Below are 144,179 nucleotides of genomic sequence, written 5' to 3'. Positions count from 1 at the left end.
ATCTAGGACAACCACCGAGGCGTTATACATCTCATTATTGTTAGAGAGCATACAACTCACTGATTTGTACATCTAGGACAACCACCGAGGCGTTATACATCTCATTATTGTTAGAGAGCATACAACTCACATACGAGCTCACTCATGATTTGTACATCTAGGACAACCACCGAGGCGTTATACATCTCATTATTGTTAGAGAGCATACAACTCACTGATTTGTACATCTAGGACAACCACCGAGGCGTTATACATCTCATTATTGTTAGAGAGCATACACTCACTGATTTGTACATCTAGGACAACCACCGAGGCGTTATACATCTCATTATTGTTAGAGAGCATACAACTCACTGATTTGTACATCTAGGACAACCACCGAGGCGTTATACATCTCATTATTGTTAGAGAGCATACAACTCACTGATTTGTACATCTAGGACAACCACCGAGGCGTTATACATCTCATTATTGTTAGAGAGCATACAACTCACTGATTTGTACATCTAGGACAACCACCGAGGCGTTATACATCTCATTATTGTTAGAGAGCATACAACTCACTGATTTGTACATCTAGGACAACCACCGAGGCGTTATACATCTCATTATTGTTAGAGAGCATACACTCACTGATTTGTACATCTAGGACAACCACCGAGGCGTTATACATCTCATTATTGTTAGAGAGCATACGACTCACTGATTTCTACATCTAGGACAACCACCGAGGCGTTATACATCTCATTATTGTTAGAGAGCATACGGCTCACTGATTTCTACATCTAGGACAACCACCGAGGCGTTATACATCTCATTATTGTTAGAGAGCATACGACTCACTGATTTGTACATCTAGGACAACCACCGAGGCGTTATACATCTCATTATTGTTAGAGAGCATACGACTCACTGATTTGTACATCTAGGACAACCACCGAGGCGTTATACATCTCATTATTGTTAGAGAGCATACAACTCACTGATTTGTACATCTAGGACAACCACCGAGGCGTTATACATCTCATTATTGTTAGAGAGCATACAACTCACTGATTTGTACATCTAGGACAACCACCGAGGCGTTATACATCTCATTATTGTTAGAGAGCATACAACTCACTGATTTGTACATCTAGGACAACCACCGAGGCGTTATACATCTCATTATTGTTAGAGAGCATACAACTCACTGATTTGTACATCTAGGACAACCACCGAGGCGTTATACAACTCACTGATTTGTACATCTAGGACAACCACCGAGGCGTTATACATCTCATTATTGTTAGAGAGCATACGACTCACTGATTTCTACATCTAGGACAACCACCGAGGCGTTATACATCTCATTATTGTTAGAGAGCATACGGCTCACTGATTTCTACATCTAGGACAACCACCGAGGCGTTATACTTATCTAATTTATGTAGAAATAAATTTTCCCACAGAACAATCCGCCATGTTGGTTTCAGCAGTGCAGAAGTTTCCGTTTCCGAAATACACGTCACCAAAAGCGGGGTCATGAATATTCAGAAGGGGACCAGACAACTCGGACCCATGGACAACTCGGCCCAGACAACTCGGCCCCGAGTTATTGATACGGGTTCATTGATACTTGCGAAAAGCGGCTATATGTCGAAATCAGATTTTCAAGTAGTAGAATTGAACAGTTTATCCCGGAATCAGAACGAAAAAGTACATTTTCTCTTTTATTTTTAATTCGGCCACCTACATATATTTTATAATACAGAATCAGCAAAAGAACATAGAAAGTTGTGATAAAAGTCAGTGGGCAACAGGGGCGTAGAGTTTCCCACAGGCTGATAAAAACCTAGACGTCGACACGTCACCAGCTGTGTACCGTCCCCACAGTTGAAAGATTTTGCCCTGTACATCTACAAAGGCCTTCCTCTGTCGCCGTCGCATCTTCCTCTCCGACACGAACCGGCATATCAGCGGAATCAGCCTGGCCTCGTTGTGCAGCATTGGGATCAGCTTGTGAAAGGGAGGGTCTGTTCCGAGGGCACGATGGTTCAGTCTGTGATGCCAGCCCTCCACATCGTTGTTCGTCCTCACACTCTGGTTAAAAACTGACCAGGCGAAGATCTTCTTTATGAATTTGCACGTGCCGTCGTCATTTAGGTATTGTTGTGCAAGTCCGAGCTCCTGCACCTTCCTCCAGACAGCCTGGTTCCAATGGAGGCAGCACCCCTTGATTGGCAAGCCAGGATATACTTCCCGGATCCCCTTCCACATCCCTGTCAAACACAAATATAATAATAAGTTTAAAGATCCACATATTCGCATAGTCACGTGTCTATAGCTATAGGATACTTTAATATTGGTCAACACGTACTGCTTGTTAAACCCATGGATGTGCGCGTGTCGCCGACTAACACTAATGGATTAATCACGTGCGACATATTGTCCGTCTCTCTGTTTCTCTCTCTCTCTCTCTCTCTCTCTCTCTCTCTCTCTCTCTCTCTCTCTCTCTCTCTCTCTCTCAACCATTGCGGTTTTTGTTTTGTTTACTCTATAACTAGATTTGTGATTTAATATTTCTGCCGCTACTTTATAGTAGCAAAAGTTGTGTGTACATGACAGCACATACCACGACCTTTGATATACCAGACATAATACACTGGTTGTTTATAAAGGCTTGTAATCTAGGGAAATACTCGTGTTTAAAATGCAGTTAAAAGAGCATAGGTTAGGTTGGAGCGTTCTTTCTTCATAGCAATGGGCTGGGAGTGTTTTACACACACACACACACACACACACACACACACACGTTTGTATATAATTATAAAATACTGGCCCCATAAGATTGTATGAGATTGTATATATAAAAGATCCCTTGCTACTTATGGAAAAAAATGTAGCGGGTTTCCTCTCTAAAACTGTCAAAATTATGTTTTTCATCCAGTAACCGATGATTCATAAATCAATGTCCTCTAGTGATGTCGCTAAACACAAACAAACTTTGACGGTCCGTGTGTATACCATAACAAATTTATTCTGCTACTTAAGACGGGCACGCGTCGGTATGTCTTTTGCAGTTCACCTGGTTTCATAAACACTCGGAGAGGCGTAATAAAATGCCTTTGTATGAGGGCCGATGAAGAGGTCTGATAAAGTACTCCTCTATTATAAAGCGAATGAATGAATGGCTGAATGACGACAACAAAGAAAACGTCGACAATGTGCTAAAGAAATACAAATGAATGAAAATCATCACACACGCACTTTGTCTAGCGACATGAAAGCCTCACTTTAGACCAAACAGTCAGCAAACAGCTACAGTCCTTCCCCATGAGACATATTTTAACGGCTATTATTGTGGGTGTCTAGAATAAAACACTGTGAAAAAACATTCACGTCTATGTCCACTGTGAATACAAAAATACAACAACACAATAGACGTTATACAATGAAGCCAAAACCAACGTCAGACTTACACTTGGCCTATACATATTGTTATTATTAATTGTTGTTGTTTCTTTGCTTTTATTTGTTTGCCGACAACAGTTTGTTTGGTAATATGCAATACATTGAATTGAATACACCATGATCGCACACCTGCACCAAGGTCATTGTCTCCTACACAAAGGCCATTGTTTCCTACCGAGGCCATACACCTGCACCTCCCTATACAAAGGCCATTGTTTCCTATACAAAAGCCATTGTGTCATTGTTTCCTACACAAAGACCATTGTGTCATTGTTTCCTACACAAAAGCCATTGTTTTCCTACCCAGGCCATACACCTGCACCCCACCTCTACAAAGGCCATTGTTTCCCACACAAAAGACCATTGTGTCATTGTTTCCCACACAAAAGACCATTGTGTCATTGTTTCCTTGACCATTGTTTCCCACCGAGGTCACACACCTGCACCCACCTATACAAAGGCCATTGTTTCCTACACAAAGCCCATTGTCTCCTACCAAGGTCACGTGATCACGGGAAAGTAGGTCATGACCCCATACAGGCCTGGACTCTACTCACAGGTCCAATCAATTTCTGTGTCATCCCTTACCACCAGCCGGTAATCCTCTTGAGTGATTCCTGCATTATTAAAATTATTATTACCATTTTTATTTTTCTTAAACATAAAATAACTCACTTTTAAATTTTACGGTAATAACTTAACCCAACTACTCAAATATTGTACTACAAATATCACATATCGCAAGCAATATAAAACAAATAAACAGAAAAAAAGTGGATAAAGACAGCTCACTGTAATTGTTATAAAGTTACTGTCTGTAAATCAATATTCAAGGGGATTAGGCCCTACCCACCTCACCTGTATTAGAATCACAACTCACAGCTTCATGTGTTAACTGTTAACACCCTTTGGTAGATGAAAGAATAAACGATTAGTCGCCATCGATTGAAGTTACACAGGGCCGTACCCTCCGGGGGGGGGGGGGGGGGGGGGGCAGCTGCCCCCCCTGAGAATCTTGTCCTTTTTTTTTTTTTTTTTATATATATCTCCAGTAATAGCATAGAAATGTTTAATCTTTATAGTGTGTTAAAAATTATTTATAAAATTTAGTGCCCCCCCCCCCCCCCTGGATTTTGGTCAGGGTACGGCCCTGTTACATAAAATAATTAACGATTAGTCGCCATCAAGGACAGCTGGTATATATGTTTATCGTTTCGCACTTAGGGTTCAATATAAAAAATATACAAATGACAATATGATTTATTTTTTTCAGCACTATTCGGCAAATATCACCATTTAAATGATTTTCTTATTTTTATTTGTATTCCTTTCTCCAGTTGCGGTCCACATAGTCTATAGTGGTGTTACCTTTTAAAACATTATAATACAACTTTCAATAAATTGAATTATGACTGTATTTTGTTTGTGTTTTCCATTATGGTTTACTAGAAAATCTAGACATTACTTTAAGCAAAGTGGAAAATAGTGCGTGCGTATTAATTTCGCGACATAATATATATCCAATGACTGTATTTTGTTTGTGTTTTCCTTTATGGTTTACTAGAAAATCTAGACATTACTTTAAACAAAGTGGAAAATAGTGCGTGCGTATTAATTTCGCGACATAATATATACTCCAATGTTTAGGTCACTGATTGTAGAACAAAAACAAATTATTCGAACAGCGGAAACTATCTTCAAAGATAAATGGATCAGCAATTTATCAATCCGACATGACACTTCGTTTCGGGACGTTTATGTTAAGGTGAGACTAATTCAAAACTAAAAAAAAAAACACTCTTTTATTTCTGTGAGAATACTTTCATTTAAAAAACAACACTTGTTCAACAATATTTTTCAACAATAGACAATATTGTGCATGTGCCGAGTCGTCTCTGGACTCCGGGCCGAGTTGTCTTGCGGTGGGCCGAGTTGTCTCAGAACTCTGGGCCGAGCTGTCTCGACGTGGGCCGAGTTGTCTGGGCCGAGTTGTCCACGGGTCCGAGTTGTCTGGCATTGTCTGGCATTCATTCAGTAGGCCTCGGTGGTTGGCCTCTATGGTCTACCAACTGTTGTTCGCTATCGCTACCGTGTTTCAACATGGTTGTAGCACGTCGTAGTGTATACCGTGATCGTTTTCGCCGCCCCATTAGAAGAGCACGTATATTATAGTGATGGATCAATTTTAACAGGAATATTGCATACGTTTGCTCATTAAAATAACAACTTTTAAATAATTGTTTCTAATTTTTTAGGAATTTATCGATGTATAAAAGTCACTACATTTGTGACTTTTATACATCGATAAATTCCAAAAAAATGAGAAACAATTCTTATAATTACAAACAGTACAAGAAGTGTACCTTAAAACACTCAAAAATAATTTCTTTCGTTCTTACCGTCAGCCATGTTCTGTAAATAAGCGTAGGAATACATGTATACATACTATTGGATGTTTTGGGGTTTTTTTTTAACAGAATAAAAAAAAAAAAATATATATATATTGTATTTTTTATTTATTTATAACATGAATATCTCATCCAGTTTCCCTTATTTTTTTAATCGAGAAAACAGGTCACTTCCTTGTTCTATTTTTAAAACGATCACCGAACTGGGTCATTGGGCTTCTCGCCCATCCAGCTAAAAATAGTTCCAATCGATCTTGGTCTTCCGTGATGACATATTTTTATGAGGTTTATGGAAGGATAACGCTTGGTTTTTTAGTGACGTCAGCCAATCAGAATACAGTAAATCGTATAAATTCGGAAAGTTTGTAATTATATAAAATTAAATCTCCACCCAGCCCTTACCATGACCCCCTTATTTCGACTGTAAGCTTAGCACAGATTATTTTCAACAAATTTCCTCTTAAGTATTACCATATAGTTTTACTACTAATGAATAATCGCTTTTGTTGGTCATGCTCTGATTGCATAATTAAAATAGTCTGTTTCAGTGATTTAATCTTTGAAGTGAACAGTGATGTGCAATGTTGCCCATTTTACCCAAGAAGTGTGTAATCATTGATAGTTTTCAACAGAAGTGAATATATATATTTATTACCCCAGCGGTCACTCATAACAGGGAAAATATTTTCTATATTTTCTCAGTGAGAAATATTCTGCATTGGTCTAACGAAAAATACTATTGGACAATTTGACGCTTACAAACCAATGACTTTGTCGGTACTAAATATGACGTCATCACGATTTGACAAACACAAAATGACGTCATGTAGTTTAAAGAGTTTGCCTTTACGGGTCTCAGTTTTTGGTGTTAAATTAATAACAAAATGTCATTTTAATGCAATTCATTATAGATTTGGAAGCAGAATAAAGAGAACTTGTGTTTTTTAAAATTATCTATGATACGTGATTACATTACAACGTTATAGTAATTCTCAGAACAGTGCGTAAAGTGGTTTTCATCATTCCTATATAGGTTGGCCTTCGTGAAATAATTTTCATTTGTTACTCGCTAAAGCTCGTGACAACTGAAAATTATTTCACTCGGGACATAAATTTGATAATAACTGGTAACTCGTTTATTATCCTCTCTCTCTCTCTCTCTCTCTCTCTCTCTCTCTCTCTCTCTCTCTCTCTCTCTCTCTCTCTCTCTCTCTCTCTCTCTCTATATATATATATATATATATATATTAACCCAAAATAAAATATGATGTGCTATCTCTCAACAATAGTGTGTACCCCCTCCCCCCCCCCCCCCCCCACACATAATTCACATATCGTTACTACATGCCTGAGTAAAGTAATATTTTCAGCAAATATACAAACTGTTGTGCATTAGGCCTATAAAAAAAGACAGTGTTTTTTACCTAGAAAAATGAGCCGATTCTAAAACATAAAGCCCAACTGACGTTCATTAAAGTTACAAGTAGGCCTATAGCCTGTCTTTTTTTTATTCAATAAACTGTATTTGTGTTTTGTTTTTCGTTTGTTCGCTGGTTGGTGCTTGTTTTGGTAAGGGTTTTTTTTTTTTTGGGGGGGGGGGGGGGGGGGGGGGGGGGGGGTTTGGGTTTTTTTGGGGGGGTTTGTGAGGTTTTTTTGTGTGTTTTTGTTGTTGTTGTTGTTGTTGTTTGTTTTGTTTGTTTGTTTGTTGTTTTGGGGTTTTTTTTTTTTTTTTTGGGGGGGGGGGGGGGGGTAACACCACCACTAGGGCTTATTGGTTAATTAAAGGAACTGTGCTGAGTTTGCAATCATTGCAAGATATTTCCGACTAACAGTCATTTTGGCGACTAAAATACATTTTCTTGTTTAGAAAATACCAGAGTAATATCACAGTAATCGGCTGCAAGCACACAGGCTTTCAAGTGTCCCTATTTTCCCCTACTTTTTCATTTGGCTCCTACTTTTCCCTACTTCTTTATCAAACTGCCCTACTATCCCTACTGTTTTTTAAATTTGAGTCATGCAAACATTTTTTTTTTTTTTTTTTAGATAAATAGATAATTATTGAAAATTGTTCACGTATATTGTGATTTTGTGAAATTATGATGGATCTAGGCTGGATTGCTCTTGAAATGTCTTTGTGTTGTCTGTTTGCTTTGCTGCCTGCTGCTATCATTTTAGGTGGATGGCACCAGGGTGTGCACTTGGCATCAGGATTTGCAGTGTAATTACACATTTTATAACCCTACCCCTATTTCCTCAACAGTTACATTTTTATAGAATTGCTAAAGGGTGACCATATTAAAAACATTGTAAAATATTTCTCAGGGCATTTAGGAAAAAAAAACTTGGGAGATAATGGATTGGAGAATTCAGATATATTACCAATGTTGAAATCCTTTGAGGATTAGGGTCTCATATAACACTTTTTCTGTAACGTTACAAAATACAACAATTCACAGTTTTATTTTTCAGTAAATATTTAACATAAATGTTAGTCTCAGCACCTCAAATATTCTCTTTAAATGTTCTAATTACAATAGCAGCTCATTTGGACATCCAGTTATTATTTGCACCCTATAAATAAAGTTTTGTTGCAGGATTTGCTGTGTAATTACACATTTTATAGTCCTACCCCTATTTCCCCAACAGCAATATTTTAATGGAATTGTTAACAGTGACTAAATAAAACACATTATAAAATATTTATTAGGATGGGCAAGGCAAAATAAGAGAAAAGCACGTTAGTGGAATATGAATTTTAGAAATAAAAGCAATCGTGTCATTCCTAGAGAGTTAGGGTCTCAAGTAACACTTTTATTTTTACATTACGTAGATTAAAAGTCTACGTTATTGATTGAAACCCCTTTTTTTTCTTTTTTTCCCCCCATTAATATTAACATGATATCCACATACATGTACATAATAAGAGAGACATAAGTATAATACATAGTTACATGAAGATTTAATATATCAATTTGTTTTCTTCTCTCCACAGAGACAAAACACAACAACACCAACCCAGCAAGAGAGGCCAATTATGTACTCAATATTCGGGTTAAAAAAAAAAAAAAAACCCAAAAAACAACCAAACTGAAACCTTCATTTTAAATAAGTTGTGGCAATCTGACCAGAATTTGGTGAATCTATCAGAATTACAGGAACAAAAAGCAATAGTCTTTGTTATATAATAGTAATCGGTCAACTCTTTCTGAATCCAGTTCAAATTGGGTACATATGCATTGTAATGACTTTTGAATAATAAGTGTTTAGTAACTAAAACAACTGCATTAATTGGATCATTATTTCTAGTTAAAAAACCAAGATTAACATTTTGTTTATTAAATTTAATATTACTACCAGTTTTTATATAAATCCCGTTTTGAATATCAGTCCAGATAGAGTTGACCAATGTACATTCCCGAAACAAATGAGTCATTATACCAAGTTCTAAATTACAAAAACTACACATTGGAGAAGAAATATAACCAATTTTGTATAGATATGTATTTACTGGAAGTATATTATGGATTATTTTAAACTGAAACCAACGTAACACACTGCTTTCCGCGCATCGTAATGGAATTTTATTTATCATTTCCCATTCAGCATCAGAAAAAATACTGAAACCCCATATTGATCATGTATTTATTGTTATCATTTTAATATAACCCTGACTACAAAAGTATTATTGTTTAAAATTGTATCTTTGTATAGAGTCCATGGAAGATACTAACATATCATAACATGGCCACACACACATAGGACTACTGTTGAACCCACAACTTAAAAGATCAAAACAACACATTTGTATTATATTCAAGTTTACCTATTTATTAATTGCATTAATACACTGGTAAGTGATTCAGTTGTACACGTTTTCTAAAATTTAATTGAATAAAAATGCATTACTACCTTCATAATTGTGTTTAACTAATCCAGACATTGAAAATAACATGACAGGGTGTGTAATACTCCTTGCTGAAGACAAATGATACATCTTTATGTCTCCTGAAACTACAATCTGATTAAAATTAGCTCTACTGGATCTACCCTGGTAGATCTAACAGCATTGCGTCGACTGCCATGTCCAGGTGACATTTCATCTATAAATAACAATTCAAATATCGACCAATTACACTTCGCCGTTTACAGCGTTATTCGGAGCATACAAATTATAAAAATATCGGGCGTGACTATTTATGTAATAGGCGAACTTGTTGGTCTATTTCAACATTAAAAAAACAGGGGGAAAGTGCAGTAATAAACTCTGGATTGTATACCAGTATAAACAGATCTTATGGCTATACCATCACGGGTTTTGTTTCGTTTTGAAACGAATTTTATATAAAGTTTTATATTGAAATTAGTTTCCGGTATACTTCGTAATTCACCCGAATCATTTCGTATACCCTCGGCATAATCCCGAATGTTTTCAAATTCTTTTCAAATCACTGGCATGATTTTGCAAGTAAGATTTGATTGGTCGAATAAAAGGTCAACTGGACATGGGCTCCAACGGGCTGCTGTTAGATCGACATGTAATAGTGGAGCTAATTTTAATTAGATTGCTGAAACTAGAGACTACCACGAGTTAGCACTTCAATATTGTTCAACCACCATTTAGCCTAATACAGACGAATCTATCTTGGGACAACATTGATAGACTAGAGGTGGCTCTGACTGGTGGAACAAATGTTTGAAATTTTATGTTTCTAGTGCATGTGTTGGACCAGTCACATATAATGGATCGTACCAATGATAAAACAAAACCCCAAACATTTAGCTCAAGTTGCTTGAAAACAAATATCCTCATTTGGAGGCTAGCAAGGCAGACAAACACAGAAAAATGGAAAATCCAAAGTTGGACCGAATTCGGAATGAGTACCAGATTTCAATATGAACCATCTCAAAGATATAATACATTTTGTTCCGAGCCGACGATTGTATTTCAAATTGTGAACCAGAACCAGAGTATTTCAGAATAAAACTACCTTTACAAACAATTGCTGTACTGATGAATCAAACAGTTTGCAAAGACATAACGATGGCTATGTCATTATTATCTTAAGAATGGAATCATTCTTAATGCTATAGGCATCATATGATGGTGATTTCAAGGCTTGTACATAGGTATAGGGGTATATGATTGCTGTAGACGTAGTTAGTTGAGTCCTTGAAGTAAAGATGTACAACCATGTACAAGTACACCATGAAGCTCTAAAAGTATTATGAGACTAGCTTGGTCAGTTTACTATTTGGGCAAAACGCCAACCAAAGAAAAAACCCCAGCATGGTTAAAGACTTGTAGAAAATAAAATTTGACAGCCAAGCAGTTTGCCAAGTTTTAGCAAAGTTAAACAATCTCTAGAAATATTTATTCAAATGTCTGTCCCACAGAAATGAAGAGTTTTCGGCATTTTTGATGCCTCACAGTTGTATAGATGCATTGCTTAGCCTTCTACGAGCATCGCATGTGGGAATTGCACTATAGGGCTATTAAGTTAGTGATTCCATAGTGCTCTGCTTTGACAAGCTGTATTATGGCACATACACACCGACTTATTAATCACAAAACCTATCTTCCACTTGAGCACCCTGATATGTTTGAAGCCTTTCAGATTGGCAGCATTTTTTATCAGATGTATGACAACAATATTTGTGGTTAAGGCTAAATTCTGCTGCTAAAAAGATACAGCAGAACATCAGTGTGTTATCATAAAGTGTTTCCAAAGCCAAACGTTTAAAGGGATTATGACTATATTCCATAGCACTGGTAGTAAGCCTCATTCAATGTTGATTAAATGCATTTGCTGAGAACATATGTACTGCACAGGCAGTTTCAGTGAATACTGCCTTTGACGCGATGAAGAACAATGTTATGTAGCCTTCAAGGGTGAGCGATATATATTACAATAAATCGCATGACAAAATCAGAACACGAAAAGCTGAAACATTAGCCATTTGTGACAAAAAATGAATTGAAGACCAATCACTGTTTGCGTGCATCACTGAGCTGGCACAAGGCATAATTTCCAGATATCCTTTAACTTTCATAATGGGCCTCGTTGCAGATGAATTTGACATGAGCAGATAGTCTAACAGAAATTGTTTAACTATTGTTGATGGGATTGACTTGGTTCAGGAAGTAAACAGTGAATATGTTAAGTTTTTAGAGGTGGTAATTCGATGTTGCATAAAGCATTATGAGGTGAAAGCCACTCAAAACATGTTAATATTGTGGTTGGTATATATCATGGGACTTTTACTAAGAGCAACATATTTAGTAAAAGAAGTGAGAACCTTTCGGAATCAGGTTACCAATATCACCAATTTAAATACTTTCTTAATCAAAGAACGAAGGAAGGCAGTATACACAAATACACTCCAAGGGAAAGTGTTTTGATAACAAATATTAAAACAATATCCAAAGTTGTATGTTTTCAAATTGACTGATGCTTGCTATTGCATGCAGCTCATGCTGTAATTGAGGGATACAAGTAAGTTGTCTTTAGCTCAGAAGAGAGAAACTGTATTTTGTGCTTGGAATTCCAAGAGATCCCTGGAGTTCCATTGCTCTCACAGATGTGGTCCTGAAACCGGTGCAAGTATCGTTGAATCTGTATTGGCTATCAAAATGTTTGTAGAGTTGTATACACTGTCGGTGTACCTAGGAATCAGAACTGTGTGTCTAATTTGAAGCCTTTCCTAAACATTACAAAATGTACCAATAAATGTTGACTTCGCCTATTTGTATCACACTTCTTGAAAGGGAGAAATTCACTTCTCCTACTTTTCTAATTCTAGATTAGAGCCTGCCAGGATATGTTTCTGTTTTGTGCAAAGAAGGGCAGAATCGAAAATGTAACTATGCAGGGATTGTTTGATAAAACATACACAACATGCAATCAACCTCGAAATACACCAAGCGTAACTATGTATGTTTGATAAAACATAGTATTTAAACAACATTCAATCAACCAGATTGTAATGTAGAGTATGACCCAGTGACACCAAGTGACGTTGACACAGGCTGGCAGCTAGGAACAGAAGAAGACTACTATAGTATACAGCATCTATATAGACTGGTATAAATGTTCATAATTGAAGATTTTGACAACCAGGTTGAAGACAGTGATGGAAATGTAGCACATAAATTTGATACTAGTATCTGCAAAATATGCATCTATCTTTATCATGGTAGTTTTAATCTATCAAGGCAATGTATGCATTTCCAACTGATTTATTGTTTCGACTTAGTCTTGTACAGCAATATGATTTTAAACAATAATATTTATTATCAACTGCATGTAACAATAAATATGTGATCAAAGTACATTTTAATTTGACAGGAACCTTTAATGGGTTTATATTAGAAAATAATAAAATTTGTATTAACAATTTAAAAAAATAATAATTTAAAAGCCATGTTCATGTTAATAACTTTATCAGCAAATAGCTTAACAAATGTTTTATATATGGAATATCTAAATAATTCGTGGGAGTCCAACAAACATTCAGGTATCTTAAAGTCCTAAAAAAAAAGTGTAAACCTAAACTTCAACTGGAATTACAGTTGTAAAATGACGAAAATTGCATTACCTAATAATCAAACAAAAAGTGTTATGTGAGGCCCTAACCTTTAAGTGATGTAACTATTGCTTCTATTTCTCAGATTTATATCCCATCAACTTTGTCTACATTTAGGTTTGTCATGTATATCTTAATAAATATTGTATGATGTTTTTATTTAGTTATCTCGTTAGCAATTCCTTTGAAATATTGTTTTTGAGGAAAGGGTTATCAAAAGGGTTGTTGCAAAACACTTTATATATAGGATGTAAATATTAACTAGATGTCAAAACAAGCTTCTGCTGCAATAAGATCCTCCAAAAACAATATATGAGGTGCTGAGCCTAAACTTTATGTTAAATTTCTACTGAACAATAAAACTGTGAATTATATTTTGTAACGTTACAGAAAGTGTTATATGAGACCCTAATCCTCAAAGGATTTCAATATTGGTAACATATCTGAATTCACCAATCCATTACCTCCCAATCCTTCCAGTTTTGCATTACTAAATGCTAGTCACCTTTAAGCAATTCTATAAAAATATAACTGTCGTTGAAATGGGGGTAGGTCACAAAACGGGTGGATACACACAGAAAGCTGTGATTCCTCCAATGCTATAATACATTTTCCATTCCTAGGGATGTAGTCCTTGACAAAAATCACTATGAGCATTCGTCCCCCCAAATTTTAGGTCCTGGCTTATGGACTAAACTGTACGTACTGTTGCGCAGTGAAACAGGCTCCCCAATAACACTGCAAACTGCATTATATAAAAAATAAAACCTGTGTTATAATTTTTTCACAATTTTATTTTATTTTTAAATGAGATTATTGTCATTTAAATAATTACAACACCGTGTTAAAACGACGTAAACATCTGGACACAATGGGTATGCTACTTGGGCAATTCTAAAAATCAGAATAGGTTTAATCGAAATGCCAAAAGAGCAGTTACTACGGGACTGGGTGAAAGCAAACCGTTATTTGCATGGGAGTTAATGGGAGGAATATCGTTAATTACGGGACTTCTGTCCGCGCAAATCGAAAATGCCGAAGACCTGAGCAGCCTTTGACAGTACAAATAATATTATAATGATAGCCTTCGATTCTTTATCTTGGTCCTTTATATATAAAGTGTTAAATATATTTAATTTCAAATCATCTATTAAAAACTGGATAAAAACGTTTTACAATAACTCCCTCTCTAGTGTCATACAAAGTGGATTTTTATCTAAATTTTTTAAATTAGAAAGAGGTTGTAGACAAGGTGATCCTTTATCACCTTATATATTTATCTTATGTGCTGAAATACTTGCAATTATAATAAGAAACTCGAGTAATATCAATGGTATCAGTATAGATGGTGAACAATATTTAATTTCACAATATGCAGATGATACAAGTTCCATTATTGACGGTTCTCCCGAGTCCCTGTACAATACACTTTCGGTTTTACACTACTATGCATATATATCAGGCCTAAAAATAAACTTTTCCAAATCTAAAGCTATTTGGATAGGAACGAAAAAGTTTTCTAAGGATGTATTCCATCATACGAGATGGAAGTTAGAATGGGGTCAAACTCATTTTAACCTGCTTGGTATCAACTTTTCAGTGAACATGGAACATATAATCGAACTGAATTATGATTAAAACATATCAGAAGTACAAAAATTGATGAGAGTATGGTCTTGCAGAAGATTGACGGGTTTAGGAAGAATAACAGTATCGAAAACGTTAATAATGCCAAAGTCAACTCACCTATTAATAGCTTTACCGAATCCAAATGAAAATCTGATAAAACATATAAATACATTATTTTTAAAATTTATCTGGCAGAGTAAAACTGAAAAATTGAAACGAAATTTAATAACGCAGGATTATGAAAGGGGTGGTATTAAAATGATAAACACAAATAACATGGATTCGAAGAATGTTTTTAAATAACTCAAAGTGGATCACTTTGTTTAAGTCAGTTACAAACATATTGTTAACAGACATGATTAAACAAGGTGATTATTTCCTAACGCGCAAAATAGAACATATTCGCAATAGGTTTTGGAGAGAAACACTGTCCAGCTGGATAGATATACAATAAGTTCAAAACCCGCAAAGTGTGGATGATATATTAAGTATTAATATCTGGAATAACAGCAAAATATGTATAGGTAACAAACCATTTATATACAAACATTATATCAATAATGGTATTACATTTATTAATGATTTAATAAACGAACAAGGTGATGTTTTAACATACGAACAGTTTATAACAAAATATATAAATACAAATTTCTTGGAATATGCGTCAATAACAAATGCTGTTAAATCATTTATAAACAAATTAGAAAACATAAACGATGACACTTTCACAAATCTTAAAAATCCTGTTTTCCCGTTTAAAATAAAACATTTATTAAAAGACAAAAGCGGTTGTAAACATATGTATGATATGTTAAATTCACAAACTGTCATTCCAAAAGCACAATTGAAATATGCAAATGAAGGATACATGTATGATACAAAGAAATGGAAAAAGTATTATGTTATTCCTTTTCGATGTGTAAAAGACACAACATTATCATGGTTTCAGTATAGCATAGTACACAGAATCTTAACTACTAATACATGTTTGTATATGATACATTACGTGGATTCTAATGCTTGCGACTTCTGCAAAGCTTCATGTGAAACGTTACAACATCTTTTCTTTGACTGTAACAAGGTTAACCACATTTGGGAATCAATACAAGAATGGATATTGACTGAAACAGGAATTGACATTATTTTTAGTCAAAATATTGTTATGTTTGGTATGATCAACAACGAAAATAGTAACTTTGTAAATTGGTTGATTATCAACATTAAATATTATATCTACTGTATGAAAGTACAGAAAAAAATATTAAATATCAATGGAGTTAAAAACATTTTGCGAAACAAGTTTGAAATAGAAAGATTTATTTTATATAAGAATTGCAATTACGAAATTGTTAATCAACAATGGACACCATGGCTTAATCTCTTTGACTGAAACGTATTTCCTAACAATAGCTTGTTTCGAATTCCAGGTCTTTTTCGTTTCGCGCTAGTATAGATTTAGCACACACACACACACACACACCCCACCCCCATGTATTTATTTATTTAATTTGTTTATTTATTTATTTGTTTTGTTTTGTTTTGTTTTGTTTGTTTGTTGGCTTATTTATTTATTTATTTATTTATCAATTTATTATGTGTTTTAACCATTTATATCTTCTTTCTTCTTCTCCTATATTTCCCAGTCCTTTCCATTATATACGTCATAGTAATTTTTTTTTTTTTTTTTACCAATCTTTAATTTATACAGAAACATTACAAATGCATTTATGTATCAAATTGTTATATATGACTATATAATATTATTATACAACAAATTAGATATATGTACTTGTATATAAATTATATTACTTTGATGTAAGGCCATGAATTCAAGGCTCCCCAACCTTGACATAGTCAGAATGGACTGGGGAAAATAAATATTTAAAAATATATATATACTAAAAAAAAAAAAAAATAATAAAAAAATAATGATAAGACAGAAGTTAAAAGTTTTCATATTTCCCGTAGACAAGGTTAAAACGCGTCTGTGGGCAAATCTCTACAACATTGTAAAATATAAAAACAGGTTTTGGCTGTTACAAAATGCAAGGTTAGGCACTGACATTAAAATACATAACTTTTTTTAAATTAGGTAACAACATACATTTTTTTTACAACATAACTGAGCATTTTGGAACAAACTAAAACGAAGATCCTCATAAAAACGGACAGTTTATAAAAACATGAATTTTGCTCCTCAACAAAATCGTGGATCCGCCGACAGATTCTCATGGGCCGGTCTCTAACCGAATAGGAGCAAGACCACATCGAAATTTTGCAAAGGTAATACTATATCTATTTTCTTGTTCACTGTAACCTAGAGACGATGTGGGGCATCCTTTAACTTCTGTAATGGCATTACTTCAGCTATGAAGATGATAATGTTGGAGTGTGTCTGTGTAGGGAGAGAGGGTGAAGGTGCAACAGTTATATTTTTACATTTTTATATACATTACCCCCCCCCCCCCCCCCCCCCCCCCACCTTTCCTTCCCCTTTAAAGCTCTGGTAACCATATTATAACATCACGTACAAATATGAAATACAAGCTCAAATGCACTTTTTAAAAATTCATGTGTCTTCGCTATGTACGGATTGATTGATTAAAGGGTTAACGTGTGTATATACCACGAAGGTTTCACACACGCCTGTCATGGGCTTAATCTCTGACATTCGCCAGTGACTAAGTCTAGGACAAGAGGAGGGGGGGGGGGATGAGTTTGAAGTGGACGGAATTTGGAATACAAGTATTTAGTAAGGTCCAGCGACTGCGCGGACCGACTAGAAAGCACTAAGTAGACACCGAGTATGGGCCATGCTCTGATTGGCTGAATTTTGATTCCTTCGGTTCTACCTGTAAAAAACTAAGTTTACGGAGAATAACTGCACCTAAAATCATGTCCGGACTAAGAATTTAAACCCAAAAATAAGTTTGACTGCTCGGTCGAAACGGTTTTAAGGTGATTTGAGCAATTGAACGGGCGCCAAAGTAAAATGCGTTGGACTATTTATAAAAAAAATAAACATAAGAATTTTGAAGCTCGGCCAAAAAGTTTTAAAGTCCAGCTAAGCCCCAAAAGGAGGTTACCTGTCCTAGTTAAGGTTGGCGCAGCAGGACTCATGGCGAGTTGATGGACTGTTCAGGCTTGAAGTTGGGGAGTCCTTCAGTCAAGGCCTGGATGTTGCGGCCTATGGCTCCTGGGTAGATGTCTCGTAGTACCATCTTTAAGATGCGGTGAATGGTCCCGTTTGACATCGTTGGCATCAGGAGCCCCTGCCTGTACAATCCGTCCTGCTGGGCTGTCACGTAAAGTTTGTCCGAGTTTGGGGCACCTTGCAGCTGGTACTTCCCTTGTCCGGTTGGAAGTTGGCACCAGTGGTTGTCCATCCAAGGTCCCTTGAGGTGTTTGTTATCGGTGAAGTCACCGATAACCGCCCCTGTATATTTCGCCGGGAGTCTGTCACAGACGAGAATCCAGTCGGGTTCGTCGGACGTCTTCGGTACAGTGGTCGATGACATCTTCCTCCTCTTGGATTATCGCTGGACTGCCGCCGTGTCTACAACAACTGCCGGAGGTGGTGGTGGGCTCGCCGGTGGGTCATGAATGACCACGTGGCCCGTGGCCATATTCGTAGGTTCCTCAACAGGAGGGGCCGCCACTGTCAGTGTAGCTGACAGCTTTGGTCCCCCCTGGGTGGTTCCTGGCGAGTGCTTCGGCCGAATTGGTGATTTAGGCTGCGCAGACTGAACCGCCCCCGATGGTTTAGCCACCGAGTTTGGATCACCCTGCGCCACTCCTAATCCCGTCCTCCTCTTCGGAACAGGTGGGACCGCCCCTGGCGGTTGAGCCGCCAAGTTAGGTCCCCCCTGTGAAGTCTTGGGTCGCTTCCTCCGTCTTCTGCTGGGTGCGCGGGTCTTCCTGTCACTACCGTAAATAAGCGTGACGGTCGCCGAGTCGCCATTGTGCTCGATCCGGTACTTGGACAATGGCCCAAGCGATCGCAGCACAGCCCCTAGGGTGGGGGGGGGGGGGGGGGGGGGGTGGGGGGGGGAGATATCTCCACGTTCTCCAAACACAACTTCATCGTACAAGAGTCAGTGCAGAAGTCCCTATGAACGGAGATCGTCAAAAGTATACGCTCGATTCGTCGCCTGTGCCGCCATTGCTCAGCAAAGGACAAAGCCTGTTGTCAGTTTCAGTTAACAAGTGCGTTTGCCGATTTCAAATTTTTTAAATAAAATATACTAAAGTAGACAATGAACGTTTTCACTTCTTAATTTTATCTGTGTTAAAATCGACAAATTCAAATAAATATTCCTTTTTTAACGACATCAATTGGATGTCAAACATTTTGTAATTTTGACATATAATCTTTGAGAGGAATCGGGTGCATGTGCAGGGGGAGGGTATTGGAGGTCGAAACCCTTACCTGCCCAAGTTTAAAAAAAAATTGAAATATATTTTCTGGTGGAGAATGGCCCCATATATACTTCGCTCAACACAGTCTATAACCCCAAACCCCCTGAAATCCCCGCACACGCGCCTTGGAAACCCGCTACATTTTGTTTTAGCAAGGAATCGTTTATATGTACCATCCCACTGACAGGATATCACATACCATGACCTTTTATATACCCGCCGATGGGGATCGATCCTAGACGGACCGCGCTTTTCCAAAAAACACCTTGTTACGTGTAAGTAATGAATAAAAATAACATATAGTCTTGAAAAATGTTACGTAAATCGAACACAACACCCTTTTCCTCTACCCCTAGAGCGTTACGTAATTATTAACACCCCCTTACATGTAACGCGTATGCTAACCGCTGGCCACTGTCAATATTTCTAGGCAAATCCCCCACCGACCCCTGGAAAGGTATTGTACCATACCTCTATTGATATAAATATGTTTTGGAGATATGAGACAACCCCTCGATCAAGACAGTTAAATTTGTTCAAAATCAAGCGAGAAGCTCAGCGCCTGCGCAAATCACGTAAAGTCCCAGTTCTACTGGCGTTCCGCTAAATGAAGAAAAACAAAGCTGGCCAATGCGTTTGTAGTTGACCTAGATAATGTAGATAAGCGAGCATTGCCAAACTATAGAGATGTGGCGGACCTTTAATGTACAAAACAGAACTGAATCATCTATTCTATATGCTTAAATAATAACAATATTCCAGGGACTGCAGTTTTAACTGGTTGTACGCTTCGAGTGAGTTGCGATTTGTCATGATTTCCCTACTATAGGTACTCCTCAGGAGTTTTTGTAAGACATGCATATATCACACTTAGGACTAGGTCACGAGGAATTGTCATTAATCTATGAATACTTGGGTACTTTATAATAGACATTCATGCAAAGCACATGCCGACAGCACAACAGGAGGAACCAAAGCAGATGAAAAAAAAAAGAAGTGTATACCCACCGTTTCTGTCCAATCTATGCTTTCAAAAAAAACACCCCAAAAACAAAAAAACACACAAAAAACAAACAACAAACAAACAAACAAACCAAACAAACCAAACTGCGTCGCTGCATCAATTTTGCAACTTCGGTTTGACCAGTATTTAGGGATTTATCCATGTCTGATGGGATTCAGAAAATTAGCGCTAGTAAATCATACTTGGGATTTTTTATTTATTTATTTAATTTTTTGTCAAGCCACTGAATAATGCAGTACACAACTGTTAAATTGCTTTATTGGAACAGACATAATTAAATAAATATATATATTGGGAATCATTTTACATAAAAATTGGGAATTTTCAGTGCCATTTTCTTTAGAGAAGGGGCCTATGTTCGGTCCCACAGAACACCTGGATAAATACCACTGGGGTAGGAAACCGGGAGTGGGGGAGGGGGGGGGGGGGAGGCATGTTCTCCCATTTTGCATGTATGTATGTGTGCGTTTGTGTGTGTGTGTGTGTGTGTGTGTGTGAGAGAGAGAGAGAGAGAGAGAGAGAGAGAGAGAGAGAGAGAGAGAGAGAGAGAGAGAGAGAGAGAGAGAGAGAGAGAGAGTGTGTGAGTGTGTGTGTGTGTGTGTGTGTTCCTCCCCATACATTTTGGCACCTCCCAACGCCCGTCAATAGGGGCCTACCTGTTATTATTTCATTATCTTTTTTCTTTCTTTCTTTCTTTTTTTTTCATTTTTCATTTTCTTCTTTTTCTTTTTCTGTGGGGAGGGTCTTATAGAAACGCTTTCGATGTTTTAATTGGCAGCAGATAGACACTTGGGACTATCGACTCTCCAACAAAACATCGGAAGTATACAATAACATGCATATATAATGCAATATGTGTATGTTTATATGGCAACTTTAAGTAAAATTAACAATAAATTATTTTTATTTCACAAGATATCATGTTCAGATGTAGTTAGAATATACCGAGAGTACAAACAGAATCGAAAATAGAAGTGCTGTGCTTCTCAGTGGACAAAAATGGCTAATACTGATATGCGATTCAGTGTAAATAAGGCTCTTTTTTTCACCCAGTTCACTGGTTGCTAGGCATGCTAGGGTGAAGGTCAGCGGATGTGAAATTTGAAGCACACGTTTAATAGCATGGGTAATGATGTAATTTTGGGATTCCTAATATATATATTTATTTAATTATGTCTGTTCCAATAAAGCAATTTAACAGTTGTGTACTGCATTATTCAGTGGCTTGACAAAAAATTAAATAAATAAATAAAAAATCCCAAGTATGATTTACTAGCGCTAATTTTCTGAATCCCATCAGACATGGGACACTCCTGATGAGTACCTATAGTAGGGAAATCATGACAAATCGCAACTCACTCGAAGCGTACCAGTTAAAACTGCAGTCCCTGGAATATTGTTATTATTTAAGCATATAGAATAGATGATTCAGTTCTGTTTGTACATAAAAGGTCCGCCACATCTCTGTAGTTTGGCAATGCTCGCTTATCTACATTATCTAGGTCAACTACAAACGCATTGGCCAGCTTTGTTTTTCTTCATTTAGCGGAACGCCAGTAGAACTGGGACTTTACGTGATTTGCGCAGGCGCTGAGCTTCTCACGTGATTTTGAACAAATTTAACTGTCTTGATCGAGGGGTCGTCTCATATCTCCAAAACATATTTATATCAATAGAGGTATGGTACAATACCTTTCCAGGGGTCGGTGGAGGATTTGCCTTGAAATTTTGACAGTGGCCAGCGGTTAGCATACGCGTTACATGTAAGGGGGTGTGAATAATTACGTAACGCTCTAGGAGTAGAAGAAGAGAGTGTTGTGTTCGATTTACGTAACATTTTTCAAGACTATATGTTATTTTTATTCATTACTTACACGTAAAAAGGTGTTTTTTGGAAATGCGCGGTCAGTCTAGGATCGATCCCCATCGACGGGTATATAAAAGGCCATGGTATGTGATATCCTGTCTGTGGGATGGTACATATAAACGATCCCTTGCTAAAAAAAATGTAGCGGGTTTCCAAGGCGCGTGTGTAGGGATTTCAGCGAGGTTGGGGTTATAGACTGTGTTGAGCGAAGTTTATATGGGGCCATGCTCCACCAGAAAATATATTTCAATTTTTTAAAGCTTAGGCAGGTAAGGGTTTCGACCTCCAATACCCTCCCCCTGCACATAGGCGACGAATCTAGCATATGCTTTTGACGATCTCCGTTCATAGCGAACACACACGAGTTTTCTAAAAGTGCATTTGAACTTGTATTTCATATCTGTACATGATGTTATAATATGGTAACCAGAGACTGTAACTTTAAAAGGGAGGGAAGGGGGGGGGGGGGGGGGGATGTATATAAAAATGTAAAAATAAACTTTTGCACCTTCATCCTCTCCCCCCGACACACACTCACTAGAGGAAGGAAACCCCAAAAAGAGATTATGCCCCCTACACAGACACACTCCGGATATCGTTCCCACTGGCATGCACTGCTACATTACGAAACCCACAATTCCGACATTATCATCTTCACAGCTGAAGTAATGCCATTACAAAAGTTAAGGGATGCCCCACATCGTAACTAGGTTACAGTGGACAAGAAAATAGATATAGTATTACCTTTGCAAAATTTCGATGTGGTGTTGCTCCTAGAGACCGGCCCATGGATATGAGAATCTGTTGGCGGATCCACGATTCTGTTGAGGAGCACAATTCATGTTTTTATAAACTGTCCGTTTTTATGATGATCTTCGTTTTAATTTGTTCCAAAATGCTCAGTTATGTTGTGAATTTTTTTTATATTGTTACCTAATTTAAAAATGTTATGTATTTTAATGTCAGTGCCTAACCTTACATTTTGTAACAGCCAATGTTGTAGAGATCTGCCGACAGACGTTTTTTAACCTCGTCTACGGGAAATATGAAAACTTTTAACTTGCTGTCTATGATCATAATATTATGTACTGTCAAAGGCTGCTCAGGTTTTCAGCATTTTCGATTTGCGCGGACAGAAGTCCCGTAATTAACGATATTCCTCCCATTAACTCCCATGCAAATAACGGTTTGCTTTCACCCAGTCCCGTAATAACTACGGCCTGCCACCAATCGGTTTGTCGGGATGCGCGCGCAACCCGAATCGGAGAATGATTATTATTAACTCGGTTATGTTGAACTATATGGATAATAAAGTAATATCAGCCATCTTTGATTCTGCCGCCTCCAGTGTTGGAATCCAGTCCGAGCTGAATGAGTCGCTCTTTTGGCATTTCGATTAAACCTATTCTGATTTGCCCAAGTAGCATACCCATTGTGTCCAGATGTTTACGTCGTTTGAACACGGTGTTGTAATAATTATGTGTATGACAATAATCTCATTTAAAAATAAAATAAAATTGTAAAAACGTGATAACACAGGTTTTAATATTTTTTATCATGCAGTTTGCAATGTTATTGGGGAGCCTGTTTCACTGCGCAACAGTACATACATTTCAGTCCATAAGCCAGGACCCAAAATATGGGGGGACGAATACTCATAATGATTTTTTTGCTTGGACTACATCCCTAGGAATGAAAAATGTATGATTGCATTTCCCGTCTTCCATTTCCATGTCCATCCCCAAATTTGACATATATGTTGTCAATAAGAAAGTCCAGCATATCGCATGTCTGTCTCTGTATATTTTAGTCTTCATTTACTATTGGTCTTTACGAATTGTCCAGATCCGTGGAAGATCGTTATGTATTTAAATATTCGTTCACCATTCTTTGTAAGAAATGCCTGATTGATTAAGGAATGGAGTTTTCCTTTAAGTTTATGTATAATGCTGAAAAACCAAATGTTTTAATATTAGTGAACTTGGTCTGGATTGTGAGTGAATTATTTCAAGTACATCTTTGGAATTGTTGAGAATCCACATGTGATCAAAACCACTTGTGTGGAAGACATTTTGGCAATACCTAGAAAGGCCATCCTTGATAGTGTTCAGAATAATAGTCAGTCTAGGAGACAAGGATCTGGTGGTGCCTTTGCTGGACCCTGCGATGTATCTCTCTTTGTATATATTCTTAAGAAGTTTTGGAATTCAATACAGAAGAGAAATTGAGATGTCTTCAGATTTTAAGTTCAAGCAAAATGTGCGAAGGACAGATTCATGATTTTTGTTTATTTTTTCTTAAGATAACAGTGGCTTTATATGTAGCACTACTCGAATAATAACCATCCCACCCACCCTAAAAAAAAACCCCAAAATAACAAACAACAAACCCCCCCCCCCACCACCCCACCCCCCACCCCAACTATTTAAACAAATAAAGCATAGTCAAGTCACAAAACGTTTTTTAAAGTCAAAAATAAAAGCAAGAAGCAAAAATAAAACAAACAAAAGAGTCATAACTTGAATATAGAGTTTTAAACATAGAGTTTTTCTGCCACCTAGATACTGCTTTGTTCCGTTACAATGCAGGGAGGAATGTTAGAAGCACGAGGGTGCGCCTCACCCCATTACACCCCCTACGTCAACATGACGAGTCCATTTTTGTCGACAACACGTTTCGAAATTAACTTGGAAATAGTGTGTTCATAATAATATTTTGTCGGTCACTGTACGAACAGGAAAGGTGGTCATATATTTTTGTTTAGAAATGGAGCATTGCACAAAGAATGGCTATATACTTCATAACGAGCAATTCTGTGACAACAAAAACAACAAAAATAAACCGAGAATCGCTGGAGAACAGACGTTTGGAAAGCATTGTCAAACAAACGCCTAGCCTCTTTCGGTGTGCATAGGCGTACGGGCTCCCGTTTTTGTAGGGTGGGATGGGGGGGGGGGGGGGGGGGGCAGACTGGCTTTTGCCGAATTTAACGACAACCCCTGAATCTAGATAACAACATTTATTCGTATTAGCAATCCTACCATACAGCTATATAGGGTTGCAAATGAATTATTACGCATTTGTACATGGATTACAACTAATTTTGAGAGTAGAATGATGGAAATACATGGTGAAATGGTCTCAGCACTATTTGCCCAACTATCTGTATAATGTTTGTCCGAATTTGAGGTTTTGCTCCAGCACTAGGGGGAGGGGGACAGTTGCCCCACCCCTACCCCCACCCCCAATCTCGTACGCTTATGTCGGTGTATGCAAGTTTATTTATTTTTTTATTTTTTACTAAATTTTATTTGAAATATTATTTTCTTCTTTTTGTGAACGTTATGTGGACATTTGTTTATATGTTTTGTTCACCGTCTATTTGTCTTTTGTTCGAGTGTCCTCTAGTCCTCTCCTGTTTATATGTTGTCAATCGATCGGTGCAAAAGTAGTAGGAGATTATTTTAATACTTTTTCGCGCCATTTCCATTGGGGAAAATGAAGTACTATAGTCCTGTTCAGTTGTTTAGACCCTAAGGTTTTTGCAAATGTTACGTTTAATTCCGATTCAATCCTTGTTTTCTTTACATCTGCATGAAAGCAAACCCAAACTCCGACAGGTTTTATATACAATTCATCATCTAAAATGCACGAAGTTGACTTATTTCAATTTTAACAAAATCTCTGTATGTTTTGAATGCAGATTCTTTCTCCTACAAATAACTAATGCTATTTGCATAACAAAAGATTAGGATACGAAACTACGTGAAGGCCATTTTAGCTTGTTTCATTGAATCAAGGTTATGTATGTTTTGGAATCTAAAATGTATACCAGCTTTGTCTAACCTTTTCTTTAAACATATACGTAAAAATACATGTAACCATTCCATGTGCATGCAGTATATTGAATCAATTTTGCCAATACATTATTTATTTTATTTTTATTTTATAAATTATATGTTTACATACCGTATCTAACCTAACACAACTGGGGTGTAGTAACAAATAAAAATCAGCTTACACAAGGTCGGGGTCCACAGTGTTTGGTCTGGTAGGTCCTCCCCTTTCCACAATATTTTTCTTTTAATTGGGATCCCTTATGGTCAAATCTATAGTATTTATGGTGGTGCTTAGGGGACGGGGGGGGGGGGGGGGGGGGGGGGTAGTTTTGTGATGCGCAAAGCAATTTTGTAAACCAAAAAGCTATTGTTCAGACTTTTTCGGGGGTTCCACCACTTGCCCATCTCCTAGACACGGCCCTGGATGTCCAAAATACGATAACATTGCTTGTACATATCAATCAAGTCGATGGTCAATAACATATTATTTTCAAAGAATAATCTTTCATTGCACATGCTCTTGTAGCATTGTGTAAACCACGTGAAATAATACATTATTGTTATTTGAGTAAGACCTAGATATGCCGCCTATCGAATTGTCGAACGAGTTGCCTCTGCACTTAAAGTTTCGGTTTCAACAGTGCAAAGAAGTATAAACAAATCTAAACGCTACTAATCCAAGCACAGAATGCATTGTTAAAGAAGCTGACAAAAAACTCATCGATTTGCTTGATAAAGATGTCATTAAACGACGAGTAAACCGAGAGGGCGAATTACCTATATTATATAAGTTTTGCGGAATCAACATATCGATATCAACATTATGTAGAACACTTCACAACCTCGATTTTAAATATCAACATATTTCTACAACTGGAACTATTTTTACATGCCCCTATCCCACTAAGGTTTCAGGCATTTATAACTGGGAAAGTGATTTTTGAGGACGCCAGTATATCAGATAGGAGACTCTCCTATCTCCATGAAGTATCCAGTTTACGAGAACAGGGGTGTTTAATAGTATGTCAAGATGAGACGTGGGCGAATGTTAACCATACAACATCCCAGCACTGGACAGATATCCATCCGGGCACAAGCACCGCCAATCACCTGCCTAAAGTTGACGCTACTCATTGAGTTCCTAATCTCTGTTGATGACTGGGAAGGGAAAACGACTTATTATCTGTCATGCTGGCTGTGATAAATATGGACTGATAGATGGTTAAGATTTGGTATCTGAAGCTAAAAACAAAACAGACGGAGACTACCATGGTGAGATGAATCATAAAAATTGTATTAAATAGCTTGAAGAACAACTTGTGCCTTCTTTACTAGAGCCTTCTGCCATCATCATGGATAATGCTAGCTACCACAACACAATAACTGAGATAACACGATGTCTTACACTTAACGCCAAGACGGACGACATACAGTCGTGGCTACGAACCAAGATAATACCTTTTGAGAATAACATGACAAAAACAATTCTTTATGATCTTGTGAAAACTAACAAAGGTGCACCGCAGTTTGTTACTGATGATAATGCCGAACGCCATGAACACTTATGCCTAAGACTGCCGCCAAGACATTCGGAACTGAATCCAATAGAACTGATCTGGAGTCAAGTAAAAGGGCACATAACTCGTCATGATGGTAAAATGTCCATGGTAAGCAAAGAAGTAGCACTTGGTTTGTACTTTGTTACACCTACAAACTTCTCTGACGCCGTTAAACATGTAACAAAGATCGAAGAAGATTTCAGAAAGCAAAATAGTTTTATAAGAAATAAAATACCACTTGTGATAGTCTCCCTTAAGGAAGACCGTGAAGAAGAAATGAGTTCGTTGAGTGAGTTGTTTCTCCCTACCCATCAAGTATATGACGTTCAATGCATTTATTAACTCTTTAACACTGAAAACAATTTATTCCCATGACATTCATTATCAGTCACTATCAAACAACCTATCAATTGAACAAATATAAACGTGTATTACAAAACACGGACAATCAATACAAAACCGTATAAAATACACCTACATACGAAGCCAAAGGTGGGTGTGGGGTTGGTAAGAGGGCCACGCCTCCACCAATCGCGGGTATACAATATTCTGGCCACGTGTGTTTGCAATATGTCACACTGAACATCACGAGATTAAGACCTCACCCTAACCCCCCTCACTAAAAGGGAACGTGGCCTTCAGATGAACACTTGCCCGTGCATTAGGACATAATAAATATTATATATTATTCATGGACATATAACCTGACAGTCATAATGTATCAATTTACAGTGTTTTATCCCCAATAGCAGCCAAACTTATTTATTTTTTGTATCAGTACATTACATTAATGACAGTAGCAGGCGCGGATCCAGAAGTTTTTTTTTTTTAAATAACAGGTGGACGGGATAAAAAAAAAAAAAAAAAAAAAAAAAAAATTGTGTACTTTGTAATATATATTGTTTGACAAAAATAAAGGCGGGCGTGTCACCTGGACTCCTCGCCTGGATCGGTGCCTGAATTCTTTATTGACTTATGTTTTCAAATCGTTTCTTAAATGTAGGCCGTACTGTAGTATATTCCGCTAGGAAGGTGGAAAAGAACATTAGAGTGATGCTTTTGTTATGCAAATATCCTTAGTTATTTGTAGGAGAAATAACCTGCATTCAGAAATATACAGAGATTTTTGCAAAATGGAAATAATGTGGTGTGAAAATACTCGTTTGAATATTTCTGATCATGTGAAAGTGTTCCAAAATTTGATAACGACTCATATACACCAAAGCATAAATTAATCACAATTTAAATAGACATGTAGTTTTAGAATATTACAAACTGCTGTGAGATAGATAGAAACATGCCGAGGAAAGGTACTTGAAACTGGATGGTACTAAGAATAGAGGGCATATTCATAATATTTGTGAACATATTATATAAACCCCATATACTGAACCATTCTTCAATTACGCTGCGTCCATATGTAAAAAAACAACAAAACCAGGCAGTTGTTTTTATAATAAAAGGTTCAGGCAGTCCTAAGTGTGTGTACATAAAAGTTAATGTATTTCTGGCATTGCTGAACTTATGCTCAGAAGAATAATAGTATTCATACACATATTACATTGTTTTGTAGTTGTTATTAATATCCAGTTTTAGGATGAAAAGAATGAGAATATATATTTGAGTCAGGTAATAATTAAGATTTTCCTAGTATTAGAATTACCATATGCTTGACATCCAATAGCTGAAGATGAATAAATCAATGTGCTCTAATTGTTTGGTTAACTTCCCCATAGTACATACGTTTAATCTGACAAAAAAGACACAAACAACACAAAAAACAAAAAAACAATGAAAACACTTTCTTTCTCTCGGTTATTTACGACTAACATATATTTCGAACGTATGTGACCTTTATGATATTTGTTTTAGTGAGGTTGTCCGCAATGTCAGAGCACAGCCTAACCACAAAGAAAGCCATATCACGTCAAGATTTCTTCAGTCCAAACACTCGGTCCAAAAATGTTCTCGACCTCCTCTTAAATTCTATTATTTCTTTACACAAAATGTGAAACGCTTCAGTAACTTTGAGGACATCTTCTGATGCAGACACTTCAAGGAAAGGGCAACAGAAGGATGTGGCTAGTTTTATACCTGGAAAAATAATGAATGAATGCATGTTAAACAACACCCCAGCCGGAAAAATACATTGGCTATTGTGTATCAAATTAAGGTAAATGCGTAAATGAAGTGTGATAATTGAAAAAGAAGACGTTATAGACATCAACTTAACGGTATTAAAATTTAAATAAAAAGCGAAAAATTAAAGGTATCATATTTATACTAATAATACAGAAGCATATTCCAAGAAAACGTAGGCATGAAGTCAATCAATACAATACTACATATGTAAAATTCTTCTTTCACGTAGCCCAAAATGGTTTTGCTTATGTTTTTCTTGGCTTTTCTTGACCGCTTCTGAAATTATTCAATTATGGAATTGTTAGGATGCCCATAAAACACCTTCCCTACTACCAGTATTTTTCGCAGCAGAGTATGAGAAAACTATTCTTAAAGAGGAAGATGATGGTGGCATACTCATAAGAAAAATATCAGAGGTAGCTGACAAAGCATGGCTAACCAGATCGTAAGATGTTAAGATAATGATAATGAAAAGGAGTTCTGAGAAAGATGAATAGAAGAGTGCGACAACATCGACGAGATTTGAATCACTGTCTTCAAATCGATAATCCAGTGGTTGATTCAACGGAGTACGAAGGTAAATCAGTTTCAGTTAATAAGAAATACCTTCATCCTGTGTGATTTGTCTGACATGAGTTAAATCACATTTATTTCCTACAACGATCAGTGGTGCATGACCAGCCTTTTTTGCCTCTTCGATTTTCTTATAGATGTCTTGTAGTATATCGAAGCTTTTCCGGCTAGTTACCGAATAGACCAACATGAATCCATCCGCCCATCGAAGTACATCCTCCCTTGCACCTAGGTCGTAATTCTGAAATAAACGTGTATGTATATTAATATTAATTTTACATGTACTATTTCGTGTGAACACATATATTTTATTATTCTTATGAAACTACTGTTGGGATACTAATTATTAATGTATAATGTCACGGGGATCCTATAATACCCGTAACTGAATAAAACACGATTATCCAAATATCTCTTCTAACTGTATATCTATTAGATCTCTCTGTATCGGGCAGTCTAATACCCGAGTGGCTCGGCTCTAGGTATAGCAGAGATATGATCTTATATATATATATATATATATATATATATATATATATATATATATATATATATCACGTTTAGTTCACTAGAAAACACAACAAAACACAATACACTTTGGAATCTGTATTAACACTACGCTGACAAATGTAGTTGCCGCAGTAGTTAATTAACAACAACAAATAATAACAACCCAGAACTAATCACTTAATTAGTTAATCACTAGGTGTCTAGTTTACACAATATACTAATCACTTCACCGTGATACAACACCCACACGTGTGATAATTGAGAAACGCTGCCAGGGGAACTTAATTAATAAGGGAATTACAACTCTATTCCTAACTGGTTAATTTTTAATTAACCCTTAACTACTCATTCAATAACCTTGTAATACAGAATTAATACTGGTACCTATCACAATAAAGACAATAACCTACAGTTTACCTAGGTCCTCTAGGATGACCGGCTAAGCTTTATATTACCAAATACTCGTATAAAAATATTAGAACAGTGAAGCCTACAATTTACTTCGTCAGATTACCGGAGACTCTGTCTAAAGAATATTGGTATAATACAGTATTAAAATATTTAAAGTCACATCAATCACATCAAGGTTATACAACAGAGCAGAAAAATATATTTACCACGTCCGAACTGAACTTATATAGATCGTTCAGTGGACGACGTCCGTTCCCCTGTTTGTTTGTTTTTGTTTTGTTTTTTTGGGGGAAACCATTATCTGAGAATTCAAGAAATGCATGATAGCAGAGTGAATATTACAGATCTTTCTATGAACAATATCATTTTCTACTACTACTGTACTGGTTGTAAATGTAATGGTTTCAAAATGTTATTATTATAGTAAGTATTTTTAAATGCTATAATCAATAATTTATCATATATTATGTCACTATTTATTGTTTAAGATGCTGGATTTTTTTCCCCATTGTGTCCATTGATGAAGTAAAGTTTCCTTTAAAAATTTAAATAACTGACCCTTTTGCATGAAATGTATTGGATTTCTCAAATGGTATGGCTTCTCCATTGTCTATTGTGTAATTTTTATACTCCCGTCTAAGATGGGTCGTATTATGGTATGGCTTTGTCCATTTGTCCGTCTGTCCGTCCGTTCGTCTGTTAACCTTCTTTTTTTTTTTTTGTCCGGACCATATCTTGCAAACAGAACCATCAAACAACACATGTAGAAACAACTTGGGATGGCGGTGTGTCGCGTACTATTACTAAATTACTGTGACCTACACTTCATGCACATAACAGTAAATTCTTGTCCGGATCATATCTTGCATACAGATGCATACAGGACCATCGAATCTCACATGTAGGAACAATTTGGGATGGCGGTGTGTCGCGTACTATTACTAAATTACTGTGACCTACACTTCATGCACATAACAGTAAATTCTTGTCCGGATCATATCTTGCATACAGATGCATACAGGACAATCGAATCTCACATGTAGGAACAATTTGGGATGGTGGTGTGTCGCGTACTATTACTAAATTACTGTGACCTACACTTCATGCACATAACAGTAAATTCTTGTCCGGATCATATCTTGCATACAGATGCATACAGGACAATCGAATCTCACATGTAGGAACAATTTGGGATGGTGGTGTGTCGCGTACTATTACTAAATTACTGTGACCTACACTTCATGCACATAACAGTAAATTCTTGTCCGGATCATATCTTGCATACAGATGCATACAGGACCATCGCATCTCACATGTAGGAACAATTTGGGATGGTGGTGTGTCACCTAAAATTACTAGGTCTCTGTGATACAAATAAATCAAATAACGTCATAGGAAAATCTTGTTTAGTCTTTGAAGAAAATGCTAAACAAAAGTTCCCTTTCTAATAAAGAACAATAACTTCATTAACCAGACAGCACCTTCTCCAATGGATATAATATCATCAGTAGTCGGTCCAAACTAAACTGGTCATCCATCCCATTGCAAAACTTTCACATAATTAGAATTGAATGGTTTTCAATCAAACTCCTGACAGGCATATCATGTACTCCACTGGTACTCTTGTTAAACACCTACAGATGCTATCTTCCACCAAGACTTATACTCTGCCAGGGTCAATCAGAACTTTTTTCAACACAATAACATTATCATCAATTAAACAATAACATTATCTTCAATTAAACGGCCTGACAAAGGGGAAGTAGAAGTTGATTAGACATTCAACCTTCAATATTGAATATTACTCTGACACAACAACATTCAACATTCAGTATTGAATATTTTTGCAGTTAACACTCTTTTAAAATTTACAGTTCAAATACTGAAAGGTTTTGGTAATGTGTGATATTACCAGTTGTGTATTTTATAAATACTATTTATATTAATGTTGACGTACGTATTTGAAGATGATGCACATTTAATAGAATCCAAGAACGTTGTTTACATTCTCGTTTGCTTTTATTTTAATGGTAATTTACATTGCTCACAATTCATGTGACATATCATTAGATTTATTTAATATTAATGATTAATGGAGATATTTATTACCGTATGAAAGATGTTATACAGGATGCTATTTTTAGTTGGTTAAGTATTTGTGTATTTTTAATACGAGAAATATCTGATAATAGTTATATAAATATATAGAATTAAGTACAGTTAACAAAAATAATATATTTATTATTTTAAATAGTTAATTTTAGCGTTATTGGAAATTTATCCAGTAAAGAGAAGAATAATTCTGTTGTTCCAACAAATGACGCTATCGGCGGAATTGTGCACAGTAAATTCCGCAAGCGGCTGGAAATTCAGCAATAGCAGAATTATGCCAAATCGCAGAACTTAGCTGGAGTATAAATAACAATGCAGCCAATGTATGTCAGTCTGATTGTAGTCTAGTCAGTTTTATTATTGTCAGTATTTTGTCCCATTAGGAGGTGTGTGTGTGTGTGTGTGTGTGTGTGTGTGTGTGTGTGTGTGTGTGTGTGTGTGTGTGTGTGTGTGTGTGTGTGTGTGTGTGTTTGTATTTAATAATAAAGATTTAGCTGAGGTTTTAGAATAATAAATAAGGACTAAACTAATTTTTAGGTCATAAAACAAAACTTACTAAGAAATAGAAATAGGTTTTGACTATAGATGCATTAATTAAATTAGAGAATAGGGAAATTAATATCCATCGCTAATGGGAATATTTTCCGGAATTTTTTGGTATTTTCATTTTTAAGTGCGCGAAACAATAGCTTAAAGCACGCGAAAACGCCATTTAAAAAAATAAAAATAAATAATAATAATAATTTAAACAGCGCCATATTTGACATAATTAAAAAAATAACAACAACCAAAGAGATATATAACAAAAATAAAAACAATAATAAAAGTATAAATCAATCCACAAAAGTGGCAGAATTTTTCTACTTCTTTTTTAGGCATATGCCTACTTTATGGCTTAAATTTGTCTTGTAAAACATGCTAAATATATTCATCAGTGTAAATAAAATACATAGTACAGCAATTAACAGCATTATCACACACACACACACACACACACACACACACACACACACACACACACACACACCACACCACCACCACCACCACCATCATCATCAACAAAAAACCCTAAAAGCCCTACTTTATTAGGAAATAGTGTTTCATTCCCACCTACAGTTTAGTAATAAAGTGACAAACAAACTTGGAACCAATGTTATTTTTTATGTAGGTACATTGCCACATTTGCACTATTTCATCAGTGGGGTCGAACTAATTTGTGGTTAGCTCAATCGGGGACGAAATGTCTGGTACCCACATTAAGACCGGCTATCGTTCTGCATTATGCTTACATTACTATTAGAAAGAAAGAAAGAAATGTTTTATTTAACGACGCACTCAACACATTGTGTTTACGGTTATATGGCGTCAGACATATGGTTAAGGACCACACAGATTTTGAGAGGAAACCCGCTGTCGCCACTTCATGGTCTACTCTTTTCCGATTAACAGCAAGGGATCTTTTATTTGCGCTTCCCACAGGCAGGATAGGACAAACCATGGCCTTTGTTGAACCAGTTATGATATGCCATATATGGACATCGTAGCGACATCAATTTATTACTCTCTGGTTTGACTGAGGCAGCCTGCATTGGTGGAGCGGTACACTTAATTGAACCTTTTTATCACGTTAATTAACGTTTGCAGATAACAGGTTGGGGCTGACTGAATCCAGTAGTTCAGACACCGACCTCAGTGGCGCAGTGGTTAAGCAATCTGACTACAGCTGGTAGGTACAAGTTTCGCAGACCGGTACCGGCTCCAACCCAGAGCGAGTTCTCAAGGGCTCAATGGGTAAGTGTAAGGCCACTACACTTTCTTCTCTCTCACTAATCACTAACCAACTAACAACTAACCCACTGTCCTGAACAGACAACCCAGACAGGTTCAGCGTGCTTGAACCTTAATTGGATATAAGCACGAAAATAAGTTGAAATAAATAAGTAGTTCAGACGATTTTGGAATCACGGTGAGCTTATGGATTTGTGGTATATGTGTTTATTCTTTCCCTACACTGCCGACTCTTTGTAGTTTTTGCAATACATGTATTTTGAATGTAATCAGATTGTGTTATATTATACTAAGAATGTATGATTCATGAACTATGGTTGGCTACCAGTGTGGTGTCGTGTTGTCAGATTATACAACATGAGTGGGTAGTACTTGGATGTATGTATCTGCAACGTGTGTATGAAGGAACTAGTATATTTTGGCATTACATAATTGCAGGTTGTACTACCAATACTGTCTCAAACATTCGCATTAACATGCTTGCTGGTTTGATTGTATCTACTACCAGAGGCATATTTTGGGTGGGGCAGCTGCTCCCTCTTATTTCACAAGTTGTTGCATCTTTGTGGATTTTTTTAGTTCTCACCTTCGCTCTTTTTAATTTCATAACAGTGTATTACCATATTTTATTTCTAATTATATTATCAGTACTTGAGTTGTTTCTAGCCATATGTGTTTGATTTTAACGTTATCATATTTATTATGTATGGTATTCTTTTCATGATGTATGGCATTTATCAAATGCTCAGTCTGAGGCTACATTTATAAACTTGTGGAATTTAATAAATTGCTCAAATCACTGTTTCGTTTTTCTTTTGATTTTAAGGATTGGGAGTGAACATAGCAAAAGTATGTCTCTGGTTAATTTGTACCTTAATTTCATTTAAGAGATCATAAAGATATACAATGTTAGATCTATTAATAATCTTGTTTTTATAGTAACTTAACAAAATTGCTGAGAAATGCATTCAGGCCTATGCACTATTATTATTATCTTTTTATACTTGAAAATTGACTTTGTACTTTACACCCCTGCGCGTGCTGTAACCTCACCGTGGTGCAGGGGTGTAACATTCTCTTTGAGAATGGCCAATACAACACAAATCCCCTTGTTTTCTTCGGGATACAATTAAAATTTTGAATAAAAGTCAGTATCTATTTGTGATATTTGTATTTTTGCGCGGTTCTTTACACTGTGTTTTTGTTTAAATCTTGAATCTTTATATTGATGTTGATCATCGCTTTATTTGTTTTCATCACCGTGGTTTGACACCCAATAGCCGATGTATTTTTCGTGCTGGGGTGTCGTTAAACATTGACTGATTGATTGATTCATTCATTCACTGTACTTTACAATTTCAACATGTTCAGTTAGTGGTCTAATGTCTGTTCTGACAGCAATTTTTCTACGCATTAACCTGCCAATTTTAGACTACTGTTGCATCTACTACAGATCCTGAACATAATGATAAAATGATATTGTGTTGATTTATCATCGGTTGTGTACGAAACGTTATAGGCGCTTCTCAAGCAAATGTTTTAAATATATATTTCCACCCGAGGGGATTCGATTCTTCGATCCAAGTGTTCTACCGATTGAGCTACATGCCGCCTCCTCTTTAACAGATGATTTTCTATTTATAGATCTTCAAAGCCTTCATGAACATTATTATTTTGTAAAGTAAAAGTGTTTTGGAAATAACAAAAAAGCACATTTTTTGTGTGCAATTTAGAAAACAATCGGTTTGATCGTTAGAGGGGTCGGATCACTACAACAGACAATTAAAAACGAATTAGAAATTCAAAGGTATTCTGCTTAAAAACTGTAAATACGAATATTTTGAAACATATTGGAAGAAATGGTATAATTTATTTATTGACAATTTTACATGAACTTTTTCAACTGTAGTTTAACATATTGGCTTAGAGTCAAACATTAAAGAGAAAATTTGCTGCATCGTTATTCTGTTCTGTCTCTTCTGGTATTTCCTTTTTCCTCTTTCTTTTTTCTCTTCTTTCTTGCTCCCAGAAATAATTAAAACTAATTACCGACATGTATGAAAACTGATGTACATGAATTTAAAAAAAAAAAAAAAAAAAACATTTATTTTTTTTTTTTTTTTTTTTTGGGGTGGGGGAGTAGATGAGTGGCTGAGAGAGTTTTTTTAATGCAGTATATGTTTTAAACATGAACATTGTGTACATGTATACTAAAAGGCAAAAGTTATTGTGACACACAAAAGATAAAGATAATTGATGATACGTTTTACTGCCGTGTATGAAACGTTATAATATGGAAAGAGAAATGTCCGAAGGTATGGAAATGAGCAATAGTCCATGAAAAGGGCGCACATGTCATATACAAATGAGCCACGTGGGACGTCACGCTGCGAGGTCCCAGATTCAAACATCCCTATGACTCGCCATCTGTCATTTTCACTGAGGCATGACATGAAGAAATGTCATCAAACAGTTCACTAATAGTGTTTTTCTGACTTCTAGACTTCTGAAGGCTGCACAGAGTGGCAATGATTACGACTGAATGTCTAGCCTTTTATGTGAACACTGGACAAGATTTCTTCCGAATATTCCATGTTTCTTTCACAAAGCATGCAATCGCTGCAACAACTGCTTGGTTGCATTCTTCGAGCTGTTTCATGCACATTTTCTCTGGTTTACATCCATAAATCCATTCACAAATGTATTACTCCAAACAATCCATGTCACAATAACTTTTGTCTTTTATTAAGTACTCTGTATATATATATATATATATGAAATATAGTTAAAATATACAAGGCAGTGAGCTCAGGGCTCCTCAACCCTGACACTGCCAAATATTTCTGTGTACAATAAACAAAATTAAAAAAAGAAAAAGAAAAAAGGTCTCCATCACGAGAATCATCAACATCTGACGATTCGTCGACAAGCTGTTGAATGCAGATGCTAGATGTATCCCACACCTTCACAACCGCAGTTACTGACATTTTGAAGCAGATGGAGCTGTTCGCTAATGTAGTGTCAGATCCAACAACAAACTGAAATCCTGAAGGCTGACTTAGAAGTGAGAAGAGAACAGAAGCGTAGAGATAAAGCAGCTGTAGAAAGATGATGCAGAGTAGAAAAAAAGTAGTAGAGAAGGTCGGAAGGAAGAGATCGCGTTGATGGAGAGTGACAACAGAAGGGCCTGGAAGAACGAACGACGAAGGAGGTGAAGAAGATGAAAACTGTGATAATTAGTGGTCTATTTCACCATAGCATTTAAAAATGATACTGTACATGCTTTATTTCAACATGGTCTGTTTCCATTGTTTTCAAATTGTTACTCGTCTGTAATGTAAAAAGAGATAGTATATAATATACAATATATAGATATACACAAATATCCACGATTACAGACTTTGAATTTTGTTGCACAATTAGTTTATATAATTGAGTGTAAATGCCAAATTGTTGATTTATTTCAAATAACGAGCGTTTGCGAGGTTGCTAAATGCTTAAGCAGACACTTCTGGAACTAAACATAGAACGTTTATGAAATTCTACAGGTCCATCCTCTAATACATTTTCTATGGAAACGTGAAGAACCTAGGGTGGTTCAAGACTATCTTAACGTGACGCCCCGGTAAACGTCGAAATTCGGAAATGAGTTCGATATTCAGATTAGACACTAATCTGAAACTAAACATAGAATGATTTTGATATGATAAAGAAGTGATCAGCAGTGGACATCCCACCGATACATAACAAACAAAAAAACACACCAAAACCACCCCCCAGGGTGGCTCAGGGAAAACGTCCTACATAATGCCCAATCTTTACATATGTTTGTTATATATGGGTTAGATGTGCACTAGTAAACATCTCTTTTTCATATGATAATCATATGTGTGCGTCAGTTGATTCGTTTGCAATATAATTACTGTCTTTATTAGTTTTATGCGAGGGATATCTCTGCGTTTTATTTCAGAGCCACCCCATACTATCTTATATTCCTATACCATAGCATCATATTACCATAGGATATACACTTAAATTTGAATTGTAGATTTTAAAAAATGTTACATACTTCAGGAAAATATTCCATACTGAATGTTGACCAGTAACTGATACCAAATTATTGGATCAGGATGTGTTCACCATATTCAATCGTAGTTTGATGAGTTATGTATTACAGTTGGTTTTGTTTCCAAATTTGTCAATTCTTTTTTCAAAATATATTTCAAATTATTAAAAATATGTTTTTACAAACTATCTTCACCAGTAATCTTTTACAAAAATGTAACAAATTAATTATTATTATTTATTATCATTTTGTATATAATTAAAGTACAACTTATAATTATTATTTTTAAAACCCCCAAAAACCTAATAGAAAACAAGAACTGTGCTTTTTTATCGTCTTTTTTTACTAATCGTTTAAAAGTTATTTTCGGTATAAAACTGTCAACTCCTACTGCTATCATACACATCTGAACTCCACAGACATGTAGGCCTACTTTCCAAAGAAACAACACTACCCCCAACCCACCCACACAAAAAAAAAGAAAGAAAGAAAGATTAAAAAACTTTTTTAAAAACCCGAAATAAACAACATTCTAATTCACTCTGCATTTCACGCAAACTTTTATTGGCTAATGAAATCCATTTTCGGCGGTGAAACGAGCAGAAACCTGTTTAATATTTTGGGATTCCCCAAAAGCCTATTTACATATTCATATGCTACTTTTCGCTGTTTAGTTGGACGTACTTACTTTTAAAATACCAACTTTGAATCTTGTTTCTTTAAAAAACAAAAAACAAAATGCGTCCTCCACTAAATTTTATGACGTAAATGCTGTTTAAGAATTGACCGCAATTATTTTTTAGTTCATGCAAGTATGAACCGAAAAAACGATGTGCACACTGTATCACGCCGCGTAGATGGTCATACAAAAGTGTGCACATCGTTTTTTCGGTTCATACTTGCATGAACCAAAAAATAATTGCGGTCAAATCTTATAATTAAATTTATATGCATACTTTAATAATACATAACTGAATTTATTTTGTTTAGCTTTAAATACGCCTGTAATATTGTTTGTGTAAACTTCATTGATACTTATCATTCACTATTATTTGAATCAGGTGATTTTTTTTGGAAATGACGTCATTTGGTAAAAGACGTAATTGTGATAAGCGACGCCATTTCCTCTAGCTGCTGTGTATTTTTACAGATCATTTAGTTATATTGGAAGGAATTGTCCTATTCGTGTTTAGTTTATATTTTATGAAAATGAATGAAGGGAACGTGTCTAACATTTACCGTGGTGCAGTGGTGTAACATTCTCTTTGAAGATGGCCAATACAGCACAAAATTGAAGTTTTGAGTAAAAGTCAGTATCTATCTGTGATATTTGTGTTTTTGCACAGTTCTTTACGCTGTGTTTTTGTTTAAATCTTCAATTTTTATATTGATGTTGATCATCACTTTATTTGTTTGCATTACCATAATCTGACATCCAATAGCCGATGTATTTTTCGTGCTGGGGTGTCGTTAAACATTTATTCATTTATTCATTTATGCTGTCGGTGGAACCTTTGAATTTTAGCCAACAGCTGTAGAACATCGTTAACGTGTAAGTTACAGGTGTGAAGTTTCCTACTAGATTTCATGATTAGCGAGTGTTTTTTTTGTTTTGTTTTAAATCAATGCATATAGATCTACATGTCTACTCTGCTATAGTATAAATTTTCTATTAATTTATTGTATACATTTTTTAAAACTGCTTTTGTAGCTTTCACGTGTGTCTTCTTCAAAATATCTAAATATGGTTGCCTGAATAATCCGGCTTGTTGCACAAACGTTGTGCGTGTCTTGTGCGTGGCTTAAATCTGTTCAGTGCATCGAGATATGAAGAAAAAAAAAGTAAGCACCTCTGGACCAATCAGATTGCCGTAAAGTGTATAGACGCAAAGAAAATTTAATTATAAACGTTTGTATGACGTCGTGTGTGTGATGCTGACAGCAATACCGAGAAACAGTTGTGATGAGTAATCGAAATAAGTGAAATCGGTAATAGTGGTTGGTATAGTTCTAAAAAACAATAAAATACAAAACGATATTAGGAGCAGCAGTTGTATTATATGTAAAAGGTTTTGGCTTTTTTAATCTGCTTGCGCTATAATTAATTTATACGGCGGATGACTTGAAACACAATAGTAGTGATTTTTGTTAACGCTGCCTTCATTTGGAATTTTTTTTTATTTAAACAATTAAAAACAAATTCTTATAGTTATGCTAGTTTTAAGCTAGTGGCATGCGTTAAATGGATCCATCAAACCATGACACATAAAGGCTACAAAATCATGTCTGTCAAACCGGGATTACGGACACCTCACACAACTTAACACAAAAAGTGGTGAAAACTGATTTTATTTTGCTACAGAAATAGGCTACATGAAATATGTAAGTAGGCCCTATGCAACGTAATCTGGTTTTGTAAGATGTAATGCTCGATCTCAGGTCAGAGAACATCACTAGATACTAATGTGAGTCTTCACAGTTAAGGGGCGTTCTCATTATGCGATTTGTAGCACCGACTTGTCACATGCGATTTGTCGTAGTGACTCGAATCGTGTGTGGGAAGACGTCACGTCATAAGATTTTATGAGGTCAAACAAAGCTCGTCAGTTTAAGAATATTTTGCATTCAAATTTCCAGTGAATTAAAGAAAACATGAATGTAGACAATTTACTGATGGCATTGTGTAACAAAACAATTATTGACCACATCTGGACAATAATAGGATTTATTGACCCATGAAATCCGGACTTTTTCTCATGTTTAAGTGACAAAACTAAACGGTTGTTCTTTTAATGTGATTTGATTGGCTGAGACTTTATGATTTGTCGTGAGAAATAGAACATGTTCTAATCGGTACCATTCCGAGACGACTTGTCATATAGGACCGGCCTCGATGGTGTCATGGTTAATCCATCGGACTACAGGCTGGTAGGTACATGGTTCGCAGCCCGATACCGGCTCCCACCCAGAGTGAGTTCTTAAGGGCTCAATGGGTAGGTGTAAAGCCTCTACACCCTCTTTTCTCTCACAAACCAGTAACCAACTAAAAACTAACCCACTGTCCTGGCCAGACAGCACAGATAGCTGAGGTGTGTGCCCAGGACAGCTTGCTTGAACCTAAATTGGATATAAGCACGAAAATAATTTGAAATGAAATGTTGTATAAGACTAATGTCATTCCGATTTAGGTCTTCTCACGGTACGATTCGATCGCATGTGACTAATCACGTAATGAGAATGTCCCTTTAAATAACAATTACCCAGCCATTGTTAAATCCCAGAACCGAGACTAGAAAAGTACAATTTCCTAATATAGGGTATTTTCCAATATGATGTCATAATATGGAAATCCTTGCTCTTAACAGTGTGTAAACAGAACATTTTCGAGCATTTTCTGAAACGTGCGACAATCTCATCTGACAAATAAACGTTACGAGCAAATTTGTCAGTCATCATTAAAAAACATTGGCGGACGTTCCCAAGTTTGAGACAGAACAACATTTCCATCAACGTGTTTAAGTATGAAAAGGGAAATGTATTCCCCATTCATGTGTCTAAACACCCTTTTGATCAATGCGTGAACGCTAATGATTTCTGATCGTAAAAAAATCACATTATTGTTGGATCAAGGATTTGAATCGACTACTAAAACAATTAGACATTACTACTGTCCTTATTGCCTCCATGGATTCACGAAAGAGCGTCAGCCTTATGGCCATCAAAAAGTGGCTCTATCACAAAGATACCAAGAAACAACTCAAAGCCCCACATATTATATATGCCTACTTAGAGTGTTTACATGTTCCTATTTGGAGAACCCCAAATTCTTCCTTTACTGAGAAAACTACCTGTGGATTTGCTTATAAAAGACCCACAAGGCCCTGCATGGAATGCATGGTCCAGGAGCAGTGGGATAGAGCATCAATTTAAACAGTGTGAGCCAATGTATATAACAGGAAGGGATTGGCAAATCTGCAAAAAAAGCAACTCATTGGCACATCTTTAAAAAGGAGTTGGGAAAGAATCGAGTGAAGGATCATTGTCACGTGACCAGAACCTTTCGATGAGTAGCTCATAGTGGGTGCAATATAAACTGCAAGTTCATTGGGTGCATCCCTGTCATTTTCCATAACTTGAGAGGCTATGACAGTCACATCATTATGCAGGCCATAGGAAAAATACAGAACAAACCCTTGAACTGTATACCAAATAACATGGAAAGGTATATCTCCTTTTCCCTTGGCTGCATGGACTTCACCGAACATATCTTTGGAGAAACTAACAAACAATCTTGCACAAGGAGGGAATTTAAAAATTCAATCACATTAGTCAAGTTTTAGCCAAGAAAAACTTTGCTTCTTCAGAAACAAATCTATCCACATGACTATTTGGATTCAGAAGAAAACTTCACAGAGACGCAGCTTTCCCCCAAAGGAAGCTTTCTGCAGTTCACTGACTGGTGAGAATAGCACAGATGCGGATTATGAACATGCTCCGAGCGTATGCAAGGACTTCAACATTAAACATCTTGGAGAATACCATGATTTGTATGCCATCACAATTGTCCTGACATTAGCTGATGTGTGTAATTAAAAGGGAATAAAGGACCTATTCTTAGGTTTTATTCAACTCAAAACTCGCCATAGTATCGACTAACTACAAGTCATATAATACCGTTTAAGCGTAACAGTTGCGAAACACAGTTAGGTCTCACACCATGGAATTAATCGAAATGATATAAGTTTACATCTGAACGAACATGCACCAAAAGTTAATGTAAACTGTTAAATATACACTTAATTGACTGATAGGATTAGGTTTGATGAGCATTTGTTCCACGTTTTTTAGTTTACTTAATAAGAAATGAAATTTCAGTGTCGCATGATGTCGGCAATGAAAGTATCAAATGATCTTTAGATTATATGTTAAAATTACTAAATGTTTGACATCCAATTGCTCATCAATAATAAATCAATGTGATATAGTGGTTTCGTTAAACAAAACAAACTTTGTTTTACTCATTTGTAGTAAAGTCCGTTCTGTTTTTTAATAAAAGTAGCAGCCCCATATGAACCGGACGGATGGGTGAGAAGTGTGTGGGGGGGGGGGGGGGGGGGGGGGGGGGGGGGGTCCAAAACTTTCACTTTTCTGTGCCATACCAAATGCATAGCCTACATACGCACATACTTCTCATATTGTTGTTTTTGTTTGTTTTGGGGTTTTTAACTGAGTAACAAACGGATGAAACAGTTGGAGGTCGTTTTGTTTTTTCTTGCGTTTTGTTCGTTTAACGACACCACTAGAGCATATCAATTAATTAATTGATATTGAAATTGTTTTCAAAGAAAACCTGCTATATTTTTCCAGTAGCAGCAAAGAATATATTATACATTGTATGTACCTTCCCAGGTATAGAACAGCATATACCACGGTATTTCATATACCAGTCGTAGAGCACAGGTTGTGGCGGGGAAAACACTCCAGGCACATTGGTGTAACCAGGTGAGGGGGACATTGTTTCTCGATCAGATCTTTTTTCTTTCCACTTATAATTATATATACTGACCTGTCTTACAATCGTAACAGAATTTACTAGGGTAGGTTTTGTTTGAGTGACTGCCGCCACCACTAGCACTAGCCAGGATTTTGAAATGGGGGAGGGGAACTCAAATTGTGGAGGAGCCAATCACACTTTCTATGAGTTGTGTTATGGAGCGACAGAAATTATAAAAGGTGGATGAGGTGGGGGCAAATGTGAGGGACAGGCCATGGCTACACTAGTGGCCACCAAACCAATAAAAACAAATTCTAGCTACGCCAGTGCTTAGGAGATGGCGGAAACAAAGCAGAAGTTTGCATCGGATGTACAGGGAAATCCCAGGATTACCTGTCGCAGCTAAATATAGTCTGGCTTGCGCTTTCCCTGTTAAGGCATTGAGCTATTTGGGTATCGTGGCCTCAAAACTGCGAAGTTGTCATAACTTTGTTATGTGTGCACGGCTGTAACCACGCAGTAGATAGTACAGCTGTTTACTGTCACAGTTTATAACCATGCTAATTAAACCGGATCCTGGTCTATCTACGTTGGGTTCACCATTCTCCATTGCAATATATTGTGATCCACTCACGATGAACATGGGGTAATAAATGATGAAAATGTATTTGTCTTATGTTGTCTGTTAACAACTTCAATTACCAAACGCGTTGTTGGGTATGGAGTCAACAGCAATCTTCTATGTCTAGCCACTGATAAGCCAATGAAAATCCATCTGTGTCACCATTGATAAGCCAGTTAAACATCATCTGGGCTGTAACGTCAACATCCCCACCTGGGGGGTTAACGCTGAGGGGTTGACACCTCGCCCATGCTAATCCAATGGGAGAAAGTGCACCAGAACTCCCTTCCTCCCATTTTACCACTACTGACAATAGTAACAGAAACAGTGGGAATAGGGAATAGCTTTAATGATGAAACATTTTTAAAAAATGAAGAGAAAGAGAATAAAGAAAGAAAGAAGTGTTTTATTTAACGACGCACTCAACACATTTTATTTACGGTTATATGGCGTCAGACATATGGTTAAGGACCACACAGATGTGTTTAGAGGAAACCCGCTGTCGCCACATAGGCTACTCTTTTACGACAGGCACAAGGGATCTTTTATTTGCGCTTCCCACAGGCAGGATAGCACAAACCATGGCCTTTGTTGAACCAGTTATGGATCACTGGTCGGTGCAAGTGGTTTACACCTACCCATTGAGCCTTGCGGAGCACTCACTCAGGGTTTGGAGTTGGTATCTGGATTAAAAATTCCATGCCTCGACTGGGATCCGAACCCAGTACCTACCAGCCTGTAGACCGATGGCATGCCACGACGCCACCGAGGCCGGTAGAAAGAGAATAAAAATAATAAACAAACGCTACACTGAAGAAAACAAAGACAAAAGCGCAAATAAAGTCCGTTTTTATCAAATATAAAAAGGCATGTAACTATAATGAATAAGCAAAAATTCATTAAAAAAAATCCAACTTGCATAATATATTTTAAAATATCAATGGAAATAAAACAGGTTTCTTTTTTAACACAATTTAATTACCATCAAATTGCATAGGTTGAATGTTTTTTTTTTTTTAAACTGAATTAAAATATTACGTAACGCTATTTTTGTCTAAATTAGACACACTCCTTTCCCCATGTAACGCTTCGTAACGACCATACACCCTCAAACTATTACATAACGTTTGGACACGCCTCCCCCATTGACAAACAAGTGATGGGTGTAATGCAATTTTAACTACTCTATAGCAATTTGGGAATGCGCAGATATGATTTTAACTTGATTTATAAGCCTTATTCTGTGTATATACGTCTAGCTATAACTACCGAGACCTACGCTAAAATATGTCGTCGTGACAGAGCGTTTATGTTTTGTTTGGGTTTTTTAAAATTAGTAATAAGAAAAAAGTGCGTTATGTAATGCTGTTAAATATACCCATCCCCTGTAACGCCACATAACGTTTGGACCTATACCCACCCACCCCTCGAGCGTTACGTAATATTTGAATGGCCTCTTAAAATGTTTTATGAGTTTTAGCTGTATTAATAATAGAATTACATGCCGGTTAAAATAAATATAGTTGAACGTCAATAATACAAGAGTTACCGACTTACGCAAGACCTAGTATCGAGGAGTTCGAAAGCTATGAATTCTCCATCAATACTTGTTGTGCACTTGTATTTGGCTTCTGTAAAAATAAAAACAAAGAAGAAGGAAATGTTTTATTTAACGACGCACTCAACACATTTTATTTACGGTTATATGGCGTCAGACATATAGTTAAGGCCCACACAGATATTGAGAGAGGAAACCCGCTGTCGCCACTTCACGGGCTACTCTTTTCGATTAGCAGCAAGGGATCTTTTATATGCACCATCCCACAGACAGGGTAATACATACCACGGCCTTTGATGTGCCAGTCGTGGTGCACTGGCTGGAACGAGAAATAGCCCAATGGGCCCCACCGACGAGGATCGATCCCAGACCGACCGTGTATCCAGCAGATGCTTTACCACTGGGATATGTCCCGCCACTAAAACAAATAATACACACACACACACACACACACACACAGAGATATATATATATATATATATATATATATATATATATATATATATATATATATATATATCGTTCAAAGAGGCATTCAATAAATTCAACAGCGATGGATGCTGCATAACTTAACAATGGCTATGGGCTGAGTGGTCTTTCTTTGTGGTCGTGGGTGGGTGGGAATTTAGAACCATGGCAAGTCCTTGTACCATAGAGAATCGGTTGAAATTCATGAGCAGTATCTTGGTATTATTTTTAAATACTATTGTCAGTTTGTACCTGCTATAAAATGCATATAACAAGAAATAAAGGTTCCTACAAAACAAAATACAAATGCTTTTGAATTATATTACTTCATTCTCGCTCTTTATTATGTATCTAGTCTGTGTAATGAGATATAGGGCTTGCAAAAAGTGGATTGGGTTTTTGGGGAAGCTATTTTAAATGTTAGAGTCAACTACAAATATGATTATTTTGTACATTTCCTTTGGAATACGAGTATACTTATATTTCACCTTGGTTCATTAAAGCCCGAGATAATACGAAGCAGGTGAAAATCAGACAAAACAAACTTATTCTGGGTGGTGAGGTGTATGTGTATTTCAGGGACATTTGAAACATTTGAAAACTTCGATCTCATAGCGGAAGGAGTAACAAGGTGACATGTGATAGAGAGTTCAGATGTAGGTCAAGGATACTGTCGTGGATCACAGGACTACATACATAGAGCGCCCATGATGAAACTTAAAGGAATAGTAAACTCAAACATGAGTCTTATGTGTTGAAAAGATGTATACCCGGACCACGAACACATACTGATACTTTAAGAAATGAAAAACACGTAATTTTAGAGTTAAAAAAAAACGTGATTATTTCTGCTAACTGGGGGCAGCCATTTTCTTTTGTTTTCGGTGCGTCCAGAATTCTAGCTTGAGGCGAAGTGACGTCAGTTCCGACCAACTCAGTCATACGCAGTCATTTATGACAAGGCGCTTTGCTTTCATCAACATGACTTGTAAAACAACATAAATGACTTGACAATATTATAAACTATTTAACTGAATATATTTCAATTTGCATTAATATAACGAAATGGGGTTATAGCATTTTTCTCTCTTAAAAAAACAACAAAGAAAAAATGCATATTATTAGGCCTATTGGTAGGATACGTTGGAGCAAAAACGACCACCCAAGTGATAAGTTTATTTTCTTTGGGACTACGTAATTGGTCAGTTTTGTGAATTTTAGATGGGAAAGTCTACTTAATCAAGGGTTTAACAGAATTAGTTTCAATAATAAAGAAGGACAGCTGATAATGTCAATTGCCATTTTAAGGGTGATCAGTTATCCCACAATACCCTATGGTCTTAATGAAACAGGCACGTATTTTGTTTTGTGTCTAGACACCTTGAATGGTGACCGTCCAAATATACACCTGCCAATCAAGAACCACAGATATGAACATGTTTATTCCATAAAGTATTACATAACACTTATAGCAAACATACCATGAAAAATACAACTTAAATGTAGAGTCAGTGACTCAGTAAGTAAGAAGGCTAGTTGAAGAAAATACATGAAAGTATAAAGCTGTGAGGAACAGATAAGAAACCAATTATATCAATAACTGGCGTCTCTGCATAGCAAGATGTACATATTTTGCTAAATTAATAACCTATTTAATAGGGGTATCACAAGACATTAGACTATAAAACTTTTAGATATTTGGCCATCTATTGTAAATCTTATTTAAATACTGTTGACTTAAATCCCTATACATTGGGCAAACTGACACAAAGTGATATTCATCTTCTATAACTTTCATATTACATAATGTACAAAATCTCTGATCATAAAGTATATTAAGATATCGACCCGTTTCACATAATAGACTATGAGAGGATAATCGTAATCTGGTTAGTGAGCGTTTTAAGTGTGGTGATGAAATATAAGATAAATATGTTTCACACTCAAAACTTTCTTCAAACTTATTATAATGATTTAATTTAGAAATAAAATGACGTTGATCGTTCCATTCTTGTAAGTATTAATCCATTATCCGTTGTTTAATATAAGGTAAGTAAGGCAACACTTGATCTGGACTCCACCAGACATCTGACAGACCAAGACTATCCAACAGATATTTAATACCATACGCCCAGTTCAATCCGTTATATGAAATATTATTATTTGCGTCTACTCTTAAAATATTGTAAACCTCATATAAAATGGAGTTTCTATTCGAAACTATCTTTAAGCAATATTTAATAATTCTTTCATATCTGCTAATAAACATTGGCATACGGCCCAGCTCACTATATACAGAGATATTGGGTGTTGTCTTTTTAACTGATAAGACATATTTACAATATTTCAGATGCACACGCTCTATATCAGGGGCTTTGTGGAATCCCCACACTTCAGAGCTATATGAAAGTAATGAACCGACATAACAATCAAATAAAACATTCTTCTGAACAATATTAACGTTAATGTTTTCAAAATGTTAAACAGCTTAAACATAGATCGTAAACCACGTTCAGATATTTTCTTTTGCATTAGATTACATCTGCCATTAGAATGAAAATCAACATCAAGGTAGCAGAATGAATTAACAATGTCGACTTTTGCACCATTATACAAAAAGTTAGGCAACTGTTTTGGATGTCGACCGTTACTGAATACTATTATTTTAGTTTTGTTGGTGTTAACACTAAGGTGCCACGTGTTACAATAGTTATTCAAGCTATTAAGTAAATTTTGTAGGCCTTTGGCCGATTTCGACATAAGAATAGTATCATCAGCATACAACAAGGTAAAAAGTGTCAAATATCTAAACTGTACAGGATCAGCTTCACTGATATCCATAGAACTGACAAAATCATTAATAAACAGTAAAAATAAAAGTGGCGACAGTGGTTCTCCCTGTTTTACACCGACAAATGACTGAATTGCTGGTGACAGTGTTTTATTATATTTAACGAACAGTTGTACGTTGTCATACATTGCTTTAATGGATCTGACAATCTTGTAACTGGCACCATATTGAAGTTTCAACCACAAATAATTTCTGTTGATACGATCAAAAGCCTTAGTATAATCGATAAAAGCACAATACAGTTTGTCCTTGTCATTAAGACATTTGCTAATAATAGAATATAAAATAAAAATACAATCTGTCGTTGATTTACCTACTCAGCGCAGAATGCGGTTGTGTTTATCAAACGTCGAGGTTTCTCCCCCACCCTTGGGGCTGTGCTGCACGAGCTTGGCCGTTTGGCCAAGTATCATGTTGAACACAATGGGAGCACAGCTATTGTCACCTTGCATTATGGTGACAATAAACAGAAGAGATCGGGAAGTAGCAGGAGACGTCGTCCCACGGCAGCTCAGGGGGGGGGGGACAAAACGGGCGGCTCAACCGCCAGGGGCGTTCCTCCTACTTCACAGAAGAAGACGAGACCGGCAGGGGCGGTTCAGGGGGAGCCAAAACCGGCAGCTCAACTGCCGGCGGCGGCCCCTTCTGCGTCACCGCCCCCCCCCCCCCCCCCTACTCGGAAGCAGCAGACGCCAGAAGCGGCAAAGGGGGAGCCAAAACTGTCGGCTAAACCGGCCCCTCCCCCTGCAGCACCAACGCCGATGGAAACAGGAAAAGTGTCGTCCGCACCAAATAATCCACCGGCGTCTCCATGAGTTGTTACGACAGCGGTTGCAGAGCGTGAAGCCAAGAAGAGGAAGGTGTCGGTCCAGGACTTGTCTGACACACAGCCCACGACTTGGCAGATCGCACACAACAAGCTTCCTGGACGGTACCGCGACTGTGTGAAGGGGGAGTTCACTGCGACCTCTCAGCTGCCAGGCCCCTTCGTCACTAAGAACTGGAGACCAACACCAACTGGTCAAGGGCGGTACCAGTTCTAGTACGTCGAGGGAAGTCGCACCTATTACCTGACGTCGGAGCGGAACGGGATGTACCGGCAAGACTTGCTGAAATCAGATATGGATAATCCAATCGTCCATCGGATTATCAAGCTGATACTTCCGGAAGACTACTCAGCAATACTTCGGGAAGATTGCTACATCGATCTGCCTCACTTCTTTCCGAAGTTCCGAGCCGATCATCCCATCAACTCGCCATGAGTTCCGCTGCGCACCCTCTCCTAGGACATGCGCTTTCTTTTTAGGGCTTAGTTGGACTTTAAAAACATTTTTAGACCTTCGTTCAAAATTTTATGTCGAAATTACTTCTTTTAAAAAAAAATATACTACTCAAAAGAATTTAAGGGTCAAAAATTTATAACCAAATAAGTTTCAGAGTGTATTAGATTGATGATGTAAACTACACCAAAAATTTAATTTATTGTTCCATATTTACAAAAAACCACAAATAAACGTCACTGTATACAAGAAAGTCACATGACATGCTGTCAAAGTTGAAGGTTGTCAAACATGGATTTTACACATTAGAACATTCGTTTAATAGTGTGTGAATCCACCCCTGGCGCGAATACACTCGACACATCGTTGCCTCATGCTGTTGATCAGACGTCTGAAGAACTCTTGGGGAATGGCCTGCCACTCTGCCATAAGAAGTTGACCCAGATCATGAAGGTTGGCCGGAGGGGCATGGTTATCCCGAACTCTCCTACCTAATTCGTCCCAGGCGTCCTCTATTGGGGCCAAGTCAGGCGAATATGCTGGCCAATCCATCCTGGCGATACCTTGTTGTCTGAGAAAGTCCGTTACCACCCTGGCGCGGTGGGGTCTGGCATTGTCATCCTGCAGAACTGCCCCGCCGCCAATCTGCTGAAGGCCTGGGAGAACCAACGGCCGGATAATCTCATTCAGATAGCGGATTCCATTCAGATTGCCATCCACCACATAGAGGGGGGTCCTGTGGTGGATAGAGATGCCGCCCCACACCATGACGCTGCCACCACCGAACCGGTGACGTTGTCTAACGTTAACGTCAGCGAAGCGCTCCCCAGGACGTCTGTAGACACGAACCCGACCGTCGTTGAACTGGAGACTAAACCTGGACTCATCAGTGAACATCACTCGACCCCACTGAACACGTTGCCACCGCAGGTGAAGTGTGCACCAGTGACGTCTGGCCGTTCTGTGACGTGGTAGGAGTGGTGGTCGAACAGCCTGGCGACGGCATCGTAGATTATTGGCTCTCAGACGATTGCGTATGGTTTGATCAGACACTCGAGTTCCAGTCGCAGTCCGCAGATTGTCACGTAATCGGCGTGCAGTGGTTGTGCGTTGACGTAGAGCCATATTGGTGATGTAGCGGTCCTCTCTATTTGTAGTGGTCGGGGTCTTCGCGAACGTGGACGATTTCGAACAGAATTCGTTGCTTGGTACCGTTGCCACAGTCGGCCAACGACACTCTGACTGACACCAAGTCTCAGAGCAACATTTCTTTGCGTATTGCCATCCTGAAGCCAAGCAATAGCCCTTCCTCGATCTTCGATAGTCAGTTGACGTCGTACCATTGTCGAATTTGGAGTGTGCACCGTACACGAACGCAAGCTCCAATTATACGGAAATTCAGCATTGGGAACATGGAATACACATGCAAAGCGTGCAAATGAAGCACTTTGTGAAAAAAGCAAGTTATGGGCACTTAGCGGACCTTTCGCTTTCGCCCTAATTTACGTGCAAATGTAAGCATGTTTTCGCCATTAGAACTAGTCGACAGTGTCAATGACAGTGGATTTTAATTCATTTATGGGTTGCTTAGACCCACTTTCGTCAAAATGGAACAATACCATGCGTGACATTATGGTCTAGCTAATATAATTGACATTCAGAAAATAATGTCGAAAATATCGTCTGACCCTTAAATTCTTTTGAGTAGTACCTCTCTTCTTTTTCTTATTTATTTTTGGACTGTCCTTCTAAAATGCTCCAAATTATATAAATATTCGGCCAAGCAGTCAATTTTTGGCTTGTAACTTTTTTCTTTCTAATTTTAATCCTACTAATTTCTTTTACTAATTGCTATTTTCAAAATTCTGTCCATTTTAAACCCCCCCCCCCCCCCCCCCGCCCATCCCAAATTAGGCGTGTTATCTATCCATCTATCTAATTTCTTTTTGACCACCCGATCTAATCTAGCGATCAAATTTAATACGTAGAATTTTCTTTATTAATTATATTAATTAGAGATGCGCATCAAAATTTTAAAGGCCCACTATTTAATTTTTGGATGTAAATTTCAAAATTATCCCCTTAATTTTGTTCTATACCCGGAGCAAGTCACTGGCTATCTAGAGACAGGCCCCGGGACGGACATGCTCGAAACTCTAGTGGTATATGTGCATGTTAAAATTATTCGCACTCGCACTCGCTGATTTACCAGGTTGAAATCAAAATTGTGCGTTATGAAGTAAGTTCGTTTTGACAGACCATAATTCCAGATACAGGCCACGGAAAAATACCAATTAACTAAGAAAACAGTTCTTCCCTTCTAAGACTAATTCCTGACGTGACACGTTAAGCATTAAGTAACCACCGACTCGCCAGAGGGCGTATTCACTGGGATGGTACAAAATGGTTGCGCCCATTATATATAATAGCCGTCACATTTAACCGTTTTATTAATTAACTATAAGATTATACTTGTTGGTATTAAGCAACAAATATGCATATGCGTATTTTTTTTTATTTTTTTTTTTAAACAACAACAAAGTTTTTTTTATTAGGAAACATTTCTTAGACTCTGGACTTGATCATTTTTAAAAAAAAAGTGTAATTTTATTGCTCAAAATATCCATTATGTGGGGGAAAGATACTATTTGTATGTTTTTATACATTTCTCCAGAAATTTCTGTATTTCAACAGTGCATGTGATGGAATTGATGATCTTGAATATTACTTAATGCCTACAGTAAATGAATATAGTGATAAACATTTATTTTTGCAAGGGGTTTCAATACACGAATGAACTATATGTTTACTACATTCCAGATGATAATCTAGATTTTCTATTTGATGATAATATTACGGAACCCCAGAGATGACAGTCGTGAAATTATTATTATTACGTTCCCACACAATAATATGATGTTACCTTAAAATAAATATGATGTTACCTTAAAATAAATATTATGTTCCCTGACAATATTATTAAGTTCAAAATAATAGTGTACTTCGAAACAATGAATGTGCGAAAACGTTAACCCTCCCAAGGTTTGGGAAACTCTGTTCTCCTTCACCACCTTCGTACATAAAACCACAACGACAGTTAATTGGCATATTGTGTGGTGCAACAATCCAACGCCACAGTTTATTACAAAAACAAGTCATATACTGAACATTAATAATTTGAAATGTCCAAAAACGCCTTATACTTCAAGCCCGATACACATAATAATGGGCTGTCACCCCCACGTACTCTCACGGGTTACACAAAACCCTGTATATAATAGCATTCGTCGAAACAGTATCATCACTGTCCATCTAATGCGTACACTCACGGGTTACACAAAACCATGTATATAGCATTCGTCCAAACAGTATCATCGCTGCCCATCTCATGCGTACACTCACGGGTTACACAAAACCATGTATATAATAGCATTCGTCGAAACAGTATCATCACTTCCCATCTCATGCGTACACTCACGGGTTACACAAAACCATGTATATAGCATTCGTCCAAACAGTATCATCGCTGCCCATCTCATGCGTACACTCACGGGTTACACAAAACCATGTATATAATAGCATTCGTCGACACAGTATCATCACTTCCCATCTCATGCGTACACTCACGGGTTACACAAAACCATGTATATAGCATTCGTCCAAACAGTATCATCGCTGCCCATCTCATGCGTACACTCACGGGTTACACAAAACCATGTATATAATAGCATTCGTCGAAACAGTATCATCACTTCCCATCTCATGCGTACACTCACGGGTTACACAAAACCATGTATATAGCATTCTTCCAAACAGTATCATCACTTCCCATCTCATGCGTACATTCACGGGTTACACAAAACCATGTATATAGCATTCGTCCAAACAGTATCACCACTGCCCATCTCAGGTGTACTCTCACGGGTTACACAAAACCATGTATATAGCATTCGTCCAAACAGTATTATCACTGCCCATCTCATGTGTACACTAAGGGGTTACAAAAAACCATGTATATAGCATTCGTCCAAACAGTATCATCACTGCCCATCTCAGGTGTACACTCACGGGTTACACAAAACCATGTATATAGCATTCGTCCAAACAGTATCATCACTGCCCATCTCAGGTGTACTCTCACGGGTTACACAAAACCATGTATATAGCATTCTTCCAAACAGTATCATCACTGCCCATCTCAGGTGTACTCTCACGGGTTACACAAAACCATGTATATAATAGCATTCGTCCAAACAGTATCATCACTGCCCATCTCATGCGTACACTCACGGGTTACACCATCACCGCCTATCTCATGCGTACACTCACGGCTCGCCAGCAGCATCAAAATCTATAAATACAAAAATATAATCTTTAATATTGAATATAAACTTTAAAAAGTGAAAAACGTGTGCACCGCAAACCAAGATGGTATAAATGCATTTGACTTTTCCTTATATAGTACACATAAAGCACCCTCTACTGGCCCTATGTCAAATTACCATTCTTTGTTGTACTTCAACAAAGGAGAAAATAGTTACTTTTAAATTCGTTCCTTACACGAAAACAACAACAATATTTCTCCTTCAACACCTTCGTACATAAAAACAACAACAGTTAACTGACATACTATGCAGTATAACAACCCGATATTCAGAGAAAGGGGATGCAAAATTAAAGCCCCAGCGAAAGTGACATTTCCAGTGACAATACTATTTTTAACATAGCATCACTGGCCGTTCTCACTCTTCCAACGCCCATAACGTTAAAACAATCTATCAGAAATGCTGTTATTAGCGGATGCAGTAGCTCCCCTCTCCCCCCCCCCCCCCCCCCCCCCCCGAATCTAAGACTGTGTAAAATATATTTAGTTATATCATTCACAAAAGGCTTCAAAACTTCTAAGAACAATTCTCTCGTTCGTGTATATGTAATCGGCATACTTTTATCTCTTAAAACATACCGTTCTTTACTTTTACAAAGATTTCGAAACATAAAAACACTAGAACACTCTTAGTCTCCTGAAAATATTTTCGCAACCATGTAACTGGACCAGTTCTACCAATAACCAACCATGCTCCATCACAATATATATACATGTCTATATAGATATATATATATATATATATCAGTTTTGGATTTTTCTATAAAACTGTCATATCACTGCACCTGATGTTAATGACTTCTGCTAATCACATAAACCAGCGAATGCTACTAAACACAAACATACTGTTTTCAAATCGTACAAATTAGGATTAGGTAATTTGGATTCAACCAAATGTTTTAATATGTCCAACGGTACAGGTCCTTTCTTAGATATAGGTCTAGATAACTTTCTCTTGGCCGCTTCTTGTAAATTAATAATTAGAGTATTATTGGTAGAGGATGGCAACCCCACCAACACATGTCAATGTCTCACATTGTAAAACACAGTTTGTTTTACAAAATAAATGACCCACTACTTTGATAACAAATACAATGCACAATTTAATGGTGATATAGGTAACTCTGGGCAAATATTATTAACGATTGCACATTTGTCCATGCACTAAATCCTCTCTCGAATAATTCAACAACTCTGTTCAGCCTGATCCCTCAGATGCACAGGAAAAATATTTAACTCATCATGAAAAACATGATTAAATACACTGTAAAACATGACAAATTCATCAAACAACAGCTATCATGTGAAAATGTAAATCAGATACACCAAATATTCCTCCTTTAAGACTGCTGGTGTATAAGTTTTTTTTATACATAGATGTAATGTTCTGGTTCAACAAACTCTTGTCAAAAATGATAGTGGTTTAACTAGGTTAACGTGCTTATATACCACTTCCTCACCAATCGAGGTGCCATTTGAGTAGATGTACAAATGTAATAAGACCAAAATGTCCAAACTAGCGTCCGTTAAGAATCAGCTGTTTTTCGAAAAATCATTCTCTGCTGTCAGCATGTTGACCTACTAACAGAACGCCTGATGCTACGTCACAGGTCTGACGCGGGTCAAATCGACTGAGCAGTGGGTTTTTCCCCAAGTGTTTTACAAAAAGTCACTTTATTAATAACTGGGATGGTATTTTTTTTTTTTTTTTTTAATACTGTAATGTTTATGTATTTGTTGTATATACTGTGTATTAATAATGTGCCATAAGCGTGGACCTTTAATGCTATAAACATTAGAGTCCTTTCCCTCTAGGTTTAAAACATAATTCCTTGCAGATTTACTGAATTAATGTTACTGAATACTAACATCGTTAATTTAATCCCGCATTAAAGTTCACTTTCTTTTGTGATGCAAATAAACTAAAATTTATATTTATCTGGAATAGTACATAGTATCTTAACACACTTTGTAATTCATCTCGAACAGTTTTTAACTTGTTTATCTAACAACTGACAGTCTTTGGAACGGCCTGCTGCACAGGGTTGAACACAATGAGTTGACTGCGCTGCACAGGCTTGAGCAAAATGGGTTGACTGCGCTGCACAGGTTGAGCACAATGGATTGACTGTTTACTGGTGTGGTATGTTGTGTGGCATTCATGGAATCCAGAATAACACTAGAATACACAGTATCATTTATTTAACACTGTTTCAAATGGTCATGGTGTCTACGAATAATCTGACCTTCAAGTGTTTTTATGACGGATACCGAACTGGTTTGAATGGTGCCTGGAATCCAACGAGAACCTCTACCAAAATTTGTTGCAAATACCTTGTCACCAACAGAAAGAGTTTTGTTTTTGCAGTGTTTATCATGGTGAACTTTTTGTTTTGCTAGAACCTTTTCAATTTTTGCAGTCTTATCAGGGTGAAGGAGGTCAAGATGAGTTCTCAACTTCCTCCCCATTAAAAGCTTCGAAGGCGACTTGCCAGTCGTCGAGTGTGGCATAACTTGGTATCTGAACAGAAAGCAAGATACTTTTCATTCTACAGATCACCCTTCGATTTTTTTTCCATTGCATCTTTGAACGTTTACCGGCCTCGGTGGCGTCGTGGTTAGGCCATCGGTCAACAGGCTGGTAGGTACTGGGTTCGGATCCCAGTCGAGGCATGGGATTTTTAATCCAGATACTGACTCCAAACCCTGAGTGAGTGCTCCGCAAGGCTCAGTGGGTAGGTGTAAACCACTTGCACCGACCAGTGATCCATAACTGGTTCAACAAAGGCCATGGTTTGTGCTATCCTGCCTGTGGGAAGCGCAAATAAAAGATTTCTTACTGCTAATCGGAAAGAGTAGCCCATGACGTGGCGACAGCGGGTTTCCTCTCAAAATCTGTGTGGTCCTTAACCATATCTCTGACGCCATATAACCGTAAAATATAAATGTGTTGAGTGCGTCCTTAAATAAAACATTTCTTTCTTTCTTTCTCTGAACGTTTGGACAAAACGTTCTGCTAGTCCGTTGGATCCGTGGTGGTAGGGAGCAGTCTTCATGTGTTCGATATTGTTTCTAGGCATCAATGCTTCAAATTTGCTGCTTGTGAAAGACGTTCCATTATCGAATACAATGGTGGTAGGCAAGCCATGCGCGGCAAATGTCATTTCGAGTTTCTCGATTGTAGCTTGCGAAGTTGCCATTATCATTACATGTACATCCATCCATTTTGAGAAAGCATCAACTATAATAAGAAACATTTTGTTCATGAAATGACCAGCATAGTCAATGTGGATGTGTTTCCACGGACCTTGTGGATACTCCCAGGAGTGAATTCGAGAGGTGGATGTCCCCCCTTTTATGAAAAAAAATCACAAGTGACCTGAGATGCATGACCTGAGATTCTGACAGCATCTAGAGTCAACATTTCAAGGTTTGCCCTGAAGAAATCTGTCCACAATCTATAAGAGTTTAACAAGATATTGAAGCTGTTTTATTTTAATGAAAACCCAATGCTCTGTGTGACGTCTTAGGCCCCCGTCGATGCTCTGATCCCATTGGATACTGGCTCTCTACCTGTAACAATCCTGCACAAGGCTAAAGATATAGCTGGCATGGGCAAGGATTCTAATCTTGAAGGCTGTCATCATGATTCAGAAATGCCTACCCTTTAGTTAAAACCTAAGGACTGGTGGAGACCTATCTTGTTACACCATAGATGGAGAGCTATACACTTATAATATAGACATGAATGGGAAAATAGACAATACACCATTATAAGCCAGTGTTTTATTACAGAAGGAACTCAATTTGAAAGTCTAAAAGTCACTTGAATACAATTACACACTCAATTGTGAGGAAATAAGCCAATAAAAATGCAGACAATCTCCTTTTTTCCAAAAAAGGAGATTTGTCAAAAAAAGGAGGGAATAAAGGAGATCTAGCAGAATCATGAAATAAAGGAGATTCTTTGAAATAAAGGAGACGTGGACACACTGGAGTTGAACGTTTTAACTCCAAAAACTACAGAGAGTGCTTCTTTTTCAATTTGTGAATATTTTTTCTCGGCAGAGTTCAGGGTTCTAGAGGCAAAAGCTGCAGGTTTCTCTGTTCCATCAGGCATTTTGTGTGAAGTACAGCTCCAATACCATAGTGTGAAGCGTCACAAGCCAAAATTAATTATTTGTTAGCATCATAATGCACCAACACTTTGGAACACTGAAGCAGTTTTTTCGACTCGGAAAATGCTTTTTCTTGGTCACTTGTCCATCGCTATTTTACATCTTTTCTCAGCAAGAGAAGTAAGGGAACCGAAGGGTGGAACGGTTAGGAAGGAATATTCCGTAATAATTCAGAAGACTAAGGTTTGACTTGAGTTCAGTGACATTGGTAGGTGAACGGGCTTTTGTGATAGCTTTGACTTTGTTCTGAACCGGATGCAGTCCTTCTGTGTCAAGTTTGTGCCCCAGGTACGCTACCTCTTTGGCTTGAAAATTACACTTATGCTGCCTAACACGACTACATGCATCACAAAGTCTCTTGAGAACAGTGTCAACATTTCGAACATGATGAGCATCATCTTCACCAGAGATCAGAATGTCATCCTGATATCCACATGTCATTGGAATCATTCGAAGGAGATTATCCATACATCTTTGAAAGATTGCTGGAGATGATGAAATTCCAAACGAAAGTCTGTTGTAGCAAAATAGACCACGTGAGTATTGATGGTTGTTAACTGCTTTGACTTTTTATCAAGAGGAAGTTAACGATACGCACTTTTGAGTTCAATTTTTTTGAAAATTTTACCTCAAGATAATGTGGCATAGAGATCTTCAATCTTCGGAATTGGAAAATAGTCTAGTTTGGAAACTTGATTTATGGTGACTTTGGAATCACCACAGACCCTAACTGTTCCGTCTTCTTTCAAAACAGGTACAATTGGAGATGCCCAGTCACTATATGTAACTGTTTCAATGAATCCTTCTTTCGTGGTTTGAAGAATTTGGGTTGCGCATTTGGATCAACATAAATTTTTCCAACTACCCGATTGATTTCGTTCCAATTCAAACAAATACTTTTAAGCAGGTCTTTTCCAAGTAGATTTGCTTCTTGACCTTTGACAATCATAATATATAGATGCATCGACCTTTTGTCCTTGATATTCTACGCAAATGTCTATGACACCGGATACCTTAATTTGTTCACCTGTGTATGTATGAAGTACGGCTTTCGATTTCCTCAATGGAGGAGCTTCATGTTCAGACCACGTTTTCTTATAGCACGACTCACTCATTAGATATACACTAACGCCTGTGTCAACATGCAGTGTAACTGGTTTACCATTCATACAGACATCCACAGTGATCGGTAGACGATGATCTTTCACATCCATTTACATGATACAGTGAGTCTTTTTACTCATCAGGATTAACATGGAATAAACCATCATTGTCACTATCTGAGTAATCATTTTGCTTAACCATATTGGCTGTGTGAGTGGTTTGTCTAGCTTTACGACGACAAGCTTTAACAGTGTGCCCTTTTTATGACAATAGTTGCAAATAGTATCTTTGGAAGGACACTTATCAGAAGAATGTGATCCATCATATCAGTAATGCTTCACGTTCGGATTTATAAAGTTTTTAGCTCGGCGACTAACAAATTCTTTGGATCTGTTGTGATTGTTTTCATTATGTCCTAGATTGTTTTGTTTGTTTTTGTGAACCACTTTATTTACCTTTTCCTCCTGTCAAGAAGAAACATGGCCATGCATACCATTTTGAATGCATGTCACATTGTGAGCAGCCATTTCCATACTCCGCTGAACTGAAATTTAGGTTTGCTTTGTACAGTAAATGTTTTTGGACATCTTCATCAGAAACCTCACATACAATACGATCACGCAACATGTCATCTAACATTGCACCATATTCACAATGTTCCGCGAGACTTCTCAATTCAGCAATAACTAAGAAATTCCAAGACTTCTGTCTTGGAAACGTGTTAAACTTAAATCGCTGAACGATAACTGAGGGTTTTGGGTGGTAGTTATCTTGGATAACCTGTATTAATTCCTCAAACGTTTTGTCAGTAGGACGGTCAGGAGATACCATATTTCGCATTAATGCAAACGTATTTGGTCCTACAACACTCAACAGAATAGCTCGTTGTTTAGACGCGTCCGTAACTTCATTATCTTCGAAGTAGGTGTACGCATTCCTAGATTCAACATCCTGGCTAAACGGATCGACTCTACTGTAAACTGCCATAATAACCAAGTTCCAGATTTACCTCGTCGCCAATTCTGTAATGTTCTGGTTTAACAAACTCATTTTATTTACTTTTATTGGCTTTTATTGACTGAGGACATATACTTGTCGTCTGCTTGGCTATGACGTAACCCTAGGATACACATCCAGTAATTGTTATATTAACACTTGCGGCAATAGTAACTAAACAATAATAGTTTTATATCATTATTGGTATTAATGCTATAAACATTACAATAGGTAAATACATCCGACCCTTCACATACAATACAAAACTACCACCTGGGCATAGCAGAGGCAAAAAACTAGCTGAATACCACATATGAACAACCAAAGTACCCCTAGCACCACATGATTTCATATGTCTAAGTACAAGTCAAACTAAAAAGACATGAGGCACAATCCAGTTATTACATGTACCCCACTTCCTGGATTCCAAACCTAGAATTTATTGTTATAGTTATATGCAAACCTGTCAACCCCATACAGGCCCCACGTGCTATTTAAATGCGTAAACGCGAAAGGAGCAATTTCCCAATCATCCCGCCCGGAGTTGTCAGAAACCAAACCCGGGGTAGGCGTGCCTGAACCCCCGTGGATATGAGCACATAAATAGAGTTCCCGTTCCCATTCCCCAATCATCAGTCAACTATCCTACACAAATAATCAGCTCGCTCGTTATCAGATATTGGAATGAATGAATGAATGTTTAACGACACCCCAGCACGAAAAATATATCGGCTATTGGGTGTCAGATATTGGAATCCATTGCATTTCTAACTGTATTTGATTATGAAGACATACACTATATATTTTTATTGCAATACGTACGTTGCCGTTTACATTTCATACTTCCTTTAGTAACAATTGCCTCCACATTTTGGTTATCAGTAAACCATTTAACTGTTATCTTTAAGTACAGAATATACACTTTTCAATGCCAAATTGACAGCTTCCATCTCTCTCCAGGTAGAACGTTTTTCTACTTTCTTCTAACGTCCACATTCCATTAGCATGTACATACATTATTCAACACTATACCCACCAAACCCAGTACTGATTGCATCACACTACACAACTTTGTTAACAACCGAATTTGTTAATATTATCCTGTTAGAATGGTTCTGAATCTCGTCTTTTCAAAATACAAGTTGTTCGAAATTTAATGCAGAAAGTTTTATATAATCTTTCGAAGTACTGATACACGCTATCTTTATAGACAGGAATGAATGTTTAACGTCACCTCAGCACAAAAATACACATCGGCTATAGGCTGTATGGACAGAGACCTAGTAAGTTGAGCAACCGACCCGTCACAGTATTCAATCCAAATGACAAAACCAAGGAATTTATAATATATTTTAGATTAATTTTCTCCCCCACGCAAAGCCTACAAATTGTATATGACATTCATAAATAAGTTCAAAATAAAACAAATTTAATTCACTTCCTTGTTTTATTTATAATTAACACCAATTTATACTGGTTCCTGCTGTTGTTCAAAATATTGATTTATTCTGCCTCCTTTTGTTCAAAGTAAAACTTCACTAACATGATATCTCAGTTTTAATGTACCAAACAGGTTAATTTCCCTTCTGTTCTACCAACAAGGCAATGTTTCAGTTCTGATCCAATAAATGTCAAAACATGTATTTCAAAACTCGAAATGTTAACATTATATATTATTTAAAATTTTAACTAATAAAAAAACCTTAACGAGATTCGGGAATACTACCCAATATATCTCTGGTGAGACAGGGATTATTCTGCCCTTAACACGTCTCCCAGTTATTAAGTTAACTTGTATTCTTCCAAGTATTTTGGTAGCTGCTTTTCTCGTTGGGGTCTAGGCGATTTCACGGTAACCTGGTTTTCCTGAATTACATCCAGTTCAGTAACCATTCTCAACATAATGCGAACATGTGAAGTATTGCGTTTGTACTGTACTCCTTCTGGTGGCTTTACCGTTATTTGACTGCCACATCTATCAATTACCTTGTACGGAATTTTCGCAAGCTGCGTGGAAAGTTTGTTGTCACATTTCTGTTTAAGCAAAACAGTATCACCTGGAGAAATGTCTATGTTTAAAGCACCTCTCCTTGCATTCACATAATCTTTGTTGATCTGTTTGGTTTTACAAACGCGATCTTGTATATCAATATTGGAACAATTCTGCTTCAGTTAAGGTAATTTCATACGTATCGTTCTTCCGTACATTAATTCTGACAGACTAATTTCTGTTGTACAGTGTGGAGTTGATCTGTACGCTAGTAAGAACTGATGAAGTTCTTTTCTCAACTCCTTTTTTCTACTTGTGCAATCTGCAAAACTTTCAATCAAGTTCGATTTTGTCTACGAAGTTAACGGTCTGCTCATGTCAACACAAAATAATTGTTAAACGAGCGAGTGAAAAGGGGAGTATGCTGACTAGAATATTGGTACTAAATGTCAGCAAATGATCAATGCCCTATCCTGGGTGATACTGTGTGGTAGGTGATACTGGCATGGTTTGATCTTATTCTGTTGGATAAATACTTTAATATTTATGTATGATTATGATTTCTATATTTTCTATCTGTTTTTATGTTAAAACCATAATGAATTATTTTCAAAAACATGCGATATGACCAAGTAAATAAAAGGCAAAACTTGTATATAGAATCATTCCTTAGAATAAACAGATGTGCCCTTTGTGGTAAAATTACCATCTCTATTACTTAGCTGAATAATTAAATTAAAGTTTTTGTATTAATGATTTAATTATTAATAATGTTGTGATGGAAACAATTAAATAATTAGCATTAAATGGAAGGTGTCAAAGAGTCAAACATAGATCTTACCCATAGACTGATCATATTCACCAATGAACCGTTTTGTTAGAAACCTCACAGACAAAGCTGAAATGAAACAATGAATGAATGAATGAATGAATTGTTAACAACACCCCGACACAAAAATACATTGGTTATTGGGTGGCAAACTAGCGTAAATGCAAATATAATAATTCAAGAGTTAAATTAAAACACAATGTAAAGAACTGTGTAAAACAAATACAAATATGAACAATAAAATTAAAATTTATAACAAAATTCAGTATCACGAAATGGCAACAAAAGTTCAGGATGGAATCGAAATGATTCAATTCCATGAAAAGGTCAACCTCCTACTTAATTTATGAATATTGGTTTAAAATTCAATAATTGGTACCGTTTAAAAGCTATAACATTGAGGTTTAATAATCTACAAAGCTTTTTAAAAATATATATTTCATTGTTAATTTTTCGAATGGAAACACTGGGTACCCAGAAGAATGATGAAAGTCACAAAACATGGACCAAACATTCAAATTTCATTTTTTTTAAGTAAAAGCAATATTATTATTGTTATGTTTAAAAAAAACATTGAATTAAGCAGGTATGCATGAAATATTATAAATAACATTTCTCGCACTTTTGGGAGGTGTACAGGCTTTCCTTACATGACCTCATTAGGACTGTACATCCGTCATAAAATTTTATAAAACGTTTATTTTTAAGAACAAAGGAGAAACCACAACTGTTCATAGTTTTATATTATAAATAAACACTCATATAAAACCAATATGCATATATACTTTTTGAAGTAATCATACACAGATGTTCACAAAGTGTGTGACAGAAAAAAAAAAAAAAAAAGGTTTTATTTAACGACGCACCCAACACATTTTATTTACGGTTATATGGCGTCAGACATATGGGTAAGGACCACACAGATCTTGAGAGGAAACCCTCTGTCGCCACTACATGGGCTACTCTTTCCGATTAGCAGCAAGGGATCTTTTATTTGCGCTTCCCACAGGCAGGATAGCACAAACCATGACCTTTGTTGAACCAGTTATGGATCACTGGTCGCTGCAAGTGGTTTACACCTAACTATTGAGTCTTGCGGAGCACTCACTCAGGGTTTGGAGTCGGTATCTGGATTAAAAATCCCATGCCTCGACTGGGATCCGAAACCCAGTACCTACCAGCCTGTAGACCGATGGCCTAACCACTACGCCACCAAGGCCGGTTGTGTGACAGACGTCATCATTTTTGTACGTACGTCCGTCACTCGTCGTGAATATGTCCAAAAAAAATTCAGTAAACATGTTTAAATGCACTAAAAGGACATTTACCTATACCTATCCCAGCATTGAACAATTTAGTTAGAGTTAAAGGTTGTTTTGTTTAACGACACCAATAGAGCACATTGATTAATTAATCATCGGCCATTGGATGTCAAACATTTGGCAATTCTAACACGTAGTCATCAGAGGAAACCCACTACATTTTTTCTAATGCAGCAAGGGATCTTTTATATGCACTTTACCATAGACATGAAAGCACATATCATGGCTTTTGATCGGTTGTGAGGCACTGAGTGGGACGAGAAAAAAATCCAATCATTGAGGTGCTTCATCCTGCAATGCAAGCACCTCAAGCGAACACTCAACCGACGGAGCTAAATCCCACCCAAATTTAATTTATAGCTTTATTGTGTTGATGGGGACATAATATATGCGTACATGCTCTGTAATAAAGTTATGACCTTTACTATAAGACTATAATAATATGATAACTCTAGCCTACTAAATAAAATCTTGAAGTGGTCCTGGGGAGCAGGGAATTATAATGTGATATGTAATTTCTGTTAATATACATTATACAGTTAAAAACATTCTAAACAATCCCAATGAAAGAATTCGTAATAAACATTGAGACGGTATTGTCTCATCCAAACATTCGTAAGATACATCGGATGACAATGTCAAGACCATAAAAAGTTATTTTCATATGTCACACAGTCCCCAAAATAGTCTACAATATATTAAACTGAGGGTGGGGGTGAGGATGTTAGAAATATAGCTGATGATTACTAGTGATAAAGGCAGGCCGTTAAATACTTAGGGTACCATGTGCATATTCCCGTTAGGTTTTCCAATCAAACACTCACTCTGGTCCCACCCTGGTCCCACTCAGACTCTAGGCCTCTAGTACTGGCAGATCTTATAGCCATAAAAGGCCTGTTTTTCTTAAATGCAAAATTTTTAAGCATTGTAAATGTGTGTAGTTACATGCAAGTAAGACAAAAGCTGGTTTTGCAAATTTGGCCCAAGATTGTTGTTGTTTTTAAAGAAAAGAGGATTAAAGAAAACATAGACTACAAATATAAAAAATGAACAGGTGTGCAAATAATAGCATGAAAACAGAGATCTAGTTGAGCACTCGGCTGATGTTCTGAAGAAACACCCCCATGGATCCTTATGTTTCCCATTCCAACCAATCCTTCACGATCAGATGTATCTCAAAGGTCATGGTATATGCTGTCATTATTGTGGGAAGTGCATGTAGTCTAGTGGGATTTCTGAAAAATTTGAATGTTAGGATCATTTTTGGGTAAAAGTTGAGAACCAGACTTTTTAGAACAATTTAGATATGCTGAATCCGATAAACCTGGTTCCCAAGTGAAATTTTGAGTTTTTGCCCGTCTAATTTGCATAAACAAAATGGCTGCCAAATTGCCAATTTTGGACACTTCTTGAACAATTTTCTGCAATAACTCTGTAACCTGGCAAGCAAAAATAACAAATAAAGTGTCTATACCTATGTTTTAAGGGTCAGAAAATGTGATTAAGGCATCTTTAAAGTAATCAGTGGTAAGCCTACTCTTAAATATGAAAATTAGCAGCCGCCATTACAGAAAAAAAAATTGCCAATATCTCTGTAACTAGACAAGCAAACATGACAAATGAAGTATCTTGACCTATCTTTTGAGGGTCAGAGAGTGGGTGAGGTCACACCTTGAGTTAGGCAGGATTGAGTTATGGTTGAGTTAACTCGTAGTTAACCTGCTCTTAATCCAACTAGAACACAAAGTTAAAATTAACTCGGGGTTAACCCTTGGGTAATCCTAGAGTTAGCTCTGAGTAATCCAAGGGTTTGAGAAAGGGGATTCCCTAAATGTATTTTCCCCTGGGGATTCACTGAATCAAGTTTCCTATCTGATGCACTGTAATCAACAAAGCCCCAAAAGTCTATAGTTATCTTTATGTTGAATAACAACATGGAAACCGTACTTTGCTTTACTCATTGATTTTCGATTCGACCATAACACTGGTTACCCATTGGTATTTGCTTGACTTGAATTAGCCAGGTTACTCAAGTTGAGTAATTAGGCTACTCACAGAGCTATCCCCCAGATGAGTCAAGTCCTGAGTCACATGAAATACCCATTTTGAGTAAAATAAAATACTCATTACTCATTATTATGTTACTCAAAGTGATTACGGTGCTACGCATAATATAGTACATTGTAATTCCTGGTTGCTCAAAATGAGTAGGTTTTGACTCATCTGGAGGATAACACTATGGGTATCCTAAAATACATATTTTGAGCTAAAACGCATGCAATGCATGGCAGTACACGTGTTGAGAATGAAGCTACCAAAGCACGTCAAAAGTGGGACAACGACGACAAGATGACATTGCTCTCGACCTTCCAGGGATTCAAGGTATTTGCATTAGTTTCACCAAGGTCATTACAAAATCTCGCCACAAAAGACCTACCAACAGAGGCAATCCAAAACTTGTTACTTTGTGTCAAAGAACTCGGACAAGAAGAAGTGAATACATTCGTTGAGGAGAGGATGATTGTACCTGAGCAAGGTGACAAGCCAGATGTCCTAATTCATGTGTCCCTACACAGGAGTAATGCCAAAACATTTCCATCTCTGTATGAAGTGGTCAAAGACACTAAAGACAAAGACAAGAAAACTATCCTGAAGGCAGACAGAAATGTCCTCCAACGGCGTGTTAGTGCCTATGAGGCTGGTCGTCCAGTTGGCTTGCTAGCTGTTCTAAAGCATGAGCTTCTGCCAGTTCCTGTATCACTTGCCGAAATGCATGGTACACTCCGCATTGGAAACAAGTCCGTACTGGCAGATAAGTTAACTGAAAACATAGTGTGTCCTGAAGTTATTGAACTTCACGACTCATTGTCTTGGCTCATCATTCACGGACAAGCACTGGTGGTTGCTCTGGGAAAGCCTGACAATGCAGTGACCTGTGGGGATTTGGACGATACAGTACTGAAGGCAGGTTCTAACTATCAACGGGTAGACGTTGTGTTCGACAGATATAGAGACGAGACAATCAAGGATGTTACCAGGACACGATGCACGAAAGCAGCTCGGCCAATAAGACGACTTGTTGAGGGTCGCGATGTGCCTCTTCTAAAAAACTGGACAAACTTTCTGTCGCTCCCTGATAATCAAGTTGATCTTGCACGTTTCCTGTCTGAGGAACTGTGTTCTTAGACACCTGATGATAATGAGATTGTAGTTTCCGGGGGATTCAGAGAGAAACTTGAGGTTAGGTCATCAAAGACAACCACTGATTTGACTCAACTGAGAACCACACATGAAGAAGCTGACAGTAGGTTGGTATTACATGCTGTGCTCAGCCAGTTCAAAACAGTTGTTGTGATTTTGGTTTCCCACGTCCCACGTGTACAATGTGAACACCTCTGGATGATGTCTGGTACCTACTGATATGGGTTTCAACAACCTACCAAGAGATTCAGCAACAACTCTGTTACCATTTCAAGCATTAACCGGGTGCGACACCACGTCCTACGTTGCATATCACACCAAAAGGTCATCATGGAAAGTCTTCAGAGAGCACCATCAATTGCTCATAAACTTGGGAATCGGTGAACTCACAGAGGAGACCATTCGATCTTCAGAAATGTTTGTCTGCAGAATATATTATGTGCACAAAACAGACTCTGTTGATGCAGACAGGCATATACTGTTCTCCAAGACGGGTAAACCAGAAGCAATGTCACCGACAAGTGGTGCTCTCCACTTCCATTTGATGCGAGTACACTATCAAGCAATGGTTTGGAGAAATGCCCACCGTGCCGTACCTGAGCTTCCTGCACCGGCGGACATAGGATGGAAACATGGTGATTCAGGGCTACAGCCCATTCTGATGTCATTGAGTCCGATCCCAGAAAGTTGCCTGGAAATGGTTTCGTGTGCATGCCAGAAGCAATGCAGGATGCGTCGTTGCAAATGCCGCAAATCCGGGTTACATTGTACAGCAATGTGTACATATCAGCAACAGAGTGATGACCAAACTCGTTGTAGGAATATGGTCTAGTCCAACAAACAGTTTATTCTACCACACTTCAGGATGAGGCATTTGTGAGTGAGACCTACTGCCCCGGCATGCCTGCATAAGCATCAAGGAGTATTTTGGGGGTAAATTTGGAAACATTAGCATTGAGTATTGATACATGGATTGTTATGTAATTTATTGGTAGCTAATTTACATAATTAAGCATTTCGCTTATCACTGATCAGAGTTATTGCAGAAAATAGTTCAACAAGTGTCCAAAATTGGCAATTTGGTGGCCATTTTATTTATGCAAATTAGACGGTCAAAAACTAAAATTTATCGGATTCAGCATACCTGAATTACGCTAAAAAGTCTGGTTCCCAACTTTTACCCCAAAATGCTCCTTTATTCTTATATAGGGCCTTTTTCAGAAATCCCACTAGACTAATGGTGAAATATAATAAATATCCTCTGAAGATTGTGTTAGAATTATCAAATGTTTGCCAATAATTAATTATTAATCAATGTGCTAAAGGTGTTTTTCGAAAGAAAAAAAACCCTTATCTTCCTTATTTTTTATCTCTCTCAATTATTATTCTATTTCACCATTAAAGTCTAATTATGGGGTTTTGGGTAGACCAGTATTGATCTTATGTTAAAATTCAAACATTCAAATCGGACATGTACGTCCGTCACACATTTTATGTACGTCCGTCACACTATTTACCATGTATTAGTTAGGTACAGTTACTTTATTAAATTTTGAATATGTAGTGATAATGTTCCCGGGTGTCCTAACTGTATGTAGAAATAGGAATTACTTATGTGAGTACTAACAATTCACAGAATTTTGACAATATACTGATGATACTGGCTTTTAACTAATTCTGCATGTTCGTCCGTCACACGCCTTTGGACTACCATTCCACAATTTCTGTCAAGACAAATATATTTTTAAGAGGCCTAATATAAAACTCTAACTAATGGTTAAATGAAGCCATTATTAACTTTTCCTTTTTTTTTTTTTTTTTTTTTTTTTTACTATTTAGTATTTTAGTCGTCCAATGTGTACGTCCGTCACAATGGAATTGCCAAAATGTATCCTTTCTGGGTTTTCTCAGATGACTGCACCACACCAAAATGTGGCATACCGTCAGAGTGCACTGACTGCTACCACTGAGGTGGCGGATCCGTCTTCAAGATACATGAATGGGTGAAGTATGTATGACCGATGCGAGCAAGACACAATACTAATTCATGTGCCGCGGCACTTTGTAGCAATCGATTTTATATATTTATATTTGTATGTGTGTGTGTGTGTGTGCCCCCCCCCCCCCCCCCCCCACACACACTTTTTGGCACCTTCCTACGCCCGTGCCCCTGATACCAACATGGATACATTAATTAAACATTGAGAATGGGGGGGGGGGGGGGGGATTTAAAGCAATATATTTCAAAATGCCCAAAGGTGACAGAATGTTATCGGCCTGAAATACGTTTTGGGATATGTCATTAAACATAACAATAAAACTATCAATAAAAAAAACTTTCGACTTTTGAGAAAAAAATTCGCATTTCTCTGCCGGACTACTGTATCAGAATTAATTTCGAAATGTTTAAGTGTAAAGAAAACGTAAATTACCACTAACACGAGTTGCACAAGTATATTTATAGTTTACAAAGTTACTGACGTCCAATGAGTATAGTACACGGGCGACCTCATAGAGAACGACAATTGGGATACTATCTTATTGTGACAACAGTTATTAGGTGTGAAAGAATAATCCCTGTGCCATATCCACCAATTATTCACATGGGATTTAGTATATGAGGGTCACGACATCCGGTCCACGCTATTTTAGTTTTATGATTTACTACTTTCTAGCTATTGTTCTTATTTGCCATTAAACTGATATAATAAGTAACTCGAGTGGGTTATAAGTCGGTTATACCCTGACTGTAACAAGAGCAAATCACTGGGTCTATCGATGTAATGTCTACCGAACAAATAATAATGTTTATTTATCTTTAGTACTTACACCTAATGTCCAAGTACCATGTTCAAACACAAGCAAAATATATTTGTGAGAAAGAAGGAAGGAAATGTTTTATTTAACGATGCACTCAACACATTTTATTTGCGGTTATATGGCGACAGATATATGGTTGAGGACCACACAGATATTGAGAGAGGAAACCCGCTGTCGCCACTTCACGGGCTACTCTTTTCGATTAACAGCAAGGGATCTTTTATATGCACCATTCCACAGACAGGGTAGTACATACCACGGCCTTTGATATGCCAGCCGTGGTGCACTGGCTGGAACGAGAAATAGCCCAATGGGTCCACCGACAGGGATCGATTGTGAGAAAGAAGACAGTTTATTGGCTAAACACCTGTCACTGAGCACTGGCCTAACCACGCACTCCCCCCCCCCCCCCCCCACCTCCTCCCGCCAATCATACAATATCTGGGGGAGCGTGCACAACTTCTAGTGGGGGATTTCAGCGTCCATAGTGTGGAGACGAGACACAAGTGTCATATTTTTACCTTTATTCATTTTCGTCCTCGAGTACAAGCGGGGCGGGCTGTGACACACACACACACACACACACGGTCCACCTCATTTCCCACGCAGTGGCGTAGGCAGAATTTTGTATTGGGGGGGGGGGGGGGGGGCACCTGGCATCCAAGCAAACAGTGATATCGAGTAGTGGGAACCTTTTTAATGTTATTAATAAGCGAAAACGTAAATAATCCCCCCCCCCCCCCCCCCCCCCCCCGGCTACGCCACTCTTCCCACGGGCCTGTGATGTCAAATCTGTTCACCGGTGTTATAAAAAAAATTTGTTTCGCCAATAAAATACGACATTACATATATGCTATTTGATCCACGCTAAGTCTATTAGTATGTTTTTGATACCTTTTCATGTGCTGCCACAAGTTTTGGGGCAGTTTGTATATTGTAGTATTTACTTTATTTTTTGTGTGTCTTCGTCAAATGTGTCAAGTCTGTTTTCAACTTGCCCCGTGTCCATGTTGTTCCCTACAGTGATTTTAAATTTCATATTAATAAATATATCTTTTCGACTTGGCAAGATGATTGGGACGGTGCGGTTGCAAACAAACTTCATTCTGTCACGCCACTCCTAGGAGAGTGGCAGTCATCCTACAGGCGGTGCAGGAAGGATGAAGTAGTCTTGTGCCGTGTCCGCATCGGCGATACATATTTGACGCATTCATGTATTTTAAAGAAGGACCACACCCCCCCCCCCCCCTCCTCAGTGTAGACATTGTCAGTGTACACTGACTGTGCGCCACATTTTGGTGGAGTGTGATCATCTCAAACCAACAAGAAATTATATATTTGGGAACAGAAATGTTTTAGAATCTTTTAAACTCCATCCGGAATTAATTGTAAAGTTTTAAAAACACTTCTATACAAAGTTTTGAAATATACTTACCTTGATTTATGTATTATATTGTAGTTTTACGTAAATATATAAATGTTTTCATATACTTAACATTTGTGACACCCAATAGCCGCTGTGTATTTTTGTGCTGGGGCGTCTTAAACATCCATGCATTCGTTAAATTTGTCAATAATAATAATAATAATAAAATGTGCCTACAAAACTATGTTTCATTTATGTTCATCGCCGAATCTACCAACGATCCCAACTATCGCTAATCGTTGGTCCTTTCGTCTGCGAGCTTTTTGTTAAATAAATGTGTGTTGCCGTGATTTCCAAAAAGAACATGGGTACAGGTTTTATCTGGAGCCGTTGTTGTTGCAGATGTATTCTTTCTAACACCCATTTACCTTTTCATTCACTAATTGTACCAATATTACCTGTAAACGTGTACCGCCGATTTGACCAACGACCCAACGATCGCGGGTTACATGTCGTTTACGAACTTTGTTATGTAAATGTGTGTTGGCGTGATTTCCAAAAGGAACATGGCTACAGGTTTTATCTGGAGCTGTTGTTGTTGCAGGTGTATTCTCTCTATCACCCATTTACCTTTTTCCTCCACTAATTGTACCAATATTACCTGTAAACGTGTACCGCCGATTTGACCAACGACCCAACGATCGCGGGTTACATGTCGTTTACGAACTTTGTTATGTAAATGTGTGTTGGCGTGATTTCCAAAAGGAACATGGCTACAGGTTTTATCTGGAGCTGTTGTTGTTGCAGATGTATTCTCTCTATCACCCATTTACCTTTTTCCTCCACTAATTGTACGAATATTACCTGTATACGTTTACCACCGATTTGACCAACGAGTTACATGTCATTTACCCATTTACCTTTTTCCTCCACTAATTGTACGAATAATACCTGTATACGTTTACCACCGATTTGACCAACGAGTTACATGTCATTTACAAGCTTTGTTAAATAAATGTGTGTTGGCGTGATTTCAAAAAGGAACATGGGTATAGGTTTTATCTGGAGCTGTTGTTGCAGATGTATTCTATCACCCATTTACCTTTTCCTCCACTAATTTTCCTCCACTAATATGCAAGTTTAATCGTAGAAATATTTTATTAGTCGGAAACTTCTTATAATGCAGCAAACTCAGGAATGTCCCTTTAAAGGGACATTCCTGAGTTTGCTGCAATTTTTAAGATGTTATCGACTAACAAGAGACCTTTTAACGATTGTAATTATATATCAAATATATTTTTATGCATAAAATATTAGTGGCTATATATTAAACGTGTTTCTGATCATTCTAATATGTGTAAATTTCATTTTATTTCCTAAAATATTTTTGTTCCTTTAAGACAAATTCCAGTTTGGGCTTCTTACAAATAGAAACACATTGAATATACAGACATTGATATTTTAAATAAGAAAATAGATTTAATATGTAAGTTTAATCGTAGAAATATTTTATTAGTGGGAAACATCTTACAATGCAGCAAACTCAGGAATGTCCCTTTAACACAGGCACCAAGCGTTAGCAAGCAGAACAATACTGTCGAATTACGTACTTTACATGAACATGCACGCTCTTTGAACTGAATACATATTACGCAATACGTTTTTATGGCTCTTTGCTGTGTAGCTTTGTACTTGCTTTGGTGGTCTGTATGGAGAGATGGTAAGAACACATGTACGTACACCTGATTGTGATGCAATACACATGAACACCTGCATACATGTGCATGTGCAGATGCAGACAATGACATAAAAACAAGTTTGTCAACTGGATTTTAAATACGGGGTTGTTGGGTTTTTTTTTTTTTTGTTTGTTGTTGTTTTATCTGTTGCTTTGATATTGCAAGGACTGTGCGGTCACGAACAAGCTTCATTTTGTCAATCCAATCTTGGAATAGTGGTAGTCCTCTTACTGCCGGTGCAGGAAGGATGAAGTTGCCTTGTGCCTTGCTCGGACGCATTCATTTAAGTCTAGAATCGTGGTCGATCCCCACCAGTGGGATTATGTCTCGTTCCAGCTACTAAGTATGTACTATCATGGGGGGGGGGGGGGGGGGGAGATATTTATAAATAAAATTGAAGTGAAAATATTTTATTTAGATTTTTTTTTTGGGGGGGTGGGGAGGGATATAGCCTATAACAATGACCGCGGGGTGTATTTGAAAGGCGTGGAGAGGGTGGGGGCATGGTGTCAGTTCAATGGCCTGGGAGATGAAAATAAATATATTTCACGGTCTTAACCCGAGACAAGTTTGAATTTCAGGTGTTAAAATGTCACATTTCCGGCCTTCTGAACAGAGTAACTGGAAAAGTGGGAGAATGAGGACTATTATGTCGGTACCTTATAGGATATAAAAGGGACATTCCTGAGTTTGCTGCATTATAAGAAGTTTCCGACTAATAAAATATTTCTTCGATTAAACTTGCATATTAAATATATTTTCTCGTTTAGAATATCAGTGTCTGTATATTCAATGTGTTTCTGGTCGTCTTAATATTTGTAAGAAGCCCAAACTGGATTTTGTCTTCAAATAATTTCGTACGTACGAATTTTTTATATTTTAGGAAATAAAATGAAATTTAACCTAGTACAAATATTAGAACGATCAGAAACACGTTTAATATACAGCCACTAATATTTTATGCAGAAAAATATGCTTGATATGTAATTACAATCGTTAAAAAGTATCTGTTAGTCAATAATATCTTAAAAATTGCAGCAAAGTCGGGAATGTCCCTTTAATGGTTACATAGTAGGAGGGGAAGGAGAAATGCAATACATTTAGTCTAATTCAGCCAAACAAGTGAACACTAGATTAACAGTTGGGCACAAATTTAGAGGGTTCACCAAAAATAAAAATGCAGACAGTGGTCTCAAATTTTGTTCGTCAATAAGAACCAAAATTGTCCTGAATGTGCAATTTAAATATGACTTAACCTGACTGAAATTTTAAACGGAGTGCTTTCATAATCAGGTTAGGTCAGGTCATAGGGTTTAACGTGCACATTCAGAGCAAGCTGTTTTAGCGCATGCCTGTCATGGGCACAGGTGCCAGCCTCAGCTGGCTCCTCCGTCCAGGGCAGGAAAGGGTTGGGGTGGGTGGGAGAGGGGACTGTCTGCACTGGCAGGTGTAAGAAAGTAGCACGTCCAATCGGTAGCAGGTGGAGGTGGTTTTGGTGCTATGGCATTTGGGATATCCCGTAGGATTAAGCATAATTGAATGTAGGAAATTTGATGCATTTTTGAACGGTCCGCCTAAATGGAAATGGGGAGCTATATATATTTTTGAACTTAGTATGCCGAGAGTAGCTCGTTACTGGGACCTTGTTGGAGTTAAGATGTCTCCCTAGGTTGCCCATAGTGGCCCTTAAAAGGGCCCGATCTGTTCAGAAAAGGAAATATTCACTTTGTTACACACACACACACACACACGATTGCCACATTTAGTAAAATTGTAGGCATTGGGACAAATATTGTTAAAATAGCAACTGATTCAAAATTGTAAGTACAAAAATACTAAATAAATTAAGAATAAAAGTACACAATATTTCAACTCAATATCTTGAGGCATCGGTTGAGTGCTCGCTTGCGGTGCTTGGGTCGCATGATCGAACCACCTCGGTGTATCCATTCACCTGATTGGATTTTTTTCTCGTTCCAATAGTGCACCACATCTGGTCAAAGACTGTCATATGTATTTTCCTGTCTGTGGGAAAGAGCATAAAAAAGATCCCTTGCTGCATCAGAAAAAAAATGTAGCGGGGTTTCTTCTGATGACAACGTGGTGTTTGACATCCAATAGCCTATGATCAATGTATTCTAGTGGTGTCATTAAACAATGCACTTTAACTTCTAACAATATTAAAGTACAGATAAATGTTCATAAATGGTAAACTTTTAAAGAACACCAAAGTAAAAACGAGTAATATAAATAAATAGTATGTACCGGCTTCGGTGGCGTCGTGGTTAGGCCATCGGTCTACAGGCTGGTAGATACTGGGTTCGGATCCCAGTCGAGGCATGGGATTTTTAATCCAGATACTGACTCCAAACCCTGAGTGAGTGCTCCGCGAGGCTCAATGGGTAGGTATAAACCACTTACACCAACCAGTGATCCATAACTAGTTCAACAAAGGCCATGGTTTGTGCTATTCTGTCTGTGGGAAGCACAAATAAAAGATTCCTTGCTGCCTATCGTAAAAAGAGTAGCCTATGTGGCGCCAGCGGGTTTCCTCTAAAAAAAACCATAAAATATTGTCAGAATGACCATATGTTTGACGTCCAATAGCCAATGATAAGATAAAAAAATCAATGTGCTCTAGTGGCGTCGTTAAATAAAACAAACAAACTTTACAAATATTACGTAGTAACCGAAAATAACTGCGATTTGGCTTAGATAAAACGCTCTCAATTTCATGTCGGCTTTTTCTTTGACCTACAAGCCCAAGTCAAAACTAAAACAATGTCTATTTCTCAAGCTGCTCGTGCGTCTTGTATCAGGGACAGTTCTAACATTGTCTGGGTCACCATAATGGATTAAGTACTAGCCAGTGCACTGTTCGACGATTAGTCTTCGCAATAATTATTATCTTTTGGATATAAATTAATAAATTAATTGTGCTAAATAATACTAACTACATTTTTAGGGGTGATTTTAAAAAGTCAATGCAATAATTTGAATAAACAAAATCATGGGCTCCGTTTGTTTCGATGTTTGATCTCCCCGAGCAGTATGGTCTAATCGTGTGTGTGTGTGTGTGTGTGTGTGTGTGAGAGAGAGATCAGATGACGTCACACTGTTGCAGCGTGCCACCTTCATTGTATGTGACAATCGGTTGAATCGACCGTTGCCAAGCATGCAAATCGGGCCAGTTGTTTAAAAATTAATCACTGTGTAACCATTAGTTAAGAGAAATAATTAAAACCAAATATTAAATGACTTCAAAGAAATTGTTTTTGAAAAATATATTAAAATTTGACTTAGAACAGCATAATTAAAAATATATTAGGCTAACCCAGCAGTGGCCGTAGGAAGCTGCCAAAAGGGAAGGGGGGGGGGGCGCACACCTATATATATATATATATATACACACACACACACACACACACACACACACACACACACACACATATATATATATATATATATATATATATATATATATATATATATATATATATATATGCATATGCATGGATCATCAAAGGGGAGAAACAATCGTCACATTGATTGTTAGTGTGGGGATTCTATTCCAAGTTTCGTGCAGGGCCGTATTATCCACACGGCTAACTACGCTGAAGCCTAGGGGCCCCACAGGTACTACGAGCTCGTCAATTTTTATTTATTTATTCTTTCTTTCTTTCTTTTTTTTATTTTTTTTATTTACTTCAAACCAAGATTGAAGTACCGGAAGGGACCCGAAGCCTTGTGGCCCGACCATGGGTTCGTGTAATCCACTACAATACCGTTCAGCTGGTATAATGTATTCTAAACAAAATAATATGCTGGACACTGCTTGTGGTTCTATCGAATACTAAATGTGATATTTCACAAATTATTGTTGATACCTGTCACACTGAGTCCAGTGAATTGCTGCAAGTTGTACTTTCAGGAAAACGTTAGTATTTTCAGTTAAATTTCCCATAAATTAATCACAGACAATTTCCAATAGAGTCATAGGGTTTTACCTGCACATTCAGAACAAGATGTAGCGCACGCCTGTTATGGGCGCAGGTGCCTCGGCCCAGGAAAGGAAAATGGTTGTGGTTGGTGATAGAGGGGGCAATTTTGATGCTATTGAATTTTGAATATTCCGAGCACATTGATTATTAATCATCGGCTATTGGATGTCAAACATTTGGTAATTCTGACTCGTAGTCAATAGAGGAAACCCGCGATATTTTCTTAATGCAGAAAGGGATCTTTCATATGCACTTTCCCACAGACAAGAACGCACATACCACGGCCTTTGACCAGTTGTGGTGCACTGGTTGGAACAAGAAAAAACCCAATCAGTTGAACGGATCCACTGAGATGGTTCGATCCTGCGACGCAAACAACTCAAGCGAGCGCTCAATTGACTGAGCTAAATCCCGCCCCTTCTTGGAGGAATTTTGGCTATTTTAGAACTGTTCACCAAGCAAACAGTATAACATTGTTAACATTTATGAGTTTGCTGGAGTTCTACATTTATAGGGTTATTTTTAAAAAATGACCATACTGGGGGTGGGAGGGGGTGAAGATATTGCAATTGTAGTACTCGTTCCGATGATAAGAAGAGACGTACGCTTCTACTTGGGTCAGAAAAAGGGGCGGGGGTGGGGTTGTGGCAGTATCAGTTGTGGGTGGCATAACGGTAAATAATTATTGGGTGGAGGTTTTTTTTTTTCGGGGTGAGGGTAGGAATAGAGTCTGTAACTCACTTTGGTGAAAACAACGTCCCCTCCGATTACATGCCACATAAATGATGTATAGACTTTCTTCTCTCTTTTTTGTTACTTCAAGATGTCTGTGGGTGCATTCTGGGATATTTAATTTCATTATTCATTATTGGGGTGGGTTAAATTCTTTAACCATTAAATGCGTTTTTGGTTAATATATCTTGATAATTTTATTTTATTCTACAAATACATAAAATATATCAGACACTACTATAACGGGTCTTTCTTCTTTGTCTTGTTATTATTTGGCTTTGAACTTACTGTATTAAATACCTGAAAAAGATAAAGAAATCCAAAGACAGTCCAAATATCATAAATTAAAAACAAAGTAAATTAAGTGTGGATGAAACCAATCTTCGTCATCTCATTTATTTTTTACTTTATTGATTGATTGATTGATTTTTCTAGGAAGATAGGACAATTACTGTCATCACTGCTGATAGATCGCAACTATATAAATAACATCCAGGCGCGGATATAAGTAGGTTTTTTTTTATTAAAGCAGAGTACACATCTAAAATTTCAGTTGCTATATGTAGTACCGTAGCGTCATCTTCCATGTATATATTTACCATCGGCTGATACCGTGCGCATATGGAGTCGATTTTTAAAAATTATTATTATTAATAAAAAAATGTAACCAAAGATCCACAGAAAGTGAAAATATAAAAAACAATAAATATAGCGTGGATGAATCCAATCTTCAGACTGCTGTTGTTTCCCCACTCCCGCTGCACTGAATTTTATGTGCTTAAAAAGGAACAGCTGCGAGACAAAATTTGAATTAAAATGTTGTTGTTGTTTGGGTTTTTTGTTGTTGTTTTTTAAATCGTCACAATATTGTAAATACTAATCAAAGTCAAAACTGATATATTTGAAGAAAAAGACCCTAATAAAAATAAAATAAAAGTAAATAACACCTGAAATAACCCCAGAACCCCTCTATCTGTGTGTGTGGGTGGGGGGGGGGGGGGGGGGGGGGTCGCACACACCAGACAAACCTGCACCCAAATTACTTTCGTAAATCGTGTTTGGTAAATGCACAACTGTGCATGTACGGTTATTGGAGAGAAATGGCATATTTTATGATTACACGTTTTTCCAAATCAAAATCAAATGAACATGTAAATGACAGCCCTATATAAAACCCGCACTCGATCCTTTTGTAATTGCTGACACGTTTTGAGTTATTAAAAGAAAGCTCCTAGACAAAATAACATAGGACCGTTGGTAAAAAAGATATACTAGTAAGCATACTGGTACAGCTATTGGAACACAGGTAACTGAGGGATATATATATATATATATATATATATATATATATATATATATATATATATATATATATATATATATATATCCGCAACAACAACAGTCCCAGATAAATCAGGTACCCAAGTTTCTTTTGGAAATCACGCCAGCTCACAATAACTATTAACAGGAGTTATGAAACGAAACAGGTGATCATTGGTCAAATCGGCGGTAAACATAATATTTGTACAGCAAGTGGAGAAAGGGTAAATGGTGGCTAGAGGGAATACACCAGTAACAACAACAGCCCCAGATAAAACCGGTACACAAGTTCCTTTTTGAAATTACGCCAGCTCACATATTAACAAAGCAGCACACAAACGATCGGCGATCGTTGGTCAAATCGGCGGTAAACAAGTATACAATGTTATTGATACAGCAAGTGGAGAAAGGGTAAATGGTGGCTAGAGAGAATACACCAGTAACAATAACAGCCCCAGATAAAACCTGTACCCATGTTCCTTTTTGAAATTACGCCAGCTCACATATTAACAAAGCAGCACACAAACAATCGGCGATCGTTGGTCAAATCGGCAGTAAACAAGTATACAATGTTATTGATACAGCTAGTAGAGAAAATGTAATTGGGGGTTAGAGATGATATACCGGGCCCATAACAACAGCACCAGATAAAACCTGTATCCAAGATCCTTTAGGAAATGACGCTAACTCTCATTAAATAAAACAGCTCGCAGACGAAACGATGGTTCGGATCGTTGGACAACTCGGCGGTAAACATGATATTGGTACAGCTAGAGCAGAAAGGGTAAATGGTGGCTAGAGAGAATATTCTTGCAACAACAACAACAGCCCCAGATACAACCTTTACCAACGTTCCTTTTGGAAATCACGCCAACTCTCATATTGACAAATCAGCACACAAACAAACGGCGATTGTTGGTCAAATCGACGGTACACAGAATGATATTGGTACAGCTAGTGAAAAGGTAAATGGGGTTAGATATAACATATTTGCAGCAACAACATCCCCATATAAAACCTCTTCCAGGCACATGTAGCACACGCCTCTCCCACTTGTGGACGAATATGTACGTATTTTGTTTTTTTGTCCTATATATAAATACAGATTTTTTTAAATTGGCTTCTGTTCCCTCCCCCACTAGAGACTGAGCCCCCTCCATTAGAGATTGTGCTCCAAACCCCCACACCCGGATATTGTTACCATGTGCCTGCGTACGTTCCTATCGAAAATCACTCCCAACGCAGACGAAACGACTAACGATCATTTGTCAAATCGGTGGTAAACATACATGTATAATGCTATTGTTACAGATAGTGAAGAAAATGTAAATGGGGGCTAGCGGGAATATATCCACAATAAAAACAGCCTCAAATAAAACCTGAACCCTAGTTCCTTTTGGAAATCGATTAACAAAGCAGCTTGCAGACCCGCGATCGTTTGGGCCGTTGGCAAATTAAGCCGCAAACATAATTATATTGCAGGCGCGTGTGCACAGGGGTGTGCTTCAGGGTCTACCCTCCTCCCCCTTCCCGAATTTTCTTTAAAAAAAATATTGTTTTACGAAGCATGACCCGACATTCCCTAAAACATCTCACCAGTCTAGACACCGGTACTCAATTTTATGCACATGTGCCTGTGTACATTGTTTTTGTAACCCCCCCCCCCCCCCTAAACGTAAACGTAGCTCGCCAGTCTGGACACCACCCCCCCCCCCCCCCCTTGCTAACATTATTTCATACGCGCCTGCATTGGCAAAAAGAAAAAGAAAAAAACACCCTAAATAATAATACATGTAATAATAATACAAATAAAATGAAGTTTTTGTTAGCCGCTTGCACATTTATTTGTCGATTTCACTTCTTTTCTCTCCTTTTCCTTTATAGTTTTCCTTTTTCAGCTGTCTACAAGGGTTGTCGGTCAGTTAAATAACATCATGTGTTTTGGTTTTAAAATTTATTATAGTCAGTATAGAGTGAATGATTTAAGATGCCAATCGGAATATATCAATAACAGAAGTTTTAGGATAATAATTTAATAATTCTGCTTTTAAAACATGTCAACGCTGCGGAATACAAGGGTTTTTTTTTTTTTTTTTTTTTAATTAAATTAAATTTATAACATATCGGCAGTTAACAACAACCGACAGATAAAGAGGTCACAGCAAAGTGATGCGAATTTGCGCAGCAAAACAGTCCGGTGCGAAATCAGGTACCCAAGTTTCTTTGTGGAAATCAATAGCCTGAGCCACAATAACTTTTAAACAGGAGTTATGAAACGAAACCCCAGGTGATCGTTGGTCAAAAAGTCGGCGGTAAACATCCCCGTCATATTAATGAATACAGCAAGTGGAGAAAGGGTAAATGGTGGCTAGAGGGAATACACCTTTTATGACTTTTATGACTTGAAGCTGTTAATAACAATGTGCATGTAAACATGGTCAATATAATCATAATGAACAGTTCTACGCGTTGGATGAAGTGCAAACGTAATTCTTGTTGAAATAAATATTTTACAAAATTGCCGATCCGCCGATCGGCGAATGTTTGGAAACATTTTGTTTTTTCCAAGACCGCCGAAACCGCCGAGCCGACCGCCGAGCCGATCTCCGATATTGCCACTATGGTTGGTTCGTGTACTGTACCTTTCCCCTATGTTTAATTTTTTTTGGTGTATTTCCTGTCGCCCTATGTCTGGTGCTCTATCGTATCTCTTCTAAGCGTACATAGTCTCTTCTATGCACACATAGTGTAAGTATAATTATTTTGTTTGTGGTGGCTGTATATCTATATCTACATGTATAATATGTCTATATTTATAGTGTAATTATCAAAGAAAGAAAACCAACAATTGTTTAGGGACATTGATAATATTTTTATTTGTGCCGTTTGCACGTGTACTGAATTTGATATGATGATGTTACTGCACTTGCTGAAACATGTTCACAGTTACAAACTAATATTAAATTTCTTTGAACAGTTTTGCTCAGCCACAGGAATGAAAATTAATCTTGATAAGACTAAAGTGGTTGTATTTAGAAACAGTATCTTTTTATAAGTACCTATGTATTATTTTTACCCCAGAATATCTTGAAATAAAGCCCAGCTCTTTCTGCTAAGGCATACAATTTTTACTAACACTTGACAGGTACCATAAGAGAGTAAGAAATATACCTTCTTCCAAATATACATTTTAAAATGTTTGATGCCATGGTAACATCAATTTTGTATTATGGGTCAGAAATTTAGGGTACTGATACATGCAGAGTTATTGAAGCTGTGCAAATTAAATTTTGTAAATTTCTGCTTAAGATTGGGAAAAGAGCAGAAAATTATCTGCCCCAAGTTTAGCCAGCAAAAACATTTACTAATCAATACTAAATAATTTCATATAACTTTACTATTAGTGTTGAAGAAGAATGTTCCATTTCGTAGTGTATAGTTAACCAGTAGTATTACACTTTCCCACATGTCGTAATCTAGAGATAATTGACAATCTACAGGCATACCGCCAAGTAAAAATTATAAAAACAAATCTTGACTCCACAAATAATTCAACATTAAGCAAGTCACATACCTTGTTAAACAAAACATCTCTTTATTTAAGTTTAATTTGACAAGACATAAACACGAGTTTATCTATATAATGAGCTACTGTGCCACATAAACATTGTTTTGATTGCAATGGAGTTGAACCAACATGAATGAGTCTAGCGATATCACGAAGGCTGTGCGGTTTTTCTAAAGAAAGTTTCCATAGTCTTATGTTCAGAACCAGATCTAATTGTACAATAGCGTGAGTTGTCTTTCTACAAACGCAGTTTCATGGGAACGTATATTTTGCATTAAAAGTTGAGCCTATTATGCTTTTAGTCGTAAACATAGAATTACATACATAGTCATCTATCACACCACACAAATCATATTTACAAACTAGTTGCAAAATATTAAAGATAGAAGACTTAGTATCCCAGTTATCTTTATGAATTAACACTGACTTACACCTATACTGCTCAAGTCTGGCTAAAACATCTTTTTAAAAATAAACGATGACTTTGCATTACAAAGTTTATCCAGGAATATCAGTGTTTGGTGCTCTATATGCCCTTGTAAAGAAATTAGTCCAATCGTGTTTGTGGTCATTACGTTAGGAGTTTGTTTAGAAAACCTCTGTACCTTTCTACAGGAGTAGCGCTGGATTACTTCTAGCATTTCATATTCCTTTAGTGATAGTCGTCCCCACACATTACATCCGTATAAACCACATGGTAAAACAACTCTTTTCCAGATTTTCAGAGAGGAACTTGGATTAAAATCAATAAAACACAAACCAAAATGATGATTAGCATTAATTAGCTTTCTAAGTTTCTCACGAGCTCGGGCTGCTCGTTCTAATGTGGATTTAGTTGAACTAATCAAAACACCAGCATATACTACAGATTCTTTAACACGTAGCTTAATTTTGCCCAAATATGGTGTAGTTTGTAACAATGGTTTTCCTGTACACACAAATTGCAATATAATACTTTTACTTGCATTATATCGTAATTGACATTTATTTGCATATACTTCTGTTGCTAAGTAACGTTGTATCATCAGCAAGGAGTATGCCAGTACATTGCTCCCAGGGCAAATTAAGACCATTAACAGAATCATTCAGCGCATGCAATAAATCATTAATATAGAGAGTAAACAGCCATGCAGATATCTCTACCCTGGCCAACTCCTTGCTTAACATGAAACAACTCTGACTTATAGCCACCATAACTAACACATGACTGCATTGAGTTATATGACAAACGTAAAAGTCTCCATAATTTGCCAATAATTCTAATCTTATATAATTTGTAAAACAAACCATCAAGCCACACACTATCAAACGCGTTCTCATTATCAAGAAAGGCACAAAAACACAGGTGAATAGCTTTCGTTATAGAAAGTAATACTCTCCATTAGAGTAAGTACGGCAGTTTGAGCGCCTACATGTTTTCTAAACCAAACTGGTAAGGACGAGAAAATTGTACATGTATATTAGTACCAGTACAACGTTCTAATCTATCAAGTAACAATTTTTCAAATAATTTACTTAACACGGATGTCAACGTTATTCCTCCATAGCTTGAAGGGTCACTTTTACATTATACATTAACAAAAGTGTCAGTTTGCCGATATGTAATGGTTGATCAAACATGGCGGCAGATTGTTGGAACTGCTTGACTGACTAGCAGCAATCACACACCTTAGAATACTCTACCTGTCGGTGTTGACGAGTCGAATGTATACGTAAGTTCAATGCAAGCCTTACTTCAACCAATGACATCGGCGGTACGTAGCCCAATGGTAATGCGCGGTCTGTTTGGGATCGATCCCCGTCGGTGGGCCCATTGGGCTATTTATCGTTCCAGCCAGTTCACCACGATTAGTATATCAAAGCCCGTGGTATGTAGTACCCTGTCTGTGGGATGGTGCATATAAACGATCCCTTGCTGCTAATCGAAAAGAATAGCCCATGAAGTGGCGACAGTGGGTTTCCTCTCTCAATATCTGTGTGGTCCTTAACCATACGTCTGACGCCATATAACCGTAAATAAAATGTGTTGAGTGCGTCGTTAAATAAAACATTTCCTTCCTTCCTTCAACCAATAACAAGTTGCCTTGTAAATTAAATGACCGAACATATCAGTGGAGCATGAATCTGTTTTATTTCAACTTAAGTAAAACAATAACTTTATATTGTGATGGCGAAGGTCAATACATGTGTATATCTTCTGATCGTTATGGCAAGCTCAACTGTTAATTTTGGACAAAAAAATAGTGGTCTTTGTAATTCTGTGGTCGTTATAGCAGGTTCAACTATTCATTTTTGTCCAAAAATATTGGCCGTTTTCCGCATTGGACAGGTGGCCGTGTATACAGGTGACAGTTAGACCCGTCTCGACTGTATATATGTATATATATATATATATATATATTGTTTAATTTCACAATTTGTTTTGGTCACAGCAACAATACAATATACATTCGCATTATACACGTTAAAAGTGTAGCAATTTGTAAATGGTGACATGCAACCTTTAAATTTTTTTTTTTTAAAACTGGTTACCGTTTTGCATATTACGCTTGCAATGAGTCTGTACTACTATTAGTATTAGAGTAACAAATCTTTGTAGTGTAAAAAAAATCAAAATGGCGGCAAAACGATGAACTTTTGTTTTTCCAATGTTTATACTTTATAACTTGAATAAAGTTACACCGGTAGGTATATTGATGTCATGGATGGGTCAAAGATTACTGGTGGCTAGCTATTTGTTAGCGAAATATTGCATGTGACAGCAAATCGAAAGAAGTGACGTGTAGACGTTTCTTTTGTTTTCGTACGTTCGTAGCCGGTATTTTTATTTTTATTTTTTTTTTGGGGGAGGGTTGTGGGGTTGTTGTTTTTTTGGTGTGTTTTTTTTTTTTTTTTTTTTTTTTTGATCACTTGCCATCGGGATCGCACAAAGTAAGTTTTAGTGTCCCGAACTGGGGCGGATCTAGAAGGGGGGGGGGGGGGGAGGTCCAAGGTGTCCGGACCCCTCTTCAAATTTGAGAAGTGCCCCTTTTATTTAGGATTTTTAGGTTTTTTACAAATTTATTTATTCTGTCAATGTATAGAACACTGTAGAATACGTCTGCCAGCGTCCCTGTTGTAGCACTATTATATTATGGTCCATGTGAACCGTGTGTAATTTTTCATTAGTGCCTTTTCATAATGTTATGGTGCCCTTTTTGTCTTGGACCCCCCCCCCCCCCCCCCCCCCCATCAGAAAAGCTGGATCCGCCCCAGCCGAATCCAGGGTATAATCTAAACAATTTTCTCTCCATGGACAGCAAATAAAATATATAAATGCATTTACATTTGGTTGCCCTTACATTCAATCCAAAACACACCTGGCATCGGGCATCGGGTTACCGTATTCTAGAACTTCTGTATGTGTTTGCGTGAATATTTGTACTAATGCCTTGCTTTCTTCGTCTGTCAAATACACAAAATACACGTTTTACATACATGGAAATGGAACAAGATAATTCAAACAACTGTACTGATTCGAATGACAATTGACCGCAACGTTAACCACTCGGTCACCCAGTAACAGTTGGGTATTAATAGACTTGACCAAATCAAATTGCATCATAAGAATTAATAATACAGAATTAAACATCTATATATTATATATATAATAATATACTCTTCAAAAAAAGGTACAAATGGGTTATAACTCCGATTTTATGTTTCCTACCGGTTCATGCTTTGTGATATAAGGTCATTGCATGTCCCAAACACATTCCCACGGTTACATTCGATACACCACTGCACGTGCGTTGTCTGCACGTGCAACATGAACACCGACAGTATAAAAGTGCAGGGTGTTCGCTTGCCTGGCCTCTGTGTCTGGCCGACAGTACAATTAAACAAAAATCAAACAAAATAAACAAACAAAACAACAAATAAACAACAAACAAAACAACTAACAACGACAGAGCATCTGCTTGAGTCTAAAGAACTAGAGTCTAGCTACCAATATTATCCGTTTTATATGTTTATAATTATTGTTGCATATATATATATATATATATATATATATATATATATATATATATATATATATATATATATATCCTCCGGACACACACACATACATCACGACTGGTATATGAAATGCCTTGTTATGTGCTGTCCTGTCTGGGATGGTGCATATTATAAGATCCCTTTCTAATAATGTAAAAATTACTTTAACTTTTAACTATAACATACATACATACATACATACATACATACATACATATATGTACTGCTTCAACAGATTAGTCAACAGTACATAATATTTAGAATTGGGACATCTTGGGCCGGTGCTCGGGAATAGTTGGGACATTTTGGGTTTAACAGCTTGTCCAATCTGATTAAAATTGGATCTACTGGTTAATAACTATTGAATTTAATAAATTAACAAATATGTCATCTTAATCCTAGTTAAGGATGCATATCAAATCCATGACGTCATTCAATATTCACATTACTACCTATATAACTGTTTCAAATTTATTACCACAAATTCAAAATATTGTTTGTTAGAGGTGGACATTTTTGTATGTATATTGTTGTAAATTTTGTCTTACTATCTTAAAATGTAAAATCTATATAGAGATGGCTTGTAGAAAACAACAAGATATAATGAAATAATGAAAAGACAACGTTTAAACTGCGAAAGGTATCAATTTCCTGACTATTATTTTTCTTTTGTAATATTTTCTTTTTGTAACAGTTGTGGACATTGGTGGTAACAGTACGGAAAATTTGAGTAACAGTTTAGACATGTACATATTTTATGTCACGAGTCATCGACCGATCTGCGCTGTTGATCGATCGCGCTACGCCATCTGAGGGTCCGTCGTTAGCGATCGATCGCGCTGTGCCATCTATGGATACGTCGTTAGTGTAACCATTATTAGATCGTGCAGATTCGTTTGGCATAGGGTCGTCGGGATTCTTCGTGTAGCGTTGGTACTGGTTAACAATATGTAAGTTTAATGTCATGACTGGATTCGGGAATAATCAAAGTAAAGCTTTGTGGCATCAGATTTAGGAAAAAATTTGTATTTTAGACATAGTAGCTTGCGACACTTTGGTTGTCGACGATTGTCAAAGCATTACATATAGTTTCCTCCAGCCTTCTCCTACATATCAATTTATCAATAAGGTGAGAGTTGGGGGTGACTCGAGTTACATCAGTGGATCAGTCGTTAGCGTAGCCTATAGGTAGTACTAAACCAAATAACTTCCGGCTGAGTCAAAGTTCGAGGTGCACCCAACTTTTGATACAGTAGTTAACACCACAAATCCTGTGTTTGGTGATAAATATGAGTGTGTTGGTTGAAAAAAAAATCTGTTTCATCTGTGCCAAAAAAATATATGCAATTTTATTTCATATAGTACCACTGTGTCAAGTAGCCTTGTGCTTGAAACATGTATGGGGGTACCTGTAAAAAAAAGTACTCAAATTTTGTGCAAAACTAGGGTAGTCACAGACGCTACCCGTTATCTCTGAAATGAGCACCTTAACCCCCAATTTCTTTCTGATTCACGTTAATGGTGAGGGGTTGTAGTGTTTATATCCGTGGTGTTTATGTCGATTAATATGCTGCATGTAGGAGTTTTAGCCACATATGTTACTATTGTCGTCTATGGGATTTGATTTGGTAGTTTACACCCATCAGAATGAATGAATGAATGAATGTTTAACGACACACCAGCACGAAAAATACATCGGCTATTGGGTGTCAAACTATGGTAAAAGCATATACACCCATCAGAGGGTAAATAATTTATCAAACGCATAATGGCAGTGAAAATACATTTCACCATGTCATGAATCGATACTTGCGCGATCTACCGGTGGCTTATGGCTACGCTAACACAGGATCCACTGATGGCGCAGCGCGATCGATCGATACTTGCGCGATCTACCGATGGGCTATGGCTACGCTAACACAGGATCCATCGATGGCGCAGCGCGATCAATCGATACTTGCGCGGACTACCGATGGCTACGCTAACAACGGGTCCATTAATGGCGCAGCGCGCTCGATCGATGCATTCGCGATCGATCAATGAATGCACTATATGCCAATAGCTATGCCAACGACCTGTCCATCGACTGATAGCGTAGATCAGTTGGCGCGTGACATATGTATACTGAATGAAAATAGAAATAATCTTATAATGTATTCAAACAAAATTTACTAAAAAGAAAAATGGATAATAACTGACCATACAGGAAAGTATTACAATGAAATTTCTACACAAATTAATAACAGTTACTGAAAGTATCGAATAACTATAAAATCTGCTTTTAGATGATCCATTTAATTTTCAAAAGAAAAGCAGTAAAAGAAAAGAAAGAAATGCTTTATTTAACGACGCACTCAACACATTTTATTTACGGTTATATGACGTCAGACATATGGTTAAGGACCACACAGATTTTGAGAGGAAACCCGCTGTCGCCACTTCATGGGCTACTCTTTCCGATTAGCAGTAAGGGATCTTTTATTTGCGCTTCCCACAGGCAGGATAGCACAAACCATGGCCTTTGTTGAACCAGTTATGGATCACTGGTCGGTGCAAGTGGCTTACACCTACCCATTGAGCCTTGCGGAGCACTCACTCAGGGTTTGGAGTCGGTATCTGGATTAAAAATCCCATGCCTCGACTGGGATCCGAACCCAGTACCTACCAGCCTGTAGACCGATGGCCTAACCACGGCGCCACCGAGGCCGGTAGGCAGTAAAAGAGACAAGTAATTAAAAAATCAACACGTAACAACAGTTAGGACATACTCAGTAACGGAGCCGTGTACTCACCCATGAACAGAGCCGTACCCTCCGGGGGGGGGGGGGGGGGGGATTGCCCCCCTTAGAATATCACTTTTTTTAGGGTTTAATTTGTATAGTGTTTCATTTGTTTATAAAAAGTAGGCCCCCCCCCCCCCCCCCCCCCCCCCCCCCCCTAGGATTTTGATCAGGGTACGGCCCTGCTTAGTGAACCTGGTGATATTGTTAATGTGATACTCACCACTTTTTCCTACACCTTCCATTCCAAGAACGGCAACTTTGGTTTCTCCAAGTGACGACTTCTTCCGTCGTAAATACGGTTTAAGTGTCGACCCACCGCTCACCACCGCAGGCTCTGACAATCCGGCGGAAGCATTCATGTTTTTTAAATTAAAATATTATTTTGTCTGATAGAAGAAATAAGAAATCATGAAGACACTGTGAACATATTACCTTTCCATGTTAGAAAACACCAGGTAGGATCGTTCGGTCGGCAAGGCCAGACCCAGAGCACGGAATGATATATGTGTACGTCTTTGAACAGATGCTTTCGGCGTGTTGTATGGTGCAGCGGTAACCGGTTGTTCGTCAGCACGCGCCTCCTTGGTTACACTATTTATACCATCTGTTGTCTTAGACAAACCTCTTCTTCTCGCCACCGAACTGGCAATACGCCTGTACGGTACCAGATGCCAGCATATAACGTGCCAGTCTTCCAACAAGGTGTATATCACCAAATCAAATCCCATAGACGATAATAGTAACATATGTGGCTAAAACTGTTACACGAAGCGTTTCAATCAAACTATACACCATGGATATAAATATTACAAGTACTCACCCTCAAAATAAATCAGAACAATTTGAGGGTTTAAGTTTTAGATATCTTTGACTACCCTAGTTTCGCATACAAATTGCCATCTATTTTTAGTAGGACTCAGTGGTAAAGCGCACGCCTGAGGCGCGCTCGATCTAGGATCGATCCCCGTCGGTGGGCCCATTTGGCTATTTCTCGTTCCAACCAGTGCATCACGACAGGTATATCAAAGGACGTGGTATGTGCTATCCTGTCTGTGGGATGGTAAATAAAAAATATCCCTTGCTACTAATGGAAAAATGTAGCGGGTTTCCTCTCTATGCCTGTGTCAAAATGACCATATGTTTGACATCCAATAGCCGATAATTAATAATCAATGTGTTCTAGTGGTGTGGTAAAAAAAAAAAAAAAAAAAAAACACAATTCGAACTTTGACCCGGTAAGGTGCTATTTGTGCTTGTTAAACTAATTTCCAATCCTTGTTTACACACAATTACCAACTTTACTGTTAAAGTGAACTGATATAACTTTGTCCTTTTTAGCGATCGTTTACGTTATCTTAGTGTGAGCAAAACCTTCTGCCCATCTACCGGCCTCGGTGGCGTCGTGGCAGGCCATCGGTCTACAGGCTGGTAGGTACTGGGTTCGGATCCCAGTCGAGGCATGGGATTTTTAATCCAGATACCGACTCCAAACCCTGAGTGAGTGCTCCGCAAGGCTCAATGGGTAGATGTAAACCACTTGCACCGACCAGTGATCCATAACTGGTTCAACAAAGGCCATGGTTTGTGCTATCCTGCCTGTGGGAAGCGCAAATAAAAGATCCCTTGCTGCCTGTCGAAAAAAGAGTAGCCTATGTGGCGACAGCGGGTTTCCTCTTTAAAACAGTGTCAAAATGACCATATGTTTGACGTCCAATAGCCGATGATAAGATAAAAAATCAATGTGCTCTAGTGGCGTCGTTAAATAAAACAAACTTTACTTTTCTGCCCATCTTGCCATAAATATACATTCTCGACGTTAAATACATTTCATTACTGAACCATGAAAAAGGTATGATATTTATTAACTATATATTATCTTGGGCAATACAAAATTAAATAGAATTTACAGATTATAGTAAGTTTTTAGAAAATAAGAGAAAAAACCCACCAGACACAAACAAACACCAGCCTCGGTGGTGTAGTGGTTAAGTCATTAGACGTAAGGCCGATAGGCACTGGCTTCTCTTCCCGGGACAGACTCCCACCCAGAGCGAGTGGGTAGGTGTAAGGCAAATACAGCGAATTATCTAACCTGGACTGACAGCTCAGATAGCTGAGGTATGTGCCCAGGACAACGTGTTTGATCATAATTTGGATATAAGCACGAAAAAACACAAGAAATAAAATGAAGTGAAACAAACATGCAAAGAAACAGACATGCAAACGTGCATACATACACACATACACACATACACAGGCGCGCGCGTGCATGCATATATACATGCTTGCTTGCATATAAAGTTAAGTTTGTTTTGTTTAACGACACCACTAGAACACATTGATGTTTTAATCATCGGCTATTGGATGTCAAATATGCATGTTTATAATACTATTTTATGTTGTCTTAGCGTGAAATACAAAAGGTCCCACAAAGACAAAAAGGTCACTATTACTTGCATTAATTTCGACAAAACTAAAAAATAATATGTTTCCACTATAATTTGAATCTTGATAGAATATTTCGGACTCTGTAAAGCTATATTTGATAATATATATATTTAATTATTTGTCTATTTTATATTTATATCTTATGTTCAATGGCTTTACAGAACATAAGATATAAATATATATATATTCGGTCTAGTTATTTCTATGATACATTTATTATTTATGTTTAATTTTGGCCATATTGGTAGTTCATTTTGAACAACGAGTGTGTGTGTTTTCTTTATTACAGATATTACACATTTTGTTATGACACGCAATAACATTTACTTTACCTGTAAAGACAATGGAAATCAGTACTGGCCGACAGAGGGAATAGATCGGTTTCACACGAGGAAGATAAACACAATTATTAACTCACATTCGGGAGTTGCTTTTAGAAATCAGTAATGTTGAACGCATTATTAAAATAGACTTTAATTTATCGTCTTTGAGAAAGATATCTGTATATTGATCGTTTCACCAAAATATAAGTATTTGACGGCGACTCGAGCATTCAGACGGTGGACGAACACCTTTTTTATATTCGTCTGGGTATTAATTATTTTAATTTTAAATGTATATTACGTTTTCTCGGATTACACTTTATTTGTTGGGGACTATAGTTTCACACAGACCATGGCCAAATATGATTTCGCTCAAGCAAGACGTTGTTTCGTGTGCTCTGGATCCACCCCCCCCCCCCCCCCCCCCCCCCCACCTTCCGCTTGGGGGCGATGATCTCATCGTTTAGATATCTACTAGAGTATCGCGTTGCCTACAACGGGTCACGGGCTAACGTGACTCAATCCCAATTTCAGCCAGCAAATGTTTCGCTAACGTTCGCGAACTATTTGATTCGTTCCCGAAGTGGTAATTCGGTTTACTGTGTAGCGTAAAAACCCGGAGGATACGGAAGATGAAACGTGCGCCAGAGGCGCCACATGGCGAGCCAAAACCAGCAGCTCAACTGACGGCAGTGGCTCCTTCTGTGTTCCCGCGGATCTCAACACTACTGCGTGTAAACCGCAGGCCAGCCCCGACTTAACTCCGAGAATAGCGACTCTCGGTGAAGCCTAAGCCGCCGTCCCCACTGAAGATAGCTCCCATCGAGTCGTTGGTCCGTCAAGATGATGTTGCCAAGCGGAAGGCCACCGTTCAGCCGAATGGCCAGCCAGACAAGGCCAGGCCTCCGCCGTCTCAAACGGGCATCGATCAGAACCATCTTCACCCTGGTCAACCAGATCCGACCCCAGTACGCCAAGCTACTAGTGGTTGACACGAGGGACACATCGCAGTTGATCGGTTGATTCATCGCACAGGGTTACATTCCGTTACCTGACAACGAAGGCGAGTACGTGATTCACTACATCGGCACGGCGAGCGGGAAGTCTGGGATTGTGGTGATGCAACGTCAGGATGGAGTTTACCGTCAAACGATCTTGTTGCCAGAAATAGATAGCCATACCATCCACAGGATCATCCAGACCATCTGCGGCAAGAACTACTCCACAGTCTGTAGCAACTTATACACGCCAAGGTGGAACCGCTACATCCTCAGCTTCGTCAACAGCTAGCCGATCAGCTAGCCGTAGACGCTAACCTTTCTACCAACCTTTGCTTCCAGTTAAGGGCCGTATCGGACTTTAAAACGAAAATGTTTCCTGTTCAAACTTTTATGTTTATTTATTTTATAAATAGTCCGACGCACTTTTTGGCAGCCCGTCATAACTGATCAAATCACTTCAAACGTTTTTTGCTGAACAGTCAAAGTTTATTTTTGGACTTAAGGGTTTTTTGTTTCAGACAGTGTAGAATGGTCAGTTCTCCATTTTGGCTTTAGGTCTTTGACCTAACTACTAAAAATCCCGCCTATCTCAAACTTAGTCACTGGCGAAAATCAGAGGTTACGCCCACGATAGGCGTTCCTGAAACCTTAGTGGTATATGGGCATGTACAAAAAGTTTCACTCGCTCACACAGCTCTTCTCATAACGAATTAATTAAATATACAAAGATGTCGATATTTAAAACTAATATTGCGTTAATGTAACCTTTCTCTCCTGTTAAAAACTTCAACCTTCCAAAGTTTGAAAGAGAAGTCGCATCATCCTACAATTTATACTTCGTGTGAGGCTTGATTATGCAATTTGTTTATTCTTTTATGCCACAGAGAGATATAATTGAGGCATTTATACCAATACAATATGTTTTATTCCATTAAAGACATACATGAGATGTATGACTACCAGACGTTTCGCACCCAAACAAGTTCGCCTCAAGACGTCTAATAATTTGTCAGCTCGCCCCAACTATTTGTCAGATCGCACTCTCCCCTAAATTTATGTCAGATAATCAGGGCCATAGCTAGGATTGTTTGTTGGGGGGGGGGGGGGGGGGGGGGGGGGACTGAGTAGTTAATAGTCTAAAACTCCTTAAACAGTTAAGAAGAGAATTTTCTTTAAGTTTGCCCCCCTCTAGCTACGGCCCTGATAATAATGAATGAATGAATGAATGAATGAATGTTTAACGACACCCCAGCACGAAAAATACATCGGCTATTGGGTGTCAAACTATGGTAATGCAAATAAATAAAGTGATGATCAACATCAATATAAAAATTCAAGACAAACAAAAACAGTGTAAAGAACTGTGCAAAAACACAAATATCACAGAATTTTACGGATACTGAATTTTACTCCAAACTTCAATTTTGTGCTGTATTGGCCATTCTCAAAGAGAATGTTACACCCCTGCACCACGGTGATGATGAATTTGGCGGAGGTTGTTTGTTCATTTATTATTTGTTTATTTATTTATTTGTTTATTTTTTATTGTTCTCAGTTAGTTAAAATTGCCAGCCTGGACCATAAAAAAGTTTATTTAGGCAGGCTGTTTTCAGCCCGCCTGCACATTTTAAATCACAAGACAATTTGGTCAAAGGGTTTCATGTAAGAGCCGTGGTGGGTAATCTCTGATAATTTTGAGCTCAAATGAGGTTACTTAACAGTTGCATTACAGACAGTAATATGTGGACATATATATTTATATTTTAGTTAAGGTAAGGTTCCAAATATAATTTGAATTCCCTTATAAATGAATTTGAATTTCATTCTAAGTGACATGAAACAATATTGCTGTCAGTTATCACGTGACTTATTTCACCTTTTTTTTTACCAAACACATCTGTTCTAAAACATTTCTTTTTTTATTAGTGTTGTTCAAGAACAGACCTGTTAAACCCCAAGTGACGTCGAACATGATTTTATGTGAGCGAACTGATAATATGTTGGGGCGAAATGACATATATTTTGGGGGCAAGCTGGTATGGTATCCACAGGGAAAGCGGAAGTTGATTCGATGTTCAACATTCAATATTGCTCTGACAGAACAACATTCAACATTCGTATTGAATATTTTTTCTGAAATATCAAATTAGCACTCTTTAAAATCTACAATTCAAACACAAGTACATGTCAATGAAAATATTACGAATGTAGGAAGCCTTATGGGGTGACTCAGAAATAAAGCTGTAATAGTATAGGAAAAAAACAAAAACCGCACAATTCTGAAACTTTGTTAAAGAGGTGTTCATCAGTGCAAACACAGGGTGGCTACAATCTAATTAAAATTAACTCCATTGGTTAATTACTATTACCTGTGGATCTAACAGCACCCCGTTGGAGCTCATGTCCAGCTGACCTTTCGTTCGGCCAATCAAAACCTTACTTGCAAAATCATGCCAGTGATTTGAAAACAATTTGAAAACATTCGGGATTATGCCTAGGGTATACGAAATGATTCGGGTCAATTCCGAAGTATGCCGGAAACTAATTTCAATATAAAATTTTATATAAAATTAGTTTCAAGACGAAAAAACACACAGTGATAAAACAGCCATAAAATCTGTTGTTGTTTTTTTTGTTTTTTTTATTATTCCAATTTTTATTGACATGATATCCACACACAGATGTATACAGTACATATGATAAAAAGATCCACATAAAAAAACCGAAGTAACTAAGGAGATATTTAGCTAAGATCAAATATACTCAACAGCAAAATACACGCAAGTTTTTTAAAGAGGCTAAAAATTAATTGAAGTTAGATTTTCACCTGCATGTAATGTATTGGGTGTATTTTGAAGCAAATCGTCCCTTGTAACAGTTTTCATTTCGTTTTGTTCGCATTTACGGTTGACGCATGTCATCAAAACATACCATAGGAAAATGTCATGGGATTGTCAAGTAAGAGATCCTCGTGAAAATCAAAAAGCATGCTTTGTTCATGACATTATAGGATATAAAAATACCCAATTTTAAAAATTTATTCACCAATATTTATGTCGTACGAATATGCTAAGACTTACCTCACAACAGCGGGAACAAGCAATCGGACGCCTACAAGCAGGTGAAAGCGTTAGTAATGTTGTCAATGCTTTTAAATAAACGTTCACATCACAACCATTTATCGTCCGCAAGATCGTTTTGTCACCACCAACAGTACTGCTGACCTTCCACGAAGTGGCCGTCCTTGTGTCACCACCCAACGACAGGACAAACATATTCATCGCTTGCATCTTCGCGATCCATTCCTGACAGCCAATAAAACAGCTCGACAGACAATTGGGAGTCCACAACCGACCCATCAGTGGTGACACAGTTAGACGTATACTCCCTATAAACACTTTCAGTTGTCGTCGTCCTGCCCGTCGTCTCAGTTTGACTCAACAGCACCGACAGAACCGTTTACAGTGGGCCACATTTCACAGGAATTGGCGTTATCAGCAGTGGAGATGAAAGTCGGGTTTGCATATCCCATGCTGATGGAAGAGTTCGAATATGGCGCAGACGTGGACATCGTTATGATGATCAGTGTGTGATGAAAAGAGATCCATGGGGTGGTCCAAGTGTTATGATATGGGCTGCAGAATATTTGTCCAGGAAGGGGTAATGGTATTACAGCTCAGCGTTACATTGATCAGGCCCTCAGACCCCATATAGTGCCTTTTTTTGCTCGTCATCCGCAATACACGTTCCAGCATGATAACGCCAGACCACACACAGCTCGGGCTACGGTTCACTTCTTACAGCTGCATAACATCAGAATTCTGCCTTGGCCAGCCCTTAGTGCCGACTTAAATCCCATTGAACATTTATGGGACGAGCTGAAAAGAAGAATTGATCAAGTTCGTCCAAGACCAAGAAATGCAGCTCAGCTTCAGGCAATCATACTTCAGACCTTTCCACTTATCCCCATGGCCTTTATCAACCGTTTGATCTATTCCATGTACAGAAGGTGTGTCGCAGTTGTGAATGCAAATGGTGGACATACACGATATTGATTATTGATTACTCTGTCTGGGTTGTCTTCCCTTGTTATCATTTATGACTGATGCCTATTAACATTCCTTGAAGTTAAAACAACTTTTGGCTTCAATAATTTGTTTCATTAGTTTACATCAGTTTTGTACAATGCTATCTAAAAATAAATACCATTCGTATTCTTATTGTAACTTGCCTTTCTTTTGCTGTTCACTATATATGTGACTGATAATCAGACATACATGTATGAAACATTCAAAAGGAGACTAAGGACATAATAAGTATCAAAAAAAAAGAAAGAAGAAATACAGTCTAGGTTTTAAATATATTGTGACAAATTGACCAAAATTTGGTGAATTTATCAGAGTTGCACGCGGAAAAAGCCGCGGCTTAAATCTGTTTATACTAGTATACAATCCAAAGTTTATTACTGCACTTTCCCCCCTGGTTTTTAATGTTGAAATAGACCAACAAGTTCGCCTATTGCATAAATAGTCTCGCCCGATATTTTTAGAATTTGTATGCTCCCGCGAAGTGTAATTGGTCAATATTTAAATTTTTATAATATATAGATGAAATGTCACCTGAACATGGGAGTCCACGCAATGCTATTAGATCTACTGGTAGACCAGTAGAGCTAATTTTAATCAGATTGAGGGTGGCTCAGGGCAACATTCAAGGTAACGCCCCGTCAAAATGTATGGTACACAGTATAACTTCACCACTCTCGTTTACAGACGCACGATTCTGGAAATAAATACAGAAAGTTTATGAAATTCTACAGATCCATTCTCTAGTGCATGTTTTATGCAAATATGAAGAACCTAGGGCGGCCTAAGACTATATGTTAACGTGACGCCCTATTAAAAATCGGGATTCGGAGTTCAGCTAAATATTAAGATAGGTCCCACAACACTGAAACTACACATAGAATACGGCATACCTTGCATTGTTTCTTTTTTATCTCTGGTATATAATGCATGAAAGTGTATTTATTTATTGACAATGGATAATAGTGATTGTAGAAATAATAATTGTTATATATTACTACTAATCAGGTCCGCAGCAGCTTTTACTCCTTAAATATTTGACGCTGCACCTCGAACCTTTGACACGGAACTTTTTACTTTGGTACAGTTGAAGCTATAGCTATGCACTGTCTCATATATTATATATTACAATGATATAATTTATGGTCAACGGAAAAAAACCCATTGAAAAGGATAACTTAATAAGAGTGACACGCGCCATTTTACATTGCTCATTATTTACTCAACATATGGTAATTACGATTATATGTCCTCTGACAAACGGACAAGGACCACACAGATAATTAGAGATTAAATTTCATGCCGCCACGTTATGGGATACTCTTCGATTAGCAACAAGGGATCTTTTATATGCATGTAACACACTCGTTGGAAAATACAATCAGACTGGGTCAAGGTTCAGGGATTTATTCCCAGGCGGAACTAGGAGTTATGTTAAAAAAAAAAAAAAAAAAAAAAAAAATATAAAAAAACCCCCCACACACTTCGCTTTGGGCAATGAGTTTCACAGAGAAAAAAGGTTTGTACGTCACATCGAAACCTGTGCTGTGTTCAATGGCGATGAATACTGGCGATGAATCGGGAAAAGTCAAACAGACTTTTCTTTTCTTTTATTTGTTTTATTTTTTATTTTTTATTGCCCCAGATCAATGTGACAATGTCAATGATGGGGTGCCTTGAATCACTGACTTACAACAAAGTGTTTGTAACATACATATCCATATCCATATCCATACATTATAAACATATTTTCACAGATATACACATATATTTTTAGTGATTTAAATGAACCAGATTATTTTGTTACTCGTGCCTGAGTAAGTTTTGATCTGTGGAAAAAAAGAAAGAAAGAAAGAAAGAAGAAAGAAAGAAAAAAGAAGAAGAAGAAATAAATGAACAAGTGGAATTTGTTGTTTTCTTAGGTTTTATGTTTTTGTTTGTTTTGGGTTTTTTTGATGAAGTAGAAATACTGATAAGAAAAATGAGTACAGTTAGCAGACAGACGTTTTACTGAATTTGTGTATCTTGTTTTCCTTTTCTTTTCAAATGAAAAGATCTAGCCACTTGCCCCAGCAGTCATTAAATTGTTCATACTAGCAATTTTTAAAATAATTGTATTTCTCTATTTCAAATTTCCTTTTTAAAATAACTTTTATAGTAGTAACACATGCATTTCTTTTAATCATTTTCATTGTGTAAATATGAATATTAATTGTTAACCAGTTTACAGTTTTAACCAAATCAGTATCTATTATCCCAAAGATAACTACATTTTTATTAAGTGAAGTGTGAACTCCTATTTTGTCAAACATCCAATTTTGTACAGCTATCCAAAGCTGTCGTACTTTGGCACAATCATAAAACAAATGTTGCAAAGTTTCAGGCAAGTTATTACAAAATGTATATTTATCTGAATCTACGTAGTTTATCATATGTAAGAAAAAGTATTTGTACCAATAATTCTGTGCAACAGTCTATACTGAAACCATATCAAAGTGGTGTCTTTTTAAACATTTAAAAGGTAAAACATAATAGTTTTCCCATGTAAAGCGATCAAATGTTAGACCCTTACTTGCATATTTTGTTTGTGCCTTTGGAAGTGTAATTTTATTGTTCAAAATGTTGTATATAACATTACTTACTGTGTTTGTATTTACCAAGTGTTTTAATTTAAACGGCAGAAATGGTCTTTTAACAGCAGTAAATGAATTATTTATAATATTTAAAATGTTTTACAGTAGTGGATTTAAATAGTGGTTTGCCGAAAAAAGTCTTTGTATCCATGTAGATTTTAGAGATGAAATAAGGTGTTGTATATCTGGAACTTTTAGGCCACCATATTTATAATCTTATGTTAATATTTCTCGCTTCACTTTTTGGGGTTTATTTTGCCAAATAAATTTGAAAAAAAAGGGTTTCTATCATATGTTTTGGTGAATTTGGTAGTGTTAATAGTAAATGGATAATTTTTAGTCTTAGAAAAGTTTTAAGGACTGTAACCCTGTAACTGTAACAATTTTCTAATTGACCAAGTTTTAATTAAGTGCTGCATTTCTATAATCTTTGAGTTATAATTATCTTCTATTATACAATCTAAATTGACTGTAAAGTTTATACCAAGTAGATTAACATTTTCCGCACCCCATTCTAGTTTCCACCGTGTGTGGTGATAGACTTCTTTGGAATGCATTTTGCTACCTATCCAAATGGCTTTCGACTTAGTGTAATTAATTCTTAAACCAGAAATAGCTGAGTAATAGTCAAGTAAAACCATAGTATTATTCAGAGACTGGGATGATCCGTCTAAAATAAACGTAGTATCATCAGCGTATTGTGATATCAGGTATTCTTCACCATCAATAGTAATGCCCTTTATATCTTTGTTGTTGCTAACCAAAATAGCAAGGATTTCAGCGCAAATTATAAGAAATATACGGAGAAAGTGGGTCTTCTTGCCTGCATCCTCTTTCGAGCATACATGATTCTGATATATGACCATTTTGAATTATACAAGACAGAGTTATTATAAAACGTTTTTACCCATCTTTTTTTTATTGATGATCCAAAGTTAAATATTTCTAATGCTTTTTCTATAAAGGACCAAGATAAGGAGTGAAATGCCTTTTCAAAATCTACTAGTAGCAAAAGACCAGGTATGTAATGAGTTTCGGTATACTGCATAATGTCGTATGCTAAGCGTATGTTTTCTCCAATATATCGACCCTTAATGAAACCCGTTTGATCATCATTTATTATTCTATCAAGAACCGTTTTAATTCTGTTAGCTATGCATCCTGCAGCTATTTTATATGAGCAATTTAAAAGAGATATAGGTCTCCAATTTTTAAAAAATTATTTATGCTTATTTGGCTTTAGAATGCATGTTATTATTCCTAACTTTTGAACCATTGACATTTCTCCAACAGCATAGCTGTAATTAATTGATCTAGTTATAGAATATCCTAAATCAGACCAAACAAATTTGAAAAATTCAGAAGTAAATCCACCTGAGCCAGGACTTTTATCGTTTTTCATATTTTTAAGTTTCTTCCAACTCTTTAATATTCTGACAAAGTATATTTTCAAATTCATTATTTTTTTTTTTTTAAATGCTGAATATGATATTGTTGTATCTCTTATTTCCATTAATAATGTTTCTAGAAAACGTTAGTCATTTATCATAAACTGAATTTCATGTTTTGGAAGTGTGTTTAAAATTAGTGGCTTGTAAATTAAGACAGCATATTGAATTATTACATTATTTATAACTTCCTTTACAGTTTTTACATATTATTTGTCAGTTAAGAATGAATTATTAAATTTCCATAAATCTTGACCTTTTTTTATTTCGTTTAATTCCATATATAACACTGCAAGTGATCTATAGCTATTCTCTGTTATAACCTATTTAGTATGTGACATTAAATTATTGGATAAAAGAGAAAAAAAATTAATCTAGCGAGTTTCAGTGGGTTTGGTTTTCTCCAAGTATATTTTCTCAAAGAAGGATACAATTCCTTAAAAGGATCTTTCAAGTCAAAAACTTCAATGTTCTGTAAATATGAAATAATATTTAATATCCATCTTTTGGTCCTGAACTAAATTAAAATCACCACAATTTAAATACTGTTCATTAGCAAATTCTTCAGTATATTCTAAAATACTTTCAAAGAAACTGGGCTTATCAGTATTAGGTCCTTATATGTTTGCAAGTGTTATTCGTTCTGCCTCTATAGTAATATCCAAAATAATAAAGTTACCAGAGTTATCTGATTTGAGTTTATGAAGTTCATATTCAAAGTTCTTGTTTAGCATAACTGCCACTCCTCTTGCCTTGCTTGTGAAAGAATTAAAAAAGCATTTGTATCCCCACTGAGTTTTTATATATGGTTCTAGTTCATGAGTAAAATGTGTGTCTTGCAAGCAATATATATTGAACTGTTTACATTTAGATAGTCCAAGACACCTTTCCGCTTCTCCGGATCACCAAGTCCCTGGCAGTTTAACGTCATTATTTGAAAACGTGTTATTTTAAAATATCAATTAATTGATCAAACTTGCCTCTTTTTTCTGGCTTTGTTTGTAAAAGATGTGTAATTAACACATTTAATAGTACTTTGTGAGTCAGTAGAAATAGGGAAGCCGAAATATTTTTACTCCATCCGATTGTTAAGCTAAGTAGATTGTGAGAAAAAAAGAGTAAAACATAAAAAGGTAGGAAGTAGAATGTTGAGTGTGATCAAACAATAGTAGCATCAGAACTAGATTTAACATTAAAAACAACATATAGGTAATGGGTTATTTACCTGTGTATGTGTGTGTGTGTGTGTGTGTGTGTGTGTGTGTGTTAGTACTGCATTATACATTGCCTATTTGGAAGTAGAAACAGACCCTTCTTTATCAAAATCTTATGGTGTTGTGTGTGTATGTGGATGTTGCACGTACATTACATGAAACATCACGTGATAAAATAAAATTATATCATTGGCTGTTGGCTAATAAGCTAGGGCATTGTCCAAACGAAATACGATATTCTCAACAGAATATTGTAACCTAGAAAACTGAAATAAAATACTTACAATAAACTAATTACAAATATTTACTCCCCGTTACCCAAAAATCCCTACAAAAACAAAACGAATCGAACGCCGTTAAATGCTTACACTTACACTCATTGACACTACTTCGTATTCAGTTCGTTTTAGATATTTCATCGTAATTGCACTTCATATCCCTTTTTTATAGGTACAGTTGTTTAAAGGGACATTCCCGAGTTTCCCGCATTGTAAGATATTTTTGACTAATAAAATATTTCTGCGATTAAACTTACATATTAAACATATTTTCTTGTTTAGAATATCAGTGTACGTATATTCAATGTGTTTCTGGTCGTCTTAATATTTGTAAGAAGCCCAAACTGGAATTTGTCTTCAAATAATTTCGTACGTACGAAAAAATCTTTTTTAGGAAATAAAATTAATTTTAACCTAGTACAAATATTAGAACGATCAGAAACACATTTAATATACAGCCACTAATATTTTATGCAGAAAAATATATTTGAAATGTAATTACAATCGTTAAAAAGTTTCTGTTAGTCGATAACATCTTAAAAATTGCAGCAAACTCAGGAATGTCCCTTTAAATTACTTCTTTTTTGTCAAATTCGATTAGGTGCATTGGTAATCATCAAACTTAAATACGAAGAAATCAGATAAAGGGAGATAATTTAATCATGAACTTTTACAAAAAAGTAAATACGATTTCTATATTTTCACTTTGTCTGAAATACAGTGAAATTATTACTTTTAACCGGATATCACTTTTATGGTTTCCGTAGATCTGTATATTCCATTGCTATGTATGCAACTGCCCCTCTTAGTGCTGGAACAAAACTCAAATTCGGGCAAAACGTATGCAGATATTGAAGGGAAATGTGCTAACCTGAGACCTTTTTACCATGTATTTTCATCATTCTACACTCAAAAATCGTAATCCATGTAAAAAATTGCGTAGTGATTCGTGGTGACCCTATATTAAGTAGTTTGGTAGTAATGCTAATATGAATAAATGTTATTTTGCAGATTCGGGAATTTTCGTTTAATTCGGACAAAAGGGAGCCTGCCTCCCCCCCCCCCCCCCCCCCCCCCCCCCACACACACACAAATGGGAGCCTGTACGTCTGTGGGACATCTTATCGAAGTCGATATCGGTGACCTCTAGTATATGCAATCTTTGTCATGCCATGTCATCTATTTTTTTCCTGGACACAGTACTGAATACTTGTACTTTATATATATATAATATGGGAGTTAAATTTCATACCTTTCATTCCGTTTTTAATGTATTCCATTGTATGTTCAATGTACACGTTTCTTTCGCCGATGTGATCAAACGGTTTTTTGTTTGTTTGTTTCGGTTTTTTTTTTTTTTTTGGGGGGGGGGGGGGTTTTGGGGGTCTTCATGTTTTGATGTTTATTGTTCCGTGTTTATGATTCAAGATAAAAACATACAAACGCCACCATAATTATAAACGTGTTTTACACTGTGGCAATTATCACCTTTTAAATCAATGTTACAATTTATACATTCATGTATATTATTATTATTTAATTATTCATTCCCCTCACACACATACAGGGGTTGTGATGACGTCACGTGGGATCGATTGACAGTTTTATCTCTCCACCCCTAATGCTATGAGAATGTATATTCAGTACAACTGGTGGGGGGGGGGGGGGGGGGGGTGCAGTGTGACAGTACAGAAGGCAGCACTGAATCCTGATTTTAGATATGCTGATTTTTTTGAAGACAAATATGGACTACATAATTTAGCGTGACAGTTGAAACTAATGATACTCATTACAAAGGTTTACAAAAGTTTATCCCTTCTGCTTTCATTACAAAAGCAATCAATAATAAAAATTTAAATAATTTCAACTATATTGCAATACGATTTTAACCGTATCGTTGCATCCCTACTATTGGACGTGAAACATATGGTAATTTATAGTCTTCAGAGGAAATCCCTTACATTTTCCCATTAGCAAAAAGGTATTTTTTTTACATGCAGTTTCATACAAACTGGCACATGCCATGTATATATAAGGTATTGGTTGGAACGAGAAAACCCAGTCAAAGAATGGGTCCACAGCAAGGACAGAAAAAAACATGAAGGAATGCTTTTTAACCAATAGCTTAGTTGATTTTAAACTATGGCTATAAAATCTATAATATATAATACAATGAGAGTGGGAGGTTGTAACAAGTACTACACGTCTGGTTCCGACCGGCCTCGTTGGCACGTGTCCTCCAGGGATTGGTACCTTAACATTGGTTCCAACCCATAGCGAGTTCACAGCACACTAGGGAGGTCCGCACTACACCGAATTGCCTATCACTAATTTTCGACCATTAACTCAGGTTCTGGACACACAGATAGGCAAACGGGCTCCCATTTGTGTATGGGTAGCCTGGTTTTTGCCCGAATTAACCAAAATGTCTATATCTAGACAACAATATTATTCATATTAGCATTACTGTCAAACAGTTATATAGGGTTACAAACGAATTACTGTGCATTTTTACATAAATTACAACTAATATTGTGAGTAGAATGATGGAAATACATGGTAGAAATGTTTGAAATTAGCACATTTTCCCCGAATATCTCCATCGTTTTTGCCCGAAATTGAGGATTTGAACGCATACGCATATGCACAGCCCATGCAATTGAGGCATGTGCCCATGACAACATGTTTGAACATAAGAATGCTTGAAAACAAATGAAAATGAACGTTTGGTACCTAGCAGCTGTTGTTGAAACAACATAACAAGGGCTGTGTTCAGCCAGACCGAGCACAATAACGTCCGCTAGACTGGTGTATGCGCTTCGTGGTAAACCAAATGGGTACACGTCCGGTATCAATCAAATAGTTCACGAACGTTAACGAAACGTTTGTACTGATATTAAATACCCACGTGATTTAACATGTGCTGAGGCGTCGTTAAACAAGCATTCTTTTCCTTTACTGTTATTAGAGAAGCACTATTGACGTATAGCATCGTCTGCCAGTCACTTACAACAATCGCATGTTGGTTGTTAATATTCCCTGCGCCATTAATTTATAATGTTGAATACGAAATTAAACCTTAAACAGCGAAAGTTAATCAAACGAACGGACGCTAATTCATTAATATTTTAAAACAATCAACACTGAAAGTTACGGTTGTACAATTGCATAGCTGTTATGAGGGTGTTGGGGTGCAGGTTTTTTTTCTGTTCATTCATTTGACCAACCGTAACGGTTGATCATCAACAGTGTCTAACTTACCGTATATTATTATGGTATGACAGCAGATTGTGCTTGCTTGAAACTGAATGGGTTTTGTTTCTTCACCGGTAATAACGTCTGCAAGCAATTGGCGACTTATTGACATGGTTACCACCACCCAACCCAAGAAAGTGTTGTCACCAGTTGTACTATTACGACTTTAAGTGGATGTGTTCTGTCTCGTACTACAACCAGTAAGCGGAGAATAACACTCATAGTAAGTGTACTTTAAAATAATAGGGGCGGTGGGATTATTCTATATTCATTATGAAATTTGTATTATGATTTAATTTTGCAGCATTAGCCTATATTTTGAAATAAATCTAGAAATGTCCTGGTTGCTATAAATTGATAAGAGAAAGGGATGTTTGACTAATTATACTCAGAGTACAAATGTCTTCCATAACACAAAAATGCTTTTTCAAATAATGTATGGATTGATGTATGAATATCTGTATATTGTAAATATGTCGGGTTTGACGATTACATACATAGATATAACACAGTGGCGCAGGGGATAATTAAATCCTTACTGGCCTCACAAATTGTCTCATGTCGTTGTTGGGACTCGAACCTCGAACCGCATCTTGCAGACTTGCCACGATATGTTCTGATCTATCCAGACATCCATAAAAAAGATGCTCTTTAACTCAACCATATGCATGGTGCCTACAAACTACGCGGGTCGGTCCCGCTTACGTGCATGAAACAGTGGGCAGACCTGGCACTGGCTAGTATGTATTGATGTATGAATATATATATATTGTGTGTATGTCGGGTTTGACTATTACATACATAGATATTAATGCATTGGCACCATGGAGAAAAAGACTCCATCATATGTGGTCATGTGGGATAGAGAAACTACACCTGAGGTTCTGGAAGTTTCAACCTGGGACGGGGCTTCCCGTGTCCCATGGTCGAAATTTTCACCACCGAGGATGTACTTTTTCTATCCCACATTACCGCATATGATGGAGTCGTTTTCACTCATTGATTTTTTCGGTAAATAAACCATTATTTTATACGAACAGACAAAGATGACTGAAGAAGTAACGTTTTTATTTGACTATTTTATCATAAATAAACTACACTATCATAAATAAACTACACTATCATATTTGCCGTAGCACTACAAATTAACAAGATAGCTTTTATAATGAAGGTTTTAATAACTAAATATTAATTTAAAACTGTCTAATGACCTCACATAACCATCTCACATTGATATGACGTCATATATTACCAACGACGTCATGTTAAACGCAAGCGCGTGATGTCCCATGTGGGATAGAAATTTCTTACATGGCTTTCTTTTATAGAATAGCTCCGACCCATATACCCGAGGATGAGAGAAAATTAAATACTTTCTGGCCTCACAAATTGTCTCATGCCGTTGCTGGGACACCGAATCACCCACAACTTGCAGGCTTGCCACGCTATGATCTGATCTATCGAGACATCCATAAAGATGTATGCTGTTTAACTCAACCATATTCATGGGGTCTACAAGCTACACCATCGACCCCACTTACGTGCATGTATGAAACAGTGGGCAAATCTGGCAAATGGTGTGTGTGTGTGTGTGTGTGTGTGTGTGTGTGTATATATATATATATATATATATATATATATATATATATATATATATATATATATATATATATATATATATATATATATATAAGCACTTGTCCGTTTGTCCCGAAAAGTGAAAATGTACTCGGACAAGGCGGACAAGTAAAATATTTTTTTACAAAACAGTATCATAATTTTTAGTAATTTCTTGTACTTAAAACAAACAAAACAAAACAAAATAAAACAACGACAACAACGAAATCAGCGGTGTCTCATCGCACAATGTTATACAAACGCCGTGGTTTGAGAGTTAAATAAGCATGGCCTTGATAACATAATGGTCTTAGCTCGTGAATACCTTTGAATTACGACTGAGTTCCGAATTCCCCACTCGAAACATCTGGCTGACATAAATAATTTATTTGATCGACAAATTATATTCAATACCATTCGTATTTCAAAAAGGGAAAAAAAAACCGTTTATTGTCTTTTCGTTTTAGTTTTAGTTTAAAACGTAGTAATTGTCTGTTTATCACCAATGTGAAAATTAGCTTTCCTTTGATTTACATTATCGGTAATGTAATAAAATGAAAACCTGTTAGACGGGTTAATCTAAGATTAAAAAACATATTACATTTATTATGTTATTACTTAAGTGTAAGTTATATTTACATATATATCTGCAGTAAATTTTATTAAGTAAGTTACTTAAAAATTATTTTGTATGACAAAACAAAATTACGATCCGTGAAAAGGCAGGATAAGCCCGATCACGTGGTTTCTTGTTGATTTGTTATCATAACAAGTCTGAAAATTAATAACAGACCCGTTCTATGTAAATAAAAGTAAAAATATGGCTTGTGTTCCCGCCATAGAGGTTGTGTCCATCCGCCACTCCAGATATCGTTCCTACGGGCCTAAATAAGCGTCTAGCCATGGACATTGCCCGATACAAATATGTCATTTGCCAAGCTTTTTTTACCATATCATGCACGTGCTTCTACTTGAACTGTTACTAGAACGCCTTTGGCCTATCCTACTAAACTGATCAGTGGACGAATCATCTAGTTCCATTGTGTTTATTAGTGCAAATTGTACCTCTCAAACCACACGGTCCCGTAGGTAGTAGCAGTCATCATTTATGGCAGAATATTACCTTGGACGCGACTTCGGGTTAGTTGTCACTACGGTGTTGCGTTTTTGACAAATGCCAAGTAAGAAACCAAAGTTAAATGGAAACGTTTATTTTGAAGTAAGTAAAGTACACCTTATTCATTATGTTTATTACTAGCTTTGTTATTGTAAAATTATTTGAGTTGCGAACATGAACGAAATTCGTTTACATCTCGTACGCGTTTTCGCAGTGACCGGACAATCATGACTTTTATTTTTTAGTTGTTAAGTGTTTAATGTGTATTTAACCAAATATATTTTTCGATTTTGATTCGTGGAAAGATATCAACTGTATTTCATTTTTAAATGAAATTTGCAACATGTCAAAAGTCCGACAAAACGTCAAACGCACACCCACCTCCCAAGCTAAGTGTTTTTAAATTGCATCATTTTATCCATATTTGAGTGTCGTTGTTATTTAACAGTTTATTTTTTATTTTTCCATATTTAATAGCGAACAGAATACAACAAAGACTTTTACCTCAATCCCCCCTTGGGGCCCAATTTGACCCATGGGTTTGACCCATGAGATTCACTGCATCATGTAAACTTGTACGTACAGGTATATGTAACAATGAATGAATGAATGTTTAACGACACCCCAGCACGGAAAATACATCGGCTATTGGATGTCAAACAATGGTAATGGGAAAGTATATGTAACAGTGCATGATTAATAAAGGACAACAGTAACATTATTTTAACATTTGGTGATGGGCACATTTTCATTTATGACAGGTCACTTCGACAAGCACCGCCAAACAATTATTTCCAGGCCTTCAGCTGAAAGTGAAAGTTGAAAACCAGTGAAGTGTTCTGAAGGGAATGTGTTCGAGAACAATTTAACTGATTTTCATTGAATCCTAAACAAAAACACTAATTTTTTATGACTTTTTTTTTTGACGCTGAAACTATCTCGACTGTAAAAAAAAATCTATAGTATGTTGTAGTCACTCCAATCTAATTAAAATTAGCTCCACTATTACATGTGGATCTAACAGCAGCCAGTTGGAGCTCATGTCCACGAATCAAAACCTTACTTGCAGAATCATGCCAGTGAGGTCTGTTTTGTCTTTTGAATAAGTATCAGGATTCAAGTGACTTGCAACTTCATGTCGAATATCATACTTGTGACAAATTGCTATAATTCTCAGCTGGTTTTGCATTTGTCCTACATACTGATTTTCAGATAAATTACAGGTGATTAGATATACCACATGTTTATAATCACAGTTCATATCTGTCCGACTTTGATATTCAATATTCGACTGAGTTTTAAGTCACAAGTGCCAGAGGAATCAGTGCTTATTTGGGGTGGTTGATTATGCTGCAATTTTTATGGTTTATAGTCTTCAGTTGCCCTAAGGTGATTTTCTCAATCTCGAACAGTTTCAGATTTAATTTTTCTTAATAACCGTTAAGAATATATCCTAGGTTTTAAAGCACTAAATAAAAGTGAACAAGCCTTATTGAAATTCTCTTTGTTACTCAAATTTCTGTGAAATCTAATAATCGGAGATTTAACAATGCTTTTACAGGAGTAGCGTGGGTGAAAAGACTTGCAGTGGAGTAGTTGGTGTGTGTCTGTGGGTTTGAAAAACACTTTGTAGTCTAGGTAACCTGATGTTTCAAACTGTGTACATTTATAAATTGTTACATCCAAAACGTCAACTGATTTATCTGATATTGTGGCCTTAAGTTTGATATTGTAATCCTGTTGAGTTAATAGCTCAAAAAAGTTCCCAAATTCATGTTTGGAATGTGGCCAAATGATAAGTATATCGTCGAGATATCTAAGGTACAAACGAGGTGTTTTACTCGATTTCTTTAAAGCAGCATCTTCACATTCGGTGACATAGATAGATGCACAATTTGGACTAAAACGTTTGCCCATAGCACAACCACACACTTGCTGATACATTTCTCCATCAAACTCAAAATCATTTCCTTTCAGGGGTAACTCTACCAGGTCAATAAGTTTTTATCTGGTCTGTTTGGATCTGGGTACCGAATCAATTACCGCATCAATACTTGTGTTGGTGTACATGGAGTCAATATCAAGGGTAACCAAAAGAATTAATCTTGGAATTTTGTTTTTTATAATTTTGATAGAAGATCTTCAGTATTTTTCACAAAACTTTCATGTCTATTTGCAATGGGTTTTAAGTGAAAGTCTATATATTCTTAAATATTGTACGATTCTGATCCACAGTCTGAAATGATTGGACAACCGGGTGGTGTGTTAATATCGGTCCATGTATCGAATGGCTTGTGGATTTTTGGAAGTAGATAAAAAAAAATTCCGGGTTTGCGATTCTGGCTTCTAAATATTTTACTTGCTTTTTATTAATATGTCCCTGAAGTTTTAGACTTTGAATAATTATATTGAACTTTTTACAATTCTCAGGCCAAATAGCTCTGTCTAATTTTTAGGTAGTACTTTGTATTATTAAGCTGTTGATGGGCTTCCCGGATATAGTTCTCCTTTGATAGAATGACAGTGGCTGACCCCTTATCTGCAGGTATTATAACAATTTTGCGGTTTTTGCGTTGTTTGGTGATTTTGCTGTCGGCTAGTTTCATTTGGTGCTAAAAAAAAACAACCTGCCGTATCCATTACGCCATTGCCAAGTTTAGCCTCTAAGCCTGTTTTTGGTGTGTGTGTGTGTGTGGGGGGGGGGGGGGGGGGGGTTAAAATTCAGATCCCTGTCCAGTAATGATTTTTCAGCGGATGTTAGAAGGTTAGTATCAGGGTGGACATTACTCTTTCCCGGCCTTAGTTTAAATTTAAGTACCTCATCCAACTGCGATAAAGTTCATTGGCAGTTGTTTCTGTTTAGTGTATGTTGTTCTGCCCAACCTTAAAATCACACGCGTGAAGCGCAGGTATAATTTTGATATCTCACATTGTTTTTGCCGCCAAATTTATTTGGTTGAGGCAGGTTTTTTGACTAGCCAAAAGTCTGTCCGACAAGTTAAGCTCGATGAAAATATATTTTCGATCTCGAGAATCGTTTCCAGATTTGTTGCACTGGTTGGATTTAGGTCTTTTGAATTGATACCAGTGTTCGAAAATGGTTAAAATTGGCGCTTGGATAACATTCTACTTGCACTTCAGGATGCTTGTCCAAATTAATTCTGGAGAGATTTGATGAGCAAAGGAGAAGAGGATTTTTTTTTTCTTAATTTCAAGAAGGCGCCATTGAGATTTGTCCAAAACGTTGTGCTGAAATTGATTGAATTTTGTTTGCCGAAAATTTGTATCCCGCCCTGAGTTGCGATTCGGGGCGGTGAAAGACTTTAATGCGACAGCAAAAGAAGTTCCAGACGATGTACTGAATTACCTTTAGTACTGTTAGTCCGTGAGTTAGATGTGAGAGGTGGGTGGGTGGCGAGTTAGGTAGTGGTGTTAGATGAGATGCAGTGGACCGTTTGGCAATAGACGGTCAGGACGTTTGGAAAGAGTGTTAACCGGTTGGGTTCGTGCTCGTTTTTGTCTTTGTGGCATAGGAGTAGTAGTTTGACAAGAATTACCCACACTATTCCCTGTTTGAGGAAGAAGGTCCGAAAGATAACGGGAAAATCGGTTAACTTTATTTTGTAATTTTTTCTTCCCTACTTGATAGCGGTAAATTGAGCACTATCGAAGTCTAAGTATTTAGATGGCATGGCCGAAATAATCTTAGACTTCAGTAGTTTTAGACAGTTAGAATAATGCTTAATTAACACGTCAATGGTTTGATTGACTCAATTTTGATTTGTCAAGTTTAGGTCCAAAGTAATGTCTGAGTTCGGACGTGCTGGTTTGATGAAGGAGTTGAGCTCCTTTGGATTTCTGGAATAAACCGTTCTCAACAAGTTTGTCTTCGTTTTCCATTTAATTATTGTCATAGTAAGTGAATCAACAAATGTCAAGCTTAGCCTACCCAGGGGCAGGTTGATGTATTCCAGAGCCACATTTTCTTTATTGATATACAGTAGATGTGTCGGGACTGAATGGGTACCAGTATTCCTGAAAGTGTGAAGATCGCTTATTTGCTGCACCTTGCTGCTGTTAAAAATATCCCTTTTATATAATAGTAAAGATAAACTGTGGCCGCTTAATACAAGTGATCGCTGTTTGTGTGACCTCTATGACAAGTTTCACTGTGTGTGTGTAGAGGGGGGGGGGGGGGGGGGTTCCTGTACACCAAATAATTGCATATAGAATATAATTTACGTGAAATCTGGTCATAAACATTTCAGTAAATGAACTTGTAACCACTCTCTTCGATATTCCAGCGGTGTTCTGTCAGTTGCACGAACTATTCATACTTTGTGATCACACGTTGCATTACTAGCATTCTTGGTCACGTGCTCCTGTTTGACGTAATTTTTCTTACCAATGGACTCTAAAACTATTGTATGGATTCTCATCACTTGGAAAAATACTTTTGTTAGTATCTGATCATTGTCAGTGTGATACCACGCCTCTAAGCAAATGAACTTCTTCGAACGATGGGTATGATTGAGGTTAGAATGGCACAAAAGCTGTTGCTAGTAATTTTGATCTTCATCGGAACACTATATGCAATGTCTGCGGAGATATTCTCGACAGTTTAAGAGTACTAGGGATCTTCCATGTTTAGGGAGTCGACATGTGACTTCACATCGGCAAATCGTCATTATTAAGCCGTAGCACATATGGAATCATTTGGAAATGACAAGTTTAACATCCCAATGCATCCCTAAATTAAGGCCAATCAGTGGATGAACTGTACGCAACCGATTAGATAATCACAAAGTACGACCATGACCGCACATCAATACGTTGTTCTGTTACATCGTCACCGACGGCGCACTAAGCATTGTGTAGACCGTACATCAGGTTCAGAAGGCAGGAGAGGATCACTGTACCTATAACAGATAAATAGTACATCTATGTTAATCACAATATTTAAAAAAAACCCCATATGTCTCAATGAAATTTTAATGATGCACAGGAACGTTTTTGCCTGAATATATATATATATATATATATATAGAGAGAGAGAGAGAGAGAGAGAGAGAGAGAGAGAGAGAGAGAGAGAGAGAGAGAGAGAGAGAGAGAGAGAGAGAGAGAGAGAGAGAGATTATTGCATTCGCGGGATCACCCTACGGAATTTAAGAAACGAGTTTGGGATTTAAACAATTTCCATTGAGTTTCATTAATTTCGTTTCTTACACACCCGTTGGTGAGAACATCATTCGTTATTTTTGATAACACATACTCGTGAGTTCGATACGTTTTCAAACAACGAGTTGTAAGATAAATGGTATCTAACGGACACGAATGTATTATTGTATTTCTTACATATCCTTTTGAGGTTTTATTCAAATTGTAGCATCTTTTTCGACTAAAAGTTATTTACAGTTGTTGCACTTGTAGCTAACGTACGCGTCACAGACACATGATTGTCAAGTTAACTATATGTCACAGTGTAATCGATTTCCACCGTGTTGTTTTTCATTAGATGTATGGCACTGGTGAACTGGTCATCACCTAGTATCAGACAGTCGTATGTCTTGAAATTGTTAACACGCGTATGCGTGTAAACAACTATAAGTTATCAAACATAACGGTTGATGTTCTCATGAACGGGCGTGTAAGACGTTATAGTAACGCGGAATGATGTCAGTATCATAGCCGTGACTGTAGTGACGTCAGAAGTGTGCTATAACAGTTTTCCAATGTGTTATACAAATATGACATTTGTGTTACCATTTTAATTTTATTGCAGATCATATGGGTAATATGTGTGTATGTATGTATATACATATATGTATGTAATGTATATATAATTTCTTTACCATTGTCAGTAATGTTCTATTAGTTAAATACTTTCAGTGTTGTAAGTTTAAATCGATTAACATATCTGTCCATCTCTATCTCTTGTCTCTCAGATGGATGAAATTACGGAAATGGAGGACGTGAAGAGTGTCATGGAAATGGAGGATATCAAGACTGCCATGGAAATGCAGACTAGGAACCCAGGAGATGGGGCCAGTGATGCCGATGACGCATCGCCTGCCGCCGGACATGTACGTGACTATGACGACGAGGATACGGGGACACCACCCACAGTAAGCACCCTTGAAAAAACAGCACGCAACACGGGCATTCAGAGAAGCCCTGTAAGCTTTGAGGACACTCTCAAGGAAGTTCGTGTAGAAATTGATTCTAGATCCAGTTCTCGAATTGCTAGAAAAAGCAGTAGAGAGTCTGCATATAGAAAAACTTCATGGAAGAACAATTCAGTGGACAGTCCAATAAAAATGAGAGAATATTCGGAAACAGAAGATGACTCTGATGTGGAAATGCAAAACAATACAAAGCACAAGCGAAGGACTGGAAAGAAGGATTACCATAAACAGCAAAGAAGACCTTATTTAGAAAGAAGGGAAGCTAATCCAAAAGAACTGTGGGAAAAATGTCATCATAATGATGATGCCATTCAAGCAATCGGCAACTTGGAAAAAAGCTCAGTCACGATAATACGTGCTGGAGTTGATGAGGTTGTCAGGAATGTTTCGTCAGACATTAACACAAAGACAATGTCCAGTAGTAACAAAAATGAATCATTACTGGAATATAATTCACGACCAAATTCAATAACAAGAAAGGTGCGTCATGACTACAAAAATGACGAGTCACCAATGGAAGCGAACTCACTACTGGCTCAGAGAATAAAAACACAAAGATAACAATGATGAATTATCAAAGGAAAGCAGCTCACGTCTCAGTCCAAACAAAGATGAAACTCCTCATGAGAAAAGAAGAATTACCAAACGAATCTCCCCAAATCTGCGGCAGAATGAAAGTCCTTTTCATGGCATTGAAGATCCTTTTAGGCCATCTTCGAGGAGTCCAATATTATGTGAATTACAATCATCCACAATCGTCATGGCCCCCAATACGACAGGGAACGTAACGCCGGATTCTAAAAAGTCAAAGAGTTTGAACAGGATACGGTCTGTTGGTAAAGCTCTGACAGTTAAAAAAATATTGAAACAACCGATAAAAACTGAGACGCCAGAAGATGATTATGATACTGATCTCGAGATAGACAGTTAGTATATGCATATACCTTTTTTCTCATAATTCATTCTGTCTTCTTCTTTGTTCCTTCCTTTTTGTGGGTAGTTTTTGTTGTTGTTTTTAGGGGTTTGTTTTGCTTGTTACTTCTGATTGGATTTTGTTGGGGGAACTGTTTAAAGAACTAAGAATGTTAATATTTGGGGACATCCTTAAATTGGAACTTAATCAAGATGGTATAAAACGCGTGCGATGTGTTTGGCAAAACCTGATATTGTAATAATTTAAATAATATTAACATTACTTATGCTTGACTTTATTTATAGACGGATTTTTCCGATTGTCGCCCTGCAGTTTATGACGTTGTCGATAGATGGCGTAACCGTACGGCCGCCATTAAGGGAGTAAAATGCACGCAATAATAACATGTGACAGCATTGCAGCTGGGTGCAATTTCAGGTTTTATTACTCTTTTGGAACGTTTTGCTAAAGCAAAACCAGTCTTGAATAATTCAACCTCATTTAAAGATTGTATATTCATATCAATATCGGTGGAAATCTGTGAATGATTAAAAACATATAATAAAGTACCTATACACGCAATTACAAAAGCATAGCGAATAAATTAAACACACGCAAGTGTGAATAATTTTTATGGTTATTAAGTGAAACTTTACTGAATGCATCCTAAAATATAGAAAAGTATTTCAATTATGTACGTTTGTAGAAAACGTGGTGTACCATTTTGAAAAAAAGATAGACTGACCTTAGATCTAGAGTAGATGTCAACGTTTAGCTGTTACTATTATTAGCTTTGGGATATTCCAGATGTGATCACATGGGGTTGAAGTGGGTCGTAGTTAACACTGCCAAATATTTATCTCTTATTTTATTTTTTTTTTTTTTTTTTTTTTTAAAATTTATATACATGTATACACACTATGTAGTTATTATGATGTTAAATGTGTGTGATAACATGATAAATAATTTACTGACGTTACACGCATGCATGCCACACTGAAAATCGCACCTCACCCATTTCGTCGAATTTTTTTAATTATTATTTTATTATTTTTATTATTAATTAATTAATAAATAATAATAAATTAAAAAAAATATATTTATTTATTGATTTATTTATTTGTTATTATTTTATAATTATAATATATATTTTTTAAATCATCTTTTGTTTCTTAAAAAAAAGTTAAATTAGATTAATCATACACAGTATAGGCTACAACACTAAATTACTCCGAAAATGTGCTTCTGGTTTGTCATAAAAGTTTCTATATACTAGTTAATTACAAAACGAACCCCTTTGACGCTTACTGGTGATGACCAAGACAAATACAAACAAAACAGGAGCATAGGCTGGTGGGGGGTGGGGGTGGGGTCATCTTTTAGCCTCGTCCGCTGAGGCTAAAATATTGTTTTAATGTTCAATACATTAGGCTATACAAGTGTCCAGGGAAATTATATTTGCTTGCATAAGTTTAAATTATTCGTTATGCTTTTATATTCGCGTGTATGGGCTATATACATGCTTTATTATTTACGTTTTTAATGATTAATACACTTCCACCAACTTTGATGTGAATCTACAATCTTTAAATGAGGTTGTATTATTCGACATACTGGGTTTGCTTTCACAAAATGTACTAAAATGGTAATAAATATTGAAAATGCACCCAGATGCAATGCCTTCACATGTTATTATTGTGCGAATTTCATTCCCTTAATGGCGGACCGATCACGTGATTATAAATATGGCCGCGCACAGTACTTTGACGTCACTGGCCAATAAACCCGTCTATAGGTACTAATATGATATTTATCTAGATATTTGTATCAAAGTAAAACTTAGTACTGTAAATTGGAAAATATTTGCGAGCACATTGTGGAATTTTAAGCCCAGCAGTTTCTCGTGTCTGGCGGTGAATTATATATATTACACCATAATTGACATGATCTTTAGTACCAAATCCTAGATTCGCATATAAACATATACAATTTAACCAGACTGTATAACGTTAAATTTATTACTTTGAAGAACTTTAAAAATAAAATTTTAAAAACATGCCAAAACTGATAAGACAAAAACATCATTTGACTTCCTGACATGTAGCCTTTCGCTATTGGATCTTTGGCGTACTTAAATTATTGATGTGTCCAAACGTGAAATAGTGGTAATTCAATACACACAAGCAAAGTAATCATCGCTGCTATCGTGTACCTCTGGGTATTGTTACGGTTAATTAGTACTCTCGTTATCACTTACATTATTAATTATGTTGCATCACTATGGTTACGAATACCCACTCCAGTAATTTATAATTAACATGGATTTTCATTAATGTAAAATGTATATCAGTGGGGAGTTCTGCACACATGCCTGAACATTGAATAGAGATTGTCACTGACAATTTTGTTAAGTCCTGAAATATCTAAGGTGGTTGTGGGTGATGTCCCCAAGGATATGATGGAGGGGGAGGCATTGAAGGGAAGACTAAGGCAATGTTCTGAGTAGAATATTGGAAGCAAACAATAAGTAAGGTACCTGTTTTACGTTCCATTCTGTCGATTTTCTGGGCGGGACGTAGCCCAGTGGTAAAGCGCTCGCTTGATGCGCGGTTGGTCTGGGATCGATTCCCGTCGGTGGGCCCATTGCGCTATTTCTCGTTTCAGCCAGTGCACTACAACTGGTATATCAAAGGCCGTGGTATGTACTACCCTGTCTGTGGGATGGTGCATATAAAAGATCCCTTGCTGCTAATCAAAAAGAGTAGCCCATGAAGTGGCGACAGCGGGTATCCTTTCTCAATATATGTGTGGTCCATAACCATATGTCTGACGCATTATAACCGTAAATAAAATGTGTTGAGTGTGTCGTTAAATAAAACATTTATTTTCTGTGGATATTCAAATCTTCCAACATTGTTTTGGAATAAAAACACCCAGAACTAACATTTTGAATCATTTCTAGTCAAATGTCCCTTACTCGTGTTAACGTCGTTGGTAAATAATTTTGGCGTATCAAACATAAGCTGTAGTTATAAATAAGAATAAGTCATTTTAAAGACAAACATACACACAGCACGAGACACACACGCATATCACACGCCACGCACACGCACACACACTCCACACACGCATACTACACGACACACTCTCACACACAACACACACATACCACACAACTCGACACACGCTCAAGGAACCTTATGCTCATGTCTCATCTACACGGCTTTTTTTTTACAATAAAAGGACCAAATCATGATTTAGTATATTACGCTGTCCTACAATGAAATATTATGGCCCAACACATCGCTGTTTGGTTTGTGTTAGTGCATATGAGCCACATCTATGTAGAGTATTTCAGGTATCTCGTGTCAACAAAAATTGCACATTGAGTCATTTAGTTGGTCAAATTAGGGTACTTTTTAATTTTCACTGAAATCATCCTTTTGTTGTAAAAATATATTGAACAAGTTTTATGTTAAAATTACCGTGGTTTGCAGACAATTCAGTAATCTTTAAAATAGGAGTTATTTTATATATCAAAAACAATTGGTCTTCAGGTTCAAAGGTTATTGCAATTTATGTAAATGTACTAGTTCGTTATGCTTTTCTTTCAAATACAGTCTATACCTCATGCTATATGGTCATTAAGTCTTCAAAAATTAAGTGAAATTAAATCATGTTGCACTGGATTTAGAAATAAAAAATGCAATAATTGTTAATGTTACAAAACCTTAACAAAATTAAGGCAACTTATAAGTTTGTCACAAAAAATCTTAAGTGTCCGAAACCATCTAATACTTTTTGACTTTTTTCTACATCCATTTGTGGTTTACAAGTCAGATGTACGGAGAAACTCTGCAAAGTAATAGAAAGTTGATGTAGCTGAAGGATTTGAAAATAATACACACTGAATGTTGATTTGTAGTGTCCGTCACTGTAGTGTCTGTAACCTTTCAAAAAGCATCATTATACAGTGTTTCTGCCAGAACGAAAGGTTTGGGTATGGCGCTATGGAATTGAATGCAACCACAGTCAACAGAGGGGTATGGGGGCCTCCTCCAGAAAGAAACGGGTTACGTTTAGGGTTACGTTTAGGGTTAGTGTTAAGAAAATCATACAGTAATGATGAGGGTAATTAATTTTGTCAAAAGGTGAACATTAAAAAAAAAAAATTGCCAAAAATTTCCGTATGGCGCCTTACCCGTTTTACCCTATGGCAGAAACCCTGTTCTAAATTTAGATATTTTTATTTTTAAAAATACCAAAATATGAAGTTAAATGTATTTGTATTTTATTTTGTAAAGCTATAATATGCTAAGATAAGAACAAACATAAATAATATAGCTGAATTTGTAATTGTTATTTTCATTCAGCATTCACCCCTGAAATGCTAGATCCTATACACAACCAGGGACTTAGGCTTTGTCTTGGTGCTTTCAAAACATCTCCTGTGGAGAGCTTGTACGTCGATGCACACGAACCTAGTTTGGGTGCTAGACGTGCAAAGCTTTCTCTGCAGTATGCTACAAAGATTAAATCAATGCCAAAACATCCTGCACACAATGCGGTGTTTGATAATAAATATATGAAGTTATTTGATGCGAAACCGAATGCGATTCGAACATTTGGTCTTCGCATTAAGCAGTTTTTATCAGTTTCCAACATTGATTTAACAGACATTTTGGAAACGCCTTCATATTTTATTTTGCCACCTTGGTGTATCAAACCACCAAAAATTGTATTCGATCTTGTGCATCTAAAAAAAGATCGCACAGATGCAGTTATTTATAAACAACATTTCATGGAAATCCAAGAGCGGTACTGTGATTACATTCCTGTTTACACAGACGGATCACGGGATGGGAATTCGGTGGCTTGTGCTACAGTGTTTCCATCAGACACAATAATTTCCATGAGATTGCCCGATTCAGCATCAATCTTTACTGCTGAAATTTGGGCAATCATTAAAGCCCTGGAACAGATTAAGGATTCATATGCATCCAAGTATATTATTTTTACAGACTCACTTTCGTGTCTTCAAGCTCTACAGTACATGAAATTGGAGCACCCCTTAGTTGTGATGGTGATACGAAAGTGTGTCTTTTTATCAATTGCCAATAAAGATGTTATACTGTGTTGGGTACCCAGCCATGTTGGCATTAGGGGTAACGAAAAGGCAGATGTTGCTGCCAAGTCTGCTTTGAACTTGCCCCGTGTCCATGTTGGTGTCCCCTACAGTGATTTTAAATTTCATATTAACCAATATATCTTTTCGACTTGGCAAGATGATTGGGACGGTGCGGTTGCGAATAAGCTTCATTCTGTCAAGGCAGTCCTGGGAGAGTGGCAGTCATCCTACAGGCGATGCAGGAGGGATGAAGTAGTCTTATGCCGTGCCCGCATCGGCCATACATATTTGACGCATTCATTTATTTTAAAGAAGGACCCTCCTCCTCAGTGTGAACACTGTCAGTGTACACTGACTGTGCGGCACATTTTGGTGGAGTGTGATCATCTCAAGCCGACAAGAAATGATATATTTGGCAACAGAAATGTTTTGGAATCGTTTAAATTCCATCCAATGTTAATTGTAAAGTTTTTGAAACACTTTGACTTCTATACAAAATTTTAAGATATACTTAACTTGATTTTATATATTGTATTATACTCCCCCCCCCCCCCCCCCCCCCCCCCCACAGCTCCTTACACTGTGGTTTTACATGAGTCTATATAAATATGTTCATATACTTACCATTTGTGACACCCAATAGCCGATATATATTTTTGTGCTGGGGTGTCGTTAAACAAACATTCAATCAATCACCCCTGAAAAGAACAAAATTATGACTAGCAGGACATTCCTCATGCAGAAACTATTTCTGAATTGTGTTGAGTGTTTAGCTAATTTTTAACTTGCATAAACAATTAAGTTCACAATGAGACGTAACATTGGAAATAGAATCCTACTAACAGCAGACTACTAGGGGTGTTTTACATTCAGTAAGGATTCTCTGTAGTGTCCGTAACCAAACAATTAATATAGAAACGTTGTGATAAAATGTAACTTGCCCACAACTAAGTTATTAAAAGTCAACCAATACCAATAAGATATAGATTTCATATGAATATGATATATTTTTACAAATTACCATTTTATTACATATTTGTTTTAGAGTTTAAAGTGAAATTAAAAAGAAAATCAGTCAATTATTTCCTAAAATGTACTTTTACAAACAAGTCATATATAGTAAACGCTGACACAGTATACAAGTAGCAATCTTGATAACCACATCTTTTACAGACACTACATTGTACCAGATGTCACATCCAGCCATGAACAGTTAGATTTGCTGCTGATGAAATGGAAACCATTAATAATCATCTGAAGCATTTTAAAACTGTATTTTTCAAATATGGGAATTTTTATTTGTTTTGGTTCAAAGATAATTTATAGATATTTCAAAGATGAATGATTTGGTTTAAATGTACTATCACCGTCGGTTTTAACAAGGTTACTGTTAATTGATGTTAACAAAGTTACCATTAATTGATGTTAACAAAGTTACCATTTATTTTCTGACTGTTTTATGAACATTGTAAGCTAAAGAATGCATATCATTACTTTTCTGACAGTAAATATATGTTCACATACTGTGTATGTACATTATGATTTTATATCTAAAAGCCAGGTTTTATTTGGCATTGTCCGAAACAAAATATTATTGACTTTACTAGTTCATGTTCTTTGCCCGTCTAAGTTGAGTGTAAATCAGTATATTGAGGTTTTAAAATAACCCTATTACAACAAATAGTTGGAACTGGTTATAATTTTAAGATATCTCATCACAACTGGCTGTTTTATTTTATCTCTTATATTCATATTTATTAGTCACATGCTGCATAAAAGCATACATGGTTCTTTGACATCTTAAATAAAATAAATACTATGTTCACAATTGTTCATGAATCAGACATCCTGGCAAATAAATACTACAATGTTAGTTAGATGAAGTCCATTTATGTTTTGTTATTTATATGATTGCAGCGTTCGTAACATCAAGGTGAAAAAAAGAAGCTACTGTCATAAGCATAAACTTGGATTTGTAATGCCCATTAGTACATTTTCCAATAGTAAAATGGGCATACTTTTATTGAAATAAAATTTTGTTAGATCTCCCATGAACTGTTAATACAAACAGAAATTAAGTATGAAACATTTTATGGCTATGGTATACCATAATAGTAAATTTATGGTCAATATAAAATATTTCAACAATATATAAATATTAAAACAACAATTATTACACCATTAATTTGTTGGAATACATTAAAAAAGTAAATAAACATTACTTTAGTTTGTGTCTTTGTAGGGTTTTTTAATATTTTGTCATGGTGTTATAGTACCAGTGTTGTGTTCGAAACCACCCTTTGTTGGAAGATGAAAAAGACTCATAACTTTTTTCTCAGTGATATTTGCTTAAACAAAATGTTTGACTTACAAACTTTAAACATTCTACTTCAGAAACATAAGTTTTGAATACCACAATTAAACATTATTTTTGGATCCATGTGTGAGCGAATGGTTCCCTTTATTTTAAAAACTCGACAACCAATTCTCTTTCTAATTGTTTACAATTGAAATAATTGAACTTTTATTGCTTTGATGTCAACATAATGACTTTTTTTTTTAATAAAATAAAATAACATAATTTCAGCTTCTGAAGACTACAACTCCCGCCAGAAAGAACACCGCATGGCCATTTCCCGCCAAGACACGGACATAGGTCATCACTCGTATGAAGAGGCGTGTGCCAAATTCGGTTCCATTCCCTTAAGGCGTGTCCTCAGCCAACTATGGTCCACTCACATGAATCTGCAACATTTGGGTCTGAATATTAATGAAATGAAAGCGCTGTCAGTTGCCCTTATGGTAAGATAATTGATTATTGATATCCTTACGTCACTATTTCACTGGTGCCTCAGTTTTACGTTTTGTTATTTACTTTTAGGTACGGTACATAAAGTAGTCTATGAATGTTACATATTGACGGGCCAAGCTTTTAAAACCTAAGGCATAGTTTTTACTATTAGAGCCGTTTATGATCACTGAAATCAAACATTACATATATTGTATTGCTTAGATTATCCATTTCTGCACAACCGAAGTGTTTTTGGTCATCCTGGTGTTTCTAACACCACAAAATGCATTTTTCATATTTTTAAAAACGCACGTGCGTCTGAGAAGTAACGGTTATGGAATCACGTTTAGTCTAATTTTAAGGGTATTTCAATGAATGAATGAATGAATGAATGTTTAACGACACCCCAGCACGAAAAATACATCGGCTATTGGATGTCAAACTATGGTAATGCAAATAAAGTGATGATCAACATCAATATAAAAATTCAAGGTTTAAACAAAAACAGTGTAAAGAACTGTGCCAAAAATACAAATATCACAGAATTTTACGGACACCGAATTTTACTCTAAACTTCAATTTGTGCTGTATTGGCCATTCTCAAAGAGAATGTTACACCCCTGCACCACGGTGAGGTTACAGCACGCGCAGGGGGGGGGGGGGGGGGGGGTATTTCAACGTCACAGAGTCTTGTTTCACCGTTATACCGATCAACAAATAGTAACAACTAACCGTGAACCGCTATTCTGGATAAATAACTTAAGATTAGCACGAAAATACATAGAGGATAATAAACAAGTTCCCAGTTTTTATCAAATTTATATCCCGAGTGAAATAATTTTCACTTGTCACGAGCTTTAGCGAGTGACAAATGAAAATTATTTCACGAGGGACATAAATTTGATAATAACTGGTACCGAGTCTGTTATTCTATTTATTACCCTAGGTATTGTTTTGTTTTTTAAAAGCCTTTATTTTCAATGTAGTCTACAACGGCTACACGTCCATGTATATAGAAACGACGTTAACTACTTTACTGTTCTGGGTATTGCTTTAACTTTGTATTTTATTCACGATTCACGGATAATTTTCAAAGCCCAAAGTTCTATATATTCTGTAAAGAATATCTATAATAAATTGCATTAAACAACCATTTTATTACAAGTTTAACACTGAAACCAGAAAGTCATAAAGACAAACTCTTTAAACTACGTGACGTCATTGTGTGTGCTTTGCCAAATCGTGATGACGTCATATTTAGTACCGACAAGGTGATTGGTTTGTTGGCGTCAAATCGTCCAATAGTAGTGTACGTTAAACCAATGCATGATAATTTCTCATTTTTATTTTCCCGTTAAGAGTGCCTGCTGGGGCAATACATTTTAACATTACATATTTCTAGTGTTTGTGGGGTTTTTATTTTGTTTTGTTTTGTGTTGTTGTTTGTTGTGTTGTTGTTTTTGTTTTGTTTTGTTGTTGTTGGGTGGGGGGGGGGGGGGGGGGGCGGGGTGTTGGGGTAATTTTTTTGTGTGGGTTTTGTTGTTGTTTTTGTTGTTGGGGGGGGGGTTTGGGGGGTGGGGGCGGGGAGGGTGGTATTGTTGATATCACCCAGTAGTCTGTTACTTCGTCGTATAGTAATGACACCGAGGACTTTCAGAATTGATCAAATGAAGACACCTTAATTAATTTAAGCCGTTAAACTTTGTTTAAACACAGCACTCAAATTAAAGAACTTGATTTTGATGATAATAATGTTTACGGAACAAATAGTGTTAAACACATGAGTTTTATTTGATTTCTAGCACAGTACTCAGATCAAAGAACTTAACAGTGTTAAACATGAGACTTTGTTATAACACAACATTCAGATTAAAAACTGTTAAATATGAGACTTTGTTACAACACAACATTCAGATTGAAAACTGTTAAACATGGGACTTTGTTACAACACAACATTCAGATTGAAAACTGTTAAACATGGGACTTTGTTACAACACAACATTCAGATTGAAAACTGTTAAACATGGGACTTTGTTTCAGCACTGGCGGGACGTAGCCCAGTGGTAAAGCGCTCGCCTGATGCGCGGTCGGTCTAAGATAAATTTCTGTCGGTGTTCCCATTAGGCTATTTCTCGTTCCAGCCTGTGCACCATGACTGGTATATCAAAGGCCGTGGTATGTGCTATCCTGTCTGTGAGACGGTGCATAGAAAATATCCTTTGCAACAAACGTTCTAAGACTTGTGAAAATAACCAAATGTTTGACATCCAATAGCTGATGATTAAGCAACCAACGTGTTCTAAACAAAACATTTTTTTTACTTTTTATTTTAGCACAACACTCGGATTGAAGAACTTGATCTTGATGATAATGGTCTGAATGGGAAATGCGTTAACTATGTTGCTGATCTGCTGAAGACCAACTATTTCATCACCAAACTCGTTAGTTACAGTATGCTTGAACGAAAACACACATATACACACATGATTTTCACAATTAATATATAATGGAAATATGCAATCAAATCATAGCAACAACTACACCTGCAAATACCTCCTCGCCTCTCTCTCTCTCTCTCTCTCTCTCTCTCTCTCTCTCTCTCTCTCTCTCTCTCTCTCTCTCTCTCTCTCTCTCTCTCTCTCAAGCACTCGCCTCGTGTGCTTGGGTCCCAACCACTGGTATACCAAGGGCAATGCTCTGTGTTGTACTGTCTGTGTAAAGTGCATATAAAACATCACATGTTGCTAACTGGAAACAATGTAGCGAGTTTTCTCTAAGACTGCAGTGGGTGGGATTTAGCTCAGTCCATCACCTAATTTGGTTTTTCTCGTTCAAACTATTGCACCACAACTGGCGAAATGTCATGGTGTGTGCTTCCCTGGCTGTGGGAAAGGGTTTATAAAAGATTCCTTGCTGCATTAGGAAACAATGTAGCGGCTGATGACTACGTGACAGAATTATCAAATGTTTGACATCTAGTCCACCACGAGAGAGGCGATTTTTGGCCTAACCTAAATTTCTCGGTTATAGTTTTTTTAATGTTGTTTATTTATCTTTGGGGCATATATAATAATATCCAGGTGGGTGTACAGTTGTCACCCTTGAGCGAATTCAAGATGGCTGCCATGAGCTTTAAAAATCAACAAAGTGCTATATATTTGTAACCAGGTATGATGGAAGCATGAATTGTATGTATTTTTGTATGTTCTAAAAGACAAGGAATTCATTGAAATAATTATTTGAAGAACACCGTAGAAACCATTAATATAATATCCAATATGGCCGCCAAGGAACTTGATAATCAACAAAGTGCTATTTCTCTGTAAATAGGCATGATAGAAACATGAATTATGTCTTTTTGTTTGTTTTAGAATTTAACAATTAAACAATTATCTTTTTAAGACATACAAAAAGAAAAATAATTAATGTTTTTATCATATCTGGTTACAGATATATAGCACTTTATTGAGTTTCAGATTCCTTGGCGGCGATCTTGAATATTTAAAATTTAAACTCTACACCCACCTGGATATCACCACATACACCCCAAATATAACTAAACACCAATTAAACAAAATTATAACCGAGAATTTTGGGTTATGCCCGTCTGCTGCCGGACTAATCCAATAGCCGATGATTAACTAATCAATGTGCTCTAATGGTGTCGTTAAAAAGCTGTATTTTATCAAATATTTGATAACCAATAGCCAATAATTAATACATTAATGTTGTCTAATGGTGTCGTTAAACAAACCAAACGTTAAACTCTCTCTCTCTCTCTCTCTCTCTCTCTCTCTCTCTCTCTCTCTCTCTCTCTCTCTCTCTCTCTAGGTTCATATAGATTGGATGCGGCGCGTGCATGCGGTCTGGCTAAACAATCGAAATACATTAGTTTCAATTAGAGCGTCTAGCAGCAGTGAAATAATCATGCATGCCCAAACCGCAAGCCATCAGACGCAACAGTCGGACTGCACACACGAACCGCATCCAGTGCATATGAACCTTTACACACGTACGTACGCACAAGCACACGTGCACGAATGCACGCACACACACTAGAGAGAGGGGTTGGTAGAGGGGGGTAATTTCCGATATTTTATTTTATTTAAGTTAGGTACTTACTTACTTACTTACTTACTTCTCTGTCTTTTTTGTATAATGTTACATTTTTTTAAAATGCAGAATCTAAACAATAACGACATAGGAGAGAAAGGTGCTGTGGTAATATCGGAAACGCTACAGACCACGAACTGGTTGACCCACGTCAGTTTGTCAGGTACGTTACATAGTTAGGATGCATTTCAATACAATCAGTGGGTCGTATCATCGAATCTATGATCTTCCTCTCTCAAATAAATGGGCCACTTCCCTTTCCAGCCACAAATCCGTTGTTGTTACGATCATCATCAGCAGCAGCATTAAAATAAAAATAAATGCAGTTCAAAAATCATGTTTCCTTCATATCTTTGCAGTGAGTAAAATACTACATTTTAAACACATCTTTGTTATAAAACTCTATTTTCGGGGGGGGGGGGGGGGGGGGGGTCTTAAATAAAATTTTGTTCATACTTCCGTGTACTTTGTTGTTTAATATTCTGACCCTACTTATTGTTACCATTTTTAATTCATATGGTCCTTTATAGTTCTGGAGAATTACATTTAACAGTATGGTTCATTCTGTGTGCCTATATTCACCCATTCTTATAGGAACTCACTTGGGCGACGACGGTATGGCGTACATAGCAAATGGACTGGAGGTAAGTCTGATTTATTGTCTGTACTGCACTGTAAACATGGCGACCATATACTAATTTCATCCAATCTGATTAAAATTAGCTCTAACTGGATCTACCAGTAGATCTAACAGCATTGTGTAGACTCCCATGTCCAGGTGACATTTCATCTATAAATGACAATTTTAATATCGACCAATTACACTACGCCTTTTATAGCGTTATTCGGGAGCATACAAATTCTAAAAATATCGGGCGAGACTATGTATGCAATAGGTGTAGTAATAAACTCTGGACTGTATACTAGTATAAACAGATTTTATGGGCTATAGCATCACGGTTTTTTGTTTCGTCTTGAAACGAATTTTATATAAACTTTTATATTGCAATTAGTTTCCGGCATACTTCGTAATTCACCCGAATCATTTCGTATACCCTCGGCATAATCCCGAATGTTTTCAAATTATTTTCAAATCACTGGCATGATTTTGCAAGTAAGGTTTTGATTGGTCGAATGAAAAGTCAACTGGACATGAGTTCCAACGGGCTGCTGTTAGATCCACAAGTAATAGTGGAGCTAATTTTAATTAGCTTGAATTTTATCATTAAGCACCTTACAAATACAGACCTGTAGGAACCGAGGGAATTGTGACCGCCTCCACCCCCCCCCCCCCCCCCCCCCCCCCTCCATATACACACACTTGAGGAGCACGAAATGTAATTTAGTTTTTTGTTCTTAAAAAAAAGCTAAAAAAAAATACGATGCAAAATATTGCTATTTGTTTTCCAGATGCTAGGGGATAGCACTGAATTCAATTTGTTTTTTAATTGGCTTTGTGTCCTCCACCGCCACAACAAATATCATTCCTACAAGCCCGAGCTATGTGTTCGGTAGTCTTTAAGATGATTTTAAGATGTGGTTTCTATATGGTCGTCACATATTTGTGCCATTCATTGTAACTAACACTATGGACACGTTGGTCATTTGTGATACATGTTTTGTTTACATCTAGGACGAACTACTAAACCATGAAAGCAACCGAAACACCCGTCGCCCTTCTGCTATGTGCATTAAAATTATCTAAACTACTGTTGGTTTGTGTTAGTATAACCGTGCTCTAGGTTCTTGTTAATCAATCCTACCGGCCTCGGTGGCGTCGTGGTTAGGCCATCGGTCTACAGGCTGGTAGGTATTGGGTTCGGATCCCAGTCGAGGCATGGGATTTTTAATCCAGATACCGACTCCAAACCCTGAGTGAGTGCTCCGCAAGGCTCAATGGGTAGGTGTAAACCACTGCACCGACCAGTGATCCATAACTGGTTCAACAAAGGCCATGGTTTGTGCTATCCTGCCTGTGGGAAGCGCAAATAAAAGATCCCTTGCTGCCTGTCGTAAAAGAGTAGCCTATGTTGCGACAGCGGGTTTCCTCTAAAAACAGTGTCAGAATGACCATATGTTTGACGTCTAATAACCCATGATAAGATAAAAAAGTCAATGTGCTCTAGTGGCGTCGTTAAATAAAACACACTTTTGTTAATCAATCCTGCCATGTCGCTTGTAAGTTGTTTCTTTTTTATCGTCATGAATATATTAACATAAACATGTGTCATGTTGGTTAATTGAGAGATGAATATAATATAATAGAATAGATGTTTAACGACACCCCAGCACGAAAAATGCATCGGCTATTGAGTGTCAAACTATGGTAAATGCAAAAGTAATGTGATGAACATCATCAAGATTAAAATTCAAGAGTTAAATAAAAACACAGAGTAAATAATTGAAAAAATACAAATATCACAGATAGATAAAATTAAAATTTAGAATAAAAGTCAGTATTTCGAAGAAATTGTAATAAAAGTTCTGGATGGAATCGAAATGATTTCTTTGTCCAAATACATCTTGTTTCTTTGAGATGAGTACACTCAAACAAAATGTGGCGTACGATCAGAGTACACTGACAGTGTTCACACTGAAGAGGAGAATCCTTCTTCAAGATAAATGAATGGGTCAAGTATGTATGACCGATGCGAGCACAACACAAGACTATTTCATCCTCCCTGCACTGCCTATAGGAGGACTGCCACTCTCCCAAGACTGACTTGATAGCAAGAAACTTATTCGCAACCGCATCCACCCAATCATTTTGCCAAGTTGAAAAGATAAATTGGCTGATACTGTGTTTAAAATCAGTATAAGGCACACCAACCCTGGCATGAGGCAAATCTAAAGCAGACGTGACAGCTGAATCTGCCTTTTCATCACCCCTGATGCCAACATGGCTGGGCACCCAACACAATACTATATCTTTATTAGCAATGGATAAAAAGACACCTTCGTATCACCCTCCCAAGTTATGGATTGTCCAGCTTCATATTGCATAAAGCTTGGAGACACGAAAGTGAATCTGTGAAAATAATAAATTTGGATGCAATCGAATCCTTGATTTCTTCTAAGGCTTTAATGACTGCCAAAACGTCAGTACTAAGATTGATGCCGAGTCAAGCGGTCTCATGGACAGTATTGTATCTGAAGGAAAAACTAGCACAAGCCACAGAATTTATTTCCATCCCGTGATTCATCTGTATACACAGGAATGTAATCACGGTACTGGTCTTGAATTTCCATGAAATATTGCTTGTACACAACAGCATCTGTACGCTCTTTCTTCAGATGCACAAGATCAAACACAATTTAGGTGGTGTAAAAGACTATGGTGGTAAAACAAAATATGAAGGAGTTTCCAAAGTATCTGCTAAATCAATGTTGGAAATCAAAACAAAAAAACCGCTTAATGCGAAGACCATCCTAATAGCATTTGGCCTTATATTAAACAACTTTATATATTTGTTATCAAACACCGCATTATGTGTAGGATATTTCGGTAATGATTTAATCTTGGTGGCATACTGCAGAGAAACCTTTGCAGACAGACAGACAGACAGACAGACATATATTTTTATTCAAGTCTCACCATGTGTACACATGTTTAAAAACATTAAAATACAAAAATACAAGAATAAAAATACACAAGCCATAGCATACGGAATTACGAGAGACTGACATTAAAATAATATTTTAAATAAAATCTGTATATACTATATATATATATATATATATATATATATATATATATATATATATATACACACCAAATAATTATTACATAAAATAAAATAAAAAAGGGGACTTGACGTCGAGTTAAAGTAGAACATAATTGTTTAACCATATTAAAATATAAATAATACAAATTTAAGAATACAACAGTGCCCGACGTCGGGCCAAAATTAAAAATAGGGTTTTGGCAGTATTAAAAACCAAATCTTTGTGGGACATTAAAAAACAAAACTTGTGCATGTCTGATAAGAGGTCATACGGGTTGTTAAAAAACAGAGCTAAATCTGTTAAATTAAAACGGAAGTCGGTATACATGGGGCACACGGTTAAAACGTGAACCTCGTCTTCCACACTACTATTTTGACACATAGGGCATATGCGGTGTTCCACTGAAAGGTTCTCATAGCGCCCAGTCTCAAGACGAATTGGGACAACCCCGCATCTAAATTTTGCATATGCACTCCTGTGTTGTTTGGGTATCATCACAGTAACGTAATGTTCATTACCGTATTGGGTTTTGAACAAACGGTAAGAGCGCAACTTGCCAGCGTTATTTGCAATGTCATTTGACCATGTGTACTTTAATTTGTTTGTATACTTTTCTAAAACGTTGATAACCAATGCTATGGGTATTACACTATTTACATTTAAAAAGTTATCCATACTGAGTTCCTTGAGGAAAAGGCGTGTTGTGTAGTTTGAGTTTTTACATTGTCTTGATTGTAGGTTTTTAGCCCAGATAAAAACGTGTCTGTTTAACCTGTCCTGGTTCATGTTGACGAGCCTCCTCCACTGACCCAGAACTGCTATCAACTGAGACACAATTAAGTGCTGCCAACCTATATCACCGTTTACCGCAGCATTTGGTGTTTACTTTCCTACACCCAGGAAATATCTGGCCGCCCGATTTTGAATTTTATTAACAACACTGTACTCTCTAGTTCCCCACATCGTTGCACCGTATCTAATCACTGTGTGTGTTTTACCTGTGTTTACAAAACCACGCTTTTTACATGGGTTACCCGCAGATTTGGAAAGGGACATAAGCGAGGAATAGTTTACACTTCATCACTTTGCAGCTGAAACTCGTTACCGGTATATTATTAGCATTCGAGATGGAGAATTAGCTACCTCCTCCCCTCCCCCCCCCCCCCTACCCCCACACAAATGTGGAGCAAACCTTCACATTCTGTCAAAAATGATGGACATATTTTGGAAAATGAGCTGGCCTGAAAACGATTCACCATGTATTTCCATCATTTTACTCACAATATTAGTTATAATCCATGTCAAATGCTTACAGAACCCTACACAGCTGTTGGTAATAATGCAAATATGAATAAACGTTTTGTTATTGGCATTTCCCTTAATTCTAACATAATATTAAAAAACAAAAGATGGGACGCGTACGTCTTAAAGCACCGAGATAACGTATGGTCAAATTTTCAAAACTGTGGACCTGTACTGCCTTGTTCCCCCTTTATTAAGACGAGACAAACACGAAAGTATGTCATTATAAGACTGCAGTCTATGATAGACGTGTATTGCTTTGATACCGGTGGTAACTGATCAACTTCCATTACTAGTACTTCCTGTTTTCGTGCAGTTCATACACCATGAAGAAAATGTTTATTTTTTACTAATTTAATAAATAACTATATTTATTACCCCCAGTGACCACTCATAATAAGGAAAATATTTTCCGTATTTTTTCAATGAGAAATATTATGCAGTGTTGTGATGTACAATATTACTGGATGATTTGACGCTTACAAACCAATGACTTTGTCGGTACTAAATATAACATCATCGCGATTTGGCAAACACACAAAATGACGTCATGTACAGAGTTTGCGTTCACGACTGTTTTAATATTAAATTTATAACAAAATGTCATTTTAACGCAAATCATTATTTATATTTTTAGCAGAATAACGATAACTTTTGTTTTTGAAAATTATCTGTGAACGTGATTAAAATGCAAAGTTATAGCAATACCCAGAACAGTGTGTAAAGTGGTTTACATTGTTTCTATAGCCTACATGTACGTGCATGAGCGCCTAAAATAAAAGCGTTTAGAGAAAACATAGCTGGGGTAATAAATAGAATAGCAAACTCAGTACTAGTTATTATCAATGTATGTCCCGAGTGAAATACTTTTCATTTGTCACTCGCTAAAGCTCGTGACTACTAAAAATGATTTGATTCGGGACCTAATTTTGATAATAACTGGTATTTCGTTTATTATCCTCTATATATCTCAAGTGCTTTGTTGTTCATTCGCCACGAACATGGTGAAGGGGTGGATATAATTATACAAAAAAAAAAAAGACATCTTGTCTAAAGGGGGAGGGGGTTCAAACCCCCTGCCTACGCCACTGTTTCTGTAGTGACTTCAAATGATCTCTAAAATACGTTCACATTTCATGGCTCTGCAATACTGACGTAAAACACGATTTTGCTGCCGAAATTATCCATGAAGAAAAGTTACTTTGAGCAAACCCAGCGAAAAACCACCTCAAGGGCAGGTTTAAAGAAGCAATACAGTTGTAACCCAGTGTTAAACTAGGATTACTGAAAACCAGACATGTGAAATGCACAGTAAACATGACCCATGGTTTAACCTAGGTTTAAACCATATGTTTCCAAAAACCACCGATAACCTAGACATATGAAATCGGCCCTAAAAATAATCTATCAACCACGTCCAACACACTATCCCCGCAGGTAAACACTATAGATGTTTTGACCACCGAATTGTTTCGAAATTGAATTACATTCGATTTGTCACCATTAATCATCATTTTGTTTTTCTTACACCATATATTCAAACAATTCGACATAGCTTGTAAGTCAGTTTCATTCTCTGCTAAAAGCACCAAATCATCGGCATAGAGTAAAACAGAAATTGTCTCATAATTTATGGATACCCCTTTTCCGAGAGCTTTAATGGATATGGCTAAATCGTTAATGTACACATTGAAGAGAATGGACGAAAGTAAGCAACCTTGCTTTACACCACAATTAACGGGAAACCATTCCGTGTTAAAACCGTTAATTCTTACACACGTTGCATGTCTAGCACCCAAACAAGGTTCGTGTGCATCAACGTACAGGAGATATTCTAAACGCACCAAGACAAAGCCTAAACTCCTGGTTGTGTATATAGGATCTAGCATCAGCAAGTAAGACTTGCGTACTGACCAATACAGAATGCATCCATAATCAAGTTTTGACCTCACGAGAGATCTATACAGACAGAGCATAACCTTTCGGTCTGCTCCCCATTCCATGTTACCAATAACTTTTAAAATATTGAGAGCTTTTAAGCTCTTCTTTTTCCATACTTAAGATGGGGCACAAAAGATAGCTTCCTGTCAAATATAACCCCCAGAAATTTAGTCTCTTCCACAACTGGAATCAGACTTTTGTCCAGAAACAACTGTGGATCTAAGTGGAGACCTCTTTTCTGGCAGATATACATACAAACCGTTTCTGTCTTTGAGAAATTGAGGGATGATTACACCCTTCCATTCCTGCGTTGATTTGCTCTCACCGTGTAAGCGAGGACTTTGGGGGCAATGTGATTGTGGTTTTAAACACACACCCCCCCCCCCCCACACACACACACACACACACACACACACACACACACACACACACACACACACACACACCTCAATCCGATTTGTTTGGGAAAATTTTCATTAATTTTTTTTTTAAGTTTCATTAAAATAAATTTAAATGCACCATTTCATGTAGAACAAAGACAACAATAAAAATCGCAGCATGATTATTCCCACCCCCAAAGCGACAGTGAGTTCGTAGATTCTCCCTGCGCTGGTGTGTTTAATATTTTAGTTTTCATTAGATTTGTGATTGTTACACTGTCTTTTTCAGGAGAACATGACTGTACAGTGGCTGGATTTAAGTCACAATACAATTGGTGTAAACGGCGGTCTACATATTGGTCGACTGTTAGGTACGGTGTTTATTTACTGCGGTTTTAATAGGTCTAAAATAGGTTGGCAGCAGTCAAGAGTATAGCTTCTATATAAAATAAACACAAGCCACACATTTTGAATAATAACAATAATGCAGAATTATGACAATATATTACTGCGTTAAAATATATAGTTGTGTCGTTCTACGTGGATATAGAACCGTATGCGATTGTGGAGAATGTTACTTACGTTTTGTATGTGCAACCCCAAACACTGCCATCGCCGTTTGTTTTCAGTGACGTTGTATAAAAGTACGAATCTAAGTTTAGGGATGCATTCTTAAATGTTCATAAATATTACATAAAATGTTACATACAAATTAACGAAACTGGAGATTTGCGCATTTTCAATAGCTAGTCACTCGCAAAATATACATAACAATAATCTGAATTAAACTGGCTTGTTGCCAACAATGCAGAAGTTTAATCCATATTAATATATGTATACAGCTTTGTGTTTGGTTTATTAAATGCAAAATGTTTATATTTCAGGTAAAAATAACACCATTGAGTATATTGATTTAAGTTGGAACCAGATTCGACTTGCAGGCGCTGTTGCAGTGTGTAAGAGTTTGCAGGTGATTCTCTTTCTCCACTCCCCCCCCCCCCTCGCTCTCTCTATCTCGCTCACACACACACACACACACACACACACACACACACACACACACACACACACACACAGTCACATACACACCACAATGTATTTTTAATAATCCAATTAATTTTACATTTTGGAAACGTTTAAACATTTCCCTTACTTTTTTTTAGGTGTTGGGAATCGATGAAATGTTTAGATCAATCATAAGTTTGTGCAAACCTATCAGTTACCGATTTGTAATCTTCTACTCGATATCATATATGTTGGAGGTATTGGGTTTGGTGCTGGTTGGTGGGGTGGTGTTGGTTGTTTATTTGTTTTATTCAATATAAAAGGTGGTAGTATTTATATCCATGGTGTATATGTTGATCGGAACGCTGCATTTATCAGTTTAGCCACATATTGTTACGACTTTGGATTTGATTTTGTGGTATACATAACATAAAAAAACACACTCTTCAGCTGAAATGTATCTGCCCACTTGGTAGCTAAATGAAGTACAACCTACTTATAATAAACACATATAACCGTTGGAAGTGTGGGGGGGGGGGGGGGGACGGGGGCCTATGGCCCTTCCCCAGCTGAAGATTATGTACACACCCCGAGCTGAAAGACGAATTAATACAATTGCTGACCCCTACAGTTGCTGGCGTTTTTACACATATTTAAAAACATAATCGTGTCATTATTAGCAAATCCTAACTGAATTGGCTGTTTATTTTCTTCATTTTTAAAAAAAAGGATTGTCGACGATGCATGTTTCTTGGAATAGCTTGTACAATTACGTTTAGAAAAAAACAAAGGCTTTTTGACGATGAATGTTTCTTAGAATTAATTGGCTGTTTACATTTAGAAAAACAACGGTTTGTCGATGATGAATGTTTCTTGAAATGAATTGGTTGTTTACTTTTAGAAAAACAAACGCTTGTCGACGATGAATGTTTCTCGGAATGAAAAGCTTGTCGACGATGAATGTTTCTTGGAATGAATTGGTTATTTGTTTTTAGAAAAAAGGCTTGTCGACGACTCGACGATGAATGTTTCTTGGAATGAATTGGCCGTTTACTTTTAGAAAAACAAAGGCTTGTCGATGATGAATGTTTCTTGGAATGGCTTGAGCTTTGAAGGAAGTCTGGCTGTGGGAGAAGCGCTCAAGTCGAACAAGATGTTGGCGACGTTGGACCTGACTAACAACCGCATTAACTGGGAATGCATTCCCTACATCGGCCGTGGTCTTAGAGTGAACAAGAGTCTACAGGTCCTGGAGGTAATCACCGACACTAACCTGCAGCATGTGCACTTTATTAATTGTTCTATATTACTCATTCGTATTCCAAATGGCGCCTGACTCAAACATATAGGATGGGAAACTCTATCAACGTGCCTATATCCAATTACGGTCCAGGTACTTCCACCCTGGGCACAATCCCATCCCATCCCTTCCCACAGGACATGTATCAGTTATTTCTCACAAATACCTCAGCACATTTTATTTGGTGTCCAACTAACATAGTTGGTAAACATGTACACTATAACTGTGACATCACACTATTAACTTATCTAAACATTTCCTACTAAAACTGACTTTGGCAGTTTGTTTATTAATTTATTTGTTAGGATTAATCATTTACTGCTTTATTAATGTGTAAAATATCAAACAAGTGCAATGCCATTTGTTAATATGGCAAGGCATTTAATAAAATAGCCTAACCACAATACAGTCTGCGTGTGTATGTCATATATGCATATTAGTCCAGTCATTTAAGTCAAAATTTTGACAATATCGTGACATGTTGGCGCAAAGCACCAAATTTGGCAGAGTTGTACCTTAGAACCATACAATTGTTTTAAGAGGGGGATAAACGATTTTAGAGGTCAAGGTCAGGTCAAGGTCAAAGTTCAAATTTTGACAGTGTCAGTAAAAGCACGTTTAAAGCACTAAACTGGGCACAAGTGTACTTTAAGATCATAAAGTACAGCTAAGATGCGGCTTCCCATTGTCCCAAGGTCAAGGTCAAATTAAAACTATCGCATTGGCTGCCAAAACATAAATTGCTCTTTCTCACTTAAACTAAAACATGATTGGACTTTAGTGGTAATAAATTTCATTTATAATAACGTCTTGTTAACTACGACATCCAAGATGGCCGCCAAATGGTCGGCCAAAGAACAAAATTATGTTAGTCAGATGGCAAGGCACTGAACCTTGCAGTTCGGTACCAACAATTCTTCTTTCTAGTTTTGCATTTGTGGAAGCTGCTGATTGAGGACCCGAGCAGTGCAAACTTGGCACCTTTTAGCATTTTAAAATATTCAAGATGGCGTCCAAGATGGCTGCCAAAACACAGAACACAGAACTGACAATATATCTGATACCTGCAGTCACCTATGACAAAATTGTCACCTATGACTGGGTTTTAGGGTCAAGGAATTAATTTTGGACTACCCCCAGCTAATAAAGATATAGGAGCGTCATTTAAATCCAAGATGGCCACCACTATTACAGCGATTGATTTATAAGGAAAATGATAGATTTTTGTATTGGTGAGTTTTAATCCAAAAAGGCAACGAAAGTAGTCGTCAGACGTAAGAAATTGGCATATCCTAACTTTTACCCAAAACAATACTTTTTACTTCAAATACAGGGTATTTGGGTGCAAGAACTTCAGTTATTGAATAATAATACTTCTATTACGGAGAGGTTTTATGAGTGTTGGAATCCTATGTGTCAACCAAAATGGCTGCAAATAGAAATAAATGTTATGTTTTGCATTAGTTTAGTTTTAATCCATCTCTGGTAACATTATCTAAACTACCATGTGAAATAATAATTCTTAAGCCGCCTGTTACATCTATGTGGTGGACAATCTAAATAAAATGCCTCATCATATAGATTATGTCTGTAATGCCAACCGTAATCATTGATGTCTAGCTAAGAACTGTGGAATAACGTTGTATTATTCCCATGTTCTGTCCATTGATAACGAGTATCCATTTCAGTGTACCGGCCTCGGTGGCGCCGTGGTTAGGCCATCGGTCAACAGGCTGGTAGGTACTGGGTTCGGATCCCAGTCGAGGCATGGGTTTTTTAATCCAGATACCGACTCCAAACCCTGAGTGAGTGCACCGCAAGGCTCAATGGGTAGGTGTAAACCACTTGCACCGACCAGTGATCCATAACTGGTTCAACAAAGGCCATGGTTTGTGCTATCCTGCCTGTGGGAAGCGCAAATAAAAGATCCCTTGTTGCTAATCGGAAAGAGTAGCCCATGAAGTGGCGACAGCGGGTTTCCTCTCAAAATCTGTGGTCCTTAACCATATTTCTGACGCCATATAACCGTAAATAAAATGTGTTGAGTGCGTCGTTAAATAAAACATTTCTTCTTCTTCCATTTCAATGACCATAACAAATTGTCTCAGCAACAACATAATTCGTTCAACCTCAACTTTACTCACCTTAACATTGCAGTTATTACTTTATGTATCCCGTAATGCCTATAATATCAACAGAAATAGAATACAAATGTTAACAAAAGGGTTGTTGCCCAAAATAGTATTCGAGTTTGAAAATACACCACAATGTTAGGTGGCTAAGCAATGTACACACACGGAAAACTTCACTTTGAACACCACAATACCCAGCTAGCGCAGTTTGGTTAAATATCTGTATCAACTCAGCGCCATGATTTCAGAGAGTGCGGGCTTCTTTCCACATGGAATAGCTATTTGAAATATACTCTTCAAAAGAAGAAACGCAAAACCACATTGTCGTAACATTTGGAGAATTGATTTAATTATTGAATGGTGAGTCCGATAATTACCAAATGTTGCAGGATTGTTCACAATTCACTCTAATCCATTGTGAGTAAGTGATAGGACACACCACCAAGGTCAAGGTCATCTGGAGTCAATACCGGGTGTGGCCTCCGCGTGTGTTGACAACTGCCTGGCACCGCCTGCCCATTGAAGCAACCAGAGTACGGATGACGTCCCGGGGGATGGTGGCCCACTCGGCCTGCAAGGCTGCTGCCAGCTCGGGCAGGGTCTGGGGCTGTGGTTGTCGCTGTCGGAGGCGTCGGTCCAACTCGTCCCATAGATGCTCAATTGGGTTCAAATCCGGTGATATCGATGGCCAAGGAAGGACATTAATGTTGTTGTTCTGAAAGCCGTTGTGAGACGTGCTGTGTGAGGCCTGGCGTTGTCATGTTGGAACACTGTGTTGGCGTTGGCCATAACTGGAACGATGTGTGGCTGGAGGATCTGGTCAATGTAGCCCTGTGCATTCAGGTTGCCCTGCACGTGGACCAGGTCAGTTCTGCCAGTGTGTGAGATGGCTGCCCACACCATGACACTACCCCCGCCGAATCTGTCCACTTCCTGCACGCAGTTTGCCGCATAACGTTCACCACGACGCCTATACACGCGACATCTTCCATCATGACGTCGGAGCAGAAATCGGGACTCGTCACTGAACCACACCTGTCTCCATCGCAGTTGAGGCCATTGTCGATGAATCTGGCACCACTGCAGTCGGAGTCGACGGTGTTGTGGTGTTAAGATGACACCTCGAACTGGACGTCTGGCACGAATTCCTACCTCACGTAGGCGGTTCCGTACGGTCTGGTCGGATATCCTGCGCAAACCTGGTATTGCTGCGGCTGTGGAGGTGGCAGTAGTCAATCGTTCCCAAAGGTGGCGTACCCGGATGTAGCGGTCCTGCTCGGGGGTAGTGACCCGTGGTCGACCGGATCTAGGGAGGTCACGTGTTGGTCCATGTTGCTGGTAACGGTCCCACAGTCTGGAGATGGTGCTTGGGGACACATGGAATGCCCTGGCAACGGCCGTTCTGGATTCGCCTGCGTCTAGTCGGCCGATGGCATTGTTTCTCTGCGGTTCACTGAGACGTGGCATGTCCTGGATTGTCAACTGTCGGCCAGATACAGAGGCCAGGCAAGCGAACACCCTGCACTTTTATACTGTCGGTGTTCATGTTGCACGTGCAGACAACGCACGTGCAGTGGTGACATGGTTTGCACGTGGCTGCGTTTTTGCGAATATTCACATTTTGGAACTTTATTGTACAGTAGCTGCGTTTTATCGAATGTAACCGTGGGAATGTGTTTGGGACATGCAATGACCTTATATTCACAAAGCATGAACCGGTAGGAAACATAAAATCGGAGTTATAAACCATTTGTACCCTTTTGCGTTTCTTTTTTTGAAGAGTATATGTTGTAAATGCTTCATTTTCTCACTA

The 144,179-nt window shown here is 37.2% G+C and overlaps 2 protein-coding genes across 2 annotated transcripts; one reads left to right on the top strand and one right to left on the bottom strand.

Annotated features, from left to right (window-relative positions):
* Positions 1 to 29,572: 29,572 nt before the first annotated feature.
* Positions 29,573 to 92,578, bottom strand: LOC121385786 (ras-related and estrogen-regulated growth inhibitor-like). The gene is made up of 5 exons (XM_041516571.1): positions 92,252 to 92,578; positions 65,154 to 65,210; positions 47,061 to 47,134; positions 30,534 to 30,741; positions 29,573 to 29,879 (listed from the first exon to the last, which is right to left on the bottom strand). Exons 1-5 carry the CDS (start codon positions 92,388 to 92,390, stop codon positions 29,713 to 29,715), a joined length of 645 nt encoding a protein of 214 aa, XP_041372505.1. The 5' UTR covers positions 92,391 to 92,578; the 3' UTR covers positions 29,573 to 29,712.
* Positions 92,579 to 118,395: 25,817 nt separating this feature from the next.
* LOC121386015 (leucine-rich repeat-containing protein 74A-like) lies at positions 118,396 to 140,270 on the top strand. Its single transcript, XM_041516810.1, has 8 exons — positions 118,396 to 118,561; positions 126,264 to 126,478; positions 128,801 to 128,908; positions 130,650 to 130,743; positions 131,175 to 131,224; positions 138,219 to 138,300; positions 138,814 to 138,899; positions 139,995 to 140,270. Exons 1-8 carry the CDS (start codon positions 118,396 to 118,398, stop codon positions 140,268 to 140,270), a joined length of 1,077 nt encoding a protein of 358 aa, XP_041372744.1.
* Positions 140,271 to 144,179: the final 3,909 nt, after the last annotated feature.

The sequence above is a fragment of the Gigantopelta aegis genome, chromosome 12, assembly GCF_016097555.1.
Source record: "Gigantopelta aegis isolate Gae_Host chromosome 12, Gae_host_genome, whole genome shotgun sequence".
Classification (NCBI taxonomy): Eukaryota; Metazoa; Mollusca; class Gastropoda; order Neomphalida; family Peltospiridae; genus Gigantopelta; species Gigantopelta aegis.
This window is presented reverse-complemented; position numbering and strand designations above follow the sequence as displayed.

Excerpts from the sequence above, each read along its gene's own strand:
- LOC121385786 (XM_041516571.1), bottom strand. The coding sequence starts at position 92,390 with ATGAATGCTTCCGCCGGATTGTCAGAGCCTGCGGTGGTGAGCGGTGGG. Across the intron at positions 47,135-65,153 it reads TGAATATGATCAGTCTATGG|AAGCCAAATACAAGTGCACA; the intron begins GTAAGATCTATG and ends TTATTTTTACAG. Across the intron at positions 29,880-30,533 it reads ACAAATCACACAGGATGAAG|GTATAAAACTAGCCACATCC; the intron begins GTATTTCTTATT and ends TTATTTTTCCAG.
- LOC121386015 (XM_041516810.1), top strand. The coding sequence starts at position 118,396 with ATGGCCCCCAATACGACAGGGAACGTAACGCCGGATTCTAAAAAGTCA. Across the intron at positions 118,562-126,263 it reads TACTGATCTCGAGATAGACA|CTTCTGAAGACTACAACTCC; the intron begins GTTAGTATATGC and ends ACATAATTTCAG. Across the intron at positions 138,900-139,994 it reads CAGTGTGTAAGAGTTTGCAG|AAAAACAAAGGCTTGTCGAT; the intron begins GTGATTCTCTTT and ends GTTTACTTTTAG.